This window comes from Pseudophryne corroboree, chromosome 6, assembly GCF_028390025.1.
Source record: "Pseudophryne corroboree isolate aPseCor3 chromosome 6, aPseCor3.hap2, whole genome shotgun sequence".
Classification (NCBI taxonomy): Eukaryota; Metazoa; Chordata; class Amphibia; order Anura; family Myobatrachidae; genus Pseudophryne; species Pseudophryne corroboree.
The window spans coordinates 765322089-765466267 of record NC_086449.1 but is presented as its reverse complement, the minus strand read 5'-3'; the positions used below and the strand labels follow the sequence as shown (position 1 = coordinate 765466267).

At 46.6% G+C, this 144179-nt stretch overlaps 2 protein-coding genes across 2 annotated transcripts in view; one reads left to right on the top strand and one right to left on the bottom strand.

Annotated features, from left to right (window-relative positions):
* The window catches only part of FCHSD1 (FCH and double SH3 domains 1), a 190170-nt gene extending 184844 nt beyond the window's left edge, over positions 1-5326 (top strand). The window contains exon 20 of the mRNA XM_063928610.1: positions 2637-5326. Within this exon, the coding sequence (XP_063784680.1) occupies positions 2637-2696 (60 nt within the window). The 3' untranslated portion in view covers positions 2697-5326. The remainder of the gene's footprint in view (positions 1-2636) is intronic.
* Positions 5327-34340: 29014 nt separating this feature from the next.
* Positions 34341-137032, bottom strand: RELL2 (RELT like 2). Its single transcript, XM_063928609.1, is given in 9 exon segments — positions 34341-37214; positions 38890-38925; positions 54391-54814; positions 56183-56313; positions 56315-56372; positions 71728-71791; positions 71879-71944; positions 93488-93695; positions 136594-137032. Coding segments are annotated over 7 exon segments (969 nt in total). The 5' UTR covers positions 93690-93695; positions 136594-137032; the 3' UTR covers positions 34341-37214; positions 38890-38901.
* Between the last annotated feature and the right edge of the window lie 7147 nt (positions 137033-144179).

Genomic DNA, 144179 nt, shown 5'->3' with positions numbered 1-144179 from the left:
GGCACAGCCTTACATGCCGACATTCACAGTGTCGACAGAAGAAGGGCAGCATTGATGTTTACATGGTTAAAATGTTAACATTAATGTCGACATCTTCAAAATGTCAGTATTTACAGAATATCGCCATTTCTCTGAGGGTTAGGGTTGGGGTTGTAGTTAGGGTTAGCGCTAGGGACATAGGGGGAGATGTATAAAGGAGTGAAAAGAGTGGAGAAGTGGGCAAGTGGAGAAGTGGGCCATGGCAACCAATCAGCTGCTACCTATAATTTTATAGAATGCACGTGATTAATGTTAACTCAAAGCTGATTGGTTGTCAGAGGCAACTTGTCCACTGGCTCACTTCTCCACTCTTATCACTGCTTCATACAGTACATCTCCCTCAGAATGAGAAGAAAAACCAGCAAGTCGACATTCTAACAATGGGGTGATATAGAGGTGATAAAAAAAACGCACATCTACAATCACAATCTCTGACATGCGGCCAGCACAGGGCTAGTCCTCCCCCCCCCCATGCCAGGCCCTACCCCCAACACACGTGCAAAAGCATCGCATAGTGGCGATGCCTACGCACCTGGCAAGTAGCTCCCTGCCTACGCCGAAGGCAGGTGGCTACCCGCCATGTTTTTGGCCGCAGCAGCTACTGTACGTGTGACGTCACGCAGCCGCCGCGGCCCTCCCCACAAATGGTCCAGGCACGCCTGCGTTGTCTGGACCGCACCCCCCAATGCCGCCGACACGCCTATGACCGCCTCTGCCTGTCAATCAGGCGGAGGCGATCGCACCAGTGAGTTGCCATTGCATCTCACGTGTGTGCACGCGCAGTGCGGCTACTGCGCGTGCGTACACACCACAGGGATTCAGACTGCGAATGCTGCCACTGCAGCGTTCCAGTCTGAATCAGGCCCAACGTCTGCATAAAATCAGTGTCAACATGGTCAATACTGACATCTTGAACATGTTGAAATGTTTTTGTTTCCTTTTTTTGGAAGTTGCTTTTAGGTAACAGCCGCTGTGACTGTAACATTATATATTGGGTCATGTCCTGTTTTAGTTGTAACCATGATCTGATCTTCATTATCGCAGTTTGTAAAGAATTTATCCACCAAAACCTCATTTTAGTTTTGATTTGTTGACTTATGATGAAATGCAAAGTGCTGCTTATCTGTGATGTGGTTATCCTCTTATTGGTTGGGTCCACTAGGAGGTCCCATGGTCCAGTTCTGCTCTCCCTTCTGGTCCTTTCCCATTGATCGTCCCAGTCCTTGTTGCAGCGGGCAAATATTAATAGCAGAGAGGAGGGCAGCACTGTGCTGGCAGAACTTTGTGGGTACCAATCACAATATTACAAGCAGGTCACTAGTGGGGCAGTACGGGTGGTCTTCAGTATGCCGGCTGTCGGGATCCCGGCGCACAGTATACCGGTGCCGGGATCCCGACAGCCAGCATACCGACACTTATTCTCCCTCGTGGGGGCCCACGACCCCCCTGGAGGGAGAATAAAATAGTGTGGCGCGCGTAGTGTGCCACCGTGCCCGTAGCGTGGCGAGCCCGAAAGGGGCTCATTTGCGCTCGCCACACTGTCGGTAAGCCGGCGGTCGGGCTCCCGGCGCCGGTATGCTGGGCGCCGGGAGCCCGACCGCCGGCATATCGTAGTGAACCCGGGCAGTACGGATGGTGTAATGGTTTGCATTACTGCCTCACAGCACTAAGGTCATGGGTTCGATTCCCACCATGGCCCTAACTGTGTGGAGTTTGTATATTCTCCCCGTACTTATGTGGGTTTCCTCCGGGTACTCCGGTTTCCTCCCACAATCCAAAAATATACAGGTAGGTTAATTGGCTCCCAACAAAAACAACCCTACCATTAATGTGTGTGTGTGTGTGTGTGTACCTGTGGTAGGGAATATTGGCCCTCATTCCGAGTCGTTCGCTCGGTAATTTTCTTCGCATCGCAGTGAAATTCCGCTTAGTACGCATGCGCAATATTCGCACTGCGACTGCGCCAAGTAATTTTACAATGAAGATAGTATTTTTACTCACGGCTTTTTCTTCGCTCTGGCGAACGTAGTGTGATTGACAGGAAATGGGTGTTACTGGGCGGAAACACGGCGTTTTCGGGGCGTGTGGATAAAAACGCTACTGTTTCCGGAAAAAACGCAGGAGTGGCCGGAGAAACGGGGGAGTGTCTGGGCGAACGCTGGGTGTGTTTATGACGTCAAACCAGGAACGACAAGCACTGAACTGAACGCAGATGCCGAGTAAGTCTGAAGCTACTCTGAAACTGCTAAGTAGTTTGTAATCGCAATATTGCGAATACATCGGTCGCAATTTTAAGAAGCTAAGATACACTCCCAGTAGGCGTAGGCTTAGCGTGAGCAACTCTGCTAAATTCGCCTTGCGAGCGATCAACTCGGAATGAGGGCCATAGATTGTAAGCACCACTGGAGCAGGGACTGATGTGAATGGGCAATCTATATGTTCACATGATATATAGACAATTATTCTCTGTAAAGCTCTGTGGAAAATATGTGTGTGCTATATAAATAACGGGTAATAAATAGATCACACGTTTTGTAGTCTCCAGAATGTAAAGCTATTTAAACTTGTGGAATGTAATCAAATCTTTATTTTTACAGATGCGAGCAGCACCTCCGCCCCCAACAAAGGGAACAGAGGGTGGGCCAGCAGATCCATAAGATGAAAGTTTAGGGTTTGAACCCTGCATGTCTTTACAACACAAAAACTCTGAACAATATCACCGTCTCTCTTCATAAAGCGTAGAAGGTTTGGTGATGTAGAACTTGCTGGGACAGAGCACACTGCACACCTGCCTCTACCGGTGACCTGTGTCACTTGCCGCTCCTGTTGACTTGTGAAATGAGCCACTTCCATAGGTCCTTCAGTGACTAGCTTGCAAAAACAAGACCACGTTCTACAGAGAGACTGTATACTAAGCCTGGAGTATTTATCCCTGGAATGGTGACTCAGGGGCACAGCAGATTCATAAGATAGAGGACAATTATAGGTGAGTGGTGGTATATAACCCTTACAGCATGAGTGACTTGCACTGACAGCTGACAGGTGAGATCAGCTGACGTATAATTGTTATATGCCACATAACACTGTGCAGATAACATCGAGGTACCCTTGTGGTGACTGTAACAATCTGAAATAAATATAATGGAAACTAAAACCTTAGTAACTTATACATATTGCTGTAGTAACTTATCCATATTAACTAATGCTTGGTGCTTTGATTGATAGGTGTCATTCACCTTATTCTGCACCATTCGGTTAACATGTGCCGAGACTCTATCGGGACACGGTTAGCATCCCCGCAGTCAGGATGCCGGCGGTCATGTGACCGACGCCGGACTCCTGGTGCAGGAGCACCAACATCCCGAAGGTAAGTGTCGGGGTGACTGTTAGGGTTAGGGCCCGAGTGGTGGTTAAGGTTAGGTACTGGTGGGAGGGGGGGATGGGTTAGCCCTAGCCGCTACCCCCACTATCTTAGCCCTGGTGCCACCCCAGGGGGGTTAGGGTAGGGGACAGGGGAAGGGTAAAATAGTTACCCCTTCCCCTGTCGGCATTCTGAAGTTAAGTCTGTTTGTCTCATTCATTAGCTGTTAATGTACATCACTGATGTTGTAAGGGTTGTACCCACCACTTACCTGTAGCGGTGTTGTGCCTGATGAAGGGTCTATGCCCACAGAACCCTGTGCCTCTTACCATCCTGTCACACACACAATCCAGTAGGAGCGTTCTCATGTCCCTGTGTGCAGCTGCTCATATTCTTTTTTGCAAATATTCTGAACTTGTAGCAGTTTTGGATTACATATATTTACATATTTACAAGGCTGGAGATCTCAAAAGAACTGGAAGACCCTTACCTAAAGTTTTCTTCAGAAGACCACGCAAGATGTAATCCTAGACCAATACTTCATGGACTTTCTTCATATATATTTATTTTTACTATGCTACCATTGCATGCCTTATACTTCAAGGAAGTGTTTTTCATGTTTTAATGTTATATAATATAAAAAAATAACCAAATAAAGCTGCTTTGCTGGGACAATGATACCTGATCCTCCTGTTTCAAGGGGGAAGGGCTGCTGGGTGGGTTTCCCCTGTGTGTTATTTTGGCCTGCCCAGTTTATCCTCCTAATTCATTTATATATGAGAAATCCTGTACTCATGAGTTGTCAGACCATTACCTACTGTGCCATATGAGTGATCCCGATAAGATACCCTTATGAATCCTAAATGAATACACCTCTAGGGGTATATTTAATATAGTGTGAGTTTTTTAGAAGTGGAGATGTTGCCTATAGAAACCAATCAGACTCCACTTAAGATTTATCTAGCTTCTTCTAGAAGAAAACAGTTAGAGTCCGATTGGTTGCTATGGGCAACATCTCCACTTCTAAAAAAAACCTCACACTTTAGTAAATATACCCACTAGTCGTCTCTACTTTACACGTACAATAAAGAACATAGGTTTTATTAAGCACAAAGGTTTGCTGTCTATAGTAGTTACTGGCAGGACCCTGGGTTTCCGGCCTCTGAAAACCGTTTACATTGACAACACCTCGAGCACCTGACTTGGTGCGTGTGGAACTGGCTGGCAAAAATGATGAGACTCCCCAATATTGTACATTTTGAATAGTATGTTGTTTGCTCCTTTAGATGTACCATATCCTGACCTCTTCCATAAGTTTTGTTGCCTAGCTTTTCACTGTGCTGCCCTTAGTTTTCAATTGTTAGGCAATTACCTCTACCATTTTCCCAGGATTTACCCTATAGCTATTAACATTTCTAGTACAGCGTGTGAAATTATAGAAGTGGTTAGAACCTAATTTGTTGGTACTTTATCTCTCTCCGAGGCTTGATGCATCTCCCCCATATACTGGTTTAACCCACAAAATGGCTGCTTCCAGTGTGTACAAAGGACTGGAGTTATAAGGCCAACACTGCCTCTAGAAACCAAGTTATCCATTTCTACCACATGAACCCTACATGTCACATCTCATCTAACCTCTCCTGTCTTCATAGTTACATGCCATAGTGTCAGCATATCATAATCCTATCCTGTCACCGGATAAATGCTGGATTTCTTTCTATCCATAGTGTTTTTGACAAAACGTCTCCTCAACATGACAACGATATGCTTAACGTGTTTTTTTGTTTGTTTGTTTTTTGTTTTTTTGTTTAGTTTTTTTTTAAAAAACATTCCTACTGTTGGCTAAAGGTTGCTTTTTAATGCATTGTTGCACAAAGTTATTCCGCATAAAAGTTTATTTCTAAATAAAGATCTACTTTCAAATAATGAATGTTTTTGTGGCTTTTTTGTTGTTGTCGTTGATTCTGCTGTGTTCCAAACTACTTTACAGCCCCAACATTAAAGAGTTACTGCTCCAAGGATCTAGCTATGTTATAGGTCCAGATAAAACACCACTTTGTTGAGACAGGCTGGATTCCTGCAAACTAATACCATCGGCAGGATGTAATGCAGTCTAAGATCGCCGGAGGTTCGGGTTGCCGGACGATTTTGGATGTTTTTTTAAAGGGACAATCACTTACAAGGCATGGTTTTGCCTTGTAAGTGATTGTCCCTTTAAAAAAACGTCCGAGATCGGCTGGCAACCTGCTCCTCTGGCGATCTTGGACTGTATTACATCCCGCCGCTAACGTGTGATACCCCACAATCACAAGGTATCACTTTCTTTTCTCTAGGAGCTGCACTGCTACAGGAGACTAGAGCCCCCATAATCCTTTGGGGTGCAATAACCTGACAGTTGCAGAGAGGACAGATGAGGTCAGTAATGTTAAAAGAGAGGGGAGATTGGGGAGGAGGGGTGTTATACCCCTGTTTTAAATTGGGAAACAAAATGGGTGGATTGACTTCAAATCCTAACATTTAACATGTATAAATAAAGAAAAACGTAGTGGACACTTATCCGGCGCTCTTCAAAGTTGTCAGAGAGGGCGATACATAGCTGATTGTAGATGTGCTAAATATAGCACATCTGCGACCAGATTCTCTGACATGCGGGGAAAACTCCCAGCACAGGGCTAGCCCGCCACGCATGTCAGACCCTGCCCCCCCCCGCAAGTGTACAAAAGCATCGCACGGTGGCGATGCTTTTGCAACCGCTGATTAGCTCCCTGCCAGAACAGCTCTTGCTTCCTGGGTTGCTGTGGCTGCATGTGATGTCACGCAGCCGCCGCAGTCTGCCCCCACAATGGTCCGGACGCGCCTGAGGTGTCCGGACCGCGACTCTTCAACGGCGTTCCAATGCCGTTGGCATGCCCCCTCTTGCCCCACAACCGCCTCTGCCTGTCAATCAGGCAGAGGTGATCGCTGCCCTTAGATGCTGTTGGCATCTCACTGGGCTCCCAGGGTGCGCACGGGAGGTTGGTCAGCAGGACCCCGGGTGACGAGCTGCCCAGATTGCGTCAGCAAACTACCCGTCGCTCGCGAGCGTCGGGTTGGCGACGGCTACATAAATGCTAACTGATTAATAAGGCATTATCAGGTGTAATGTGTGCACAAGAATCATAAATATACTGTGGCAGCTTTTCACCCAATACAGGATCTCTGCTGTATATCATTTTAGGCTTGTGATTCAATGTATGGTTTGTGATGGAATCACTGCATATGTGAGGCTGTCTGTAACCACCCAGAGAGTTGCCTATTCTTTGACATTGTATAATTGACTTTCACCAGGGGAATCATATTCCTTGTTATCGGTATTTATACTTACATTTAGGTTTTAATTGGCTGACAACAATGGACTCCTAAATACTTCTAATTATTTCTTTGTATATCAATGATCATTATACATGAGCCATAAAAATGAATTCATTGTCAGAATTAGACAAAAAAAAAAAATCATTATGTATGTTCTATGTTGTCTGTCTTGTGAGGTGTTATATATGTTTTTTTCCAAAAGGATTAGTAAAGGTTAAGTGTGAATTTGTATTATACCTCTTAACTAGTGGATTAGTGCCCCAATACTCTCTAGTCTTTTCAATCGAGTGTCAGTAATGGTCAGCAGGCTGAGGAGAAGCTCTCTGATCCTGAGGAAGCAGTTGCCTGACACGGTAGTTAGAATTTGACGGCAGATAAGAACCACTTGGCCCATCTACATGCGCGCGCACACACACACTACGGTTCATTTTTTTATTTATTTTTTGTGAGCCAATTAACTTGCCAGTATATTTTTGGATTGTGGAAGCAAATCAGAGTACCCAGAGAAAATCCACACAAGTACGGGGAGAATATACAAACTCCAGACAGTTAGGGCCATGATGGGAATCAAACCCATGAGCTCAGTGCAGTGAGGCAGTAATGCTAACCATTACACCACCCCAGTGAAGCATTGATGCTGTTATGAAAGGCAGTGTGGAGGTGTGGACGGAGAAGTAGCTCCAGAGTGAGGGCGACAAATTGAGGGCAGCAGCAGAAAATAAACAGTTTAAGGATGAGAGATCCTGATAGAGAGAGACAGCTGTCGCAATCTCTGAGAGATCCCAAATGAAAGTAAGAAGCGGATTGACAAGTTGCAGGGAAGTGATAATATGCAAAAGTTTGGAGATGCACCAAGTTTCCTGCTGAGGCTTACCATCGATAATACCATTGCTGGTACGAACCATTGACTGTGGAACCATTTATGCTTTCACCCACCAATGGTCATCACTGCTCTATTACTCACTGGTCTGTGGGGGAGGGGGCATCAGGGGGCAGGGTATGCCACTGTCGTGTCACCATGTAGAAAAAAAATAACCCATCGGTAGGCTCTGTACCATCGATGGTGGAGAACTTTTGGATCTTCACCATTGTTGATAAAACGGTCTACTATTGGACGTTAATCATTCATTTGGTAATAACCGTCGATGACTTACCCTAACACAAAGAGAAGACAGCCATTTTGTGAACTGAACAATAGTCATGAAAATGCAACCTATGTTCTACAAAATGTACTCGCTTCCCATTCCGTCATGCACATCCATATGCAAAGGGTGCACCTAGTGAAGCACTTGAGAGGACGGTTACTATTCCAGTTCATAAATGACCCTTACCCATTTTTTAATTTTAGCAGATCACAACGTCATACTATCTCTCTCCAATGGGACTGGCTGCCTGTTGTGTTCACTCTGTTTTCTTCAACATGTATTTTCTTTCTGAACCAATTTGGGACTGTGTAGAATGTCACCAGCTAAACAAAGCGATTGATTTGTTCAGCTTCAAGGCCTCTTTATTCCTCTCATGAATACTGCATTGTGTATTTTAGCAGATATCCAAAAACACATTTACTGAGGAAAGTGCTGAGTTTCAGAGCAGCAAGCCACCGGTATGCCTGACCGTTTAGGGGCCGGACATTGCAGTAGATAGTGGGAGTCCGATCCACCAGAAATATGTGCCCCATTGCTGAACTCGACCTCCAAATGCTTAGCCCTCAGTACGTTTGACATCTGTTACTTATTAAATTAGATGCTCATAAATAACCCCCTACCAAACTACAAACTGAGCAATGCTAAAACAAATAATAACAAAATACCACAATTCATGAAGTATCCTTTTTATGAATACGTGCTGAGATATCAGTACATTCGTCTTAGAGAAGAATTAACAAACGTTTAATGTACTGCTGTTTTTATTCCCTAAGGCAGCTACAGTATGGCAGCTAAAGTGGCCCTTCCAGGTTATCATTTCCCAAGTTTCTCCAGATTACGCAATTCAGTTCACTGCAAAACATCAGACTAAGATAAAGAAACACAGGCCAAACCAAATACAGAGAGGAATTTGGTATTCCCTGTAAACCGGTTAAAAAAAAAAAAAAATAGAATATTTAAGATACAAATTACAATTAAAGTGCCACTGCTATTTAGTGGAAATGTACAAATATTTCTGAAATAGCACCTTATGGATGATCAATGCGCTAATAGCGAAAGCATTACACACTGGTATTAATTTGCTCATGTTCCTTAAGGTCTTTCTTCAAGTAGGCTGCGGATCATGAATCCCTATGAGAAAAATTCTAGAAGAACATTTATCATATCCTTGCCAGTCCTGCATAATTGGAATATGTCAGTGTAGGACCAGTGCTTCTCCTACGGGAAATTAAGTACAGGCATCACTTTCTGGCCCATTCCTCCATCCATTGTTGTACTGGGGTATGAAGGGCCCACCGGGGCGATGCAGTGGTAGGGGCCCATGCTAAGTTACCATGGGGTGAGACTAGCCCCCTCAAGGGCTTGGACAGACATAAGAGGCTATGTAACTGACCCTCTAATAGAATTGCAATGTACAATTTGAGTGAACTGTCTGGAACCTGACAGAAAAGGGTGGGGCCCAGTGGCGTACATATAATGGATGCAGTGTGTGCCATGTACACGGGCCCCTGAGTGTAATGGGGCCCACATGCACACCCTGCATCCATTTTTTACAATACTCCTCTGGAGTCCCCTACCAGCGGTAGCTTCTCTCCATAAATCTCGGGTTTTACACATGCTCGGTAAGGAAATCTCAGGGAAAATGACCGCCACCGCACCATTAGAGTTTGTGCCCTTCTAGTCCTCAGAGTCTATTACACTGCTGGATACCGGCTACGGAGGAGGGGACCTGGACTGAGGAGGTTGCACATGGGCCTCCGCCTTTGTTAATATGCCCCTGGTTGGGCCATCTGCACATTTGCTGGGATTTGTAAGGGGTAGCAGTTGATTTACCGACGAACACAATACCGACGGTCATAATCCTGACAGCCACTGACCGACAGTCAAAATACAGTCACGGTCAAAATACAGACATTATGCCGACATGTTCAAAATGCCAACATAGGCAGAATACCAATGTTTGAAATGCCGACATGTCAAAATACCGACATGCGTTTTTAAGGAATTTTTAACCAAAAACAGACTTGTTCATACTTTACCATCCCAGTGGACCTAGAGGGGGAATATAATAGTGTGCTGAGTGCAGCAAGGCATCATGCCTGAAGCGCTCGCCATGCGAGGGGACGCGGTACACTTAGGGGTATATTCAATTGCTGTCGGATCCATTCCGACATGCATTTGTCGGTATGGATCCGATAAGGTCTATTCAATGAGTGGCCAAATCCAGCTGTTCCCGGTGTCCTGTCCATGGCGCCGGGGCTCGCGCTAGCTGCTGGTGTGCGCGGAGGGGAGTGCAGTGGGAATTCAGGTGGTGGTACAGCATGCACGGCCTGCCTGTGACTCCCTGGGGGGGATCTCTGTCACCGTATTACAGCAGGCCAGGTAACCGGGGGCAACCAGGCCATGGCAGGATCCGTGCTGGCCTCCTATATCAGCATCATAGCTACGCGCCGTTATCACCGCCATTCACTCTGCTGCCGTGTGCCCTGCTGCCTCATATAGCCGCCGCCCCACTCCCCCGTCTCATCGCCTTAATCCGACTTTTTTTTTAAGTCGGATTGAGATAGTCTGGCCCCATTTCCGACAGAAGCACAGGGATCGGCGCCTATTCCGGCGATCCACGTGCTTTCCGACAAGTCGGAATTCCGGACTTGTCGGAAAAATTAGGGGTCTATTGAATAGGTCGGAACCCCTTCCAACCTAAAAAAGTCGAAAACTGCCGTCTTTCTGACAGACGGCAGCTTTCGACTGCAATTGAAAATACCCCTTAGACGGTGTCTATGTCGACATTGACACAAAACCCCCCAGAAAAACTCATGCCTGTATTTTGACATGCCGGCATTTCAAATGTCAGTATTCTGACTATGTCGGCATAATGAATGTCGGTATTTTGAACGTGTCGTATTTTGACTGTCGGTCAATGGCTGTCGGGATTATAACCGTCGGTAAATCATACTGAACCTGTTTGTAAGTACTGGGAGAGATACAGTTCGACATTATCTTGGCATTGCACACAAGTTTCTTAGAGCTTACAACAGTGACCTATGACATGAGCAGAATAATTTAACAGTTGTTTAAATAAAATTACGTTTTAACAACAGTGAACATTTTGGGTTTCAGCAATAAGTACAGAAAGCAGAAAGGAGAGTATGTTAGGCACACAACTGTATATTAGGTACAGAGCAGCTTTGGACTTGTAGTGGGAGGAAACACAAGGTCAGCCCGACCCCTGCATTGTTTTAGAGGAGGTTTAAAAAAAAAAAAAAAAACACATCTTAAACCAACATGTGGGAACAAATATAAAACTGCTAGTTTTGACAGAAAAATGTACAAGCTTAGTACAAATGACAAATTCAAAAGTAATACTAACTACATTCTTAGGAGCTAATTTGAAATGAAAGACATTTACTTTTCACTTACAGATGTCATTAGCAATTTTACTTTGGATACTGAACTTCCTTTCTAGAAAACGACAATTAGGGACTGGTTGCTCAGGGTTACAGCACTCTCAGTGGCACCGGGATCCATAAACATCCCTCTCCATATCTCCTCCAGGAGGGTACGGCCATACAGGCAATTTGGGGTGTGTAGTGCAGTCAAATTAGCGGAGTGGGGACATTAAGTTTTCTGATGGGTGATGGCATATTAAGTGGCATGCTGAAGAGGAGCGATGGCATATAAAGGGGCATAATGCGGCTATGATGGAATATAAAGGGTCCTGTGGAACAAATTACATATAAAGGGACTTCAGGGGCTTTGTTGGGTGTGAGAGTGCTACCATGTCAAATAAATGGGCATGTGGAGCAGCTGGAATATAAATGGGCACATGGAGGGGTCTGATGACATATGATGACATATAAAGGGGCATGAGGGGCTATGATGGCATAAAATCCCACTCCCCCTGTCTGTGAATGTTTAAAATATAATGACAGTAACAGTATGTGGAACTATTGTTTTCACTGCCTATCTTATATTAAAACCTTTATAAATAATAATAATAATAATAATAATTAAACAAAAAAACATAATTTCAGAAGCTCCCATGTACCAGAGATAACTTGTGGTGACAGAACAGTAGTTAGTCTTGTGGTGAGCCAGTTAGGATAGTTGTTAATACTGCAAAGCAAGGCATGCTGGGTAAGTAGTATTTATTTGTACTGACTCTTGCTTTGTAATTCAAGATTTTTTAGTTCTTAATATTCAGCCCAGACTGCTGTGAGAATCTCAGTGGAAAATAACAATGTTTTACACTGTCAGAAAGATTTCCCAGGCATCTCCAGCAAGCGGCAGTGTTGTTATAATTTCAGTGACACATTACAAGCAGCAGCACTGGGAAGCAGCCACTACGCAATAACCATCCCAAAGACTGTCACACATTTATTCTTTGCTGTAGTCCAGTTTAGTTCCCACCTTCCAAAACATTGTATCACTTTGTACCTGTTAAGGGGGATAGACACTAAGCGATTTTAGCCTAAAAAATGAACGATAACGAAATAAATGTCGTTATCGTTTATTTTTAGGGTTATATCGTCCGGTGTGTATGGGGGCAATATTGGTGACCGATGAATGATGCACGCTCCCGCACGTCGCTCAGTGATCACCAATATTGAGCTGACATGCGGCTCCACCCGTCTTTGTCAGGCTGCGCTGCATGTTCGTGAATAACGTTAACGTTCCATGTGTATGCGCTATAGTGTTGAACGCTAAATCGTTCAACGATATAGTCGTTTACCGCCGGCATTCCTGCATCGGCTAGTGTGTAACCCGCCTTTAGTGCTGGAACACAATTTGGCAAGTAGGGGAAGTTACAAAAAAAAAAAAAAAAAGAAAGAGGCCGACTGTGGGGCAGATTTATTAAGCCTGGTGAAGTGATAAAGTGGAAGGTGATAACGCATCAGTCAATCAGCTCCTAACTGCCATGTTACAGGCTGGGTTTGAAAAATGACAGTTAGGAGCTGACTGGCTGGTGCGTTATCACCTTCCACTTTATCACTTCACCAGGCTTAATAAATCTGTCCCTCTATTCTGTCCACATTTATCTCTATGAACTGGTGAAACACAAACTTGAGCCAAAGCCACGAGTCATGCAGTGCCTGGAATTACCATACTGCGGGTATGATGCAGTTTTTGGCCTGTGAATCTTCTGATCCTGCAGTCGCAGCTGTTGTGGGTGTGGGTGGATTTTCACAGGCACTAGAGACTCTGGCACAATGCCAGAGTCTACAGCGCATGCGCAAGTTTTCAAAAAAATGGCGTGGCGGACATTTTTTCGGAGACCTGCGCATGCACTGTACACTCTGGCACTGTGCCAGAGTCTCTAGTGCTCAGACAGAGCACTAACAGTGCTGCTGCGGCTACGGGACTCGGGAGAGGAGGTGACCCACACCTAGCTACTAGAAAGGTAAGTATATAGAAGAAATGGGTGCAGTGTGTGTACAGCGTGGGCCCCCTCTGGACCCAGGGACACACACACTGCACCCATTATAGATATAGAATACAGTATATTCCCTATCACATGGACACACATACACATTAATTACCCTAATAGAATATTTTTGGACCGTGTTAGGAAACCGGAGATACTGAAGAAAACCCAGACAAGCACTGGGAGAATATACAAACTCCACACAGTTAGGGCCATGGTGGGAACTGAACCCATGACCTCAGTGCTGTGAGGCAGTAATGCTAACCATTACACCCCCTGTGCTTTGTCTTATGTTTTGTAAGTGATTCTGGATATGGCTCAAGGTTTTGACTTTTGACCTTGAACAAGTGGATACCTGTAAACACCTGTGCTCAACTGTCAATGGTCAACAGATAGCCGCCACAAGCAACATAACGCATAGGTTGTGCTGCAGCTGCCTTTGGATCTCTGAAAAAAAGACCTCTGGAACCAACAGGACATTACCATTGGCACAAAAATGAAGGTATTCAACACATCGGTTAAAACAATACTACTTTATGGATCAGAATCACCGACAAACCTTAAAAGCGACCTAACAGGACTAGAATGTTTCCATATGTGATGCTTACGAAGCATCCTACAAGCAAAATGAACTGACTGCTGGAGAAATGAAAACATCCAAAAATGCTGTCAAGGACCGAGCCACAATTGAATGCTTTGTTAAAAGACCTTCAACCATTGCAACTTCACCATTATGTCAAGCAGGCCGCCCTAAACTGATCCCAGAGGTGTATGACTATAGATTCCCTGCCTTTGGCTGTCTCAGTGCTGACAATTTAAGACCCCATACATCAGCAATCAATTGGGACAATCTGACATTTTGCAGATGAGTGTGTCAATGAATCTGCAATGTATGGGGTTCAAAGATCGTAGATTTCGCCCACAAAGCGTTTGGGATTGTTAAATCAGGTTTTTCACAGATAAATTGGGCTGTAGATTGCTAGTGTATGGGCAATAATCAGCAGATCTGCAGACCGTTTCTAGTAAACTGATGAGTCTTTCAAGATTGGCAGATCGGTTTTACTGAAAATGATCTGCAAATCATTGAAAAATATCTGTAATGTACGGGCGCAGATTGGTGGATTGGGGAAACAATGGCCCTCATTCCGAGTCGTTCGCTCGGTATTTTTCATCGCATCGCAGTGAAATTCCGCTTAGTGCGCATGCGCAATATTCGCACTGCGACTGCGCCAAGTATCTTTGCTATGAAGATAGTATTTTTACTCACGGCTTTTTCATCGCTCCGGCGATCGTAATGTGATTGACAGGAAATGGGTGTTACTGGGCGGAAACAGGCCGTTTTATGGGAGTGTGGCTGAAAACGCTACCGTTTCCGGAAAAAATGCAGGAGTGGCCGGAGAAACGGGGGAGTGGTTGGGCGAACGCTGGGTGTGTTTGTGACGTCAAACCAGGAACGACAAGCACTGAACTGATCGCACAGGCAGAGTAAGTCTGGAGCTACTCTAAAACTGCTAAGTAGTTTGTGAGCGCAATATTGCGAATACATCGGTCGCAATTTTAAGATGCTAAGATACACTCCCAGTAGGCGGCGGCTTAGCGTGTGTAACTCTGCTAAATTCGCCTTGCGACCGATCAACTCGGAATGAGGGCCTATATATCTGCAAATAAAACATCACAGGATCTGTGAAACAATAAATTGTGATTGATGATGTATGGGCCCGAATACTCAAATCAGTGACATCAGTTTTAACAAGAATGACGCGGAAGCTTCTTCTTCTAGTATAGCACGGCATCCTTGATGTCACTGATTTGAGTACCCTCGATGGTGCATCTAGGAATGGCTGCATAGAGTGGCTGCATAGAGTGCACATGCACCGGGATGCGGTCAACATCCCGCCGGACGGAATCCCGGCGGTCAAAATACCGACACCGGAATCCCGACCGGCACAATCCCGACATATTCTCCCTCCATGGGTGTCCACGACACCCATAGAGGGAGAATAAATTAGCAGCGTGGCGAGAGCAGCGTGGCGAGAGCAGCGAGCCCGCAAGGGGCTGCGTTCCGCTCGCCACCCCTGTCGGTATTGTGCTGGTCGGGATTCCGGTGTCGGTATTTCAACCGCCGGGATCCCGTCCAGCGGGATTTCGTACTGATACCCATGCACCACATGTCATTTCATGTAACCTGGTAATACAGGTTGAGTATCCCATATCCAAATATTCAGAAATACGGCATATTCCGAAATACGGACTTTTTTTAGTGAGACTGAAATAGTGAAAATTTGGTTTTCTGTGGCTCAATGTACACAAACTTTGTTCAATACACAAAAGAATAAAAAATATTGGTGGTCATTCCGAGTTGTTCGCTCGGTAATTTTCTTCGCATCGCATCGATTTTCCGCTAATTGCGCATGCGCAATGTTCGCACTGCGCCAAGTAAATTTGCTATGAAGTTTGGTATTTTACTCACGGCATTACGAGGTTTTTTCTTTGTTCTGGTGATCGTAATGTGATTGACAGGAAGTGGGTGTTTCTGGGTGGAAACTGGCCGTTTTATGGGAGTGTGTGAAAAAACGCTACCGTTTCTGGGAAAAACGCGGGAGTGGCTGGAGAAACGGAGGAGTATCTGGGCGAACGCTGGGTGTGTTTGTGACGTCAAACCAGGAACGACAAGCACTGAACTGATCGCACTGGAAGAGTAAGTCTCGAGCTACTCAGAAACTGCACAGAGAAGTCTTTTCGCAATATTGCGAATCTTTCGTTCGCAATTTTGATAAGCTAAGATTCACTCCCAGTAGGCGGCGGCTTAGCGTGTGCAAAGCTGCTAAAAGCAGCTTGCGAGCGAACAACTCGAAATGACCACCATTGTATTAAATGACCTTCAGGCTGGGTGTATAAGGTATATAAAACATAAATGAATTGTGTGAATGTACACACACTTTAATTAATGCACAAAGTTATTAAAAATATTGGCTAAAATGACCTTCAGGCTGTGTGTATAAGGTGTATATGAAACATAAATGCATTCTGTGCTTAGACTTGGGTCCCATCGTCATGATATCTCATTATGGTATGCAATTATTCCAAAATACGGAATAATCCGATATCCAAAATACCTCTGGTCCCAAGCATTTTGGATATGGGATACTCAACCTGTATATTCTATCACCCACTATCAGGGAACAAAATACAAGATTACATTCCAGCTAATATGTAATTCAAAGTATGTCGTTTATCAGATAATTTGCCCATGTGACATGTCATATATCGGCAAGAATGAAAGAAGCTTTAAGAAAAGAATGCCCACACATCGGTCGGCTATTAGGAAAGCATTGCAGTCCGGCAATTGCGATCAGCCGGTAACCCTCCACTTTATAACAGCCCATCATTCACTAGTCGCACTCCTTTACAGAATGACGATCACATTCCCCCCAGTATAAGGGGTGGCAACAGACCTTTAAAACTCTAAAACTACAATGTGAGTCACGGTGGATACACCAATTAGGCTCTTTCATCCTCCGCATGCGGCTCGATCCGCTCCCGGCCACCGCTGCCTGACACAGCGCACTCACAGCAGGTCTCCAGCGGCGGTGTCTATCTGAAATTTGGCGCCGACCCGTGAGCCAATCAGAGCTCGTGGACCGGCAGCTAAGGCTCCTGATTGGCTGCCGGACGCGAGCTCTGATTGGCTCACGGGCCAGCGCTGGATTGAAGATAGACACCGCCGCCGGAGACTGAGGGGTCGGAGAGGCGCACGCTGCACTCTCCTTCCCCTCACAGCAGCAACGCGGTAAGCAGCACTTTTTTTTTGGGGGGGGGGGGAGTGAGGCACTGTGGGGGCATGTGTATCAGCACTGGGGGCATATCTGGCACTGTGGGAGGCACTTGGGGGCATGTGTATCAGCACTGGGGGCATATCTGGCACAGTGTGGTCATGTGTATCAGCACTGGGGCATATCTGGCACTGTGGGGGCATGTGTATCTGCACTGGGGGCATATCTAGCACTGTGGGGGCATATCTGGCACTGTGTGGGCATGTGTATCTGCACTGGGGGCATATGTGGGAGGCACTGTGGGGACATGTCTATCTGCACCAGGGGCATATCTGACACTTTGGGGGCATGTGCATCTGCACTGGGGCATATCTGGCACTGTGGGGACATGTGTATTTGGCACTGTGGGGGCATACGTGTATTTGGCACTGTGGGGGCATACGTGTATTTGGCACTGTGGGGGCATACATGTATTTGGCACTGTGGGGGCATACATGTATTTGGCACTGTGGGGGCATATATGTATTTGGCATTGTGGGGCATATATGTATCTTGCACTGTGGGGATATGTGTGTCTGGCACTGGGGGCATATATGTATCTGGCACTGTGGGGGCATATATGTATCTGGCACTGGGGGCATATATGTATCTGGCACTGGGGGCATATATGTATCTGGCACTCTGGGGGCATGTGTATCTGGCACTGGGGGCATAAATTTATCTGGCACTGTGGTGGCACCCATTTTTTGGCATTTTTATATATATGTGGCACTGTACAACATGACTAAACGGGGTTATGACACAAGGTCACACTCTTACAAATGTCATACCGAAAGGTGTGTGCACAAAAATGGGGCGTGGCTTTGTGACAACTAAGCCACACCCCAATTTTTGCGCACGCGCATGATAGTGGCTCTTGCCCTTGCCTATGGATCTTTTCTGGCTCTTTGCCTCTGACTGGTTGGCCATCCCTGCCCTAGAGGTCCGAATGACCACCTAGAACTTAACAACTTTTTGTAATCCCCTTAGTAGTTTTATAACTATCATATTGATATTGATAATATATATACCAATATATATTCTTCAACCTATATGAGAGTCTAGTATGACTCCAGGAAGGCACAGCAGCCATTAGTATTAATACTGCAACCTACTTTTTGAGTGCTGGGCTAACTTGGATAGATAGATAGATAGATAGATAGATAGATAGATAGATAGATAGATAGATAGATAGATAGATAGATAGATAGATAGATAGATAGAAAACATAATGATCAAAATGGAGGCGCACAATAGTGGAGCATGTTTAAAGCAGTTTTTACTTCAAAGGAAAAAAATCACACATAAATACACATGATATTTCTCAATATCACACAGAGCACTTTAGATTGTTAATAATAAGGAGCAAAGGAATAATAAAGAAGGGGATGTAACTTAGCAGTGACAGCAGGGGGCACTAGTGGGAGAGGAGTTTAGATGGAAGTGGTGAAATAAGTTAAAATTGTACAAAGTGAATCAAATCAGAAATAACATTAAAATAAACTTAAAGAAATATAATGTATACTGTATAATATATGTGGTTTTCAAGTAAGTACCACCAGCAGGACATGTTTTTAAATTCTCTTTAATCACACAGAGGTGAGTTATTTATTATTTATTTATTACCAGTTATTTACATACCGCACACATATTCCGCAGCGCTTCACAGAGAATATTTGTCCATTCACATCAGTCCCTGTCCCAGTGGAGCTTACAATCTATATTCCCTACCACATTTACACGCACACATATTCACAGGGTTCATTTTGTTGGGAGCCAATTAACCTACCAGTATTTTTTTGGCTTTTGGGAGGAAACCTGAGCACCCGTAGGTCACCCACGCAAGGATGGGGAGAATATACAAACTCCACACAGTTAGGGCAGTGATGGGAGTCAAGCCCATGACCTGAGGCAGTAATGCTAACCATTACACCATCCATGCTGCGCAAGTTAGGGGTCTATGCACTAAGCCTTGGAGAGAGATAAAGTGCACGGTGATAAAGTACCAGCCAATCAGCTCCTAACTGCTATGTTACAGGCAGGGTTTGAAAAAGAATAGTTTGGACTTGGTTGGTACTATATCTCCGTCCACTTTATCTCTGTCCAATGTTTAGTACATATACTCCTTAATCTGTTTTACTCGATGAGTATTCACCTCTTACTACTTATGGAAATCCTGAAAACATGTTGAAGGTACTTGGGGAACTGGATTTGAAAACCACTGGAATATGCATACCAGCTTAATTATTCTGCATGCCTGCAGCCTGGTTATTAGGCAGAGATTGTTAATGAGACAGCAGCTTCTCAGTAAGCACAACAGTCTGCTATGTGAGCTCTTTATGTCACAATATTACTGTGATAGACGAGATGCAGCCTCTAAAAATTCTGCATAAAGCTCTGCTCATCTTACTAATTAGTACAATTATAATTTACATTATCGGTGCTGTCATCGTGTTTCTATGCTAAGGAGCGCATTCAACAACATGACCAGGAAGAGATACATTTCACCACTATGATACTTGCATGATATAAAACAGTGGTGTACATATATATCTATATCTATATATATATATATATATACACATACATGTACAGTGTATATATATATATATATATATATATATATAAAAGTGTGATATAAAAATAATACTTGTGGCTGGAATCAAGCAAATGTTGGCAATTAAGGCTGGAAATAATAGGATTTTAATACCTACCGGTAAATCCTTTTCTCTTAGTCCGTAGAGGATGCTGGGGACTCCGTAAGGACCATGGGGTATAGACGGGATCCGCAGGAGACATGGGCACACTATAAGACTTTGAATGGGTGTGAACTGGCTCCTCCCTCTATGCCCCTCCTCCAGACCTCAGTTAGAAAACTGTGCCCAGGGAATTTATTGTTTAAACACGGTGAGTGTCATACCAGCTCACACCACGAACATACCGCAGAACGTGGCATTCAAAAGAATACCAGCCCACGGCATGAACAACACACAGCCACATGCTGAGAGAATACGTAACACAACCAGTGTGTCAACACAACCAATAATAAGACACCTCACGCCGTGGCATGCACAACGTCAGCAACCGCCTGACAGAAAGGAAACACCACAAGAGTGCACCCCTAACCAATAACTGCAGACACAGTACGCACTGGGACGGGCGCCCAGCATCCTCTATGGACTAAGAGAAAAGGATTTACCGGTAGGTATTAAAATCCTATTTTCTCCTACGTCCTAGAGGATGCTGGGGACTCCGTAAGGACCATGGGGTTTATACCAAAGCTCCAGACCGGGCGGGAGAGTGCGGACGACTCTGCAGCACCGATTGAGCAAACATGAGGTCCCCATCAGCCAGGGTATCAAATTTGTATAGCTCAGCCAAAGTGTTTGAACCCGACCAAGTATCCGCTTGGCAAAGTTGAACCGGAGATACTCCTTGGGCATCCGCCCAAGAAGAGCCCATCTACCTAGTAGAATGGGTCACCACCGACTTCGGTAACGACCATCCAGCCGTAGAACGAGCACGCCGAATCGCAGCACAGATCCAGCGTGTAACAGACTGCAGAGCCGCAGGCGCCCCAATCACTCTGGGGCATACCGGACAAATCTGAGCCAAATTGGCGACATAAATATTCAAAGCCCCGACTACATCGAGAGACCTTGAATCAGCCAATGCTTAAGCAACCACAGGCATCAAATAGGCAGGTTTCTGTGAAACACCAAAACCACTTTTTGGCAGAACTACTATCCGAGTTCTCAATTCCGCTCTATCCACCTGGAAGATCAAACAGGGGCTGATGTGAGACCCAGCCGCTACATCCGACATCCGCCCTGCGGATGCCAAAGCCAAAAGCATGACCACTCTCCATGAGAGAAACTTTAACCAACCTTTCATAAAGGTTCCAAACATTTTGACCCAAGAAAACGCAACACCACGTCAAGGTCCCACGGTGCCAATGGGGCACAAATGGAGGTTGGATGTGCAGTACTCCTTCAACGAAGGTCCGAACTTCCGGAAAAGATGCCAATTCATTCTCGAAAGAAAATTTACAAGGCCAAAACCGCACTGAAATGGACCCTAACGTTAGGCCTGGACCCACACCAGCTCGCAAAGAATGGAGAAGAACAACCCAGCTGAAACTTCCGTAGTAGCTTTCTTGGATTCACACCAAGACACGTATTTTCTCCAAACACGGTGGTAAGGCTTTTCCGTTACTTCTTTTCTAGCCCGAAGAAATCAGGATTTTGGTGCTTACCGATAAATCCCTTTCTCCGATTCCACAGGGGCCACTGGAGCGTAGTTACAATGGGAATAGTAGGCAGTAATTGGGAGCTGGCACTTTAAAAAAAATTTCTAACCCTGTGGCTAGCTCCTCCCCTACTATCTCCCCTCCAAGCCAGTCTACGTAAAACCGTGCCCAAGGAGAGCTGTAATAGAGAAAATCATAAGGTAGAGGAGGTTATTGACGTCTACTCAACCAGGATAACCCAAACTAACCCTGGAATTGAACCTAATAATAAACAGGATAACCTGAACTCAACACGCGGTCATTAATTGAACCGCAAACCGTTAAGCAAAAAACAACAAGGAGGAACAGCGCTGGGCGGGCGTCCAGTGGCCCCTGTGGAATCGGAGAAAGGGATTTATCGGTAAGCACCAAAATCCTGATTTCTCCTTCATCCACTAGGGGCCACTGGAGCGTAGTTACAATGGGGACGTCCCAGAGCTCCCAGAACGGGTGGGAGAGCGCTGAGAGTCCTGTAAAACCGCTCTGCCAAAGTGGGATGCAGAGGCCGCAAAAGTGTCAAACTTGTAGAATTTGACAAACGTATGACGGCCGGACCAAGTAGCTGCCCGACATAAAGTAGTCATAGAGACCCCCCGGGCAGCCGCCCAAGAAGGTCCCACAGAGCGTGTGGAGTGTGCTGAAATGGAAGATGGAGGTTCCCGAGAAGCCGCCAAATAAGCTTGTCTGATGGTCAGTCGGATCCATCGAGACAAGGTCTGCTTAGAGGCCGGCCAACCCCGGCGGGCAGCGTCGTACAGCACAAATAAGGAATCAGACTTCCGAATAGCCGAAGTCCTATCCACATAGATCTTGAGCGCTCTTACAACGTCCAATGATCTCACATCCGGAGAGTCCCCTGAGAGGGCCGGTACTACAAGCGGCTGATTGATGTGAAAATCAGACACCACTTTTGGTAGAAAGGACATACGAGTACGAAGCTCGGCCCTATCCGCATGAAACACCAGGTAAGGAGACCTGCAAGAGAGAGCCCCTAGTTCTGACACTCGTCTAGCTGAAGCCAGCGCCAGGAGCAGAACCACCTTCCAGGTGAGATATTTTATTTCTACTGATTCCAGGGGCTCAAACAATGAAGACTGTAGAAAGGACAGGACCAGACTGAGGTCCCATGGCGCTGTCGGAGGACGGAAGGGAGGCTGTATTCGAAGAACCCCCTGAAAGAAGGTCTGAACCTCAGGCAGCAAGGCTAACCGTTTCTGGAAGTAAACCGAAAGAGCAGAGACCTGCACTTTTAGTGAGCCCAGTCTTAGGCCTGCTGAAAAACCCGCCTGCAAAAAACGGAGAAGACGGGCTAAGCTATACACGGAAGGGGAATATTCTCGACGTTCACACCATGCTACGTAAGCCTTCCAAATGCGGTAGTAGTGAGAAGATGTAACCGACTTCCTAGCCCGAAGCATAGTAGGTATAACTGTACGAGGAATCCCCTTCCTTGTCAAGATGGCTTTCTCAACAGCCACGCCGTCAAACGTAGCCTGCGTAAGTCTGGATAACAAAAAGGACCATGTTGTAGAAGGTCGTCTCGTAGTGGTAGGGGCCAAGGCTCGGCCACCGACAACAGATGTAGAGCGGAGTACCAAACCCTGCGCGGCCAATCTGGAGCCACTAGGAGAACCAGAGCGCCTTCTCTCTTGATGCGTTGCAGAACCTTCGGCAACAGCGGAAACGGAGGAAAGAGGTAAACAAACTGGAAATTCCAAGGAGCCGTGAGAGCATCCACGCCCGCCGCCGCCGGGTCCCTCGTCCGAGAGTAGTAAAGAGGCAACTGATGGTTCAGGCGGGACGCCATGAGATCGATCTGTGGTTTTCCCCACCGGCGGACCAGTTGCCAAAACACCTGGGGATGTAGTGACCATTCTCCCGGGTGCATGTCCTGCCGGCTTAGATAGTCGGCTTCCCAATTGTCCACTCCCGGAATGAATATTGCCGAGAAGGACAGGGCATACTTCTCCGCCCAGAGAAGGATGTTGGTGACTTCCCTCATCGCTGCGCGGCTGCGAGTGCCGCCCTGACGGTTGATGTATGCTACCGTCGTGGCGTTGTCGGACTGAACTCTGACCGCTTGACCTCGCAAGAGGTGATGTGCCTGCAGCAGGGCGTTGTACACCGCCCTTAGTTCGAGGATGTTTATGTGGAGAGCGGATTCGTGGATTGACCAGCGCCCCTGAAACCGATGTCCCAGGGTCACTGCTCCCCAGCCTCGCAGACTGGCGTCCGTGGTGAGGAGAGTCCAATCCCATATGCCGAACCGTCTTCCTTCCAACAGATGGGTCGACTGGAGCCACCAGAGCAGCGATGACCGTGCCTTTGGAGATAGCGTCACCCGCTGATGAAGGAACAGATGAGATCCTGACCACTGATTTAGAAGACATAGCTGAAACGGTCGAGAGTGGAAGCGACCATACGGAAGAGCCTCGAACGCTGCTACCATCTTTCCCAGCAGGCGAATGCACAGATATACTGACACCCGACGGTGTTGAAGGACCAGTCTTACCAGTGTCTGCAGAGAAAGTATCTTGTCCCGCGGAAGGAAAATCCTCTGATGGACTGTGTCGAGAATCATTCCCAGAAACAACAGCCGTTGTGCGGGACATAAGTGAGACTTCGGAAAATTCAGGACCCACCCGTGTCGGATTAGAAGGTCCTGTGTCATCCGGATATTCTGAAGTAACCGTTCTGCTGAGCTTGCTTTTATTAGCAGATCGTCCAGATAGGGAACAATTGTCACACCCTGCTTCCGAAGCAGGGCCATCATGACCGCCATGATCTTTGTGAACACTCTGGGAGCAGAAGAGAGACCGAAAGGAAGGGCCTGGAACTGTAAATGAGCGTCCTGTATTGCGAACCGGAGAAAAGCCTGGTGAGGAGGCCAAATGGGAACATGCAAGTATGCGTCCTTGATGTCCAAGGATGCCAGAAACTCATCTTTTTCCAACCCCGCAATAACAGACTGGAGGGACTCCATCTTGAACCTGAACACCTTCAAATACGGATTGAGATCTTTCAAGTTCAGGATTGGTCTGACTGAGCCGTCCGGCTTCGGTACTAGAAACAGGCTTGAGTAATAGCCCTGTTTTCGATGATGCGAGGGAACAGGGATCACAACCCTTGCAGACAGAAGCTTCTGGACCGCGGTTTGTAAGGCAACTCCCCGGTTGTCGGAAACTGGCAAACCCGTGGTAAAGAACCGCTGGGGTGGTTGTTCCTGAAATACGAGCTTGTAACCGCAAGTGATGAGATCCCGGACCCAGGCATCTGGGCAGGACTGTATCCAGACCTCCTTGAAATCCCACAAACGAGCTCCCACCCTGTGATCTCCCAGGTGGGAGGAAGGCCCGTCATGCGGTGGCAGTGCCAGAAGACTTAACGTCTGACTGGGCTGAGGCTGCGGAACCTCTACCCCTGCCGCCGCCTCTACCTCTATGGCCACGGAAGGTAGAAGCTCCACCCCTGGCCTGTCCTCGAAACCTGGAAGGGGCACGAAAGGATCGAAAAGAGGGACCCCTATATGGTCTGCGAGCGGCTGGAGCAGCAGAAGGAAGATAAGACGACCTACCCCCCGTGGCCGTAGAGATCCAGGCATCCAGATCCTTACCAAACAGAACCTCACCCGTAAAGGGTAATGCCTCTGCCGCCCTTTTGGATTCCGTATCCGCATGCCAATGCCTGAGCGCTCTGCGGGACGCGATTGTTAAAGCGGAAATTCTAGCTCCAAGAACACCTATGTCCTTGGACGCTTCGCAAAGATAAAGGGCTGATTCACGGATGTGTTCTGCCAAGTCTATCAATTGATCCGCCGGTAATTCGTCACGAATTCCAGAGGACAATTGTTCCGCCCAAGCTTCGATTGCCTTGTTGACCCAACAACCTACCTGGGCCGGGCGCTGCAAAACCCCTGCCGCAGAGTAAATATTCTTTAAGGTAGACTCCAACTTCCTATCTGACGCCTCCTTAAGAGAAGTTGCCCCCGGAACAGGCAGGACCGTCTTTTTGGACAGATGAGACACCGAAGGATCCACGATCGGAGAGTTCTCATAGCACGTTCTGCTACCTGCGGGAAAAGGATAGGAAGACAACATTTTCCTTGATACCTGAAATTTCGTGTCTGGATGCTTCCAGGCTGTTGTTATAAGCGCATCCAGCTCCTCCGAAACTGGAAAAGTCACCGGCAGGTATTGGTCGGTGCCAAACCTTGAAGGGCGTAAGATGTCTTCCGTCTCCTCCACCTGTAAGACTGATCGAATAGCAGTAATAAGAGCCTCTATACCCTGAGCTACTGGTTCAGAGTCCCCATATACCTGATCGTCCCCAGTATCCTGGATATCCACATCCTGTATATCCTGTACATCTACGTCCGCCTCATCTAATTGAGGCATATCATCGTCAAAGTCCTGTAACACCGAGGCTAGCAATCTCTTTTTTGCAGCCTGTTGGGGGGGACTAAAGGACGGGGCTTGGGAAGGGATTACAGCCCTGGAAAGCCCTTCCACTGACTTTGCCAATGAGACTGCCCATGCAGGTTCTGGCGCTGGTATCGGGACAAGCTGTCGGAACTGGGCCGCCTCTCTATCTTTCCGAGAGGCTTTAAGTTCCCCAGTCAGCAGGGACATCACCGCTGTGAGCTGTGTCGTCCATGTCGGGGCGCTCTGGGGTTCTGAGGAGGGCTGGGCTGATTGCTGTGACTCCTCACCTAAACCTTGACCCTGCTTTTGAGCTGCCTTGGAGCCTTTAGTGGCCATGGCAGCACCTAAACTTGATAACCTTCCCCCACAGGAAAACAGCTATAGGCAGAATGGGAGGGAGGGGAGGGAAGCAGGGAAAAGAATGTAGCCACAGCAGCCTATCTGTCCTGCACGATACTGTGTGCAGTGACAGGCTGGCATAAACAAATCTCGTACCTGTAGTGCCCCCGAGTGCCCCCCTTCCCCACTGTAACTACTTTTGTGTGGTCGCGTGGCCTCCGTCCCGCGCTGCTGCTGACAGGAAAAGAACGGGTCCCCAGCGCGCTGTACTTCCGGGCGCGCAGAGCGGGATTAAGCCCCGCCCCCCTCCTTGACGCGCCAAATTTAAAACTGCAGTGTGCTTATTTCGGATCCCTGTAGCGGCTCTGTGAGCCGCGCTGGCGGGGATCCGAGCAGTGAGGAGAGCGGGCGGCTGGCGGGCGGGTGAGCGGGAGCGCGGCACATTACTACTTTTTTTTTTTAAATAAATAAATAAAAAATGAATAATCCGAGGTGGGGGGAAGGGGGAGGGTGTTGTTAGTGTAAGGGAAACTGAGCAGGTCGGATTCAAACCTGGGTCTCACTGTATGGAGTGCAGGTGATGATTCCCCTGCGCCATGATAGTGCTCAGTCACTGTGTCACCAATGATAAAATCAAGTCTTCAAAACCCCCCTGTCACCCCTTCATCCCAACAGTCTGGGTGGGGGGAATATACACACCTTTCAGTGGTGGAGGGTGGCCCCGACACACGCCGCACGCAGCGGTGTCCGGCCGTCAGATACTCACCGCTGCCGTGCTGCCGGAATCTTCTGCTGGATGGAGTGGCCACGACACGCGCCGCACGCAGCGGTGTCCGCCAACTCAGGAGAGCTCAGTGTCTCCCTCAGCCGGGGCCCATCCCGAGCCGCACGCAGCTGCGATGGGACCCCGCCGGCAGCTCCCACGGTGCAGACTGGCAGTGGCAGAGCTGCCAGTCTGTGAGTGTAAGTTAGAAAAAATAAAATAATAAAGAAAAAATAAAAATTTCTTCAGCTAAACCCAAGTGAACCAGCTCCCTTGGGCACTAAACTAAGACTGGCTTGGAGGGGAGATAGTAGGGGAGGAGCTAGCCACAGGGTTAGAATTTTTTTTTAAAGTGCCAGCTCCCAATTACTGCCTACTATTCCCATTGTAACTACGCTCCAGTGGCCCCTAGTGGATGAAGGAGAAATGTGGAAACAACTTCACTGGAATATCCTTTCTGGTAGGATATGGCGTTCAACCGCCACGCCATCAAACGCAGCCACAGTAAGGTTTTATACACGCCCGGATCTTGTTGTAACAGTTCCTCACGAAGAGGAAGAGGCCAGGGATCTTCTATGAGTAAATACTGAAGAACTGGGTACCAAGCCCTCCTTGTTTAGACCGGAACAATGAGGATCACCTGAACCCTTGTTCTTCTTACGTTTATCACCGTCAGAAGAGTGAAAACAGGGGGGACACATAGACCAACTGAAAACACCCAAGGTGTCCCGAGGACGTCCACTGCTATAGCTTGAGTGTCCTCTGACCTGGAAAAAAAAACTCTGAGATATCTCGTTGAGGCGAGACGCCAACATGTCCAAATGAGGCACTCCTCAATGACTTGTCGCTTCAGTGAATACTTCTTGATGACGACCGTATTTCCCCCGGATGGAGATCGCGTCTGCAGAGGAATCTATTTCTCCGACTTTCACATCCGGAACGAAGACTGCTAATATAGCATTTACCAGTCTTTCCACCCTGCGGAAAACTTTCATAGAAACATAGAAATTGACGGCAGATAAGAACCACTTGGCCCATCTAGTCTTTCCCGGCATCTGCCATTGCCGCTTTGCTCCTTGTTCTACCCTAGCGGCTTACTTACACCACTGCTGTCAAGTCGTCCGACAGAATTAACACGGGCAGATCACGAAGCATATGTTCATTGATAATAGACCTTAATTGAAGAAAGCTTATTGCAGACAAGCTTCCCAATTCGACCTTTTCCTCTGGAAATACTTCCCTTGCAAGGACTGCTCCCTCGTCTTGGAGATCTGCATGCCTGGACACCAGGATCTCATCCTGGATTCCGAACCCATGTCCCTCTAGGAGGAGAGAACTGAGCCGACACGACAGGAGCGAAAACCAAGCCATTAGGATTATATTCCTGCGCATGCGCAGGTGAGACCCGGACCACATTTCCGAATGGCCCCGTGAAAACCACTCTGGCATTTGACCTGCTCACCGAAAAGGCCTCTTAGGCCGCACTGATCCTCTTCATCAATGGAACATATTGATGGATTGTCACTGCAAATCTGATCCGACTCTGGATCCCCAGACCTCTTTCCACAGGAACACACAGAACTACAACCGTTCCGTATCTACTCTGATACCCCCCTCCGACGCCTGCGTCGTTGGGAATAACAGCCTTCCCCTGTGTTGAAGAACAGTCAGAGAGAAACAACGATTTGCACTTGTGTCTTGACCTCGCCTTAATCAGGAGTGTCCCAGTACAGAACAACAATGGCTCTTACTATTGAAAGAATACCATCCCACTGCCATCACTCCACTGAAATGGCAAAGACAATCCTGGGTATCCACCCAGGTAATCTGAATGCGGAGAACAACGCATTCAAACCTCTAGTTTTTTTTTTTTTTTTTAAACAGGGACAGCAGGACAATGCCCTGAACCTGACGTACCTCTGGTATGGCGTTGCGTACTACCTCCCCTTCCATAGGGGAAACGGCAAGATCTATTAGAAAAATCAGTGAGGGGAAACGGCTGTAACGCCAGAATGTCCCCCTTTGGATTCTATAATTAACTCACAGGACCTAGTCTAATCCCGGACTGACTGAAAAGTAGTAGACGAGTACCCACCGGAGTGGGCTCCAGCCAGAAAGACTCAGCGACATGTGGTGGATGTGGTAGAAACAGAAAACGACATCCGCCTCTGCGAACCTAACAAGGCTGCAGAACTCTCACCTTTTCACCTTCCACTGTCTGCACAGAAAAGGAAAAAAGAACGGTATTGAACCGGTTAAAACGACTGCATCCCACAAAAGAATGCGTCACCAACCGTTGTGAAGGAGACTAACTCACGAAGTTAGATTTACCAGCAGTATCCGCCGAGATTGACTGAACTGAGGCCTCCCCAAACAGCGGTACACCGTCCCAGGGAAAAACTCCAGTATCTCTCGGAGTCAGCCTCAGCATTCCCCTGGCCACACCTCCTGTATACGTACGGCAGCCTGCCGCAATGTTATAGAGAAGAACCAACATAAGGAACATCCACTCTCTCTTTAGGCTAATTCTAACGGATGCCTTTCCGAATATAAACACTCCCTCATGTGCATGTAAAGCAAATAAGCCCAAAGCATAGAAATAAAATATCACTTAGCTTCCTGTATATGATCCTTTGTGACAGGGCTCCGTGTCGACCAGGAGTTGACTTTTGCAGTATTCTATCCACGGTGGGAAAAGAATAAACATTCCGACTCCTTGAGGGGACCTGAGACCAACTCGTCACGGCCAACCTAGAGCTTTACCAATAGAGCGACCAGCACATGAGAAGGAATACTATTATTTCAGCATTCATTATAAATCATAATATGAATATACATAATGTAATACACAATTACACACATATACTAATTATATATATATATGTCTATATATATACATATAAGCGGATTATCCAGAACCAACGGGTCCCTAGTGATATTAATGTGTTCCGAATGTGTATGACCATGTACTGAATGCCCCAGTTGTGGATCTACCAGGAAACATGGTCGACAGAAAACCTAGTATTAGTCGACAGCAGGGAGTAGTAACCAGGCAAAATAACAGTCTTGCAACTCCGAGGGGACCGAGGAAAGTATACATAAACAAGTTCAATAACACTCCCCCACATATACTACCATGCCTGTGCTCGAGCTACAGGCCCATGGAACCGTACCATACATATACATATAACATATATACAGGTATAAGGTAGTTACCGCATGTTAATTTACACCTAGTAATAACAGTTGGTGCAGACAGAGTCACCCACCTACTACTGTGTCTCCTCTAGAGTGTTTACTTTTGACAAGTATACAACTACTGACCTGCTGACACTGCATCTACAGAATCAAGTACCAACAGGCGTCGGCAATGCCAACTGTGATCCCCATAAGTGACAAAGCACTCACTCCTGTCGACACATGTCGACTAAAGCTATAGTGGGTATCCGACAGGGAACACACAGATATATATATATATTCATAACACACAGATTACATGCCCATTTGTCTAAAAATAGTGCTATATTGTCCTCTATATAGCACTAAACATCGTGCCCCCCCCACATCTGCACTACTTACATTGCATTTGGCGGGGACATGTAGAAAATGGCGCTGTATCCTGAAGTGAGGGCTAAGCCACGCCCCTTCTCTGCGTGCTTCAGCCCGCTAATAACATAGCTTTATTTATGCTATCGGGGGTCCCTATACAGTGTCTACATACTGTATAGATGTGTTGTCACCCTCAAAGAGGTATATATATTGCTGCCAAAGGCGCTCCCCCCTAGCGCCCTGCACCCTTGTAAAAAACAGTTGGAGTGTGGGAGCAATGGCGCGCAGCGTGACCGCTGCGTTATCTGGCGGGGGTATCGTAAACGGGGCCCAGGCACCGAATATGTACTTATGCCAGCGGTAAAACTTACAGTAACTTGCTGCCCAGGGCGCTCCCCCCCAGCGCCCTGCACCCTGTGAGTGCCGTTGGTGTGTGGGAGCATGGAGCGCAGTGCGACTGCTGCGCTGTACCTCCGTTACTGAAGTCTTCTGCCGTCACTGAAGTCTTCTTTTCTTCCAATACTCACCCGGCTTCTTTCTTCTGGCTTCTGTGAGGGGGATGACGGCGCGGCTCCGGGAACAAGCAGCTAGGCCAGTGGTTTCCAAACTTTTTTGAGTTACGGCGCCCTAGAATATCAGATTTTTTTTCACGGCACCCCGAGGCCAAAAAATTCTTATTGAGAAATTTAGAAAGAAATATTACATTAAGTAGATCACGTTTATATGTCATCCTTAGGGTCAGTTGTGTGGTGAGGGACAAGATTTGCTTCTGTTTGGCCACATATTTTATGACTGGCAGCCACCAGCACTGGTTTTGCCTATTACATTGACCATGAATAATTTGAATTGGTCCTGGACCACCAACCCAGGGCACCTCTGCAAGTGTCCCGAGGCACCCCAGGGAGCCACGGCACACAGTTTGGGAACCACTGAGCTAGGCGCACCAAGTGATCGAACCCTCTGGAGCTAATGGTGTCCAGTAGCCTAAGAAGCAGAGCCTTTAACTAAGAAGAAGTAGGTCTGCTTCTCTCCCATCACTCCCACGATGCAGGGAGCCTGTAGCCAGCAGGTGTCCCTGAAAATAAAAAACCTAACATAAAGTCTTTTAGAGAAACTCAGTAGAGCTCCCCTAGTGTGTGTCCAGTCACTCCTGGGCACAAAGTCTAACTGAGGTCTGGAGGAGGGGCATAGAGGGAGGAGCCAGTTCACACCCATTCAAAGTCTTATAGTGTGCCCATGTCTCCTGCGGATCCCGTCTATACCCCATGGTCCTTACGGAGTCCCCAGCATCCTCTAGGACGTAGGAGAAATTGGACTATTTTGGCTTATAATTTCTTAAATACAACACATAACCATGGTAATCTGCGGAGATAAACACATCAAGTACAGCCGTCATTATTAAACCCATTAACAATCTTTTGCTTAGACCGCAGTGGTTCTCAACCTCGGCCCTCAGGTACCCCCAACAGTGCATGTTTTCCAGGTCACCTAGCAGTTGAACAGGTATATTCATTACTCACTGACACATTATAAAAGACCCACATGTGGAGCAAATTATTTCACTTGCAATCCTGTGAGGAGACCTGGAAAACATGAACTGTTGGGGGTACTTGAGGACCGAGGTTGAGAACCACTTACTTAGAGGATAAATAAACTCCTGTGAAGAAACTTGAATTTCTAGATACATATTCTCATTTCATAGGTCCAATGTTTGTAGGTATGTTTTCAACATACTAAAAGGGGGAAATTGTCCTTTTAAAACCCACTATTGCCAACCAGTGAATTATTTAGAGTATGATTGAGTAAATATTGATTTTAGAATGAGGCACTGAATTCCCTGGCGCTCCCCCAAAACTCTTTGAAATTAAATGAAACAACTTTGTGCTCTTAAAAAAGGCATGTGGGAACGCACAGTACCAAATTCAGGACCCTTTCCCTAAATGAACTCTAGACATTCCGTAAATCGTATTCCTCCTAATTTTAACAGCCCTGTTTTTCATTTAATTGCCATGTTGGAATTTAAAATGGATTTGTTGATATTTATGTGATATCCAATGGACGTTCCAGAGCAGCTCTGCAACAGTTTTCTTGGCCCTAGACTATGCACCCTGGAAGGCAGGATGGCTTGCACACCCCTGGTTACAGCCCCAGGGTTACAAAATTATTTCCAGACCAGGACCCTAGTTGTATTGCGTTTGTATGTTTTCCTAGTGCTTGCTTGGGCTTTCTCTGTGTGTGTGCCTGTAAAATGCAGTGTGGTCTAATATGTGCAAAACAATTTTATGTGGACGCATCCCCAAGTATGCCTTTTAGGGCTGGAGGGTGAGATGTTATGATATGCATTCATGATGATGACTATCTAGCCACTGATTGGTCGATTACATATAGGCTCTTCAGATGATAATACTTAGACGATGACCACTGCAGTGATCTGTTTTCATTATTTGATATTTCCAGTTGGATGACGGCAAAAAATGAATCTCACCATTTGATTTATAAAGGGTGTAAATGTTGGTATGTAATTTATTTTGTACTTCTGTTTGCATTTAACTACATTTTATATGGAAAAATTTGACATTTTTAGGGTTGTTAAAATCGCGGTTAAGATAGTATTCTGTTTTGTATATATGATGCTTTATAATGCGACTTCCGCATTTACTAACAGTGGAGGTAATTCAGAGTTATCGCAGCAGCAAATTTGTTAGCAGTTGGGCAAAACCATGTGCACTGCAGGGGGGGGGGGCAGATATAACATGTGCAGAGAGAGTTAGATTTGGGTGGGGTGTCTTCAAACTGAAATCTAAAGTGCAGTGTAACAATAAAGCAGCCAGTATTTACCCCGCACAGAAACAAAATAACCCAAATCTAACTCTCTCTGCACATGTTATATCTGTCCCCCCTGCAGTGCACATGGTTTTGCCCAACTGCTAACAACTTTGCTGCTGCAATCAACTCTGAATTACCCCCAATGTTAAGAAGAATCTCCATGCTTTGGTGAGGCATGTTTGTTTGTCCAGTGCGCAAATGCGCTCACCTCTAAATGGGCCCCATGATGCCTATATAAGCTGTTGGGTGGATTGGGGGCCCTTTTGTAGATCCTGCACTGGAGCCCTCTCATCTTTTGCTCTGGCTTTGGAACACAATGTTCCTCAAAAAAAGAGGCGCTGATTAGGTTAAATTACAGTTGGTAGACTGGTACAAAAGTTTTTGTCTATGATGTCAAAAAATATTCAAATCATATAATGTGGATCAATACATTTGAATTAAATTATTTACAACAATAAGAATTTAAGAATTAAATCAGCCAAAACTGAGGCTCTGTGATGAATAAAAAGACTTCCCCAATAAAACAGGAATAGACTAATACTTTCAGAGGTGACATTTCATGCATGCACGTTAAAATTTTATAACTGGATAAAGTGTAAATCATATCTCCCAAACGCCCGAATGGGGTCATTGAATCATTGAAATAATGTCATGATAAATACATTTATAGTTGGGAATGTTAGTTGCTATGAGTACATAATCTTAAAAAAATTATGTACTCCTGGCAGACACTCAAGTTATTTAATTATGTAATTAAATCTTAAGGTTCATATTTATTAATTATTGGGTTTTATACAAAATTATTCTAATTACTGTAATTATAATTTCTTGCGTCAATTAGAAATTAGGTTTTACACAAATGTATGAGGAATGTTGTGATGAGCCATTAATACAGTTGGCTGAGTATTGGACCAGGTAACAAGTGTGTTGTCATTTTTTGTGTACACAATATATATAGGTACAATTTAAAAAGGACCCATGGTATAGCAAAGGGGTGTGAAATATAAATAATAGAGATTCATGAAGGTACAAAACAGATACATTTATTCAGTTTCCTCTGTGAAGATACTTTAATTTGGTTTTCTATATTAATTACAGTACTTGCAATAGACAATTTATTTTATCCTTTATCCTAAGATAAATGTGTGGACAGTACAGGTGCCTAGCAGATCCCACTTACAATTAATGATGGGGTAGGTTTATACGATGACCTTGTACCTTCAGAATAATGTCTTACATATGTCTCTTGGGTCCCACAAAGGTTTTTTTCACCATAAGTGGAATTTATTTTGCATTCTAACCGTGCAACATCACCATCTCTTCAATCAGAATCCATATCCGGAGAGACAAAAAATGGCATTGTGAGACCAAAGTGACACGGTCACATTAAGTTAGGTTTCTCCATGTGCGTCTAGAAATGAATCTTCCTGCATTCCGAGTCACAAATCAATTTCACAGCCAGTTTAAAAGATGCCAAGAAACTTGTAGGAAGATTTTCAACAAACTGCGTCTTCCTATAAAAATGTTGGCTTCATGTTCACAGTACACTCTTCATGATATTTTTATTCCACTGGCTTCCATCGTGCGCAATTTCATATAGAAATCCACAACCAATTTGTATAAAAAACACACAAACTAAACCTGGCAATCATGTTACACAGCTATCCATTCACAGCGATCTCCGCCATAGTTTAGCTCACAGTCTAAGGGGCTCATTTATCAACGAGTGAAAAAACTTGTTGTGAATGATAAATGGTGCTCCAGACAATCAGCTCATAACTGTCATGTGTTTGAAAAATGACAGTTGGGAGCTGATTGGCTGGCACAGTATTTATCATACCTCTACCTCTCCCCATCTGACTCTCCACCTCCCTTCAAAACTTCAATCGGGCTCTCAAGACGTACTTCTTCATCAAACCCAGCCAACTCTCCTCCTAACCCTCTTGTCTATGCTCACTGTCTACCCCTTCTGTGTCACCCCAGTTTGTTAGCCCTTCACCTTTTAGATTGTAAGCTCGCAAGAGCAGGGACTTCTCCCCTCATGTGCCTTTCCTTCTCTTACTTACACTATCTTATAGTCCCTACTCCCTTTGATGGCACCTAACCCCTGGTTTTCCATACTGGTCTTCTATTGTCTTATACTGCAAGTGCTGTTTTGTTTATTTGTTTATGTACTCTGTAATGGGCGCTGCAGATATCTTGTGGCGCCATATAAATAAAGGATAATAATAATAATAATACGCAACAAGTTATATCATTCACAACGAGTTTTAGCACTCGTTGATAAATGGGCCCCTAAATTTTCTACCTATTTCACACTATGGGTCAATTTTATCACAAGCTAATTAACTTACCAGTGTGTTTTAGATTGTGGGAGGAAATCCACAAAAACACAGAGACAGTATACAAACTCTGCACAGAGTGGGCCCTAGTATGAAGTGAACCCATGACCCAAGGCTTTGGGACAGCAATGCTAGTAATGGTGCCACCACACTGTCGGCTTTCTACAAATCGGTTACTGATACTAAAGGTATCGTCAGATGTAAGAATAAGTCCTTGCTTTCGGAATAAACAATAGGTTATCCTGGTGCCAAACTGTGCTTGCTTTTGAAATGCACTCGTTTTTGTGGGACAACATTCTTTCATCAGTCATCAAGACTATGGGACGACTCAATGAGCCACAAATTACTCATAGCCGCGAGTAAGTGCGGCTATATGCTGTATTTACAATGCCCCATGACTCGTGGATTTTTTGCTTGCAGTCCCATAGGGCTGCAAGCAAAAATGTGCAAGTCCAGGACAGAAGGGGTGCGAGTTGCAATGCCGGGAAACACCACAACTCACGCTCTTTACAGGTAACTGAATGACCCCTATGATTGTTTCCCCATATTTTTTTGGGGCACCATGTAGACGTGAAAATTATTTGTTATATTACAATTGGAACAATTAATCCAAATCAGGTTGGGGAATTAAGTAAGCCTAGAGTCGAGCTGTATCACACCTTCTAAAGCAAACATTGTCCATAGCAACCAATCAGGTTCTAACTATCATTTTATAGAATATACTATACACTATTAGAATGTTTGTTTGCTATGGGCAACGCATTCACTTGTGATCTTTAGATGGTTTGATACATTTTCCCCCAAGTTTGAGACTTCCACTGGTTGATATGGTGGGAAAGCACAGAGCCTGATAAGCCCTTTAAACCTTCGTACTAGAACTCCCTACAAAGATGTTCATGGGTATACTACAAATTTGCATTGCCTGCTACAATTCCTAAGTCTGTCTTCACAGCCTATAAAAGATAAAATGAACGTGAGGACATTTGGGAAGCTCTGATGTTCTAAATGCAATATCTCAAAAAAGCTGGATGACTGCCTGGCATTACTGAGGGAATACACTGCATTCACTCACAGTGATAAATAGCTGAATACTGTTGATGCACTGAAGGACACTACAGATTAGGACTGAATGATGAGTGCAATAGTGGACAGTACATTTATAGCCTCACGGTCTTCTTCGCACAGTCATCTCCTGGCCAACTACCAAGATTCGAAAGCACTGGTGATGCACAGACACTTAGCTCTTATATAAGTGAGTAACAGTGGACTATAGGGAAATATATACACTGAGAGGTATGCAACCACAAAAAAACAGTGATCACTTCCTTTTAAAAATCCTAAAAGGTCTCTGGCCTTATATGTCCTTTCCAAGAGGAAAAACAAAGAGAACCTCCACTTGTTGTACTTGCTACAATGGCATCGTCTTTGATCTGGCACTCACGTAGAGCGTCATCTTGCTCTTCTACATTTCACTCTCCACTGGACAGACGAAGCTTTGTCTTCCCTTTAACGTCTAACGTGTCAGTTGCCTGAGGCGTGCGCTTGAGAAATTACTAAACATAAAGGAGAAAAGGCCAGGCTGTGAAAAATAAATGACTGCGAGTAAACAACATTATAAAAACAAAGGTGAGCATAAATATGCGATTCTATTTTCTGTCCGAGGCTGCTTATCATTATGGGTATGAATGGTAGAAAACAACAAATTTAACCTTGAAATTCTGAGCAGACTGCCAAATATCTCTCACTAAGGAGGGCAAATCATAACGCTTTATTCTTGTACATTTTAGGCACAAAATTATATTATAAAATGATCAATTGTACTGTACTTTAATTATGTTTTTTATGACCCACCTACCGTAATATATATTGGGTGAGAACTGACCTTCGGACATATAACTATTTTTTTTTCTCCAAGGCTCTTTAGTTTTTCTAGAATGATTTTGGAATAAGAATAGATTACTCATTATGCAAAAGCCTGCGAGATGCACAATTCCAGAAAGTCTGCCCGTATTTTTAAAGCGGCGATCATTTAAATGGCCACACTGTGAGATTTTCCTTATACTGTCAATGGAAATCTTTTTACCCCCAGCACTCCAAATGGAAATGGTGGAATCTGAACAGATGGCCAGGACTCTATATAATTGCAATGCAAATGAATGAAGCGCTATAAGCTAGAGGGACAATGCACAAAGAATCAACCAGAAACAGACTGATAGGACTACTAGTCCCATCATCACCACATATTATCATTATAGTGCAGCCAGCAGAGCATAGCCTCATTTCCCATCATGGTTTAATGACTGGGCACAGGAGGTTGAATATTTAAGCTTTGTGGACACAATATAACACTGTAGAACAATTTAACAATACAGGTTGAATATCCCTTATCCAAATATTCCGAAATACGGAATATTCCGAAATACAGACTTTTTTGAGTGAGAGTGAGATAGTGAAACCTTTGTTTTTTGATGGCTCAATGTACACAAACTTTGTTTAATACACAAAGTTATTAAAAATATTGTATTAAATGAGCTTCAGGCTGTGTGTATAAGGTGTATATGAAACATAAATGAATTGTGTGAATGTACACACACTTTGTTTAATGCACAAAGTTATAAAAAATATTGGCTATAATTACCTTCAGGCTGTGTGTATAAGGTGTATATGTAACATAAATGCATTCTGTGCTTAGATTTAGGCCCCATCACCATGATATCTCCTTATGGTATGCAATTATTCCAAAATACGGAAAAATCCGATATCCAAAATACCTCTGGTCCCAAGCATTTCGGATAAGGGATACTCAACCTGTATAGCCAAATCCCTAGCAAAGTATTAACAATTTACCCCTTTTTTTTACAGCGTAAACTGACAGCAACTCTAAACTGAGTGATTCCCAGCCTTCTCACCATGACTTGTGGCTTCTAGAAGCTCCTCGATCAAGGTGGCATTCGCTTGCATAGGAATGTGACTTCAAAGTTCAAACCTAACTCTATCTCATGGCGTGTGAAAGCCCAGCCAATCAGGATACAGATTAACGACAGGTGGTTGTCATAGGTTACATTTACCACTATAATGAGACTTTCACCTCTAAAGAAGCTAAAGCTGAACAGGACGGCCGCTAATAAAACCTACGGATAGATCTATATGTAACAAAATGTTGAGACATTAATAGCTTCTAAAATGTATGTATGTAACAGTGTAGAAAGGACCTCTCCAGTGACTTACATGGAATTGGTCTCAAGAGGAGTCTTCTTTGTTGGCCTGTGGCATAAACACAAAGATTATGATTATTTTCCAATATTATAGAAATTATATTACTGAAAGTCCAGGTCATGTTAATGTTAATGGAATTTGTATAACACTAAGCTTATATAGTCATCTGAAATGTATTTACTAATTAATGATTATCTTGGCTACAGTACTTTTATTTAAAAAAAACACACAAAAACATAGCATTTAATATTGACATAAAATACATTATAAATGCAAGACATTAAAGGCAATACACCAAAAAAAAAAAAAAACATACAAAAACAAGGGACCCTGAAAGTAACTGAAAAGCATAACTATAAGAAACCAAAATGGCAACACAAACATAGGCAACAAATACTCTATTCAGTCATAAACATCATCGGCCTTCATCCTCTCACTGGTCATCTCCAGACTCCAGTATCTGGCCTCCCTGGCAAATGCCTCTCTCCACTCTAATATATCCTTAATGCTGCTGCCTGGATCATCTTCCTCTCCAAACGTACTGCTTGCCACCGGTCCTGCCTACTGATTGCTTCTTCCCACTCCTGCCTTTCAAGATTTTGTCTGTGGAGCTTCCTACTTCTGGAATTCCCTACCTCTCCCCCTCAGACTCTCCACCCCTCTACAAAACTTTAAACGGGCTCTCAAGACCCACTTCTTCATCAAACCCAACTTTCATCCTAACCCTCTGTTCCATGCTCAGTGTCTACCACATCTGTGTCACCCCCTGTCTGTCTGCCCCTCTCCTTTAGATTGTAATCACTCACAAGCAGGGCCCTCTCCCCTCATGTACTTTTCCCTCTCTTGCTTAGACTATCTTCTACTCCATACTCCCTGCAACGACACCTTACCTCGGTTTCTGCCACCCTGATGCTTATCACAGTGTCATGTTCCCTGATGCAGCAATGTTTATATACAATGTATTTATCCTACATTGTCTTGTACTGTAAGTCATTGTTTTCTTGCTAATTGTTTTTGTACTTTGGGCCTAATTCAGACCAGATCGCTGTGCTGCAAATTTGCATAGGTCTGCGATCAGATAGTCGCCGCCCAGGGAGAGTGAAAATCCGATCCGTGCAAGTGTGCGAATGCATGCGTACGCCATGCGAAAACTTCACCAGGCAGCTGACATCTGCAAATCTAATCACAACTCACTCACCATCAAATGATTTTTCCAGTGTGTGCAGTCTGTGCGCAGCCCAGGACTTAAGGGCCCTAAACCATTGAAGATCTTACTGAACGATATGAACGTTCTAGTTCATCAATGAATGAGAACTCATTCATATCGTTCAGTGTGTAGGCACCAACGATGAACGATGCGCGGCCCCGCGTTGGTGCTGGGTCGCTTATGCATGCAGGCCAATATGGACAATTAGCATGCACTGCTATGGAGCTGGGTGACGTGGGGGAGTGAAGGAACTTCACTCCCCCCGTCACCTCCCTCCCGCCGCCGGGTCACCTGTCAGCCGTATCCGCCGTCGGGCAGCTCGGCGGTGGATCGCAGAGTATGTAGGGGGCAGTGCGATACAAACAGGCTGACTGGGGCCGGAGCTGACGTCACACACCCTCCCGGAAAACTCTTGGAAACGCCTGCGTTTTTCCTGACACTCCCAGAAAACAGCCAGTGACCACCCCCAAACGTTCTATTATTGTCAATCACTTTGCATACGCCTTGCGATCTTAATTTTGTCGGTTTGGGCTCACGCCTACGCACTGCGGTGCATATGCATGCGCAGTCATTCGATAATCGCCCACTGTGCAAATTCGCACAACAGCGATCAGGTCTGAATCGGGCCCCTGGTTAGGTGCTGCGGATCTCTTGTGGCACCATATAAATAAACTCTAACAAAAATAATCATCATCATCATCATCATCAACAACTGAGTAGAGAATACGTTACTTAAAAGGAATAGTACATCTAAAGTACTAGTTACCAGTAGACCTACTAAGATATATACAGGCATACCTTTATACATTTGAAATGGCTCATATTACAGATCTTGTTTCAGACTGGTTTATTAAAGCTTGATAGCAGAGAACCAATATCGTACTGACCACTGGACTTTCTAGATGTCATTCCTAAAGACCGCACACCAATGAAAACTTGGGATGGGGGGGGTCAGCCTTGGTTATGGCATGACAGAGGCTTGTTCAGTCTACTTTTCCATAAAATACAATGGTTATGGAATTTTTATAGAAGTACCTCCCAACCTAGGGCCTTATTCAGCTTCAGTTGCAGTTTTGCTAAATTAGCACAATTGCAAGTGCTTGCGATCGCATGATGGGGACCGCCCAGCACAGGGCAAGGCCGTCCAGCATGCAAATGGCCGCCAGCGAAGCGATTACACAAACCCGCCCCCGTTTTCGGCATCACACACCCGCAATGACACGTTGCCTCCCCCGACCACCATGCGAACACCTCTGCTTGTTAATCAGGCAGAGGCGTTTGCATTACTGAGGTGCGACTGCATCTCCCTGCCAGCACATGCGCAGTGCGGCCCCTGCGCCTGTGCACTGGGCCGCGATTCGGGAGTATGAGACCGCATCTCAGGTGCGTTGCATACTCAATAAGGCCCCTAATGCAAATCAGAATATACTGCACATGATCGTAGGACAGTCCTATGAATCTGGAACTGTTTTGCCAAAAGTGAGAGAGTTGGGAGTTATGCACAAGCCCATTTATATTCATACAGCCTTGTTTAAGCACAGAGGATATGACATTTTCGTACAGTATGATGTAAAATATTTTTGCTAACTTTAATATACACTTAGGGGGTAATTCAGACCTGTGCAAACTGGAGGGCGGGAGTAGCAAGTCTGCGCTGTATAGGACTGAGACAGCTGGCCATGTGGAGAGTGCCAGAGCTGCCTAAGGGCTCAGTACAAAAGTGCAAAATGAAAAAGGGGGTGTGCTCTCTCTACAATGGCGCTGGTCTCTCTTACGGTCACCTATGTATGTGGATAATACCAAGGTGTGAAAGTGTATGTTGAAACACACTGGTATGGTATATAAAATGGAATATAATACAATACTAGCCTACAATGTCTAAAAACAAGCAATACATAAAAAAACAAGTGGACTAGGAACAGGCCATGGGGGGAATGTGATCCTACCGATGCAGGTGGAGGAACCGCAGGTGTCAAATAAAGGCAGGCAATCAGGAAAACAGTCCGCCAAGGAGATACCTTGTGGCGCTGCCCACCCCCTGGACATTTGGCGGACTGGTTTCCTGATTGCCTGGAAGGGAATTCGATCAGAGGAGCCACCAGCAGGGTATTTCCCGGGGTACCCTGCCTTTATTTGACATCTGCGGCTCCTCCACCTGCATCGGTAGGATCACATTCCCCCCATGGCCTGTTCCTAGTCCACTTGTTTTTTTATGTATTGCTTGTTTTTAGACATTGTATGCTAGTATTGTATTAAATTCCATTTTATTTACCATACCAGTGTGTTTCAACATACACTTTCACACCTTGGTAATTCAGACCTGATCGCTAGGCTGCGTTTTCATACAGCGGGCAATCAGGCTGAAGTGTTCACAGCGGCTGAGTAAGTCCTGGGCTGCGCAGAGACTGCACAAGACCTGTTTGTACAGTTCTGCTACACATGCCGTCGCACACATGCACAGCTAAAATACACTCCCCCCGTAGGTGGCGACTCTCTGATCGCAGCAGTGCAAAAATTGCCTGCTAGTGATCAGGTCTGAATTAGGCCCTTAGTATGTGTGTAGTATGGTATGCCGGCGACCGGGCTCCCGGCGACCAGCATGCCGGCGACCGGGCTCCCGGCGACCAGAATACCGGCGCCGGGAGCCCAACCGCCGGCATACCGACAGCGTGGCGAGCGCAAATGAGCCCCTTGCAGGCTTGCTGCGCTCGCCATGCTGCGGGCACGGTGGCAATTTATTCTCCCTCCAGGGGAGTCGTGGACCCCCACAAGGGAAAAAATCTGTCGGTATGCCGGCTGTCGGGATTCCGCCGCCGGTATTCTGTGCGCCGGGATCCCGACAGTTGGCAACCTGAAGACCACCCCTTAGTATTAGGTACATTTATATTAGGTTTCTAAAGTGAATTACTCCTACAATTTGCTCTCTAGCAATCTGAATTTGACAAGGCTTATTGTACTTAAAGGGCATTAAAGGGTAAAATGTGGCATACAGAAGCTATCCATATGAATGTAAAGGCATTCTGTAGTTTTACACATTAGACATAAGTGGAATTTTCTAAATTCTTCCACCAAATATAAACATTTCACATATGAATGCAGATTTTTGCACATTATTTTTTCCAGTAGAATTTGTCGTCACAGTAACTATGTTCATCTCTATTAAGAACTCGTATTGTGAACACCTTGTTTAATTTCACCCCACATATCAGGGTGTATCTTAATGTGTCATAAATTTTACAATATGAATTCTGCAGTTCTCTGAACGTTCCTTCACACATCGGCCGGGATGTAATGGGAGCCGATAACGGCAAAATGCTGGTTGTTTGCAGCTATTGCCTCAAACTTCGGGCATTTTGCATAGTCGGCTAATGTAATAGCGAACGCAAAGCGGCTTTTTCTGAGGTTTTCAGCTCTAAAGTGGAGAGCCCGATAAAAAGTTGGATCCAGATGTTTTGGCCACGTTAAGGGGTCTATTCCATTGATCCGACAAGCCGGAAAAAAAAAATTCCGACTTTTTTAGGTCGAATCTGGATTCAACCTATTCAAGTCATTTGCCGTTTTTCCAACTTGTTGGAAATTCCAACTTGTCAGAATACACGTGGAGCAGCGGATTAGCCGAGGATCCACATATATATTGTCGGATTTGCGGGCGTTACCGACAGGTTTTTGGTCCGTTTCCGACAATGCCGATCAGACTTTAAAAAAAGTCGGATCAGCATTGTTGAAAATGGGCTAAACCTGTCAGAAATGCCCAGAAATTGAATAGTGCAGTGTCAGATCCTCTCCGTCGGAGAGGATCCGACACCAATTGAATAGACCCCTAAGTATACAACATGGCCAATGTAATGAAGTCCGATATTGCAAGTCAGAATTTAGAGGTGTTTTTTTGTTCCGACTTTGTTATGCAAATGTTAGAAATCAATTATAAGTACACTTTTCAAGCACCGTTGCAATAATTAAACACTTTCCAATACATTTTGACACTTAAAAACCCACAAAACCTTTGATCTGTAAAAATGCTCAATGTACTGTACATGTAATTTTTACATTATTTTCCCCTGGAAATGTGTATTAGAGGCATATAAATGTACTAAGTTGCACAAGCAGTTCCAGCTGAATCCAATGATATGTGACATGCCTATATTTTGTGTGTAATTTCCAAATACTCTACGTACAATACTGTACTTTATTTTATCTTTTTAAATGCGTCATAGACGCAAATGAATGTACTAGGTCACACAAGCAGCTTATGCTGATTTAAATGATATGCGGCATGGCTATATTCAGTGTGTAATTGCGACTGTATCTAATTATGTTATAGTGTATGGGTGGAATACATTGTAGCATAACATTCTGTATGCAAATACAGTTGCTATTACACAAAGAATATAGGCATGCTGCATATAATTTTAAACAGCAGGAGCTGCTTATGCGTCCTATTCGCAGCCCTTCGTTTTAGAAGTGAATAGGATGCACAACCAGCTACTGGGGGTTTATTTACTAAGATTCGTGTTTTTGCCGAATTGGTGGTAGTTTGAACTCGAATTTTATCGGTCGTATCTTTCTGCAACATTTTGAAATCATTTTCGGTAATTTACTAAACTGCCGAGTTTTCATTTTTCATATTTTCCGATGTCGATGTTATTCGTATTGTCGGGCAGTGTTTTACGGGAGTGATTAGTAAAACACTGCCGGACACAACACAATGAAGCCCGGCCGGATCAGTGAGATCTGTGCAGGGCTTCATTATGTAGAGTGTGAGAAGTATTTAAACAGTTAAAAAAAAAAAAAAGATTGTCTGGGGTCCCCTTCCTAAGCATAACCAGCCTCAGGCTCTTTGAGCCGGTCCTGGTTGTTTAAATACCGGGGGGAAATTGCCTGGGGTCCCCCTGTATTTAGACAACCAGCACCGGGCTCTTGGGCCGGCCCCGGTTCCAAAAATACGGGGGACAAAAGACGTAGGGGTCCCCCGTATTTTTAAAACCAGCACAGGGCTCCACTAGCCAGAAATATAATGCCACAGCCAGGGGACACTTTTATACTGGTCCCTGCGACCGTGGCATTACCCCTCCAACTAGTCACCCCTGGCCAGGGTTCCCTGGAGGAGTGGGGACCCCTTAAATCAAGGGGTCCCCCCTCCAGGCACCCAAGGACTGGGGGTGAAGCCGAGGCTGCCCCCCCATCCCTGGGCGGTGGATGGGGGGCTGATATAAGAATACTGTCTTATGTTGAAGTACTACAAGTCCCAGCAATCCCCCCCCCCCTTGCTGGTACTTGGAGAACCACAAGTACCAGCATGCAGGGAAATAACGGGACCACTGGTACCTGTCGTTCTACAGCAAAAGAAATACCCAAATAAAAAAAATACACACACACACCGTGACAATATAACTTTAATTAACATACATGCACACTTACACACTCGCACATACTTACCAAGTGTCCCACGGAGCCCCTTGGTCATTGGGTATATTGAATATTGTGAAACTCAACGTAGTACTATCAGTCTAGGTGGTGGTTTGAAAAGATTGTTAAGCATAAGCGAGCTTTGTTGAAAGTTCACAAAAGAATTCTGCAACGTCTTTTAAAGGTCACCTGCGGTATTAATAACAGCCTGAGTGCCACAGTTCTCCTACACAAGTTTGAAGAGGCATTAAAAGCCATTAGTAACTGCTAATGTTTGGGCTTGTGTCCAACAACCTGCAACTCATCCATTACTGAGAAGGGAAGTTTATGCTCTACACTCAGAGGACCCTGACATCATCTAAATGGTATCTGGTCTCTCGGTCGACCACACTTAGGTCGACAGTCATTAGGTCGACAACTATTGGTCGACGTGAATTACGTTAACATGGTCTATAGGTTGATATGGTCACTAGGTTGACATGTACTAGGTCGACATGGAAAAAGGTCGACATGAGATTTTTTAAAAAAATTGTCTTTTTTTAACTTTTTCATACTTTACAATCCACGTGGACTACAATTGGGAACGGTAACCTGGCAAGGCGACACGGTGCACTAATTGGGATTCCCGGTCACTTTTACAAAGAAAACGACACCATTTAAAAAACAAACCCCATGTCGACCCCTTTTCCACGTCGACCTCGTTCATGTCGACCTAATGACTGTGTCGACCTATTTCATGTGTCGACCTAGTCACTATCGACCAATAGTGGTCGACCTAATGACTGTCGACCCTATGATCCACATCCATCTAAATGCCTGGAGTCCACAGGAAAGTCCTGGCACTCTGGCCACCAATACAAATGTTACCATATTGTGTGTCGATTACGTCTGTTCAATGGCCCTCATTCCGAGTTGTTCGCTCGGTATTTTTCATCGCATCGCAGTGAAAATCCGCTTAGTACGCATGCGCAATGTTCGCACTGCGACTGCGCCAAGTAACTTTACTATGAAGAAAGTATTTTTACTCACGGCTTTTTCTTCGCTCCGGCGATCGTAATGTGATTGACAGGAAATGGGTGTTACTGGGCGGATACACGGCGTTTCAGGGGCGTGTGGCTGAAAACGCTACCGTTTCCGGAAAAAACGCAGGAGTGGCCGGGGAAACGGTGGGAGTGCCTGGGCGAACGCTGGGTGTGTTTGTGACGTCAACCAGGAACGACAAGCACTGAAATGATCGCACAGGCAGAGTAAGTCTGGAGCTACTCTGAAACTGCTAACTCGTTTGTAATCGCAATATTGCGCGTACGTCGGTCGCAATTTTAAGAAGCTAAGATTCACTCCCAGTAGGCGGCGGCTTAGCGTGTGTAACTCTGCTACATTCGCCTTGCGAGCGAACAACTCGGAATGAGGGCCAATAATTTTAAAAGAACAAAAGACAATTTTAGGCATATAATGTCCGTAAGTGTTACCAATGGTTTCCTGTAGTGAGAGGCTTTTCCTCAGTCTACGTAGGAAACATATCTGTTTGCATGAGAACAGATGCTGGAATTTGCTGCAGCGACAGTAGGGGGAATTCTTATCCTGCTCACTGTAATGTCCATAGAATTAAATGCATTGTAATCCTGTTTGACTAGAGCTTAATAAATTCTGCTGTTTTAATCACACGCCTGGGGAAATGCTAACATAACTGGATGACATAGTGAGTTTTACACACAGAATAAAAGGAATTTAATGTGTAGTTGCTAATTGTTGCTAATTAGAGACAGGGGCGTATTTACCCATTGGCCAGGATGGCACTCGCTAGGAGTGCCAGGCAAGGAGGGGGCGCCGCCTGGCAGTGCCATCCACGGCCAGGGGGTAGAATCCAGTAGTACTGTCAGACTTGGTGACTATCTGTTAGTGCCGGCGGCACTCAACATAAACTACAGCTCCCAGCATCCCTTGTAGCCGGGAGCTCCGGGAGCTGTAGTTTATTTTGAGTCTGATTGATCACTAGTGCAGTGCTGTGCCGCTGGACACCGGCGACGGCAGTAACAGACAGTCACAAGGTACAATCCGGATTAAGGGAGGGGAGGGGTGGCACAAGACTGCACTGCACGGCATTGACCTTCGGGAAGTAGACAGAGTGGAAGCAGGGGGGCAGGGCTACACGGCACTCAGTCAGTGCCAGGCAACCCAGCAGCATGGAGGAGAGAGGGAGAGGACAAGGAGCTAATAAAGTAGATGCATTGAGTGTACCCTGTCTGTGAAGTGAGGGGGTAAACACTATATAGTCTGTCTGTGCGTGTGTCTGTGACTGCATTTATGTATGTGACTATATGTGTATGTATGTTTGTGTGTGTATAAGTATCTACTGTATTTATGTGTGTATTAGTGTGTAACTATGTATGTGAATAAGTGTGTAACTATGTATATATGTGACTGTATATATGTGTGCATCTGTATAACTATTTGTATATACTGTGTGTGACAGTATGTATGTAAGTGTATATGTGTGTGTCTATGGGCAGGATCAGAGGTAATAATGGCAGTGGGGTTATTCGGTGAGGATTGCAGATTCTGCTCAAAAGCAGAATCTGCAATCCTTTCTATTGCATGCTGGGGGATGCTCATCCATCGCAGGGCAAGGCCGTCCAGCATGCTGAATAGCCTGCTCAGCGACTGCAATTTAATTTGGTTGCAGAAACTGTGGAAGACCCCCTGCAGCTGCAGCTAGGCCGCGTATGCAGGTAGTCCACCGCCATTTTTCACATAGGGGTGGCTACATAGGGGTGGCTACGTGTGATGTCACTCAGCCACCCCGAAAATGCAGACAGCCCGACCCCGTTTTCTCCACGCCGTCCCTGCAATGGTCCTTCATCACCCCCCCGCCCTCCTCGTGAACGCCTCTGCCTGTCAATCAGGCAGAGGTGTTTACAGCCAATGTGATTCAATCGATGGAGCACTGAGAACAGGGATGTTGCAGTCGCATACCTGAATGCGGTTTGACCTCATCCCACTTATAAAAATAGAAATATATTTATTAGCACTGGTCCATATTTCTATTTTCTATTTGCATTCCCCATATGCCTTCTATAGACAGTGTTTCCTATAGGGGTACTACTGTGTGGCATAACGTGAATAAGAGACACTACTGTGCGGTGCAATATTATACTGTGTGGCATAATTTGAATTGGAAGTACTATTGTGTGGCCACGCCCCTTTCCCACAAGGCCATGCCCTTTTTTTTTATACACCCTCCTTATTTCAAAAATGTGGGGGGGAGGGGGCACCAGCCCTTACTTTGCCTGGGGCGCTCAGACCCCTAGATACACCCCTGATTAGAGAGACAATGGTACGCGACAATACTATGTACAGCTTTCTGTTGTACACGGAAGCTTTATGCCCTATTCCAAGATGGCCACCGAGATTTCTACTGAGCATGTTCGGAGGCCATCTTGAGACTGCGAACAGTAACAGAAGTGTCCTGCTTAGCTCCTATGAGAGACCTTGGTACCAAACACTACCCGTTTGCAGTGTACACTCACCGACTAGTATGAAACCCCACTCCACTCTAACTCTGCTCCATCACCAGTGTACTTGTAACAGTGAGTACAGCTGTACCTGCTACAAATAAACCAACACCACTGCTCAAGTAACTGGGCTGTTCATAGTTTGAGTCATCTGTTGGTGTTTCCAACTATATATACCCTACTTCCAGTGTAAATTATGATAAGGTTTTTAAATGTAGTTTTAGTTGCTTTTTTTGCTTTGTTTTAGTTAGGACTTAGGGGAGCTATACTAAGCAGCAGGGCCGGACTGGCCATCTGGCACTTCTGGCAGATGCCAGAAGGGCCGATGGCCACGTGGGCCGGTCCAGCGGTCACTGAGACGCGCTGCCGCTCAGTCCGGCGGCAGCGCGTCTCAGCTGTCAGGCTTGGAGAGCTGTGAGGGACGGGGGTCAGAACGCCGGGCGCCCGCCAGCACGGCTGTGTCTGGCGCGGCGCGTATAGCGGACTTCAAAGCAGCCGCCGGTTCGTGAGCCAATCAGAGCTCGCGGACCGGCAGCCAATCAGAAGCCGCCGGTCCGCGAGCTCTGATTGGCTCACGAACCGGCGGCTGGTTTGAACGCTATACGCTGCCGCGCCAGACACAGCCGTGCTGGCGGGCGCCCGGCGTTCTCACCCCCGTCCCTCACAGCCCGGAGGAGGAGGAGCAGCAGCAGCAGCAACAGCAGCAGTGCAGCAGCGGTAAGCAGCTGCAGCACTGGCTGCTGTGGGGGCAATTGTATACCTGGCACTGTGGGGGCAATTGGCTGGCACTGTGGGGCATTTGTATACCTGGCACTGTGGGGGGCATTTGTGGATCTGGCACTGTGGGGGCATTTGTGTACCTGGCACTGTGGGGGCAATTGTTTACCTGGCACTGTGGGGGCAATTGGTTACCTGGCACTGTGGGGGCATTTGTATACCTGGCACTGTGGGGTCATCTGTATACCTGGCACTGCGGGGGCATTTGTATACCTGGCACTGTGGGGGCATTTGTGGATCTGGCACTGTGGGGGCATTTGTATACATGGCACTGTGGGGGCATTTGTATACCTGGCACTGTGGGGGCATTTGTATACCTGGCACTGTGGGGGGCATTTGTGGATCTGGCACTGTGGGGGCATTTGTGTACCTGGCACTGTGGGGGCAATTGTTTACCTGGCACTGTGGGGGCAATTGTTTACCTGGCACTGTGGGGGCAATTGTTTACCTGGCACTGTGGGGGCAATTGTTTACCTGGCACTGTGGGGGCATCTGTATACCTGGCACTGTGGGGGCATTTGTATACCTGGCACTGTGGGGGCATTTGTATACCTGGCACTGCACTATCGGGGGCATATAATGTAAATTTCGACTCATACCGGGTGCTGTAATGTGAATTTTGTCTCATACTGTGTGGTATAATGTGAAAGGGGCAGCAGTACTAGATAGTATAAGGGGTCCTACTATTGTGGTGCATAATGCGTATAATGGGTGTATGGTGTGGTAAATTACACTGAAGACCACATCCCCTTTTGAGTGACCACGCCCCTTTGAGTGACCACGCCCCCTTTTCCGGAGCGCGCGCGCTTAATTACAAGCCTCACATTTCCATACCCCCACTTAAAAATTTCCACTTCAACCACTGGTTGTGTATATTTTAATAGAGAATGATGTACACCTGTATGTTGTTAGAATATTACCGTATATACTCGAGTATAAGTCGACCCGAATATAAGCCGAGGCACCTAATTTTCCCCCAAAAAACTGGGAAAACTTATTGACTCGAGTATAAGCCTAGGGTGGGAAGTGCAGCTCTAGCCGTACACAGCCCTCATACTGCCAGATATGCCCCCCAGTGCCAGATATGCCCCCACAGTGCTAAATATGCCCCCATGGTGCCAGATATTTGCCCTCATAGTGCCAGATATGCCCCCACATTGCCAGATACACATATTCCCCCACGGTGCCAGATATGCTCCCACAGTGCCAGATATGCCCTCATATACAGATATGCCCTCATAGTGCCAGTCTATGCCCCCACAGTGCCACATATGCCCTCATACTGCCAGATAATCCCCCACAGTGCCACATATGCCCTCATAGTGCCAGATATGCCCCCACAGTGCCAGATATGCCCCCACAGTGCCACATATGCCCTCATACTGCCAGATAATCCCCCACAGTGCCACATATGCCCTCATAGTGCCAGATATGCCCCCACAGTGCCACATATGCCCTCATACTGCCAGATAATCCCCCACAGTGCCACATATGCCCTCATAGTGCCAGATATGCCCCCACAGTGCCAGATATGCCCCCACAGTGCCAGATATGCCCTCATACTGCCAGATAATCCCCCACAGTGCCACATATGCCCTCATAGTGCCAGATATGCCCCCACAGTGCCAGATATGCCCCCACAGTGCCACATATGCCCTCATACTGCCAGATAATCCCCCCACAGTGCCACATATGCCCTCATAGTGCCAGATATGCCCCCACAGTGCTACATATGCCCCCACAGTGCCAGATACCGTATGCCCTCATAGTGCCAGATATGCCCAGCCCCCAACTACCCCCCCCCCCCCGACACACCCGCGCTCCCCCCTCCCGTAGCCTATCTCTACTCACCATCAATGATGGGGCACGGGAGTGCAGGCAGCGGCAGGCGGTGCGGGCAGCGGTGGCCGGCCTTGGGACAGAACGCAGCGGCTGAGGAGGCGGGCGGCGCGGCGGTGCTTCAGCGAGCATGGAGAGGGAGAAGGATGGCTGCAGCAGCGTCACTGGTTGATGCACCAATTACAGTGCGCTGCTGCGGCTCCCGAGTCCCCCTCCCTCCTCCTCCCCCTTCCCTCATGGCTGCTCCCTGCGCTCTGCTCCTGCACAGGACTCCGGGAGCATCACTCGAGTATAAGCCGAGGGGGAGCTTTTTCAGCACAAAAAATGTGCTGAAAAACTCGGCTTATACTCGAGTATATACGGTAATTATATTTGTAAGAACATAGACTAATAAGTGGGAGGAGTCAGGAATAGTAAGGGGAGGAGTCACAGAGGTGGGCCTGTGTGCTTCAAAAATGCCAGGGCCTATTTTTAGTCCCAGTCCGGCCCTGCTAAGCAGTGATAAGAGTGGAGAAATGAGCCAGTGGAGAAGTTGCCCATGGCAACCAATCAGCTGCTCTGTAAGTATGCAAATTCTAAATGTTATTTCAATGCTGATTGGTTGCCACGGGCAACTTCTCCACTTGCTCACTTCTCCACTCCTTTCACTGCTTAGTACATCTACCTTTATTCAGTCTGATATTAGTCCTGAAATAAACTGTAGTCGACAAATACTTTTAGTCCAAATTTTTGTCGATAACACTGCTTTGAAGTAACATTTATCAAGTGCATTCTATACAGTTATATGCAGCAGCTGATTGGCTGCCATGGCACTCTTCTCCACTCTTATAACCAGAGCTGGCCTTAGCTATAGGCAGGCTAGGCATTTGCCCCCTAGGGCATCCAAGCATGTCTAGGGGCATCCAAGCATGTCCCTGCAGTATCTCATGCTGGGAGGGACAGTCTGCAAACTAACTGTTACTTTTCAAATGTATTCAATCAGTACTTGTATACACTGCTGTTAACATTTATCAAATAGAATGCACACTCCCTTGAACTCCCTCCGACATGCTTGAATGCCCCTGACTTGTGAGAACTCAGACAGCAGAAGCCAAGTAACTGCAATTCCTGGACCTGTGACATTTTCACTGACTATATAAGGTTATTATGATACCACATGTGTATTGTGGAAGACTGCTCCACATAAATCTGACATCACCTATACTGCTTGTGCACATGATGGGGGGTGGGGGGGGACCTTCTATCCTGTGGCCCTTATCCCTGTGCAAACCCCAGGTGTCTGCAGGGATCTACTGTAACATGGGCAGTGTTCTCCCCACACTGTATTTCTCCGTTAGTCAATGCCGTAAAATTCCCTTGCCACCCAGCACTGTAACGTGGTCAGTAAGTTGCAATGCGCTATTTACTAATGTGGGGCATATGTGTAAGGTGAATTGCTGTGTGGAATTATGTGTATTATGGTCATTACTAATGTGGGGCATATGTGTAAGGTGAATTGCTGTGTGGAATTATGTGTATTATGGCCATAACTAATGTGGGGCATATGTATAAGGTGAATTGCTGTGTGGAATTATGTGTATTATGGGCATTACTAATGTGGGGCATATGTGTAAGGTGCATTACTGTGTGGAATTATGTGTATTATGGGCATTACTAATGTGGCGCATATGTGTAAGGTGCATTACTGTGTGGAATTATGTGTATTATGGGCATTACTAATGTGGGGCATATGTGTAAGGTGAATTGCTGTGTGGAATTATGTATATTATGGTCATTACTAATGTGGGGCATATGTGTCAGGTGAATTGCTGTGTGGAATTATGTGTATTATGGGCATTACTAATGTGGGGCATATGTGTAAGGTGCATTACTGTGTGTAATTATGTATATTATGGGCATTACTAATGTGGGGCATATGTGTCAGGGGCATTATTGTGTGGAATTATGTATATTATGGGCATTACTAATGTGGGCATATGTGTAAGGTGCATTACTGTGTGGAATTATGGACATTACTGTGGGGCACTATGCAGGGTTGAACTGGCCCACAGGGGCACAGGGAAAAACCCCAGTGGGCCCCACTGCCTGAGTGTTGCTTGGTCAGATGCAGAACTAGCGGCCGTGCTAGGGGGCACCAGCCAACATTTTGCCTAGGGCATCAAATTGGTTAGGGCTGGCTCTGCTTATAACTGCTTCAAACATCTACCACAGCCTATAAAATGACAGTTAGGAGCTGATTGGTTGGTATTTTGGTCCACTTTATCTCTTTCTTTGATACATCTCTCTTTTTCTAGATCTGTATTGGGACCAATATAAGAGGAAAACACCAACTATTCAGAGCCTGACGTGACCAGTGCAGATAGGCTGTTTTGTTGTTTTGTCCTTATATAGGCCCATTGATCGAATCATTCATTAAAGGCTTTAGTTGTAGGCACGTAAGGAGAAAACATTATTCCCTAGTGACAATATACAAATAAGCAGTTCTTATTTGGAAGTAGCCATCCTTTGTAAATTACATTTACATATTTTGAATATGAGTTCCTAATTTGCATATGAAAAGGAATTACTTGCTGACACTGCCATGCCCGGGACAAAAAAATGATCCTTTAATCTTTGCTGCCCATTGTCTTTATTTTCACACAGGTCTATGGCCCTTCCATTTCCCCCAAAAATAAAAAAAATATTAATTCTGCACCAGTAATTCAACTTTTTTTTTTTTAAAAACCACAATAGTGTAATAGGATGATAAACACGAACTCTGCAGTGTCTGACCTGTTTTCCTGCTGCGTCTGTATTTTTCCCTTTCTGCTGTTCCCGTCCTCTGAGCTGAAGCACATCTACCCTCTCCCGCTGGGCCGCTGTTTGCTCCGGAGCACTACTCCGTCTATCTTTGGTTCCTTTGCCCTTTGTCAATTTTATTCCGGCTTTGCCCTCCAAGTGCTTCAGTCCATTGCTGTCGGCCAGCTTGATCTCAGCATCTTTTCTGACCGGTGACTTATCTACTGGCACTGCTTCTGGTCCATTCTGGGACAGCTCCAGTGTCCCTTGGCCAAACTGAACGGAAATACCATTTTTAGGCTTTGTTCCCTGCTGCTCTTCAGGATCTTTGTCAGAAGAGAAGGTCTCACTGCAGACGTTTGGATCATCCTGTGACCCTTGAATGCTGGATTTCTTTCCGATGTGGGTAACTCTAAACCTAGAACACAAAAATAAAGCATTGTCAAACATCTTTTGGTTAAGCATATAGGAAACCATGTACAAAGTGGAAATGTCCAATTCTCACTCAATAAAGGGACTCCAATTTTCTACCAGTCTACAGGTTTTATCCTATAACACTTTTAGTGCCTTCATCTTGCAAACAAAAGAATAGAAGGAGCTATGTCATAAAAAGCTTCAGAAACAAAAAGTGCAAAGTTGCCTAATGTAGTGGAACGTCTGGAAAACGTAGAAAACAATGGTAAATCTCCCGCTGCCATGAGAGCCGAGATGAAGATACTGGAATTGCGATTCTCTGCGAAATTGCCCGGATGAGCATGCGCAAGTCTAATGACACAGTGTGAGGACATGGAGCTTCACTGAATGGACCCTTTCCTCTCTGGCTGAGCCACAGGCAGCCTACTAGTGATGCCTAACCAGAACTGAACCACCGTACTCTAAGTGCAAGTCACCAGCCATACTTACTTGTTTGACTGACTGAGATATATCGGAGTGTTTCATGTAAGGATAAACTTCTCCATACAACTGTTTCAAAGGCTGTATTAAAAGACACTCAGAGCGATGCAATAAAAATCTACATGTACAAGCGACACATGTAATAATAGGGATCCTATCAGCATACTGTCGGGGGAAGGGGGGGGGGGAGGGAGTTGGGTTAGCCTTGAGGAGTGGGGGGGGGGGGGGGGTTGGGATTAGGCTGTGGGGAGGGATGTTTAGGCATTACAGTGGGAGGGTTAGGCTGTGTGTGTGTGTGTGTGTGTGTGTGTGTGTGTGTGTGTGTGTGTGTGTGTGTGTGTGTGTGTGTGTGTGTGTGTGGGGTTAAGGTTAGGCACAACCTGGTAGGGTTATGCTGCGGGAGAGGGATTTAGAGTTAGGGTCAGGCTGCTGGAGGGTTAGAACACTTACCTAACAGGTGTCGGGATCCTGCGTGTTGGGATGCCGCTGTCTGTATTCTGACGACCGGCATCCCAAGCGCCGGGATTCCGATACCATCCCAGAATAAGAACAGTGTCAGTCTCTCATACTTGAATGTAAGTCATAAATAAGGCTAAATAAAGTATTTTCAGAGATGAAATGAATGTTGATTTTAAAGCAAAGTAGGGACCTAAGACTGTGCTATGAGAGCTCCAAATATATAGGTGCCTATGTGCCCTATTAGTAGGTGGAGACTGCAGAGGGGAGGGTACAGTAGCCGCTTGTACACTGGGCGGCCCATCAATAAACAAAGCTATTCCCCACATCAGTGAATACAGATACCAATGTTACTTACAGTATATATGCACAGCAACTAGATATACTGTAGCTTCACTCCAATTATTAAAATGGTTTTTTTGTTATTAGGAGATACCTTCCAACAGAGAATACTGTGACTTCCCCCGGATGCGACTTTCCTTTGCTGTCCTTTGACCGTCCCATACGGTGTAGCAGACTCCGTTTCTTGCGGGAACAGTGCATGCAGGGAGCTTGGGCTGACCGAAGTGTGTACTGTGTGGTGGTGAGGAGGTCCGGCATCCTGGCTTTCGCGGTGTGGGCATAAACTGAGTAAGAGGCAGAAGGAGGAGAGGGAACCTGTTGTTATAATCATTAGCAACCATATTTTGCATTCATTATGCATTTATCTTTCGTTTTTGCTATTGCGCAATTCCTTATATAAACGCAACAAAAACAGCACTCAAAACGTAACCAAAATAAAAAGTTTGCCGGTGTATGACAAACTAGTCTTGTGGATTCACATTACTTATTCCAGTACAATCGTGTTTATTTCCCCTTGTCTTTCCAGTGCCATAGCAGGGAAGTATGCTGCATTATCTTTAACCCCCCAGCATCTGCTCCCTTTCAGGCCTTACATTTTCTAGGCTGACCATATTATCCCTTTAACCTGGGACACAAATTAATTATACAGGTTCTGTGGTTACTTAAAATAAGGTGAAATGCAGGCTTGTAGTCAACCAGCCACAGACCCTGTGCAGTGGCAAACGCAGGATTTGCATGGGGGGGTTTCCAGAACTGGGCGGAGCCAATCACGGGGGTGGGGACTGAGGTGACCCAGTATATGCTGGGTCCGTAAAACTAGTGTGTGTGTGTGTGTGTGTGTGTGTATATATATATATATATACACATATATCTACACATATATATATATATATATATATATATACACACACAAACATACATATACACATATACATAGCATATTAAACATGCATACATATATATATATATGTACACACACATACAGTACACATATATATATACACATGTATATATATATCGTGTGTGTGTGTTTGTATGTATGTATGTATGTATATACATGTGTATATATGTATGCACATGGATATATATGTACTATAATTAACATAAAGTAAACTTTTATTGCACTTGCAAGTGCCACCAGGAAGACAGCAGGCTGCAGAGGATGCTAGACAGTCATTAATAATACTCATGCAGCTAAAGCTTTTTAGTGGAGGGGGGTTTCTGGGTACTCGGAACCCCCCCCTGGGTGCGCCACTGCTGTGTAATTTATGAGTGTCCCAGGTTAAAGGGATAATATGGTCAGCCTACATTTTTACATGAATTTATTAAAAACATTCATTTGTTGCCTTTGGATTTTCACGACCCATGGGCCTAATTCAAGGTTGATTGCAAAACAACATTTTCCGCTAACGGTCAAAACCATGGCCCTCATTCCGAGTTGTTCGCTCGCTAGCTGCTTTTAGCAGCATTGCAAACGCTAGGCCGCCGCCCTCTGGGAGTGTATCTTAGTTTAGCAGAATAGCGAACGAAAGAGTAGCAGAACTGCTACTAAATATTTTCTTGCAGTTTCTGAGTAGCTCCAGACCTACTCCTAGATTGCGATCAGTTCGGTCCGTTTAGTTCCTGGTTTGACGTCACAAACACGCCCTGCGTTCGGCCAGCCACTCTCCCGTTTCTCCAGACACTCCCGCGTTTTTCCCTGGCACGCCTGTGTTTTTTAGCACACTCATGGAAAACGCTCAGTTACCACCCAGAAACACCCACTTCCTGTCAATCATTCACCGAGCAGCAGTGTCGGCACGAACACCAGCAAATCTACTAAGTTTTGTGTAAAATAACTTAGCGCATGCGCTCTGCGTACCATGCGCATGCGCATTTAGCAACAAATCGCAGCATAGCGAAAATCGGCAACAAGCAAACAACTCGGAATGACCACCCATGTGCAGTGCAGGTGGGGCAGATGTAAGATGTGCAGAGAGAGTTAGTTTTGGGTGGGATGTGTTCAATCTGAAATCTAAATTGCAGTGTAAAAATAAAGCAGCCAGTATTTACCCTGCACAGAAAATAAGATTTTAAACCTACCGGTAAATCTTTTTCTCCTAGTCCGTAGAGGATGCTGGGGACTCCGTAAGGACCATGGGGTATAGACGGGCTCCGCAGGAGATATGGGCACTCTAAAGAACTTTTAGTATGGGTGTGCACTGGCTCCTCCCTCTATGCCCCTCCTCCAGACCTCAGTTAGAGATGGACAATATGAGGAAAGGATTTTGTAAATCTAAGGGCAAGATTCATACCAGCCCACACCAATCATACCATATAACTTAGAATATACGCCACTAGTTAACAGTATGAACGAAAAAAACAGTATCAGTCAAAGACCGATTCCAACTGTAACATAACCCTTATGTAAGCAAAAACTATATACAAGTCTTGCAGATTTAGTCCGCACTGGGACGGGCTCCCAGCATCCTCTACGGACTAGGAGAAAAAGATTTACCGGTAAGTTTAAAATCTTATTTTCTCTTACGTCCTAGAGGATGCTGGGGACTCCGTAAGGACCATGGGGTTTATACCAAAGCTCCAAACCGGGCGGGAGAGTGCGGATGACTCTGCAGCACCGATTGAGCAAACGCGAGGTCCTCATCAGCCAGGGTATCAAACTTGTAGAATTTTGCAAAAGTGTTTGAACCCGACCAAGTAGCAGCTCGGCACAACTGCAATGCCGAGACGCCTCGGGCAGCCGCCCAAGAAGAGCCCACCTTCCTAGTGGAATGGGCCTTTACCAAATTTGGTACCGGCAATCCAGCCGTAGAATGAGCCTGCTGAATCGTGTTACAGATCCAGCGAGCAATAGTCTGTTTAGAAGCAGGCGCGCCAATCTTGTTGGCTGCATACAGGACAAACAGAGCCTCTGTTTTCCTAACCCTAGCCGTCCTGGCTACGTAGATTTGTAAGGCCCTGACCACATCCAGGGACTTGGAATCCTCTAAGTCACCCGTAGCCACAGGCACCACAATAGGTTGGTTCAAATGAAAAGAAGAGACCACCTTAGGCAGAAATTGAGGACGAGTCCTCAATTCTGCTCTATCCACATGAAAAATCAAGTAGGGGCTCTTGTGAGATAAGGCCGCCAACTCCGACACCCGCCGTGCAGATGCCAAGGCTAATAACATAACCACCTTCCAGGTCAGAAATTTTAATTCCACCGTTTGAAGAGGTTCAAACCATTGTGATTTAAGGAACTGTAACACCACGTTAAGGTCCCATGGTGCCACTGGTGGCACAAAAGGAGGCTGGATGTGCAGCACTTCCTTCACAAAAGTTTGGACTTCAGGGAGAGAAGCCAATTCCTTTTGAAAAAATATAGATAGGGCCGAAATCTGTACCTTAATGGAGCCTAATTTTAGGCCCATATCCACTCCCGTCTGTAGGAAGTGGCGAAAGCGGCCCAGATGGAAACCTTCCGCAGGAGCATTCTTGGTTTCACACCAAGACACATACTTCCTCCAGATACGGTGATAATGCTTCGCCGTTACCTCCTTCCTAGCCTTTATCAGAGTAGGGATAACTTCCTCCGGAATACTTCTCTCTGCTAGGATTCGGTGTTCAACCGCCATGCCGTCAAACGCAACCGCGGTAAGTCTTGGAACATGCAAGGCCCCTGCTGTAACAGGTCCTCCCTGACAGAAAGAGACCACGGACCTTCTGTGAGCATTTCCTGAAGATCCGAAAACCAGGCCCTTCGAGGCCAATCTGGAACCTGGACTCTGTTTCGTCTTATGATTCTCAACACTTTTGAGATGAGAGGTAGAGGAGGGAACACATAGACCGACTGAAACACCCATGGTGTCACTAGGGCGTCTACCGCTACTGCCTGAGGGTCCCTTGACCTGGCACAATACCTCCGAAGCTTTTTGTTGAGGCGTGACACCATCATGTCTATTTGAGGAAGTCCCCAAAGACTTGCTATCTCTGCAAACACCTCTTGATGAAGTCCCCACTTTCCTGGATGGAGATCGTGTCTGCTGAGGAAGTCTGCTTCCCAGTTGTCCACTCCCGGTATGAAGACTGCTGACAGAACGCTTACGTGATTTTCTGCCCAGCGCAGAATTCTGGTGGCTTCCGCCATCGCCACTCTGCTCCTTGTCCCGCCTTGGCGGTTTACATGAGCCACTGCTGTGATGTTGTCTGATTGGATCAGAACCGGTAGGTCGTGAAGAAGATACTCCGCCTGTCGTAGGCTGTTGTATATGGCCCTTAATTCCAGTACGTTGATGTGTAGACAAGCCTCCTGGCTTGACCATACCCCCTGAAAATTTCTTCCTTTTGTGACTGCTCCCCATCCTCGGAGGCTCGCGTCCGTGGTCACCAGAACCCAGTCTTGAATGCCGAACCTGCGACCCTCTAGAAGGTGAGTACCCTGCAGCTACCACAGGAGAGACACCCTGGCCCTGGGGGACAGGCTTATCTTTCGATGAAGGTGTAGATGGGACCCCGACCATTTGTGGAGAAGGTCCCACTGAAACATCCTCGCATGGAACCTGCCGAAGGGAATGGCCTCGTAGGCTGCCACCATTTTTCCCAGAACTCGGGTGCATTGATGAACAGACACTCTTTTTGGTTTTAGCAGGTCCCTGACCATGCTCTGGATGTCCTAAGCTTTTTCTATTAGTAGAAAAACCCTCTTTTGTTCCGTGTCCAGAATCATGCCTAGGAACGATAGTCGAGTCGTTGGAAGCAACTGTGACTTTGGCAGATTGAGAATCCAACCGTGTTGATGTAACACTCTCAGGGAGAGTGACACGCTTTTCAGCAATTGATCCCTTGATCTCGCTTTTATCCGGAGATCGTCCAAGTACGGGATAATTGTGACACCCTGCTTGCGCAGGAGCACCATAATTTCCGCCATTACCTTGGTGAAAATCCTCGGGGCCGTGGAAAGCCCAAACGGCAACGTCTGAAACTGGTAATGACAGTCCTGTACCACGAAACGCAGGTATTCTTGATGAAGAGGAAATATGGGACATGAAGGTAGGTATCCTTCACGTCCAGCGACACCATAAAATCCCCTGCTTCCAGACTGGATATCACAGTCCGGAGTGATTCCATCTTGAATTTGAACTTTTTCAAGTATAGGTTTAGTGATTTTAGATTCAAAATTGGTCTGACCGAACCATCCGGCTTCGGGACCACAAACATTGTTGAATAGTACCCTTTGACCTGTTGGCCTAGGGGAACCTTGACAATCACTTGCTGTTGACACAGCTTTTGAATTGCATCTAATACCACTTCCCTCTCCGGGGGAGAGGTTGGCAAGGCCGACTTGAGAAATCGGCGAGGGGGCACCTGTTCGAACTCCAGTTTGTAACCTTGGGATACAATTTCCAACGCCCAAGGATCCACGCCTGATAGGACCCAGACCTGGCTGAAGAGTCGAAGACGTGCCCCCACCGGTGCGGACTCCCTCCGTGGAGCCCTAGCGTCATGCGGTGGATTTAGCAGAAGCCGGGGAGGACTTCTGCTCCTGGGAACTAGCCGAAGCAGGTGTTCTCTTACCTCTACCCTTACCTCTGGCGAGGAAAGAGGAGCCCCAACCTCTTCTGGACTTATGCGACCGAAAGGACTGCATCTGATATTGTGGGGTTTTCTTTTGCTGTGGGGGAACAAAAGGCAAAAAAGTAGATTTACCCGCGGTAGCTGTGGAAACCAGGTCCGCAAGACCGTCCCCAAACAAAACTTCACCCTTGTAAGGTAAAACCTCCATATGCTTTTTTGAGTCGGCATCACCCGACCATTGGCGGGTCCACAGAGCTCGCCTTGCCGAAACTGCCATGGCGTTGGCTCTGGAGCCAAGCAGTCCCACGTCTCTTTGAGTGTCTCTCATATACAAGACTGCGTCCTTAATGTGGCCCAAAGTCAGGACAACGGTATCCTTGTCCAGGGTATCCATGTCAGCCAACAAGATAACTGTCCATGCTGCAACAGCGCTACAGACCCATGCCGATGCTATTGCCGGTCTGAGTAAAGCCCCTGTATGTGCATAAATAGACTTTAAAGTAGTCTCCTGTCTACGATCCGCAGGATCCTTAAGGGCCGCGGTGTCAGGAGATGGTAGCGCCGCCTTCTTGGACAGACGCGTTAATGCCTTGTCCACCCTGGGCGAGGATTCCCAACGTACCCTGTCCTTTGCAGGGAAAGGATACGCCATAAGGATCCTCTTGGGAATCTGCAGTTTTTTGTCTGGAGTTTCCCAAGCTTTTTCAAATAATTCGTTCAGTTCATGAGATGGAGGAAACGTTACCTCAGGTTTCTTTTCCTTATACATGCGCACCCTCGTGTCAGGAACAGAGGGGTCATCTGTAATATGCAAGACATCTTTTATTGCCATAATCATATAATGAATACTTTTGGCCACCTTAGGGTGCAACCTTGCCTCATCGTAGTCGACACTGGAGTCAGAATCCGTGTCGGTATCAGTGTCTACTATTTGTGATAAGGGACGCTTCTGAGACCCTGACGGGCCCTGTGACCCAGCCACATCCGCGGATTGACTCCCTGCCGTTTCCTTGGACTCAGCTTTGTCCATTCTCTTATGTAATAAGGTCACATTAGCATTTAAAATATTCCACATATCATACCAATCATGAGTCGGCGTTGCCGACGGAGTCACCACAATCATCTGCTCCACCTCCTCCTTGAATGAGCCTTCCGCTTCAGACATGTCGACACATGCGTACCGACACCCTCACACACACACAGGGATATATCCATAAGGGGACAGTTTCCCAACAAGGCCCTTTGGAAAGACAGAGAGAGAGTATGCCAGCACACACCCAGTGCCAACTGACACTGGAAACGATTCCCAGATTTAGCGCTTTTATATTAAGTCAATCATGCAATACACTCACTGCGCCAAAATGTGCCCCCCCCCCCCTCTTTTTCAGCCCTGTATCACCATTCTGCAGGGGAGAGTCCTGGGAGACAGCTTCTCTTCAGCACACTGTGGAGAAAATGACGCTGGTTAGTGCTGTGTGACCAAGATCCACCCCCTCTAGTGGCGGGCTTCGGTCCCGCTCAAATTCACAAACAATGGCGGGGGATGAACAAAAAATGGTGGGGGATGAACATATTCACTGACACCGCAGCCCATATGTATCTAACATGCCAAAAATAGAAGTATATATTGCGCCCTGCACCCATCAGTGCCTGCCGTGTGTGTAACTTGTGGGAGCAATGGCGCGCAGCGGCTTACCTCAGTGAAGATCTGAAGTCTTCTGCCGCCTTAGAAGTCTTCTTTCTTCGTTATACTCACCCGGCTTCTATCTTCCGGTTCTGCGAGGAGGACGGCGACGCGGCTCTGAGACGAACGGCAGGGGAAGACCTGTGTTCCGATCCCTCTGGAGCTAATGGTGTCCAGTAGCCTAAGAAGCAGAGCCTATCCTTTAGGTCTGCTTCTCTCCCCTCAGTCCCACGATGCAGGGAGCCTGTTGCCAGCAGTGCTCCCTGAAAATAAAAAACCTAACAAAATTCTTTTATCAGAGAAACTCAGTAGAGCTCCCTGTAGAGCATCCATTCTCCTTTGGGCACAAGATCTAACTGAGGTCTGGAGGAGGGGCATAGAGGGAGGAGCCAGTGCACACCCATACTAAAAGTTCTTTAGAGTGCCCATATCTCCTGCGGAGCCCGTCTATACCCCATGGTCCTTACGGAGTCCCCAGCATCCTCTAGGACGTAAGAGAAACAATATAACCCACCCAAATCTAATCCTCTCTGCACATGTTAAATCTGCCACACCTGCAGGGCAACATGGTTTTGCCATTAGGGAAAAATGTTATTTTGCAATCAAACTTGATTTAGGCCCCATGTGCGCAATTTTGCAATTTTGTTTAATCACTATCAGGACACACAAGAAGCTAATGCTGAAACTAACATTATCCAGTAAGTGAAAGTGATTAGGGAGGTTAGTTGCGGATAGGGATGGCCATTGACCATCGATGGGTGATTCAAAACCATTGATGGTTTATGGCCGATGTTGAATACTTAGACCCAGATAGTTTCTACCATCGATGGTAGCTGTATGCCCAATGTTTTATTTTCCTGTTGTTTTCAGGGGTACAGAGCTGCTAGGCTGTCAGCACCCTACCCCCCATCCTTGGATCATACACTGTGTATAAGAGCTGTGAATTGGAGGTCCGCATTGAAACTAATCGCATATGTACTAACATATCGGATCCCTCTAGCCCATGGGCTTCTATAGCGCTACCCTCTGTACCGGAAACCCTGGCGGCCAGGTGTTAGTACATATCGGAAATGTGGCCAAAGCCCGAAAACGGGCTTTTGCCCATATTTTCATATTAGTACATCCCACTAAAAGGGTAAGCTGTCATTCACAGCTCAGCCTCGCCCCCGGCTAACAGTCAACTGAGCCAGCCGCCGCGCATGTACAAAAATGAAGGCAAAACTATCAATGGCACCACCCTGCATAGTTTCTCACCATCAAATGATTTGTGCCACCATCACCATCGATGGTAACAATAGATGGATACCATACCGATGGCCGTCCCTAGTTGTGGAGAACACTGTTACAAACAAGAAAGCGCTGGCAATACACTAACAGATAGATGTACTAAGCTTTAAAAAGTGAGAGTGATAAAGCCAATCAGCTACTGTCATGTTGCAGGCTGTGTTTGAAAAATGACGGGAGCTGGTTGGTTGATAGTTTATCACTCTCCATTTTATCAATTTTCAAGGCTTAGTTAATCTGCTCCAATCTCAGAGAGATCCTATTGCAATAATCAGAGACCTCACATAGAGGGTTAATGTAAGAGTGGTCCTTCTAAAAAAAAACTGCCACTGGCTATAAAGTGGTAAAATACTAATGTCGGGGGCAGGGGCACATCTGTAACATTGGGGGAGATGTATCAAACCTTTTAATGAGGACAAGTGAAGGAGTTGCCCATAGCAACCAATCTCTTGTAGCTATCAATTATCTAGTATAGTCTATGAGATGATAGGTAGAATCTGATTGTTTGCTATGACCAACTTCACCTGTCCTCTGTAGAAGGTTTGATACATCTCCCCCATTGGCACTGACAATAGTGAGAGAGGTAAGTTACTATGGGGGAATGCGGGAGGTGCATGAAACCTTTTAGAGAGATAACGCAGAGAATTTTCCCACACTAACCAATCAGCTTCTAGCTATCATACATCTAGTACAGTTTATAAAATGACAGAAGCTGATTTTTATGCTACACTTTGGGGGAGATGCATCAAAACTTGGCGAGTCATAAATTGCCCGGTGACAAAGTACCAGCCAATCAGCTCCTCACTGCCATGTAAAAGGCTGTGTTTGAAAAATGACAGTTAGGAGTTGATTGGTTGTTACTTTATCTCTCTCCAAGCTTTGATACATGCCCCCTTTATATCTCTCAGATGTTTGATACATTTCCCCCACTGATACAATGACTATAATAAGAGAGATAAGTCACAGGTGAGCCACTGACCAGGCACCTGTAGCGCTCAATCTACCCAGGGACACAGGATCAAGAATTCTGAGCAACTCAATGCATGTGTGTATATACATGTGCATGATACATGTATGTGGGAGAGTAAACATGCTTTTACACTGACAGAACTGACCAATACCTTGTGTATGAGCAGAGGCGTATCTAGGGTAGGGCGAGTGGGGCACGTGCCCTGGACGCCTTGGCAGGCCCAGGAGAGGGGGGCGCCGCCGGCGGCCAGGGCATCATGCCCCACTCGCCCCCGTCAACCCTAAATGTGAGGGGAGGAGAGCGCAGCGTCTCTCCCTCCCCTCACCGCCGCTGCCAGCAGCGCTGCTGTGTCCAGTCTCCGGCGCTAGCCAATCAGAGCTTGCGGACCGGCTCCTGATTGGCTGCCGGTCCGCGAGCTCTGATTGGCTAGCGAACCGGCACCAGACACAGCCGCCGGGAGACCTGGACGGAGCGGTGAGGGGAAGGAGAGGCGCTGCGCTCTCCTCCCCTCACATAAGCGGCCGGTGAGTGAACGGGGGGGGGGGGGGGGGGGGCACGGGCACAGTGGGGCTTGTATCTGGCACCAAATGGTGCATGTAACTGGCACTGAGTGGGGCCTGGCACTGTGGGGCATGTATCTGGCACTGTGGGGCATGTATCTGGCACTGTGGGGCATGTAACTGGCACTGTGGGGCAATTTATCTGGCACAGTGGGGCAATGTAACTGGCACTGTGGGGCATGTATCTGGCACTGTGGGGCAATGTAACTGGCACTGTGGGGCATGTATCTGGCACACTGGGGCAATGTAACTGGCACTGTGGGGCATGTATCTGACACAGGGGGGCAATGTAACTGGCACTGTGGGGCATGTATCCGGCACTGTGGGGCATTGTATCCGGCACTGTGGGGCATTGTATCCGGCACTGTGGGGCAATGTAACTGGCACTGTGGGGCAATGTAACTGGCACTGTGGGGCATGTATCCGGCACTGTGGGGCAATGTATCTGGCACTGTGGGGCAATGTATCTGGCACTGTGGGGCAATGTAACTGGCACTGTGGGGCAATGTAACTGGCACTGTGGGGCATGTATCCGGCACTGTGGGGCATTGTATCCGGCACTGTGGGGCAATGTAACTGGCACTGTGGGGCAATGTAACTGGCACTGTGGGGCATGTATCCGGCACTGTGGGGCAATGTATCTGGCACTGTGGGGCAATGTATCTGGCACTGTGGGGCAATGTAACTGGCACTGTGGGGCAATGTAACTGGCACTGTGGGGCATGTATCTGGCACTGTGGGGCATGTAACTGGCACTGTGGGGCAATTTATCTGGCACAGTGGGGCAATGTAACTGGCACTGTGGGGCATGTATCTGGCACTGTGAGGCAATGTAACTGGCACTGTGGGGCATGTATCTGGCACACTGGGGCAATGTAACTGGCACTGTGGTGCATGTATCTGACACAGTGGGGCAATGTAACTGGCACTGTGGGGCATGTATCTGACACAGTGGGGCAATGTAACTGGCACTGTGGGGCATGTATCCGGCACTGTGGGGCAATGTAACTGGCACTGTGGGGCAATGTAACTGGCACTGTGGGGCAAGTATCCGGCACTGTGGGGCAATGTATCTGGCACTGTGGGGCAATGTAACTGGCACTGTGGGGCAATGTAACTGGCACTGTGGGGCAATGTAACTGGCACTGTGGGGCATGTATCCGGCACTGTGGGGTAATGTATCTGGTACTGTGGGGCAATGTAACTGGCACTGTGGGGCAATGTAACTGGCACTGTGGGGCATGTATCCGGCACTGTGGGGTAATGTATCTGGTACTGTGGGGCAATGTAACTGGCACTGTGGGGCATGTATCCGGGACTGTGGGGCATTGTATCTGGCACTGTGGGGCAATGTAACTGGCACTGTACGGCATGTATCCGGCACTGTGGGGCATTGTATCTGGCACTGTGGGGCAATGTAACTGGCACTGTGGGGCATGTATCCGGCACTGTGGGGCATTGTATCTGGCACTGTGGGGCAATGTAACTGGCACTGTGGGCCATTTTCAGTGGCCACACCCCTTCTGGAGCGTGGCCACGCCCATTTTTTTTTCGACGCGCGCTGCACATGCTTCTTTTAGTGTGCTTTCTTCTTTTTTTTGGGGGGGGGGGGGGCATTTTACATCTTGCCCTGGGCTCCAAAAACCCTAGTTACGCCTCTGTGTATGAGCAGAATCTACTACAGGTGCACTGAGCTCTACCTTATACTAGCCTCTACCTCATATGCCAGTAGCCTATTACAGATGCTTACTTAGCTGCGACTGATTATTGAATATGCTGACAGAAGAATATTGAATAGTAATTTGCACAGGCAGCTGCCATCCATCCTCCTAAATGAAAACAGCTCCAGTCACAGATGACCAATCTCTCTGCCCGCGGCTCTCCCCGTCTCTGCTCCCGCATCTCACTTCAACATTTTTTTAAAGTTGAATTGAGATGGTCGAAAAGGGGGCCAAAACCGACAGCACGTGGATCGGCAGCTATTCCGCCGATCCCCGTGCTTTTCGACAAGTCGAATTCCTCAACTTGTCAAATAATTTGGGGTTAGATTGAATAGGTCGGAACCTCTTTTCGACCTAAAAAAAGTCTAAAACTGCTGTTTTTTCGACAGATGGCAGCTTTCGACTTCAATTGAATATACCCCTTAGATTTCAGTTTGATCACACCCCACTCAAATCTAAATCTCTCTGCACATGTTACATCTGCCCCACCTGCACTGCACATGGTTTTGCCTATTAGCTAACAGATTTGCTGCTGTGATCAGGTCTGAATTAGGCCCTAGGGCCCTCATTCCGAGTTGTTCGCTCGCAAGCTGCTTTTAGCAGCTTTGCACACGCTAAGCCGCCGCCTACTGGGAGTGAATCTTAGCTTAGTAAAATTGCGAACGAAAGATTAGCAGAATTGTGAATAGACACTTCTTAGCAGTTTCTGAGTAGCTCCACACTTACTCGGCATCTGCGATCAGTTCAGTCAGTTTCGTTCCTGGTTTGACGTCACACACACTCCCAGCGTTCGCCCAGACACTCCCCCGTTTCTTCAGACACTCCTGCGTTTTTCCCAGAAACGGCAGCGTTTTTTCGCACACACCCATAAAACGGCCAGTTTCCGCCCAGAAACACCCACTTCCTGTCAATCACATTACGATCACCAGAACGAAGAAAAAACCTCGTAATGCCGTGAGTAAAATACCTAACTGCATAGCAAATTTACTTGGCTCAGTCGCAGTGCGAACATTGCGCATGCGCAATTAGCGGAAAATCGCTGCGATGCGAAGAAAATTACAGAGCGAACAACTCGGAATGACCACCTATGTCCCAGATGCAGCCACACATGACTGCGTATCCCAAGCGGATCAGTCTTTGATTCTTTTGCTATGAAAATGCTCCAATTGTCTGGCTGCAAATTTACATGAAATGACCTCACTGGTCCTCAGTGCATCAATACACATGACAGTGGTCTCGCTGTCTAATTAGCAATCGCTAATGGCACATCTGTATTGTACCAATTACATCATATTCTCTTGCTGGCTTTCACGCATCTAAACAATCCCTGCATAATCTATTCTTTGTCAGATCAGCATCAACCCAAGTTTGAGTCCTGTGCCCTATACTCCACTGTCATTAACAATATGCTGCGGAACGCAGGAGCTGCTGCTTTATTATGACTATCCTAATGCTCTCATCAGAAATAAATTCAAATCCCAACTGACCAAACTTTTATCAAACCTTGGAGAGTGATAAATTTGCACGGTGAAAAAAGTACCAACCAATCAGCTCCTGTCATTTTTCACAGCCTGTAACATGACAGGTGAGCTGATTGGCTGGTACTTTATCACGGTCCAATTTATCACTCTCCAAAGCTTGATAAACCTGGGCTAAGGTCTTTACTGATGTTGTAAAGGTAATTAGACCCAAACAATATAAGTGTTTCTTTTTATTTGGAATGCGCACCACCCACTATAGATTCATTTACTAAATATATTTTGTGTTGGGTCTAAATAAATGGGCAGCATGCCACAAGGGATCTATATAAAGGCCACTTCCTTTCCTCCATAACGTTTTATTCACTTTTTTTCTTGAAAAGACAATGACAAAAATCAAAATATTCAGTTCTTTCTTATCCAAACGGAAGACTGCTTCCTTTAAGCCGGCCGCAGACAAACAGATTTGTGTCACAGGAGCCCACATATTATGAGACTGTGTGGCTAAACAGTCTACAAGGAGCATGCATCACATGTCTCTTGTCGTGGGGAAGGTGGGAGGTCATTTCCGGATTGCAGCGGCTCTGCATAGGAGAGCAGTAATAAACAGATGCCAGGGACGAATGCTGATGTTTGGAAGAGAGGTGAGGAGGCTATGGGGCAGACTAGTATGTCACAAGTACAGTACTAGTCACATGACCCTACTGTGGCGTGGCCACGCCCCTGTCCTGTTACCTGGATCTGTAATGATGCACAGATCTCCCAAAAAGCGGAAAGTCTGCCAATTGTTGCTGTACTAAGTGGCAGTTCCACAGCCTGTAGCATGACAGTTAGGAGTTGATTGGCTGGTACTTTAGCTCACAATACTTTATCTATCTCCAAGGCTTAGTACATCTCCCCTTAAGAGACGGGCAAATTCCCTCCTAGCATTCCACATGTACTAATGTCTGAGGGAGGGAAGCTACAGTGCTCTATGCCATCTCCGTGGGGGTAACTAGCCTGGCCAGGAATGCCACATACAGGACACATGTTGAGGGGGGGAGGAGGGGGGGGAGGAGTGTCAAAATTACCTACAAATTCAAAAATATGAAACCTCTCCATCACCGTTTTTTAGTTTTGTAGCTTTTTCCTACAGAATTTTCCAGCATTAACTGCAGTTAGACTAATTAGCCATGTATAATACAAAAGCCAGGGTTTTATCTCCCTAATTGGTGAAGATAACTAATGTATTAGACCAGAGAGGATGCTATCCTCAGATGACATCTACTGTAGCAATTCTGCATTGATTGGAAACTATTTTTTTCTGGTTATTTGTTCTGTTATTTCCCAATAAAATGTACTTTATACAGGATTCTTATATTATTTTTAAAGGGTTTTCTCCTGCATGTGGTACCTTGAAGTATGCCTTCTCCATTTTTACCCAAGAATCAGCACAGGGACGGAGCATGGGGAGTATTGACCATTTCTACTTGCATTGTTCATGGAAATACATACTACTACTTCTACTGCTAATAATAATAATAATAATAATAATTATTATTATTATAATGATGATGATAATAATTTATAAGAGAGACATGTACTAAGCAGTGATAAACGTGGAGAAGTGAGTCAGTGGAGAAGTTGCCTATGGCAACCAATCGGCTGCTCTGTATACTTTTATAGTATGCAAATTCTAAATGTTACGTCAATGCTTCTCCACTGGCTCACTTTTCCACTTTTATCACTGCTTAGTACATGTCCCCCTTAAGGTTCTATTTACTAAGCCTTGGATGGAGATAAAGTGCATGGAGATAAAGTACTAGCCAATCAGCTCCTGACATGTCACAAGCTGGGTTTGAAAAAATGACAGCTAGGAGCCGATTGGCTGGTACTTTATCTCCGTCCACCTTATCTCCATCCAAGGCTTAGTAAATAGACCCCTTAGGCACAGATTTATCAAACCTTGGAAAGTGATAAATTGCACCATGATAAATTGCCAATCAATCAGCTCATAACTGTCATTTTTTAAACACAGCCTGTAAGATGGCAGCTAGGAGCTGATTGGTTGTTACTTTATCACCGTGCAATTTATCACTCTCCAAGACTTGATAAATCTGGGCCTTACTTTTCCCCGTGCCAATGTGCTATGAATACATTATGTCAGGGGCTTTCAATTATGTTTTCCTGTAAAAATCATAACTATAAGGTGAGAAGAACATGTGAAATATAGTTATGCAGGTCACAACAGGTAACGAAAATGAGACTCATGGAAGTAAAACTTTGAAAACTTTTTTACTCTGTAATTGTCAGATATAGACAATACAGCGATATAGCACAAATATCGGAGCAGCTCATTTAAATATTAACCCTTTAAATAAAATAGGTCTATGATTGCCATTCTTACCTGGGGCCAATCGGTACGTCTCCTTCTGTTTCCCCCAACATCTGCTTAAGCGCTTCTGCATTTGCTACAGTGTAAGAAAATGATAATGTAACACATAACACCGCACTTCTGTCAATGCTTAAACAAACTCCGCAATGGGATAAGCACCAACCTTCGTTCTGAATGATGCACTTAACTATACGTTCTACAGTGTCTTCATTAGAGATTTCATCTGCATCTGCAAACAGGAAGAGCAGATTAACAGCCGGCATCAAATATTTAAAACATTTTATTGCTTATCATGTGTCCGTGGTAACCACAGCACCGTTGACGTCACTCTGGATCTCACTTACATAAATTTTCATTTTTAAGTTAAAAACTTGGCACCAAGCATATTTATGAGCAATTTACTCATGGATATTTATGAATTAGTGGTATATTCACCATTAAGTATTACTATATTCCCCCAAAATAGACATTTTTTGGGGTACCAAGTACTACCAACATATATTTCTGCAGCGGGGTACACTGTGTTCCACAGGCAATACATCGGGTGTAGAGTTAGATCTTGATCCTGATAAAGCTGAATATTTATCGTATATAAAAACCCTTTGTGAGGTCTAAGAACACTGTACGCTATTTACGTATGAAGTACCGTAAGGGTACGCTCGTTGCGTAACAATCGCTTAGCCGTAGTCGAGACGCTCAAGCGTCACGTTCGCTCACGGCCAAGAGATCACAAGCAGGCACGCTATTGGCTGCTGACTAACGTAATGGTTCACTATAGCGTAACGGACGCTGTATCGGGAGCGGGCTGCTCGAGCGATACAGACGCTCACGAGAATACGCTGTTGGTATCGGGCACACTTATAGGTGAGCGACTACCGTAATGCTACGCTATCAGCGTAGCGGACGCTCAAGACCACGAGGAGATCACGAGCGGCGCTGACGCTCACCATTTTAAACCTTTATATCTAAACCAGAAACAATGTAATATGCTGTAAAACCTTAGTGTAGAGATAGGGTGTAGATGCAACCTAGTGTAACCTTATTAACTTAAAAGCTGTTTGAGCGTCACCGACACTCTGAGAATACTAGACACTATAAGAAATACACAGATACCTGGGCTTAGGGTCCAACGCCTAAGATATATATATTTTGAATGATATACTTGCAAAAGAATTAATACAAATACAAATCATACACTACAATATAACATAGACTACCTAACCAGATAACTACACAGGAAATACAATACAATTACTACCTAAGGGAAAATAAGAGAGAAAGAGAAGAGAGAGAGAAATGGCTCATAATAACAAGAAGATCAATATGGTTGCGGAGAAACACTTACGCACAAAGGAAACGATCGCATGCGCCTCTGGACATCCAGCTCCCGATTTTCAGCAATGATAACCGTTGAAGAGTGAGCTGGATGTGATCGGCCTTTCTATTTATGCCCCACACACAATGCAATTCAATGGTCCCTACAATCTCATTGTCATTGGACACAGGAATTCCTCCTCGCATTATAACAAAAGGTCATAGGTTGATTCATACAGGTGGGCTGTGACTATTTCCAACAGCTCAGGTGGGAGGGAAACTGGGTTTCCCGCCGCATGGGTAATAAAGTGCAAATAAAGTAAATGTTCATAAACTTATGTCCATAACTATTCGCACGAGCGATTGATCTGCTTCAAACCAACACCGGAATATTTCTAATTAAATATTCTTCCGATGGATACTAAACACCACTGTATTACTCCTGTCTGACCCTTCGTATCAAACAAAGAGGGATTTCTCTGTTCATGAACATTCTATATTAACCAAACTTTCAGAATCTATCAAAGGGACCATGATCTACAAAATACATTATATAGTGAAAATATGTAACGATTGAGTCGCACGCTACGATCACATAAACTCTACCGTAAATACGCATACCGTGCGCCTGCGGGTGCCCGCGACTGTGAGTATGCGCACGTACGGGAGAGCGTACGCATGCGCAGCACGGACCTGTGTGAGGTGCAAATATGGTAGTGTGCATAGAGATATTTTTCTGACTTTGACAGTCCACCCTTTGGCAGTCAACAATAACTGCCACTTCCTGAAAACATTTCAAAAAGAGAAAAATATATGTTAGGGGTTAATACATTTACATGGTTGGGTAGGGGAGGAGAGGAGAAGGTGTGAAGAGGGTATGACCTAGTGAGATAGCAGAAGCATGTGTGTATGAATCCGTGCTTGGGGGTCATGTATCATCGTGCCGTACGTGTTTTAAATCAAGCTTCGAGGTATTGCGAAGTATACATTTGAATTCCTTCTTATCCCGCGGTACGGGTCTGTGGATGGGCTGTCAAACTTTACCGAGCTCTTTTCGGCTTTGGTTGTAACAAAATGGGGGAGCACATTTTAGTTGATGATACATGAATTGGGGGAGATATGTGATTGCTGATATCTGTGCCTGTATTCCCTATCGACTATGTGTGACATTACCTGAGGGTTGTAGAAATGAAGAAAAAAACATAATTACGGTAAATGCGGTGGTATTCTATGTCAGGTAAATGTACATTCGTCGATTGAGGTCTTGTTTGGTGTCTGTTGAATGCAGTCTTCTTTGTGCTTTTGCCCATAAGGTGCGAGCAAAAGCTGTCAATGTCCATAGATTTACAAAAGTGTTGGGCTAGCGTAATTTTAAAATTTCTAGGGAAACTGGGGATCCATGGCATAGTTCATCAAAAATCTGTGTATCAGGTTGTCAAACTTCTTCTTTAATCCCTCTGTTGTCTGTATATCGGCTCATCAAATTCCTCGTCCAAGTGGGTCTTGTTACCTTGGAGAAAACGGAAAAACAGGTGAAAGAAACGGACCGTAGAAATCGCATTTTCATCACATCATTGTTTCTACATTTGGGTCATAAATCAAGTCCATTGGAATTACAGTTTCCTCACTCCTCAAACTCATTACCCTTGTACGATGTTTGCACTTCATTAAAGCCTGACCGCATCTAAATATCAATCCAATCGATATGACAACACCTAAGATACATAGGAGAAACTTCCCAACATCCATTATGACTCCTTGAGCCCAGTCTCCTAAACCGGAGAACCAATTTCGCGGGTTCAACCATGACACCCAACCAGTCAGCTCATTACCTACAGCAGCAAGAGTGAGATTGTGTCTCCTGCGAAATTCCCACTTCAATTGGAGAATATCGTCCATCTTTTGGTCTATGACCTCGACCGGATCCTCGGTGCTATTCGTAATATATGTGCAACATTTCACGCCGTATTGTGTTGCCAGTGTGACACAATATCCGCCTGTCACTGCTGTGAGGTAGTTGAGAACCATTCTATGCTGTACCAGTTCTGTTTTGTAAGCTTGAAGTTCCCTTCCAGTATACCTAAATGTGTCATCATACATTTCAGTGATATTGTCTAACAAATTTGCGAGCGCCGATATGTATTTATAGTTCAGCACTCCTCTAGCGGTGCGGGTGAAATCTAACGCGATTAAGAATTGAATCCCGGTGGATTCACTTATCAGATCAGAGGCCGGATGCTCTGTCTTCTCTATCAGGTGCCTTTTAACAACGTGCTCGTAATGGGTGTGAGTATAAGGAGCTTGGGCACCACGGTGTATGTCTTTCATTTTGTCATGTGATACAGTCATTACTTCAGGCAGTACTTTTCCAATATAACACAATCCTTCAGAGTTTGGGGCAAGCCACTTATACGCCTTTCTCCCGCATATGAAATATGCATCATCGGGGAGAACATATGGGACGGAGTAGGACATAACCATATTACACACCTTCCATGTGAAATCTCCTAACCCTAATTCTTCCATCTGCTTAGTACACGTATCAGGTTGTACAATATGTGCACAGTATCCTGGTGATACCTCTCCAACTCTAGTAATCCTATTTCCTAAGGTATACCTATACCGGAAAGATTTTCCTCTACTGGCTATGTGGCGTATAAGCTCTGTATCTGTTGGCATTCTATCGGCTCTATGCGAAAAGGTCATGGTTTGGCTACTCCATGACACCTCCCAATTTCCCGGCTTTCGGGGATTGGAGATGTTAAAACATAATAGGGACCTATCCACATGGTATTGGTGGAGCTTCAAACTAGGAGGACTGGAGATATTAAACCTCCTGTCCACCGGTCTCCCACCCTTTAGCTCAAGTACCTCCCCTACCGTTAAAGGAAATGGTACTAGCCCTGATTTGCTATGACCTTGAGGTACTTGAGAGCATACCCAACAATCTGTTTGATTTAACACACTACCCACTAAAGAGTGATAGTCACTCAAGGGATGCCGGTCCATATGGATATTAAAACTGGATTGGCATTTCTTTATGCACCCATCCTCAATGACATTGTTACAGAGCCGACAGATACAGTTTTCTTCAGCTAACAATCCTTAAAAGAAAAATGTTTACAAATAACATGGCTGTTAGGTCGTTTCCGGTACTCGCCTTTGCTTGGTGATTGGGTTGTTATTGGAAATTTACACCTCTGTCTCAGTCATCGGGATCTTTCTGGATCCTTTCTCGACCTCTCTGGTACTCTCGCCGGAACAGACTGCTCTGGTCAACATCATGGTCAACAGGAAAATCCAGATCACAGTCTCTTGGGGCAAGTCCATCTTACAGGAGGAGAAAAGAAGAAATTTGTAATGGGGGTACAGAAAATCAGTTTGAGGGGGAGAGAAACTTGTTACGATAATTAGTTCTCTCGTCTTGTTGTTCTTCTTGTTCTGCTGTCTTCTCAAAGGTGCTGTCTCTCAGTCTTCCAAACGAACATTCCGGTGATGCAATATTTCTTCCCAAATCAGCGATCTCTCTGTAAGGAGCAAAAATCTTGCATTACCATTTGTCTAACTGATGTGTGACATACCATCTTTAAATCATGAAAACATGTGAAAGAAGAGAGAAAACATAAAAAAACAAAAACAAACGAGAGAGAGAACAATTTATGTGCATGTGTATATTACTTGAATCAACAATAACCATCAATAGGAAAAGAGAAAAAAAACATTTTTCAACCATTTTAAAACATTGTCAGATCATCAGGCTGTCATATCTACATGTCCAATGGTTTTCCTGCGCAGTCCCTCCCCCCAGCACTTCCATATTCCATTGTCTGTATCTGGCCAGAATACATTGATGCGGATAAGTCATGCTGGGGTTTGGTAGACTTCTGCAAAGACCAAGTATATATGCAATGTTTGAATCCTACCAATAATCGTCAGAGATGGGGAGAGAGAAAACGAAACATTTCACAGATACATTTACAACGTTTCACCCGGTCATTCCTGTGTCTTCAGGGAATGACCTCCCAATTTATTAACTATAACCTCAGGCTTACCTTCAGTCCTAATGATCACCTTTCCTGACTGCACATTATGGGTGTGGGCCAAAATTTTTCCTATATGATCCCTGATTATAATTTTGTGTGTTATAACTTTGCTCATTTCTTGGTCTAGGGGGTCTGACTTTATGTGGGTTATTACAGTTGCTGGCATAATGCCCTTCTCTTCTACAATTATAACAAATCCTTGGTTTCCTCCAAGTGTCAATGACCTGAGGTCTTGGTTGATTTGATGCCTCCTCAAACGCTCGGATGCTCATCGCCATCAACCGTTCTCCCTGCGCTTCCCTGGTTCTTTGGATATTGCGGTCATGCTCGATAGCGGACTCTCTTAATGCAGCCACCGAGATGCCTCTCCAGTGAGGTATGGAGGTTTGTACCCTAATTTTTAGTGTGTCTTTTAAGTTGTTCATTAATACAGACACAGCTACCTCTCTGTGGTGTACGTTAGTGTCAATGTCATCTATACCCGTGTACCTAGCCATATCCTGCAGAGCCCGGTGAAAATACTCTGATGCGGATTCACCTTCTTTTTGTTTTATTGTAAAGATTTTATTCCACTTTACTACTGTAGGGAAATATTCTTCCAACTGCAGATTAATTCTTTTTACATTATCTTGGTTATACTCATCTGTTAGTGGCACTTCCTCATCTAGTTTACAATCAGCGATAAATTTCAATGAATCAACATCGGGGGGTAAACATGTCCTCAAAACTGTCCTCCAATCTTTGTTATTTGGCTCTGCAGTGTTTCCTAGCACTCTAATGTATTTCTGACAAGCAACTAAGTCTTTCCTGGGATCAGGAAATTCAGACAGAATTGTTCTTAATTCTGTCCGGGAAAAGGGGCAGTACATGGCGATGTTCCTGACGGGAGTGACTCCTGAAGAGTCAGTTTTCCCATTTGGTACTGCAATTACCCTGACAGGATTAAGTCCAGTAACGTCATTCTGAATTGATTCTACGATATAAGGTACATTTGTTTGTGCGTGATGTATAATACCATACGTACCTGTGGACACGACCTCACCTGACCCTCCGTTAGGGGGTTTGATTACAGTCTTTACCGATTTGGTCGCGTCCACCTGGATGTCTTGTGTGATGGCTTCTGGAAAAGGCTCCGACATTGTGCTGGGCTCACTTTCTTGTTGTTGTTCCTGAGGAAAGTTTAACATGGGGTGCGACTTGCATGGGTTAATAGTTGTACATTCAACAGCATTACAATTATCATTGTTACATTTATTACACTTATTCTTATCATCTATACTACAGTTGCTAAGAGCGTTTTCATTGTTCACCCTTGTGCTTTTCTCTGCAACCACAATCCTCTCCATTGCCATGTCTCTCCTCTCAAGATGAAAGTTAGGTGTGTAAGTTACATTTCTTTGCATTTCACTTTCCTGTTGCCATAACTGCAAACAATCATAATGTTTAACTCGTTGTTTCCAGAATTTTATGAGACAGATCCTCCGCCTTAAATTATGCAACACCTCTGTGTCAAAACTACCTATCCCGGGAAATGGTGCCTTATCCCCCGCAGTCATTCGTGTCCATTCATCACAAAAGGTCTCAGTGTGGGGACCATATTTCCCCCACATTACTAACCGAGCAGACCCTCGGGGTCTGCAAGCCTCTGGAGTCTGAATCCTGACTGCTGAACGTCTCTGTGTTGTGCACTTGGCTGCCATTGTGGACCTTACACAGGAAAACTTCCTAAAATGCACCAAACACAGAAATTTACGTTGGAAATCCTTAAAGCTCTTCCACTGAACTTCTTCTGCTCCGAGTATCTCCGGTCCGCCTTCTAGCAGACACGTGTAGCCGTTGCAGGCCCTATCTCTAGAGATTTTCCTGAGAAAATTCCCTTCCTTTTTCTTTACACAAATCACGCTTGCATGTGCTCCCTACAACACGTATGAGGGCAAGATTTACGCATGGATATACGACCTCATATCACGTTGCGTTATTGGTCACACATACAACCGTGCGGTCCAATCGTACCACTTATAGACACTTGTTGCCCATAAATGGTAGGATCATTGGAGTCTCCCTACTGTGCTCCAAAACAGCCAGAGCGTAATACAACGAAAACTTTATCACACTCTGTTGCACGTTTTCACTCAGACCGTGCTCATCATGTTCCACCAAAGATCACACAGATCACAAAGTCCACAAAGCGGAATTCAATACCGTTTTATCACATAGATCACAAAGTCCACAAAGCGGGATTCAATACACTCATACCGTTTTCAACCCACTATCATTCTTATAGTTTTCTGATCAGAAAAATCATTTCCCGTAGTCTGATAGCTCTCCCCAGAGGCGTTACAGTAAAGTAAGGTATTTAAACTAAGTTTTGGAAAAACTGAAATCAATTTGTGCTATTTATCGCCTTGCGTTATTTACCGCGTTGCGCTATTTATCGCCTTCTAAAAATAACACTTGTGGTTTGAGTTACGTGGGCGTACCCGTACGCTCCGTTGCGTAATATACGCTGCGTGCGTCGGCCCTTGGATTGCGTACACAAGTCTCAGTCTTTTGTTAGAGACACGTGTACGCAAAGCAAAGATCCACCGTAACACAACTTATACGTTTATCAATGTAGATGATCCTCGATCATCTACCGCGCACCACACTGACCTCCTTGTCTCTCAGGCACAGCTGTGTTTGTCTATACTTTAACTATATTACCTTTACTCAAACTATTGAAATAGCGGCAAATCTCTCTCAGCACGTTTATCAATTATAAAAAGGCAAACAGAAGAGTGATATACGAAAATACACAAATGAAAAAGAAATGCAGATATATATGTGCGTGCGTGTGTACGCAAGACAGAAAAATAAACAGTTTTTAAAAGAGACTATCGTTTTGTTCTTACCTCCGGTCCCGGATTCCTTCAGCACCCTTTACTAAGAGAAGCAGACGCTTATCCCGACAGCACTACGAGGAATATAACCTCCCGCCCTTTGCTGATGGATAATGTCTGCTGTATCTACCTAGTGCAGATATGTGAAGGACGGGCGAGCCGCCAATTGATAAAGCTGAATATTTATCGTATATAAAAACCCTTTGTGAGGTCTAAGAACACTGTACGCTATTTACGTATGAAGTACCGTAAGGGTACGCTCGTTGCGTAACAATCGCTTAGCCGTAGTCGAGACGCTCAAGCGTCACGTTCGCTCACGGCCAAGAGATCACAGGCAGGCACGCTATTGGCTGCTGACTAACGTAATGGTTCACTATAGCGTAACGGACGCTGTATCGGGAGCGGGCTGCTCGAGCGATACAGATGCTCACGAGAATACGCTGTTGGTATCGGGCACACTTATAGGTGAGCGACTACCGTAATGCTACGCTATCAGCGTAGCGGACGCTCAAGACCACGAGGAGATCACGAGCGGCGCTGACGCTCACCATTTTAAACCTTTATATCTAAACCAGAAACAATGTAATATGCTGTAAAACCTTAGTGTAGAGATAGGGTGTAGATGCAACCTAGTGTAACCTTATTAACTTAAAAGCTGTTTGAGCGTCACCGACGCTCTGAGAATACTAGACACTATAAGAAATACACAGATACCTAGGCTTAGGGTCCAACGCCTAAGATATATATATTTTGAATGATATACTTGCAAAAAAATTAATACAAATACAATTCATACACTACAATATAACATAGACTACCTAACCAGATAACTACACAGGAAATACAATACAATTACTACCTAAGGGAAAATAAGATAGAAAGAGAAGAGAGAGAGAAATGGCTCATAATAACAAGAAGATCAATATGGTTGCGGAGAAACACTTACGCACAAAGGAAACGATCGCATGCGCCTCTGGACATCCAGCTCCCGATTTTCAGCAATGATAACCGTTGAAGAGTGAGCTGGATGTGATCGGCCTTTCTATTTATGCCCCACACACAATGCAATTCAATGGTCCCTACAATCTCATTGTTCATTGGACACAGGAATTCCTCCTCGCATTATAACAAAAGGTCATAGGTTGATTCATACAGGTGGGCTGTGACTATTTCCAACAGCTCAGGTGGGAGGGAAACTGGGTTTCCCGCCGCATGGGTAATAAAGTGCAAATAAAGTAAATGTTCATAAACTTCTTATGTCCATAACTATTCGCACGAGCGATTGATCTGCTTCAAACCAACACCGGAATATTTCTAATTAAATATTCTTCCGATGGATACTAAACACCACTGTATTACTCCTGTCTGACCCTTCGTATCAAACAAAGAGGGATTTCTCTGTTCATGAACATTCTATATTAACCAAACTTTCAGAATCTATCAAAGGGACCATGATCTACAAAATACATTATATAGTGAAAATATGTAACGATTGAGTCGCACGCTACGATCACATAAACTCTACCGTAAATACGCATACCGTGCGCCTGCGGGTGCCCGCGACTGTGAGTATGCGCACGTACGGGAGAGCGTACGCATGCGCAGCACGGACCTGTGTGAGGTGCAAATATGGTAGTGTGCATAGAGATATTTTTCTGACTTTGACAATCCAGAGGCACCAACAGGCTAAAGCTTTGACTGTTCCCAGGGTGCTTTACATGGCCTCCTCTATAACCCCGCCTCCGGACACTGGAGCTCAGTTTGTAAGTTTGGGGGGGGGGGGGGGGGGCTGCGCTAGACAGCCCTGAAAAGAGCTTTTGTTAGAAGATTCTTCAAGGGCTGCAGCACTTTTATGTCCTAGTGACATACTGTGCTGCTGCTCCAAAATCTCCCCAGCAGTGCTCATAGTGGACAAGTGGGGCCCACCAGATGTAGACCTGATGGCATCTCGACACAATCGCAAGGTTCCGGTCTTCGGATCAAGGACAAGGGATCCTCAAGCAGCATTCGTGGACCTACTGACAATTCCATGGAACTTTTCGGCTGCCATACGTATTCCCTCCAGTGTCACTCCTGGCCAGGGTACTATGGGAGTTCAAGCAAAAAGGAGGAATACCACTTCTAGTTGCTCCAGCATGGCCCAGACGGCATTGGTTCTCAGACCTTTCAGGGTCGATCGAGCGTCCTCTTCTACTTCCTCAACGCCCAGACCTCCTCGTTCAGCGCCCTTGTGTCTACCTGGACCTGGCCAGACTGGCTTTGACGGTGTGGCTCTTGAAGCTTCAATCCTGAGGGCCAAAGGATTCTCTGAGGCGGTTACCCAAACTATGCTGAAGGCCCGCAAACCAGCTTCTGCACGGATTTATTACAGGGTCTGGAATTCTTACTTCACCTGGAGTGCAGCTAAGAATTATGATGCATACAAATTCAGAACTACCAGACTTTTGGCTTTTCTTCAACAAGGCCTAGACTTAGGCATTTGTCTGGCCTCTCTCAAGGTTCATATTTCTACCTTGTCAGTGTGGTTTCAGAGGAAGATTGCATCTATTCCTGATGTTCATACTTTCACTCAGGGCGTTTTACGTATTCAGCCTCCCTATGTCCCTCTTGTTGCTCCATGGGATCTGTCTGTTGTCTTGAATGCCCTACAAGAGTCTCCATTTGAACCTCTTGAGTCTGTGGACCTTAAATGTCTTATGCTTAAGGTTGTGTTTCTGCTGGCTATTGCCTCTGTTAGGAGGGTGTCGGACTTAGGCGCTTTGTCCTGTCGTCCACCCTTTCTGATTTTTCACCGTGACCGGGCAGTTCTTAGAACTCGTCCCGGTTATCTACCTAAGGTGGTGTCATCTTTCCATCTTAACCAAGAGATTGTGGTTCCAGCTTTTATATCTTCTCTATTGTCCTCCAAAGAGCAGTCTTTGGGTGTGGTACGGGCTCTCCGTATTTACATGAAGAGGACTGCCTCTCTCAGGAGGTCCGATGCCCTATTGTACTTTTTGTTTTTCACAAACGTGGCTGGCCTGCGAATAAGTAAACCTTGGCCAGATGGATTAGAATGGTGATTGCACAAGCATATGCACAGGCTGGTCTTCCAGCTCCTGCTGCTATCAAAGCCCATTCTACTCGGTCTTTTAGACCTTCTTGTGCGGCCTGCTGAGGCGTGCCCACTGAACAATTGTGCAAGGCGGCTACGTGGTCCTCAGCGAACACGTTCATTAGGTTTTATGCCTTTGATACTTCCACCTCCCAGGATGCTTCCTTTGGACGCCGGGTTCTTGTGCCCACTGCGGTGCATCCCCTTCCATGAGGAACTGCTTTAGGACATCCCCAGGGTATTCCCTGTGGAACACAGTGTACCCTGCTGCAGAAAAGGAGATTTATGGTAGACTTACCATAGTTAAATCTCTTTCTGTGAGGTACACTGGGTTCCACAGGGCGCCCACCCTGACACACTTAGCTTCTTTGGGTTTGTATGGCATTAGCCACTGGTCCCTTCTCCTGTCGTGAGAATGTGGTTCTATGTGACTAACATCTGCCTTCTCTTTTACCTGCTACTGCATTGGACTGGTTAACAAAACTGAGCTCCAGTGTCCGGAGGCGGAATTATAGAGGAGGCCATGCAATGCATCCTGGGAACAGTCAAAGCTTTAGCCTGTTGGTGCCTCTTGATCAAGATCCAACTCTACACCCGATGTATTACCTGTGGAACCCAGTGTACCTCGCAGAAAGAGATTTAACTATGGTAAGTCTACCATAAATCTCCTTTTAGTATCCCCCAGATATGCTATGGAGGGATTGCAGCAGACAGCTCTTCACTTCAATTACGACAGCAGCTGCAGCCCCTATAGGTTTATATGGAAACTGTGTAGCTATCAGATTTACCAAGCACCGTAAGGCATAGTATTCCAGAACTTGCCTCTGTGTGGATAACACCATCCTATAGTAGCCCATTGGCCATACCTCCCAACTGTCCCGATTTTCGCGGGACAGTCCCGTTTTGCGCGAGACTGTCCCGTTTTTTGGGGACTGTCCCGCTGTCCCACCCGCAGTTGGGAGGCTCCTGTCATCGCTGCTCTGCTTAGCAGAGTAGTGGTGAATAGACGCTGTGCGCATGTACACAGCATCTATTCAGTGAAGATAGAGGGAGAGGGGGCATGCCAGAGCTCACAGAGCGCTGGTCATGTCCCATTTAATGACAAAAATGGGGACGTGACTAGCGATAGCGGCACTGCCGCGCGGCCACGCTCCCTTTTATTTAGGCCACACCTCCTTTTTGGACGGGCGTGCGCTTCGTGCATGCAGGAGTCCCTCTTCTTCAGTTGCCAATGTTGGGAGGTATGCATTGGCTACTAATTTGCAAATGTGAAAAAAAGAAGCAGCCTCTGACTCCTCTCCTTCGCCCCCTGGTGGCGAATGCTCTGGCCAATGCAGTGTGCGTCCGAGACCTGAACCAGGAAGCAGAAGGCAGCTTAATGTTATCACGCTGCTTCCAGCTCTTCGAAGCCCATCTCTTGGCATGAGAAATGTACTAAATTTCCACTGATTCTGAGTTGGGTGGACCTCTTAGCATCATCGCAAATGTAGAGTTTTTGCTTTACATGTATTTGCAGAAGTGAGTCTATGCATACTGGCCCTCATTCCGAGTCGTTCGCTCGGTATTTTTCATTGCATCGCAGTGAAATTCCGCATAGTGCGCATGCGCAATATTCGCACTGCGACTGCGCCAAGTATCTTTGCTATGAAGATAGTATTTTTACTCACGGCTTTTTCCTCGCTCCGGCGATCGTAATGTGATTGACAGGAAATGGGTGTTACTGGGCGGAAACACGGCGTTTTATGGGCGTGTGGCTGAAAACGCTACCGTTTCCGGAAAAAACGCAGGAGTGGCCGGAGAAACGGGGGAGTGGTTGGGCGAACGCTGGGTGTGTTTGTGACGTCAAACCAGGAACGACAAGCACTGAACTGATCGCACTGGCAGAGTAAGTGTGGAGCTACTCTAAAACTGCTAAGTAGTTTGTGATCGCAATATTGCGAATACATCGGTCGCAATTTTAAGATGCTAAGATACACTCCCAGTAGGCGTAGGCTTAGCGTGTGTAACTCTGCTAAATTCGCCTTGCGACCGATCAACTCGGAATGAGGGCCACTACTGTACGTATTTTTGCAGATGTTCCATCCTATTCTGAGTTGGATGGAACTTGGCCAGATCTGTCTTTGCATGAAATAAGGCATTTTGGGGCGGAAACTGGGCGGCGACAATGCAATTGCACATAACTTGTGGGAGTGTCATGGGAGTCACATGGGTCTGTATCAAAAGCTCAGTGTGATTCTGAGTCCTGCATACTGGGAAGGGAAGCCTTAGTTTAATGGATACTTGCCTTAGCATTGCCGCCGCTGTTCACAACTACAGCCACTTTGCGTGCGAGCCCCTAGGTGTACAAGTATTTGACTTGATTGTCATTTATAGGTAGCCGTCATTGATATATATATATATATATATATTTTTTTTTTATGATTATATAGTCAAGTTTTTCATTATTCCTTAGTAGATCTGTAACTGATTCATTTTTTAATTCTTATTAAGCTCTGTCAATGTAATTTTACTTGAAAATGACCACAATCATTTGGTGCTACTACCGATCTACTGTAGCCTACCGTCGCCAGTCCTGACAGATATAGAACAGTTACTTGCAGAACAATGATGAGCTGTCCAGTGAACAAGACCCATCGGTGAAACACGTGTCTCAGGGGATCTCTGTAGCACTCAGTGGAAAAGGTCTGTGTCTGCAAAACAGACTTAATTCTAGTATGGTCTTTGAAGGACTGTAGCCTCAGACATGGCTAATTGGTGCTAACACCTGCATGGGTGTAATAAAAGCATGTTAGGCTGTACAGGAAGTTACTCGTTGCATTGGGAGCAAGCTCCTGGCTTGCAGAGATAGACACCATTACTGCCTGAAGTGAGTGCTGTGTTGAACTGCTCTTTTGGTGAGCTGGACAGTAGAGATGAGCGCCTGAAATTTTTCGGGTTTTGTGTTTTGGTTTTGGGTTCGGTTCCGCGGCCGTGTTTTGGGTTCGAACGCGTTTTGGCAAAACCTCACCAAATTTTTTTTGTCGGATTCGGGTGTGTTTTGGATTCGGGTGTTTTTTTCAAAAAACACTAAAAAACAGCTTAAATCATAGAATTTGGGGGTCATTTTGATCCCAAAGTATTATTAACCTCAAAAACCATAATTTACACTCATTTTCAGTCTATTCTGAATACCTCACACCTCACAATATTATTTTTAGTCCTAAAATTTGCACCGAGGTCGCTGTGTGAGTAAGATAAGCGACCCTAGTGGCCGACACAAACACCGGGCCCATCTAGGAGTGGCACTGCAGTGTCACGCAGGATGTCCCTTCCAAAAAACCCTCCCCAAACAGCACATGACGCAAAGAAAAAAAGAGGCGCAATGAGGTAGCTGTGTGAGTAAGATTAGCGACCCTAGTGGCCGACACAAACACCGGGCCCATCTAGGAGTGGCACTGCAGTGTCACGCAGGATGGCCCTTCCAAAAAACCCTCCCCAAACAGCACATGACGCAAAGAAAAAAAGAGGCGCAATGAGGTAGCTGTGTGAGTAAGATTAGCGACCCTAGTGGCCGACACAAACACCGGGCCCATCTAGGAGTGGCACTGCAGTGTCACGCAGGATGTCCCTTCCAAAAAACCCTCCCCAAACAGCACATGACGCAAAGAAAAAAAGAGGCGCAATGAGGTAGCTGTGTGAGTAAGATTAGCGACCCTAGTGGCCGACACAAACACCGGGCCCATCTAGGAGTGGCACTGCAGTGTCACGCAGGATGTCCCTTCCAAAAAACCCTCCCCAAACAGCACATGACGCAAAGAAAAAAAGAGGCGCAATGAGGTAGCTGACTGTGTGAGTAAGATTAGCGACCCTAGTGGCCGACACAAACACCGGGCCCATTTAGGAGTGGCACTGCAGTGTCACGCAGGATGTCCCTTCCAAAAAACCCTCCCCAATCAGCACATGATGCAAAGAAAAAGAAAAGAAAAAAGAGGTGCAAGATGGAATTGTCCTTGGGCCCTCCCACCCACCCTTATGTTGTATAAACAAAACAGGACATGCACACTTTAACCAACCCATCATTTCAGTGACAGGGTCTGCCACACGACTGTGACTGATATGACGGGTTGGTTTGGACCCCCCCCCAAAAAAGAAGCAATTAATCTCTCCTTGCACAAACTGGCTCTACAGAGGCAAGATGTCCACCTCATCATCACCCTCCGATATATCACCGTGTACATCCCCCTCCTCACAGATTATCAATTCGTCCCCACTGGAATCCACCATCTCAGCTCCCTGTGTACTTTGTGGAGGCAATTGCTGCTGGTCAATGTCTCCGCGGAGGAATTGATTATAATTCATTTTAATGAACATCATCTTCTCCACATTTTCTGGATGTAACCTCGTACGCCGATTGCTGACAAGGTGAGCGGCGGCACTAAACACTCTTTCGGAGTACACACTTGTGGGAGGGCAACTTAGGTAGAATAAAGCCAGTTTGTGCAAGGGCCTCCAAATTGCCTCTTTTTCCTGCCAGTATAAGTACGGACTGTGTGACGTGCCTACTTGGATGCGGTCACTCATATAATCCTCCACCATTCTATCAATGTTGAGAGAATCATATGCAGTGACAGTAGACGACATGTCCGTAATCGTTGTCAGGTCCTTCAGTCCGGACCAGATGTCAGCATCAGCAGTCGCTCCAGACTGCCCTGCATCACCGCCAGCGGGTGGGCTCGGAATTCTGAGCCTTTTCCTCGCACCCCCAGTTGCGGGAGAATGTGAAGGAGGAGATGTTGACAGGTCGCGTTCCGCTTGACTTGACAATTTTGTCACCAGCAGGTCTTTCAACCCCAGCAGACTTGTGTCTGCCGGAAAGAGAGATCCAAGGTAGGCTTTAAATCTAGGATCGAGCACGGTGGCCAAAATGTAGTGCTCTGATTTCAACAGATTGACCACCCGTGAATCCTTGTTAAGCGAATTAAGGGCTCCATCCACAAGTCCCACATGCCTAGCGGAATCGCTCCGTGTTAGCTCCTCCTTCAATGTCTCCAGCTTCTTCTGCAAAAGCCTGATGAGGGGAATGACCTGACTCAGGCTGGCAGTGTCTGAACTGACTTCACGTGTGGCAAGTTCAAAGGGCATCAGAACCTTGCACAACGTTGAAATCATTCTCCACTGCGCTTGAGACAGGTGCATTCCACCTACTATATCGTGCTCAATTGTATAGGCTTGAATGGCCTTTTGCTGCTCCTCCAACCTCTGAAGCATATAGAGGGTTGAATTCCACCTCGTTACCACTTCTTGCTTCAGATGATGGCAGGGCAGGTTCAGTAGTTTTTGGTGGTGCTCCAGTCTTCTGTATGTGGTGCCTGTACTCCGAAAGTGTCCCGCAATTCTTCTGGCCACCGACAGCATCTCTTGCACGCCCCTGTCGTTTTTTAAAAAATTCTGCACCACCAAATTCAAGGTATGTGCAAAACATGGGACGTGCTGGAATTTGCCCATATTTAATGCACACACAATATTGCTGGCGTTGTCCGATGCCACAAATCCACAGGAGAGTCCAATTGGGGTAAGCCATTCCGCGATGATCTTCCTCAGTTGCCGTAAGAGGTTTTCAGCTGTGTGCGTATTCTGGAAACCGGTGATACAAAGCGTAGCCTGCCTAGGAAAGAGTTGGCGTTTGCGAGATGCTGCTACTGGTGCCGCCGCTGCTGTTCTTGCGGCGGGAGTCCATACATCTACCCAGTGGGCTGTCACAGTCATATAGTCCTGACCCTGCCCTGCTCCACTTGTCCACATGTCCGTGGTTAAGTGGACATTGGGTACAGCTGCATTTTTTAGGACACTGGTGACTCTTTTTCTGAGGTCTGTGTACATTTTCGGTATCGCCTGCCTAGAGAAATGGAACCTAGATGGTATTTGGTACCGGGGACACAGTACCTCCAACAAGTCTCTAGTTGGCTCTGCAGTAATGATGGATACCGGAACCACGTTTCTCACCACCCAGGATGCCAAGGCCTCAGTTATCCGCTTTGCAGTAGGATGACTGCTGTGATATTTCATCTTCCTCGCAAAGGACTGTTGAACAGTCAATTGCTTACTGGAAGTAGTACAAGTGGGCTTACGACTTCCCCTCTGGGATGACCATCGACTCCCAGCGGCAACAACAGCAGCGCCAGCAGCAGTAGGCGTTACACGCAAGGATGCATCGGAGGAATCCCAGGCAGGAGAGGACTCGTCAGAATTGCCAGTGACATGGCCTGCAGGACTATTGGCATTCCTGGGGAAGGAGGAAATTGACACTGAGGGAGTTGGTGGGGTGGTTTGCGTGAGCTTGGTTACAAGAGGAAGGGATTTACTGGTCAGTGGACTGCTTCCGCTGTCACCCAAAGTTTTTGAACTTGTCACTGACTTATTATGAATGCGCTGCAGGTGACGTATAAGGGAGGATGTTCCGAGGTGGTTAACGTCCTTACCCCTACTTATTACAGCTTGACAAAGGGAACACACGGCTTGACACCTGTTGTCCGCATTTCTGGTGAAATACCTCCACACCGAAGAGCTGATTTTTTTGGTATTTTCACCTGGCATGTCAACGGCCATATTCCTCCCACGGACAACAGGTGTCTCCCCGGGTGCCTGACTTAAACAAACCACCTCACCATCAGAATCCTCCTGGTCAATTTCCTCCCCAGCGCCAGCAACACCCATATCCTCCTCATCCTGGTGTACTTCAACACTGACAACTTCAATCTGACTATCAGGAACTGGACTGCGGGTGCTCCTTCCAGCACTTGCAGGGGGCGTGCAAATGGTGGAAGGCGCATGCTCTTCACGTCCAGTATTGGGAAGGTCAGGCATCGCAACCGACACAATTGGACTCTCCTTGTGGATTTGGGATTTCGAAGAATGCACAGTTCTTTGCTGTGCTGCTTTTGCCAGCTTGAGTCTTTTCATTTTTCTAGCGAGAGGCTGAGTGCTTCCATCCTCATGTGAAGCTGAACCACTAGCCATGAACATAGGCCAGGGCCTCAGCCGTTCCTTGCCACTCCGTGTCGTAAATGGCATATTGGCAAGTTTACGCTTCTCCTCCGACAATTTTATTTTAGGTTTTGGAGTCCTTTTTTTTCTGATATTTGGTGTTTTGGATTTGACATGCTCTGTACTATGACATTGGGCATCGGCCTTGGCAGACGACGTTGCTGGCATTTCATCGTCTCGGCCATGACTAGTGGCAGCAGCTTCAGCACGAGGTGGAAGTGGATCTTGATCTTTCCCTAATTTTGGAACCTCAACATTTTTGTTCTCCATATTTTAATAGGCACAACTAAAAGGCACCTCAGGTAAACAATGGAGATGGATACTAGTATACAATTATGGACTGCCTGCCGAGTGCAGACACAGAGGTAGCCACAGCCGTGAACTACCGTACTGTACTGTGTCTGCTGCTAATATAGACTGGTTGATAAAGAGATAGTATACTCGTAACTAGTATGTATGTATAAAGAAAGAAAAAAAAACCACGGTTAGGTGGTATATACAATTATGGACGGGCTGCCGAGTGCCGACACAGAGGTAGCCACAGCCGTGAACTACCGCACTGTACTGTGTCTGCTGCTAATATAGACTGGTTGATAAAGAGATAGTATACTCGTAACTAGTATGTATGTATAAAGAAAGAAAAAAAAACCACGGTTAGGTGGTATATACAATTATGGACGGGCTGCCGAGTGCCGACACAGAGGTAGCCACAGCCGTGAACTACCGCACTGTACTGTGTCTGCTGCTAATATAGACTGGTTGATAAAGAGATAGTATACTCGTAACTAGTATGACTATAAAGAAAGAAAAAAAAACCACGGTTAGGTGGTATATACAATTATGGACGGGCTGCCGAGTGCCGACACAGAGGTAGCCACAGCCGTGAACTACCGCACTGTACTGTGTCTGCTGCTAATATATAGACTGGTTGATAAAGAGATAGTATACTCGTAACTAGTATGTATGTATAAAGAAAGAAAAAAAAACCACGGTTAGGTGGTATATACAATTATGGACGGGCTGCCGAGTGCCGACACAGAGGTAGCCACAGCCGTGAACTACCGCACTGTACTGTGTCTGCTGCTAATATATAGACTGGTTGATAAAGAGATAGTATACTCGTAACTAGTATGTATGTATAAAGAAAGAAAAAAAAACCACGGTTAGGTGGTATATACAATTATGGACGGGCTGCCGAGTGCCGACACAGAGGTAGCCACAGCCGTGAACTACCGCACTGTACTGTGTCTGCTGCTAATATAGACTGGTTGATAAAGAGATAGTATACTCGTAACTAGTATGTATGTATAAAGAAAGAAAAAAAAACCACGGTTAGGTGGTATATACAATTATGGACGGGCTGCCGAGTGCCGACACAGAGGTAGCCACAGCCGTGAACTACCGCACTGTACTGTGTCTGCTGCTAATATATAGACTGGTTGATAAAGAGATAGTATACTCGTAACTAGTATGTATGTATAAAGAAAGAAAAAAAAACCACGGTTAGGTGGTATATACAATTATGGACGGGCTGCCGAGTGCCGACACAGAGGTAGCCACAGCCGTGAACTACCGCACTGTACTGTGTCTGCTGCTAATATATAGACTGGTTGATAAAGAGATAGTATACTCGTAACTAGTATGTATGTATAAAGAAAGAAAAAAAAACCACGGTTAGGTGGTATATACAATTATGGACGGGCTGCCGAGTGCCGACACAGAGGTAGCCACAGCCGTGAACTACCGCACTGTACTGTGTCTGCTGCTAATATATAGACTGGTTGATAAAGAGATAGTATACTCGTAACTAGTATGTATGTATAAAGAAAGAAAAAAAAACCACGGTTAGGTGGTATATACAATTATGGACGGGCTGCCGAGTGCCGACACAGAGGTAGCCACAGCCGTGAACTACCGCACTGTACTGTGTCTGCTGCTAATATATAGACTGGTTGATAAAGAGATAGTATACTCGTAACTAGTATGTATGTATAAAGAAAGAAAAAAAAACCACGGTTAGGTGGTATATACAATTATGGACGGGCTGCCGAGTGCCGACACAGAGGTAGCCACAGCCGTGAACTACCGCACTGTACTGTGTCTGCTGCTAATATATAGACTGGTTGATAAAGAGATAGTATACTCGTAACTAGTATGTATGTATAAAGAAAGAAAAAAAAAACCACGGTTAGGTGGTATATACAATTATGGACGGGCTGCCGAGTGCCGACACAGAGGTAGCCACAGCCGTGAACTACCGCACTGTACTGTGTCTGCTGCTAATATAGACTGGTTGATAAAGAGATAGTATACTACTAATATTATATATACTGGTGGTCAGGTCACTGGTCACTAGTCACACTGGCAGTGGCACTCCTGCAGCAAAAGTGTGCACTGTTTAATTTTAATATAATATTATGTACTCCTGGCTCCTGCTATAACCTATAACTGGCACTGCAGTGCTCCCCAGTCTCCCCCACAATTATAAGCTGTGTGAGCTGAGCACAGTCAGATATATATATACATTGATGCAGCACACTGGGCTGAGCAGTGCACACAGATATGGTATGTGACTGAGTCACTGTGTGTATCGTTTTTTTCAGGCAGAGAACGGATATATTAAATAAAACAAACAACTGCACTGTCTGGTGGTCACTGTGGTCGTCAGTCACTAAACTCTGCACTCTCTTCTACAGTATCACAGCCTCAGGTCAATCTCTCTCTCTCTCTCTCAACCCTAATCTAAATGGAGAGGACGCCAGCCACGTCCTCTCCCTATCAATCTCAATGCACGTGTGAAAATGGCGGCGACGCGCGGCTCCTTATATAGAATCCGAGTCTCGCGATAGAATCCGAGCCTCGCGAGAATCCGACAGCGTCATGATGACGTTCGGGCGCGCTCGGGTTAACCGAGCAAGGCGGGAAGATCCGAGTCGCTCGGACCCGTGAAAAAAAACATGAAGTTCGGGCGGGTTCGGATTCAGAGAAACCGAACCCGCTCATCTCTACTGGACAGTAGGTTCTTCTCACAGAGAATTGAAAACCTGGTGTATAGTTACTGCCCAGACCGGCTAGGCTTTATGTTTTACTTTGCTCCGAATAAAAATAGCTGAGGCTATTTGCACCAAACACCCTGGACTGGCGTGTCACTATTTGGGCTGCTGTAAGAAAGTGCATCCATCTACCCCAGGAGAAAGTGCATCCTTTCCCAGATCTGCTCACAAAATTTGAGTATGGAAAGAACAAAGCTTATGTACTCAACCTATTCCCACTCATGGGTGTCCACGACACCCATAGAGTGGGAACAGAACCTGTGGCGAGCGCATCGAGCCCGCAAGGGGACTCATTGCGCTCGCCCCCCGCCGTCTTTCCGCGGCCGGGATCCCGCCACAATGCCACTGCCCAAGCTTCACACTTACTGTCTTGGTCACTATTCAGTTCCTCCTTCAGCTCAGCATCCAGTTCCTCCGGTGACGTGCGGCATCTGTAACCTTTCTTCTTCAGGATATGGCAGATCAAGAAGCCGAGAAGCCCTGTTATGAAGAAGACTAATACCAGCAAAAAGAGCATATAAGGGCTCTGCTTTTCCTTCTCCTCTGCTGTTTGGTCCCCATCCTCCATGATGATCTGTCATTTGGATGAAAAAAATGTTCATAATGAAATACTGTTTATCACTGGACTTAGGGCCTAATTAGGACCTGATTGCAGCAGCAAATTTGTTAGCTAATGGGCAAAACCATGTGCACTGCAGGTGGGGCAGATGTAACGTGCAGAGAGTTAGATTTGGGTGTTCAAACTGAAATCTAAATTGCAGCACAAAAATAAAGCAGCCAGTATTTACCCTGCGCAGAAACAAAATAACCCACCCAAATCTGATTCTCTCTGCACATGTTATATCTGCCCCACCTGCAGTGCACATGGTTTTGCCCATAAGCTAACAAATTTGCTGCTGCGACCAGGACTGAATTAGGCCCTTAGTTGTACCGAGTTCACAACCCTCAGCTGCTCACCCAAACATAATGTTTTTAGTCTAGGTTCTTGTGATTCTTGATTTGCAAAACTATTTGCAAAAATATTATATCCTATCTGATTATTATTTCATAATATTATTGTACACGTAACTAACTTTTATTTGTAATAAAATAATATATTTCAAGAGGAACTCCAACAGAGAGTAACTGCTTAATCACACTCCCCCTGAAACAGGACTGTACTCAGCATGTGAAGTTCCAAAACCAACAGTATAGACCCATGCTCATATTAATTACATAGAGTCAGAAATGCCCGCCATATACATCTTCAAACCCAACCTGAATACTCTTCCGATGCTACCGCACAAGTAGAAGGAAGAGTCGGCTGGTGCCGATGTGGACTACCCAAGACCGCAGACAGGGAGATTTGGAGGTTACAGTTATTCCTAAAGTATAGACTGGCGGCAAAGGAGAGTTTCTCTGGTTTTAACTTCACTATTTAGGAAAGAAAAAGTTAAAAACCCCTTTTTTTCATATGAGTTAGTGGTTCAGTCAAAGTAAAAAAAATAAGAATTTACTTACCGATAATTCTATTTCTCGTAGTCCGTAGTGGATGCTGGGGACTCCGTCAGGACCATGGGGAATAGCGGCTCCGCAGGAGACAGGGCACAAAAATAAAGCTTTAGGATTAGGTGGTGTGTACTGGCTCCTCCCCCTATGACCCTCCTCCAAGCCTCAGTTAGGATACTGTGCCCGGACGAGCGTACACAATAAGGAAGGATATTGAACCCCGGGTAAGACTCATACCAGCCACACCAATCACACCGTATAACTTGTGATCTGAACCCAGTTAACAGTATGACAAACGTAGGAGCCTCTGAACAGACGGCTCACAACAAATAACAACCCGATTTTTTTGTAACAATAACTATGTACAAGTATTGCAGACAATCCGCACTTGGGATGGGCGCCCAGCATCCACTACGGACTACGAGAAATAGAATTATCGGTAAGTAAATTCTTATTTTCTCTAACGTCCTAAGTGGATGCTGGGGACTCCGTCAGGACCATGGGGATTATACCAAAGCTCCCAAACGGGCGGGAGAGTGCGGATGACTCTGCAGCACCGAATGAGAGAACTCAAGGTCCTCCTCAGCCAGGGTATCAAATTTGTAGAATTTTGCAAACGTGTTTGCCCCTGACCAAGTAGCAGCTCGGCAGAGTTGTAATGCCGAGACTCCCCGGGCAGCCGCCCAGGATGAGCCCACTTTCCTTGTGGAATGGGCCTTGACAGATTTAGGTTGTGGCAAGCCTGCCACAGAATGTGCAAGTTGAATTGTGCTACAAATCCAACGAGCAATCGTCTGCTTAGAAGCAGGAGCACCCATCTTGTTGGGTGCATACAATATAAGCAGTGAGTCAGACTTTCTGACTCCCGCCGTTCTTGAAATATATATTTTCAATGCCCGGACCACGTCCAACAACTTGGAATCCTCCAACTCGTTAGTAGCCGCAGGCACCACAATAGGCTGGTTCAGGTGAAACGCTGACACCACCTTAGGCAGAAAATGAGGACGCGTCCGCAGTTCTGCCCTGTCCGTATGGAAAATCAGATATGGGCTCTTATATGATAAAGCCGCCAATTCTGATACTCTCCTGGCTGAAGCCAGGGCCAGTAGCATGGTTACTTTCCATGTAAGATACTTCAGCTCCACCGATTTGAGCGGCTCAAACCAATGGGATTTGAGAAAATCCAAGACTACATTAAGATCCCACGGTGCCACTGGGGGCACAACCGGGGGCTGTATATGTAGTACTCCTTTTACAAAAGTCTGGACTTCAGGAACTGAAGCCAATTCTTTCTGGAAGAAAATCGACAGGGCCGAAATTTGAACCTTAATGGACCCCAATTTGAGGCCCATAGACAATCCTGTTTGCAGGAAATGTAGGAATCGACCCAGTTGAAATTCCTCCGTGGGGGCCTTCCTGGCCTCACACCACGCAACATATTTTCTCCAAATGCGGTGATAATGTTGTGCAGTCACCTCCTTCCTGGCTTTTACCAGTGTAGGAATGACCTCTTCCGGAATGCCTTTTTCCTTTAGAATTCGGCGTTCAACCGCCATGCCGTCAAACGCAGCCGCGGTAAGTCTTGGAATAGACACGGTCCCTGCTGAAGCAGGTCCCGTCTTAGAGGTAGAGGCCACGGATCCTCCGTGAGCATCTCTTGAAGTTCCGGGTACCAAGTTCTTCTTGGCCAATCCGGAGCCACTAGTATCGTTCTTACTCCCTTTTGCCGTATAATTCTCAGTACTTTTGGTATGAGAGGCAGAGGAGGGAACACATACACTGACTGGAACACCCACGGTGTTACCAGAGCGTCCACAGCTATTGCCTGAGGGTCTCTTGACCTGGCGCAATACCTGTCCAGTTTTTTGTTGAGGCGGGACGCCATCATATCCACCATTGGTTTTTCCCAACGGTTCACAATCATGTGGAAGACTTCTGGATGAAGTCCCCACTCTCCCGGGTGTAGATCGTGGCTGCTGAGGAAGTCTGCTTCCCAGTTGTCCACTCCCGGAATGAATACTGCTGACAGTGCTATCACATGATCTTCCGCCCAGCGAAGAATCCTTGCAGCTTCTGCCATTGCTGTCCTGCTTCTTGTGCCGCCCTGTCTGTTTACGTGGGCGACTGCCGTGATGTTGTCCGACTGGATCAACACCGGCTGACCCTGAAGCAGGGGTTTTGCCAGACTTAGAGCATTGTAAATCGCTCTTAGCTCCAGTATATTTATGTGAAGAGACATCTCCAGGCTTGACCATACTCCCTGGAAGTTTCTTCCTTGTGTGACCGCTCCCCAGCCTCTCAGACTGGCATCCGTGGTCACCAGGACCCAGTCCTGTATGCCGAATCTGCGGCCCTCTAACAGATGAGGACTCTGCAACCACCACAGAAGAGACACCCTTGTCCGTGGCGATAAGGTTATCCGCTGATGCATCTGCAGATGCGATCCGGACCATTTGTCCAGCAGATCCCACTGAAAAGTTCGTGCGTGGAATCTGCCGAATGGAATCGCTTCGTAAGAAGCCACCATCTTTCCCAGGACTCTTGTGCATTGATGCACAGACACTGTCCCTGGTTTTAGGAGGTTCCTGACAAGTTCGGATAACTCCCTGGCTTTCTCCTCCGGAAGAAACACCTTTTTCTGAACCGTGTCCAGAATCATTCCCAGGAACAGCAGACGTGTTGTCGGGGTCAACTGAGATTTTGGAAAATTCAGAATCCACCCGTGTTGTTGCAGCACTACTTGGGTTAGTGCTACTCCGTCCTCCAGCTGTTCTCTGGACCTTGCCCTTATCAGGAGATCGTCCAAGTAAGGGATAATTAATACGCCTCTTCTTCGCAGAAGAATCATCATTTCGGCCATTACCTTGGTAAAGACCCGAGGTGCCGTGGACAATCCAAACGGCAGCGTCTGAAACTGATAATGACAGTTTTGCACCACGAACCTGAGGTACCCTTGATGTGAAGGGCAAATTGGGACATGCAGGTAAGCATCCTTTATGTCCAGGGACACCATAAAGTCCCCTTCTTCCAGATTCGCTATCACTGCTCTGAGTGACTCCATCTTGAACTTGAATTTTTGTATGTACAGGTTCAAAGATTTCAGATTTAGAATAGGTCTTACCGAGCCGTCCGGCTTCGGTACCACAAATAGCGTGGAGTAATACCCCTTTCCCTGTTGTAGGAGGGGTACCTTGACTATCACCTGCTGAGCAAACAGCTTGTGAATGGCTTCCAATACCGTCGCCCTGTCTGAGGGAGACGTTGGCAAAGCAGACTTTAGGAACCGGCGAGGGGGAGACTTCTCGAATTCCAACCTGTAACCCTGAGATACTACCTGCAGAATCCAGGGGTCCACCTGTGAGCAAGCCCACTGTGCGCTGAAATTCTTGAGTCGACCCCCCACCGTTCCTGAGTCCGCTTGTAAGGCCCCAGCGTCATGCTGAGGGCTTTGCAGAACCCTGGGAGGGCTTCTGTTCCTGGGCAGGGGCTGCTTGCTGCCCTCTCTTACCCCTTCCTCTGCCCCGAGGCAGATATGACTGTCCTTTTGTCCGCTTGTTCTTATAGGAACGAAAGGACTGCGGCTGAAAAGACGGTGTCTTTTTCTGTTGGAAGGGGGTCTGAGGTAAAAAAGTGGATTTTCCGGCAGTTGCCGTGGCCACCAGATCCGATAGACCGACGCCAAATAATTCCTCCCCTTTATACGGCAATACTTCCATATGTCGTTTGGAATCCGCATCACCTGACCACTGTCGCGTCCATAAACTCCTTCTGGCAGATATGGACATCGCATTTACTCTCGATGCCAGAGTGCAAATATCTCTCTGCGCATCTCGCATATAAAGGAAAGCATCCTTTAATTGCTCTATAGTCAATAAAATACTGTCCCTATCCAGGGTATCAATATTTTCAGTCAGGGAATCCAACCAGACGACCCCAGCACTGCACATCCAGGCTGAGGCGATGGCCGGTCGCAGTATAACACCAGTATGTGTGTATATACTTTTTAGGGTAGTTTCCAGTCTCCTATCCGCTGGATCCTTGAGGGCGGCCGTATCAGGAGACGGTAACGCCACTTGTTTTGATAAGCGTGTGAGTGCCTTATCCACCCTAGGGGGTGTTTCCCAGCGCGCCCTAACCTCTGGCGGGAAAGGGTATAATGCTAATAACTTTTTTGAAATTAGCATTTTTCTATCTGGGTTAACCCACGCTTCATCACATACATCATTTAATTCCTCTGATTCAGGAAAAACTACAGGTAGTTTTTTCACCCCCCACATAATACCCCTTTTTGTGGTACTTGCAGTATCAGAGATATGCAAAGCCTCCTTCATTGCCGTGATCATATAACGTGTGGCCCTACTTGAAAATACGTTTGTTTCATCACCGTCGACACTAGATTCAGTGTCTGTGTCTGGGTCTGTGTCGACCGACTGAGGTAAAGGGCGCTTTACAGCCCCTGACGGTGTCTGAGACGCCTGGGCAGGTACTAACTGGTTTGCCGGCCGTCTCATGTCGTCAACTGATTTTTGTAATGTGCTGACATTATCACGTAATTCCATAAACAAAGCCATCCATTCCGGTGTCGACTCCCTGGGGGGTGACATCACCATTATCGGCAATTGCTCTGCCTCCACGCCAACATCGTCCTCATACATGTCGACACACACGTACCGACACACAGCAGACACACAGGGAATGCTCTTATCGAAGACAGGACCCCACTAGCCCTTTGGGGAGACAGAGGGAGAGTTTGCCAGCACACACCCAAGCGCTATAATATATATGGGAACAACCTTATATAAGTGTTGTTCCTTATAGCAGCTTAAATATATCCAATATATCGCCAAAAAATGCCCCCCTCTCTGTTTTACCCTGTTTCTGTAGTGCAGTGCAGGGGAGAGTCCTGGGAGCCTTCCTCACAGCGGAGCTGAGCAGGAAAATGGCGCTGTGTGCTGAGGAGAATAAGCCCCGCCCCCTATTTCGGCGGGCTTTCCTCCCGTAGATTTAGATAACTGGCATGGGTTAAATACATACATATAGCCTTAATGGCTATATGTGATGTATTCTTTTGCCTTAAGGTATTAAAATATTGCTGCCCAGGGCGCCCCCAGCAGCGCCCTGCACCCTCCGTGACCGCTTGGTGTGAAGTGTGTGACAACAATGGCGCACAGCTGCAGTGCTGTGCGCTACCTTCATGAAGACTGAAGAGCCTTCTGCCGCCTGTTTCCGGACCTTCAATCTTCAGCATCTGTAAGGGGGGTCGGCGGCGCGGCTCCGGGACGAACCCCAGGGTGAGACCTGTGTTCCGACTCCCTCTGGAGCTAATGGTGTCCAGTAGCCTAAGAATCCAATCCATCCTGCACGCAGGTGAGTTGAAATTCTCTCCCCTAAGTCCCTCGATGCAGTGAGCCTGTTGCCAGCAGGACTCACTGAAAATAAAAAACCTAAAAAACTTTTTCTAAGCAGCTCTTTAAGAGAGCCACCTAGATTGCACCCTGCTCGGACGGGCACAAAAACCTAACTGAGGCTTGGAGGAGGGTCATAGGGGGAGGAGCCAGTACACACCACCTAATCCTAAAGCTTTATTTTTGTGCCCTGTCTCCTGCGGAGCCGCTATTCCCCATGGTCCTGACGGAGTCCCCAGCATCCACTTAGGACGTTAGAGAAAGAATGATTAAAATATAAAAAAATAAAGCATATAATAAAAAGTAGTTTGTTTTACATCAAAAGTGGCTGCAACGTATTTCACAAATCCCATTCCCTTCCTCAGGCAGTTCATATTGTACTGGTTATTCTTTCACTTTGACCATTTTTTTGCCTGTATTTTGTCATGCTATTTATATAATATTTGTTTGGTTTGGTATCAAAACTGATGATCCACCATCGAGCGAAAGATACTCCAGGCTAGTTATTGTGATTTTACCACGTTCAATTAAAATCATGTTATTGGGTGGATATTCTGTTCATATGTACTGTAACTCAATTCTAAGTTAGTAAAGAAACTGGTCCACCGAAAAAAAAATTGACTTACGGGCTGCAGGACTGCACCCCCACCCCCCCACACACACACACTTCTAGTAAAATCTGCCACTTGCAGGGACTGTCTAGCAGTGGCAGTGACTTCCCATTGGAAGTACTTTGTGCTAATCACAGACAGACAGGCAGACCCCCTGGGAGTAGTTTTCTACCCCTGGGACTGCCAGTCCTGACTGCCAAAGCAGAGAGAGAAGCCACTATCCTGCTATAACGTCAGCCGTTTCTGGCTTCTACTGGCTGCAGTTGATGAAGTCCATAGAAGCCAGGCTGTTCTCTACCAGCGCTGGACATGAGCCCCACCCAGACTTAAACCCCACCTCCCATTACTGCCAGACTTTAGCCCCGCCTCCCACCAGGCTTAAGCCATGAAGACATTAGCTGTCAATCTTCAGGAGGGCAGGGCCAGGGAGCTGGAAGGAGCTTTTTTTTTAAATCCAGGAACCAGGGTGTGCTATGACCTTCACTTACCGGGTCACCGCCTGTCACACATGAGACTATGAGTTGTCCAGTCTGACGACCATAAGACAAATGAGGGACCCCTGTAGACCTATTTCAGTAAACTTGCTAATAGATAATCGGATATTCCATCTGCATACATACAACCAGACAAATACAAACAAGCAAACACAAGTTAGGATATTAACAGATAGCTATAGATAAGTATATAGTGTAAACCCTCCCAAAATTCTGAAATTGTAAGGGGGCAATTCAAATCAACATGATGGATGTGAATTACGGGTCCAGAGTGGCTAATCATGGCCATTCACACCACAAGTTGTGCTCAGGAGAAGTTTCGCTACATAAGCCACCATAATTGGCCGACACACACTCACTGGGATATTGCGGCAGCATACCACGCTGAATTGTTTCCCATTCCCCCCTGCAAAGTGTCCTTTACAGTGTGTTACGCACACACACACACACACACACTATAAAATAAGAATTTACTTACCGATAATTCTATTTCTCGGAGTCCGTAGTGGATGCTGGGGTTCCTGAAAGGACCATGGGGAATAGCGGCTCCGCAGGAGACAGGGCACAAAAAGTAAAGCTTTCCGATCAGGTGGTGTGCACTGGCTCCTCCCCCTATGACCCTCCTCCAGACTCCAGTTAGGTACTGTGCCCGGACGAGCGTACACAATAAGGGAGGAATTTTGAATCCCGGGTAAGACTCATACCAGCCACACCAATCACACTGTACAACCTGTGATCTGAACCCAGTTAACAGTATGATAACAGCGGAGCCTCTGAAAAGATGGCTCACAACAACAATAACCCGATTTAGTTAGCAATAACTATGTACAAGTATTGCAGATAATCCGCACTTGGGATGGGCGCCCAGCATCCACTACGGACTCCGAGAAATAGAATTATCGGTAAGTAAATTCTTATTTTCTCTATCGTCCTTGTGGATGCTGGGGTTCCTGAAAGGACCATGGGGATTATACCAAAGCTCCCAAACGGGCGGGAGAGTGCGGATGACTCTGCAGCACCGAATGAGAGAACTCCAGGTCCTCTTTTGCCAGGGTATCAAATTTGTAGAATTTTACAAACGTGTTCTCCCCCGACCACGTAGCTGCTCGGCAAAGTTGTAATGCCGAGACCCCTCGGGCAGCCGCCCAAGATGAGCCCACCTTCCTTGTGGAATGGGCCTTAACAGATTTAGACTGTGGCAGGCCTGCCACAGAATGTGCAAGTTGAATTGTGCTACCAATCCCACGAGCAATCGACTGCTTAGAAGCAGAAGCACCCAGCATTGTTGGGTGCATACAGGATAAACAGCAAGTCAGATTTCCTGACTCCAGCCAACCTGAAACTATATTTTCAGGGCCCTGATAACATCCAGCAACTTGGAGTCCTCCAAGTCCCTAGTAGCCGCAGGTACCACAATAAGCTGGTTCAGGTGAAACGCTGACACCACCTTAAGGAGAAACTGGGGACGAGTCCGCAGCTTTGCTCTGTCCGAATGGACAATCAGATATGGCTTTGTGAGATAAAGCCGCCAATTCTGACACTCGCCTGGCCGAGGCCAGGACCAACAGCATGGTCATTTTCCATGTGAGATATATCAAATCCACAGATTTGAGTTGTTTAAACCAATGTGATTTTTCAGGAATCCCAAAACTACGTTGAGATCGCCCAGTGCCACTGGAGACATCAAAGGGGCTGTATATGCAGTACTCCCTTAACAACTTCTGGACTTCAGGAACTGAAGCCAATTTCTTTCTGGAAGAAAATCAACAGGCCGAAATTTGAACCTTAATGGACCCAATTTGAGACCCATAGACACTCCTGTTTGCAGGAAATGTAGAAATTAACCTAGTTGAAATTCTTCCGTGGAGCCTTCCTGGACTCACACCCTGGCACATATTTTCACCTAAGTGGTGATAATGTTGTGCGGTCACCTCCTTCCTGGCTCTGACCAGGGTAGGGATGACCTCTTCCGGAATGCCTCTTTCCCTTAGGATCCGGCGTTCACCCGCCTTGGCGTCAACGCAGCTGCGGTAAGTCCCGGAACAGACACGGTTCTTGCCGAATCAAGACCCTTCTGAGTATCTCTTGAAGTTCCGGGAACCAAGTCCTTCTTGGCCAAACCGGAGCCACGAGTATAGTTCTTACTCCTCTCCTTCCTATCATTTTCAATACATTGGGTATGAAAAGCAGAGGATGGAACACATACACCGACTGGTACACCGACGGTGTTACCAGAGCGTCCCAGCTATTGCCTGAGTGTCTCTTGACCTGGCGCTTCAGGTGGGACGCCATCATAACCACCTTTGGTCTTTCCCAACGGTTTACAATCATGTGGAAACTTCCAGATTAAGTTTCCACTTTTCCGGGTGGAATTCATTTATGCTGAGGAAATCTTCCCAGTTGCCCACTCCCGGAATGAACACTGCTGACAGTGTTATCACATGATTTTCCGCCCAGCGAAGAATCCTTGCTGTCATTGCCCTCCTGCTTCTTGTGTCGCCCCGTCTGATAACGTGGGCGACCGCCATGATGATGTCCTACTGGATCAGCACCGGTTGACTTTGAAGCAGGAGTCTTCCTAGGCTCAGAGCATTGTAAATTGCCCTTAGCTCCAGTATATTCATGTGGAGAGAAGTCTCCAGACTTGACCACACTTCCTTGGAAATTTTTTCCCTGTGTGACTACTCCCCAGCCTCTCAGGCTGGTATCCGTGGTCCCCAGAACACAGTCCTGAATGCTGAGTGTGCTGCCCTCTAAAAGATGAGCACTCTGCAGCCCCCACAGAAGAGACACCCTTGTCCTTGGAGACAGGATTATCCGCTGATGCATCTGAAAATGCGATCCGGACCATTCGTCCAGCAAATCCCCTGAGATCTGCCGAATGGAATCGCTTCGTAAGAAGCCACCATTTTTCCCAGGACTCCTGTGCATTGATGCACTGATACTTGGCCTGGTTTTGGGAGGTTTCTGACTAGGTCGAATAACTCCTTGGCTTTTTCCTCCCGGAGGAACACCTTTTTCTGGACTATGCCCAGAATCATTCCTAGGAACAGCAGACGTATCGTCGGAAAACAGCTGCGATTCTTGGAATATTTAGAATCCAGTCGTGCTGTCGTAGAACTACTTTAGATAGTGCTCTTCCGACCTCCAACTGTTCTCTGGAACTTGCCCTTTTCAGGATATCGTCCAAGTAAGGGATAATTTAGATGCCTTTTTTCTTTGAAGAAACATCTTTTCGGCCATTACCTTGGTAAAAGGCCCGGGGTGCCGTGGATAATTCAAACGGCATCGTCTGAAACTGATATTGACAGTTCTGTACCACGAACCAGAGGTACCCTTGTTGAGAAGGGCAAATTTGGACATGGAGGTAATCCTTGATGTCCAGGGACACCATATAGTCCCCTTTTTTCCGGTTCGCTATCACTGCTCTGAGTGACTCCATCTCGATTTGAACCTTTTATGTAAGTGTTCAAAGATTTCAGTTTAGACTATGTCTCACCAAGCCGTCTGGCTTCAGTACCACAATATAGTGTGGAAAAATAATACCCTTTTCCTTGTTGTAGGAGGGGTACTTTGATTATCACCTGCTGGATATACAGCTTGTGAATTGTTTCCAATGCTGCCTCCCTGTCGGAGGGAGCCGTTGGTAAAGCAGACTTCAGAAACCTGCGAGGAGAAGATGTCTCGACTCTCCAATCTGTACCCCTGGGATAATACTTGTACTATCTAGGGGTCCACCTGCGAGTGATCCCACTGCGCGCTGAGACTCTTGAGACTACCCCCCCACCTTGAGTCCGCTTGCACGGCCCCAGCGTCATGCTGAGGACTTGGCAGACGCGGTGGAGGGCTTCTTTTCCTGGGAAGGGGCTGCCTGCTGCAGTCTACTTCCCTTACCTCTATGTCTGGGCAGATATGACTGGCCTTTTGCCTGCATGCCCTCATGGGAAAGGAAGGATTGAGGCTGAAAAGACGGTGTCTTTTTCAGCTGAGATGTAACTTGGGGTAAAAAGGTTGGATTTCCCAGGTGTTGCCGTGGTCCCCAGGTCCGATGGACCGACCCCAACTAACTCCTTCCCTTTATACGGCAATACTTCCATGTGCCGTATGGGATCTGTATCACCTGACCACTGTCGTGTCCATGACATCTTCTGGGTGATATGGACAACGTACTTATCTTGATGCCAGAGAGCAAATATCCCTCTGTGCATCTCACGTACATATATATAGAATGCATCCTATTAAATGCTCTATATGAATAAAATATTTTCAGTCAGGGAATCCGACCAAGCCAACCCAGCACTGCATCTCCAGGCTGATGGCGATCGCTGGTCGCAGTATAACCACCGTATGTGTGTATATACTTTTTAGGATATCTTTCCAGCTTCCTATCAGCTGGCTCCTTGAGGGCGGCCGTATCTGGAGACGGTAACGCCACTTGATAAGCGTGTGAGCGCCTTATCACCCTAAGGGGTGTTTCCCAACGCGCCCTAATTTCTGGCGGGAAAGGGTATAACGCCAATATTTGCTATCGGGGTAACCCCACGCATCATCACACACTTCATTTTATTTTATCTGATTCAGGAAAAACTACAGGTAGTTTTTTCACTCCCACATAATACCCTTTTTTGTGGTACTTGTAGTATCAGAAATATGCAACACCTCCTTCATTGCCCTTAACGTGTGGCCCTAATGAGAAATACGTTTGTTTATTCACCGTCGACACTGGATTCAGTGTCCGTGTCTGTGTCTGTGTCGACCGACTGAGGTAAATGGGCGTTTTTAACGCCCCTGACGGTGTTTCTGAGACGCCTGGACCGGTACTAATAGTTTGTCGGCCGTCTCACGTCGTCAACCGACCTTGCAGCGTGTTGACATTCTCACGTAATTCCCTAAATAAGCCATCCATTCCGGTGTCGCCTCCCTAGAGAGTGACATCACCATTACAGGCAATTTCTCCGCCTCCTCACCAACATCGTCCTCATACATGTCGACACACAGCACACACACCGGGAATGCTCTGACAGAGGACAGGACCCACACTAGCCCTTTGGGGAGACAGAGGGAGAGTTTGCCAGCACACACCAAAACGCTATAATTATATAGGGACAACCTTATATAAGTGTTTTCCCTTATAGCATCTTTATATATATCTCAATATCGCCAAAATCAGTGCCCCCCCTCTCTGTTTTAACCCTGTTTCTGTAGTGCAGTGCAGGGGAGAGCCTGGGAGCCTTCTCTCCAGGCTTTCTGTGAGAGAAAATGGCGCTGTGTGCTGAGGAGATAGGCCCCGCCCCTTTTTCGGCGGGCTCGTCTCCCGCTATTTAGTGAATCTTGGCAGGGGTTAAATATCTCCATATAGCCTCTGGGGGCTATATGTGAGGTATTTTTCGCCAAAAAAGGTTTTCATTTGCCTCCCAGGGCGCCCCCCTCCCAGCGCCCTGCACCCTCAGTGACTGCCGTGTGAAGTGTGCTGAGAGGAAAATGGCGCACAGCTGCAGTGCTGTGCGCTACCTTTAGAAGACTGCAGGAGTCTTCAGCCGCCGATTCTGGACCTCTTCTTACTTCAGCATCTGCAAGGGGGCCGGCGGTGCGGCTCCGGTGACCATCCAGGCTGTACCTGTGATCGTCCCTCTGGAGCTGATGTCCAGTAGCCAAGAAGCCAATCCATCCTGCACGCAGGTGAGTTCACTCCTTCTCCCCTAAGTCCCTCGTTGCAGTGATCCTGTTGCCAGCAGGACTCACTGTAAAATAAAAAACCTAAGCTAAACTTTCTCTAAGCAGCTCTTTAGGAGAGCCACCTAGATTGCACCCTTCTCGGCCGGGCACAAAAATCTAACTGGAGTCTGGAGGAGGGTCATAGGGGGAGGAGCCAGTGCACACCACCTGATCGGAAAGCTTTACTTTTTGTGCCCTGTCTCCTGCGGAGCCGCTATTCCCCATGGTCCTTTCAGGAACCCCAGCATCCACAAGGACGATAGAGAAAGTAATTTACACTACACACACTACTTAAGCACTATAGATGCTGCATTTATACATTTATACATATATCGACTGTATATACATATATGTTGTATGTATGTGGAATTTTCCTGCATGCATTGGCGACATAATTTGGAAAAGAAATGATATCTTTTGCTCACATAAAACAAAAAGACTTCAAAGGTTTCCTCTGCTTGTTCAATTTAATCACCAAGAAAAACAGGATTTTAATACCTACCGGTAAATCCTTTTCTCCTAGTCCGTTGAGGATGCTGGGGTCCACTTTAGTACCATGGGGTATAGACGGTTCCGCAGGAGCCATGGGCACTTTAAGACTTTTCAAGGGTGTGAACTGGCTCCTCCCTCTATGCCACTCCTCCAGACCTCAGTTAAAGGAACTGTGCCCAGGGAGACGGACATTTCAAGGAAAGGATTTACTTATAATGTAATGGTGAGATTCATACCAGCTTACACCTCAACCATGCCGCACAACATGGCATTCAACATAACACATGCCATGAACAATTGCAGCAACATGCTGAAAACAACCGTAACACAACATCTGTGTAACTAAAAACGTAACAACTGCGGGTAAAGTACGCACTGGGTCGGGCGCCCAGCATCCTCTACGGACTAGGAGAAAAGGATTTACTGGTAGGTATTAAAATCCTGTTTTCTCATAAGTCCTAGAGCAGGCTTTTTCAACCAGTGTGCCGTGGCCGCGACCAGTTGCAAGGTGTGCCGCGGAGCCAGAGCAGCTTCCTGCACCTTCAGAGTGAACTGTTGGCCCGGGCTCTCCTTAGAGGATCAGTCATGCTCCGGCTGTGGCCTGTGCCTCGGTGACGCGGCAGTGTGATAACATAGGTCATGGCCGCCGCGTCTCACCACCCAGCCAGCCCACCCACCTGCATACACATCTTCCAGTTCCCGCCTGCATCCACAGCTTTCCTTGCCCACCCACATCTGCACCTGCCTGACCACCCGCTGCTCAGTATTCGCAGCACTCCACTATGAACAAACCCCGTTACTGGGGGACAGGGAGGATGACAGCTGACCGGTAGGGTCTAATATTTGTTATGTTATTTCTCCTGTGGGGAGCAATAGGATTTATGGGGGAACAATGTGAATAATTCATGTGGGAAGCAATATGATTTATGTAGGGAGCAACATGATTTATGTGGGGAGCAATGTGATCATTTTTTCTGTGTAGGCCAATGTATGTGTGGGTTTGTTATTTACTGTGAGGGCCAATATGTATTTTTTTTCTGTGGGTGAACTAATGGTGTGCCTTGGCAATTTTAAAATATTGTTTGGTGTGCCGCGAGTAAAAAAAAGGTTGAAAATCACTGTCCTAGAGGATGCTGGGATCCACTTTAGTACCATGGGGTTATACCAAAGCTCCAGTACGGGCGGGAGAGTGCGGATGACCCTGCAGCACTGACTGACCAAACTTTAGGTCCACATCGGCCAAGGTGTCAAACTTGTAAAACTTAGCAAATGTGTTTGCCCCTGACCAAGTAGCTGCTCGGCAAAGCAGTAATGCCGAGACCCCCCGGGCAGCCGCCCAGGATGCGCCCACCTTTCTAGTAGAATGGGCATTTACCGACTTCGGTATCGGCAATCCTGCCGTGGAATGAGCGTGCTGAATCGTCCCTCTGATCCAGCGCGCAATGGTCTGCTTAGAAGCAGGACACCCAATCTTGTTGGAAGCAGAGCCTCTGTTTTCCGTACCCGAGCTGCTCTTGCGACATAAATTTTCAAAGCTCTAACTACATCAAGAGACTTTGACGCAGCGAAGGTGTCAGTAGCCACTGGCACCACAATAGGTTAGTTCATATGGAAAGACGAAACCACCTTTGGAAGAAGTTTTGCTGGCGAGTTCTCAACTCTGCTCTATCTTCATGGAAGATCAGGTAAGAGCTCTTGTGGGACAAGGCCCCCAACTCAGACACTTGCCTTGCGGATGCCAAGGCCAATAACATGACCACTTCCCAAGTGAGAAACTTCAATTCTATCTCCTTCAGAGGCTCAAACCAATCTGATTGCAGGAACTGCAACACCACATTAAGGTCCATGGTGCCACCGGAGGCACAAATGGAGGTTGGATGTGCAGCACTCCTTTCACGAATGTCTGAACTTCTAGAAGGGAGGCCAATTGTTTTTGAAAGAAAATTGATAAGACCGAAATCTGGACCTTGATTGAACCCAATCGTAGGCCTGCATGCACACCTGCCTGTAGAAAATGGAGAAAACGTCCCAACTGAAACTCTTCCGTTGGAGCCTTCTTGGATTCACACCAAGACACATATTTTCTCCAAATATGGTGGTAATGCTTAGACGTTACTCCTTTCCTGGCCTGAATAAGTGTGGGAATGACTTCTTTTGGAATACCCTTTCGGGCTAGGATCCGGCGCTCAACAGCCATGCCGTCAAACGTAGCCGCGGTAAGTCTTGATATACGCACGGCCCCTGCTGCAGCAGGTCCTCGTGAGGAGGAAGAGGCAGAGGATCTTCTAGGAGTAACTCCTGAAGATCTGGATACCAAGCCCTCCTTGGCCAGTCTGGGGCAATGAGGATCGCTCGAACCCTTGTTCTCCGTATGATTTTGAGAACTTTTGGTATCAGTGGAAGTGGAGGGAAGACATATACTGACCGAAACACCCACTGGGTCACCAGTGCATCCACTGCTATTGCTTGAGGGTCTCTCGACCTGGAACAATATCTCTGAAGCTTCTTGTTGAGACGAGATGCCATCATGTCTACTTGAGGAACTCCCCAAAGACTTGTCACCTCTGCGAAGACTTCTTGGTGGAGGCCCCACTCTCCTGGATGTAGATCGTGTCTGCTGAGGAAGTCTGCTTCCCAGCTGTCCACTCCCGGAATGAAAATTGCCGACAGAGCTCTTGCATTTCTTTCTGCCCAGAGGAGGATCTTTGTCACCTTTGCCATTGCTGCTCTGCTTTTCGTTCCGCCTTGACGGTTTATGTACGCGACTGCTGTTACATTGTCCGACTGGATCTGCACGGGTTGATCTTGAGGAAGATGCACCGCTTGTAGAAGGCCGTTGTAAATGGCTCTCAATTCCAGCATGTTTATGTGAAGACAGGTTTCCTGACTTGACCATCTTCCTTGGAAGCTTTTTCCCTGTGTGACTGCTCCACAGCCTCGGAGACTTGCACCCGTGGTTACTAGGACCCAGTCCTGAATCCCGAACCTGCGTACCTCTAATAGGTGAGAACTGTGTAGCCACCACAGGAGCGAAATCCTGGCTTTGGAGGATAGGATTATCTTCTGGTGCATGTGCAGGTGTGATCCGGACCACTTGTCCAACAGGTCCCACTGGAACACTCTGGCATGGAATTGGCCAAACTGTATGGCCTCGTAGGCCGCTACCATCTTTCCCAACAACCGAATGCATTGTGGATCGACACTCTTGTTGGTTTCAAAATTTGCTTGGCCAGTCTCTGGATTTCCAGAGCCTTTTCCACTGGAAGAAATACCCTCTGTACTTCTGTGTCCAGTATCATCCCCAGACAGTATAATCTTGTCGTCGGTTCCAATTGTGACTTTGGAAAATTCATGATCCAACTGTGTCGTTGGACTACTGACAGGGAGAGTGCTATATTCTGCACCAACCGTTCCTTGGATCTCACTTTTATCAGGAGATCGTCCAGGTAAGGAATTATATTGACTCCTTGTTTTCGAAGGAGGACCATCATCTCTGCCATCACCTTGGTGAATACCCTTGGTGCCGTGGAGAGTCCGAACGGCAACGTCTTGAACTAGTAATGGCAATCCTGTACCGCGATTCTCAGATAAGCTTGATGAGGAGGATAAATGGGAACATGTAAGTAAGCATCTTTTATGTCTACTGACACCATGAAGTCCCCTTCCTCCAGACTGGAAATCACTGCTCTCAGAGATTCCATCTTGAACTTGAACCTTTTCAGGTAAAGAATCAGCGATTTCAAGTTCAAAATTGGTCTGACCGAGCCGTCCGGCTTCGGAACTACGAAGAGGCTTGAATAAAACCCTTCTCCCTGTTGTGACACGGGAACCAGGACAATGACTTGATCCTGACATAATTTTTGAATTGCAGCTGTTACAACTTCTCTGTCCGGAAGAGAAGCTGGCAAGGTCGATTTGAAAAATCGGCATGGGGGGTCGTCTTGAAACTCCAATTTGTATCCATGGGACACTATTTGCAAGACCCATGAGTCCAGGACAGATTGACCCCAGACCTGACTGAAAAATTTCAGATTTGGCAGAAGCAGGGGTGGACTTCTGCTCCTGCGATCCGGTAGATGCTGCAGGCTTTTTTTCCCTCGTCCTCTCCCTCTACCTGCAAAGAAGGGGGAACCTTTGGTCTTTTTGTATTTGTTGGGCTGAAAGGACTGCATCTGGGAGTGATATGTCTTTTTCGCCGGTGCAGGAGCATAAGGCAAAAATGTCGACTTACCTGCGGTAGCCGTAGAGACCAATGCATCTAGCCCATCTCCAAACAAGGCCTCACCTTTATACGGGAGAGCCTCAATATTTCTTTTGGAATCTGCGTCAGCATTCCACTGGCGAATCCACAACGCCCTCCGAGCCGAGACTGCCATGGTAGCGGCTTTTGAATCTAAAAGCCCAATATCCTTCATGGCTTCTAGCATGTATGCCGCAGCGTCTTTAATATGACCTAACTTTAGGAGAATCTCGTCTCTATCTATCGTGTCAATTTCAGATGACAAGTTATCTGACCATTTTTCGATAGCACTACTCACCCACGAGCAAGCAATGGTGGGCCTGAGCAGTGTACCATTGGTCACATAAATAGATTTTAAAGTAGTCTCCAACTTGCGGTCTGCCGGCTCCTTTAGTGAAGCCATCCCAGGTGCAAGGAGAATCACCTTTTTTGTTAAGCGTGACAGGGCACTGTCTAAAACTGGGGGTGACTCCCACCTTTTCCTGTCCTCTGCCGGGAAAGGATAAGCAACCTGAATCCTTTTGGGAACCTGAAATTTCTTTTCAGGGTTTGCCAAAATTCCCTCAAAGAGAGTATGTCGCTCGTGAGATGGATTAAATTAATTTTCTTTTCTTTATAAAAATAAGCCTTCTCCTGAGGTACAGGAGGGGCTTCCGTAACTTCCAAAACCTCCCTTATAGCAACAATCATGTACTGAATGCTTTTTGCCAACTTAGGATCTATTCCACTGGAATCACTAGTGTCGACACAGGAATCAGAGTCCGTGTCAGTATCAGTTTGTACTATTTGTGCAAATGGTCTTTTATGTGACCCATAGGGGTCGCCTGCGGATGAAAAAGCAGAACCACTAAAAATCACATCTTCCACTGATTTTCTCCAGTTTTCTGCATGAGACTCAGACTTATCTAATCTCTTACTGATATGATGCATACTATCACGTAATTCTTTCACCCATTCAGGCTCACGGTGTGTCGGCAGAGCCACCACATTACAACTCTGTGTCCCTAAAATGGCTCCCTCAGGGGAAGAGCTCCCTGCCTCAGACATGTCACACACGTGCACAACCACACCACAGACACTCCGGGACTTATAGGGGACAGACCCACAGTAAAATCTGTCAGAAGGACACAGGATTTGCCAGCTCACAACCTAGCGCAATAAAATGTCTGTGAAACACAAAATGCCCACAGACCTGCAGCGCTTTTATGATAATTACACCATGTATAGCACCAAATTTCACTGTGCCCCCCGTTTTGCACCCTGATACTTAGTTCAGCAGTGGAGGAGGAGCAGCGTTCTTCTCTGCAGCCTGGAAGGAGAAAAAATGGCGCTGAGCAGTGTGCTGGTTGCTTGAGGAGGAAACCCCGCCCCCGTAATGGCGTATTTCCCCACAGACTTTATGCTACTAATATTTATACTGGCGAGGGTAGGGCTAGCATCTTATGCCCCTTATATGCCAGTGTTACAAGGTTTCATGCTGCCCAGGGCACCCACCCACCCCGTGCCCTGCAGTGCCTGTGTGTGTGGGTAGCATGGCGCGCAGCCTTCCCGCCCGCTGCGCGGTACCTTTCAGCAGTCACGATGTCTGAAGATCCTTTTCTTTTTACCCGTCTTCTGACTTCTGGCTCTGTAAGGGGGGTGACGGTGGGCTGTGGGAGAGAGCACATAGCCGCAGCTAGCGTTCAGCATCCCTTCAGGAGTTAATGGTGTCCTGACAGCCAGAAGCAGGGCCATGAATCTATTTAAGAAGTTGGTTCCTACTTCTGCCCCCTCAGTCCCACGAAGTAGGGAGACTGTTGCCAGCAGTCCTCCCTGAAAATAAAAAACCTAATATAAGTCTTTCAGAGAAAGTAGAGCTCCCCTGGAGTGCATCCAGTCTGCCTGGGCATATTTCTAAAACTGAGGTCTGGAGGAGGGGCATAGAGGGAGGAGCCAGTTCACACCCTTGAAAAGTCTTAAAGTGCCCATGGCTCCTGCGGAACCATCTATACCCCATGGTACTAAAGTGGACCCCAGCATCCTCTAGGACGTATGAGAAATGATGTCTTTCCTTTTTAAGCAGAATAAAATGTTCCATGTACCATATTGTGGAGACTTATTAAAGAGAGAAACTGTATTAAAGAAACAATTATTTATACCCCTTTCACATTGCACAAATAACCCGGTATCGACATAGCATATTGCCGTGTCGAAACGGGTCAGTGTGCAATGTGAAAGCACTTTGGCCGAATTAGCGGGTCGCCTGACCTGGTAATTCAACCCGGCAAAAAATAAGATTTTACTTACCGGTAAATCTATTTCTCGTAGTCCATAGAGGATGCTGGGACTCCGTAAGGACCATGGGGAATAGACGGGCTCCGCAGGAGATAGGGCACTTTAAGAAAGCTTTGGACTCTGGGTGTGCACTGGCTCCTCCCTCTATGCCCCTCCTCCAGACCTCAGTTAGGGAAACTGTGCCCAGAGGAGATGGACAGTACGAGGAAGGATTTTTGTAAATCTAAGGGCGAGATCCATACCAGCCACACCAATCACACCGTATAACTTGTGATAAACTACCCAGTTAACAGTATGAACAACAACATAGCCACGGTTCAACCGATAAACTATAACATAACCTTTATGTAAGCAATAACTATATACAAGTCTTGCAGAAGAAGTCCGCACTTGGGACGGGCGCCCAGCATCCTCTACGGACTACGAGAAATAGATTTACCGGTAAGGAAAATCTTATTTTGTCTAACGTCCTTGATGATGCTGGGACTCCGTAAGAACCATGGGGATTATTATACCAAAGCTCCCAAACGGGCGGGAGAGTGCGGATGACTCTGCAGCACCGATTGAGCAAACAGGAGGTCCTCCTCAGCCAGGGTATCAAACTTATAGAACTTTGCAAAGGTGTTAGACCCCGACCAAGTAGCTGCTCGGCACAACTGTAATGCCAAGACCCCTCAGGCAGCCGCCCAAGAAGAGCCCACTTTCCTAGTGGAATGGGCCTTAACCGATTTCGGTAACGGCAATCTTGCCGTAGAATGCGCCTGCTGAATCATGTTACAGATCCAGCGAGCAATAGTCTGCTTTGAAGCAGGAGCGCCAACCTTGTTGGCCGCATACAGAACAAACAGAGCTTCAGTCTTCCTGATTCTAGCTGTTCTGGTCACATAAATCTTCAAAGCCCTGACCACATCCAGGGACTCGGAATCCTCCAAGTCCCGTGTAGCCACAGGCATGACAATAGGTTGGTTCATATGAAAAGATGAGACCACCTTTGGCAGAAATTGAGGACGAGTCCTCAACTCTGCCCTATCCACGTGAAAAACCAAGTATGGGCTTTTATGTGATAAAGCCGCCAATTCTGAAACACGTCTAGCCGAAGCTAATGTCAACAACATGACCACTTTCCACGTGAGGCATTTCAACTCCACAGTTTTGAGTGGTTCAAACCAAGGTGACTTGAGGAAACATAACACCACGTTAAGATCCCAAGGCGCCACCGGAGGCACAAAGGGAGGCTGAATATGCAGCACCCCCTTCACAAAAGTCTGTACTTCAGGAAGAGAGGCTAATTCTCTTTGAAAGAAAATGGATAAGGCCGAAATTTGGACCTTTATGGACCCTAATTTTAGGCCCAAAGTCACTCCTGTTTGAAGGAAGTGAAGCAGACGGCCCAAATGGAACTCCTCCGTAGGAGCAGCTCTGGCCTCACACCAAGAAACATATTTCCGCCATATACGGTGATAATCTTTTAACGTCACGTCTTTCCTAGCCTTGATCAGAGTAGGAATGACTTCCTCCGGAATTCCTTTTTCCGCTAGGATCCGGCGTTCAACCGCCATGCCGTCAAACGCAGCCTCGGTAAGTCTTGGAACAGACAGGGCCCCTGCCGCAGCAGGTCCTGCCTTAGAGGAAGAGGCCACGGATCTTCTGTGAGCAACTCTTGCAGCTCCGGATACCAAGTCCTCCGTGGCCAATCTGAAACAATGAGGATTGTTCTGACCCTGCTCATTCTTATTATTCTCAACACTTTGGGTATGAGAGGAAGAGGAGGAAACACATAGACCGATCTGAACACCCAAGGTGTCACCAGAGCGTCTACCGCTACCGCCTGAGGGTCCCTTGACCTGCCGCAATACCGCTTTAGCTTTATGTTGAGACGGGATGCCATCATGTCGATTTGAGGCAGTCCCCATCGATCCGTGATCTGTGTGAAGACTTCTTGATGAAGTCCCCACTCTCCCGGATGCAGGTCGTGCCTGCTGAGGAAGTCCGCCTCCCAGTTGTCCACCCCCGGGATGAACACTGCTGATAGTGCGCTTACATGGCCTTCCGCCCAGCGTAGAATCCTGGTCGCTTCTGCCATGGCCACTCTGCTCCTTGTTCCGCCTTGCCAGTTTATATGAGCCACTGCCGTGACGTTGTCCGACTGAATCAGAACCGGTTTTCTCCGAAGCAATTCCTCCGCTTGACACAGGGCGTTGTATATGGTCCTCAACTCCAGGACGTTGATGTGGAGACAAGTCTCTAGGTTTGACCAGAGACCTTGGAAATTTCTTCCCAGTGTTACTGCTCCCCAGCCTCGGTGGCTTGCGTCCGTGGTCACCAGGACCCAGTCCTGAATGCCGAACCTGCGACCCTTTAGCAGGTGAGCACTGTTCAGCCACCACAGGAGAGATACCCTGGTCCTGGGAGACAGGGTGATCCTTTGATGCATTCGGAAATGGGACCCGGACCACTTGTCCAAGAGGTCCCATTGAAAGGTCCTCGCATGGAACCTGCCGAAAGGGATGGCCTCGTATGAAGCCACCATCTTCCCCAAGACCGGCGTGCAATGATGCACTGAAACCTTTTTTGGTTTTAAGAGGTTCCTGACCATGGCTATGAGCTCCTGAACCTTTTCGATCGGAAGAAAAACCTTTTTCTGGTCTGTGTCTAGAACCAGGCCCAAAAAGGTCAGACGCGTTGTAGGGACTAGCTGGGACTTCGGTATATTAAGAATCCAGCCGTGTATCTGCAACGTCTTCATGGACAGAGACACACTGATCAGCAACTTCTCCCGAGATCTCGCCTTTATGAGGAGATCGTCCAAGTATGGGATAATTGTGACTCCCTGCCTGCGCAGGAGCACCATCATTTCCACCATTACCTTGGTGAAAATCCGCGGGGCCGTGGAAAGCCCAAACGGCAACGTCTGAAATTGGTAGTGACAGTCCTACACTGCAAATCTCAGGAACGCCTGATGAGGGGGGAATATCGGAACATGAAGGTATGCATCCTTTATGTCCAGGGACACCATCCAATCCCCCCCCCCTCCAGGCTGGCGATGACCGCCCTGAGTGATTCCATCTTGAACTTGAACCTCTTCAAGTACAAGTTCAGAGATTTTAGGTTTAAAATGGGTCTGACCGAACCGTCCGGTTTCGGAACCACCAACAGGGTCGAGTAATATCCCTCTCCTTGCTGGAGATGAGGAACTGTGACAATCACCTGTTGAATATACAATTTTTGGATTGCCGCCAACACTAGCTCCCTCTCTGACGGGGAAGCCGGCAGAGCTGATTTGAAAAACCGGCGAGGAGGCAAGTCTTCGAATTCCAGCCTGTATCCCTGAGAAACAATCTCTAATGTCCAGGGATCCACCTGCGAGTGAACCCAGACATGGCTGAAAAATCGAAGACGAGCCCCCACTAGATCAGCCTGCCCCCGGGAAGCCCCAGCGTCATGTGGTGGACTTTGCAGAGGCAGGGGAGGACTTTTGCTCTTGAGAACTAGCTGTGTGCAGCTTCTTTCCCCTACCTTTCCCTCTGGCAACAAAGGACGATCCCCGTACCTTTTTGTTTTTATTGGAACGAAAGGACTGCATTTGATAATGAGGTGCCTTTTTTGTATGCTGCGGGGGGACATAAGGTAAGAAATTCGACTTACCAGCCGTAGCCGTAGAGACAAGGTCCGAGAGGCCGTCTCCAAACAACTCCTCCCCTTTGTAAGGCAAGGACTCCATATGCCGCTTTGAATCGGCATCTCCCGTCCACTGTCGGGTCCACAAGAGCCGCCTAGCAGAAATAGACATAGCATTTATTCTGGAGCTTAATAAACAAATGTCTCTCTGAGCATCTCTCATATACAAGGCAGCATCTCTGATATGCTCTATGGTCATTTGAATAGCATCCCTATCTAAGGTGTCAATCTCCGTAGATAAGGAATCTGCCCATGCCACAACCGCACTACAAACCCAGGCCGACGCCATAGCCGGTCTAGCAATAGTACCTGAATGAGTGTAAATGTGGTTCAAGGTAATTTCCTGCCTGCGGTCAGCAGGTTCCTTGAGGGAAGCCGTATCCTGAGAAGGCAGTGCTACCTTTTTGGACAAGCGTGTCAGCGCCTTGTCTACTTTAGGCGAAGATTCCCAGCGTATCCTATCAGTTTGTGGAAAAGGATACACCAGAAGAATCCTTTTGGGAACTTGTGGTCTCCTATCCGGAGATTCCCAAGCCTTTTCGCACAATTGACTTAGTTCAAATGAGGATGGAAAGGTGACTTCAGGCTTTCTCCCTTTATACATGTGTACCCTCGTGTCAGGGACAGGGGGTTCTTCAGTAATATGCAAAACCTCTTTAATGGCAATAATCATGTACCGAATACCTTTTGCCACCTTCGCCTGTAATTTTGCATCTTCATAGTCGACACTAGAGTCAGTATCTGTGTCGGTATCTGTGTCATCGATCTGGGATATGGTGCGCTTCTGAGACCCCGAAGGGCCTGGCGCCACAGGGACAGGCATGGACTGGCTACCTGACTGATCCCTAGCTTCTGCCTTGTCTAACCTTTTATGCAATAGATTAACATTTGCAATCAAGACATTCAGCATATCCACCCATTCCGGTGTTGGCGTTGCCGACGGCGACATGACATTCAAGCACTCCCCCTCCACATTAAGCAAGCCTTCCTCGTCAAACATGTCGACACACGCGTACCGACACACTTCACACACACACAGGGATCCCCTTTCCTGAAGACAGTATCCCTGTCAAGGCCATTTGGAGAGACAGAGAGAGAGTATGCCAGCACACACCCCAGCGCAATGATCCTGGAGACCAACACAAAATGTTTTTCCCCAGCAACGCTGTATAATATGTCATCCGCCAATTATGTGCCTCCCCCTCTCTTTTAAACACCCCTTTACCGTGTGTAAGCAGGGGAGAGTCCGGGGAGCTTCCTCTCAGCGATGCTGTGGAGAGAAAATGGCGCTGGCGAGTGCTGAGGGAGAAGCCCCGCCCCCTCGGCGGCGGGCTTCTGTCCCACTCAAACTTACAAAAATATGGCGGGGGCTCTTTTATATACATGTACAGTGCCCACCTGTACATGTATATTGTCTTTTGCCATAAGAGGTGTTTATATTGCTGCCCAGGGCCCCCCCCTGCGCCCTTACAGTGACCGGAGTATTTGAGGTGTATGGGAGCAATGACGCACAGCTGCAGTGCTGTGCGTTACCTCCGTGAAGCTGAAGGCTTCTGCCGCCTGACGACTTCTGTCTTCTGTTCTTCTAGCTCTGTGAGGAGAACGGCGGCGCGGCTCCGGGGGTGGACGCCCAGTGAGAACCTGCGTTCACCCCCTCTGGAGCTAATGGTGTCCAGTAGCCGAGGAAGCAGAGCCTATCTTAGACAAGAAGGTCTGCTCCTCTCTCCTCAGTCCCTCGATGCAGGGAGCCTGTTGCCAGCAGTGCTCCCTGTGAAAAAGTAGAAAAAGTAGAGAAAAAATCCAAACAAAAATGCTCTTAGGCAGAGAACTCAGGAGAGCTCTCTGCAGTGCACCCATCCTGCTCTGGGCACAGTGTAAAACTGAGGTCTGGAGGAGGGGCATAGAGGGAGGAGCCAGTGAACACCCAGAGTCCAAAGCTTTCTTAAAGTGCCCTATCTCCTGCGGAGCCCATCTATTCTCCATGGTCCTTACGGAGTCCCAGCATCATCAAGGACGTTAGAGAAAAGAAGGGTTTTACAGGGTTGAATACCGGGTCAGGCGCAGTGTGAATGGGAGCCGTTTCGATGCGACACGGCTCCCATTCACAGCATAGGGAGAGGCGGCGCAGGAGATGAGCTTATCTCCCAGCGCCGCCTCCACCCCCGCCCCTGCAGCTGCTGCTGCGCCCCCCCGCTGCTATGGCAACCGACACGGTATATTGCCGGGTTTGGAAAGCCACCAAAGCAGGGCAAATGCCGGATCCCACCCGGTAAGGACACGTTTCTCTTACCGGGTGGGATCCGGCCTTTGCGATCTGAAATCGGTATTAGTGACAGCATTACTATGAATGGCCATCTTAAAGGAGAACATAAAACAGTGATATTTAGAGTTGATTGTTTTCTATGGCATTGGAATTGTGAAAATATTATGCTCATACCCAGGGCAGGTGCAAGGCCTCTCTGAACCCGAGGCAAAACATCAGCCTACAGCCCCCTAGCCTGCACACCCAAAATCTAGACAAATCTGAAATGTTGCATTACAATACCACCCCAGTTAATAATAAGCACCCCCAGTTGTACCCCAGTTAATAATATGCCACCACAGTAGTGCATCAGTTAATAATATGCCACCACGGTAGTGCATCAGTTAATAATATGCCACCACGGTAGTGCATCAGTTAATAATATGCCACCACTGTAGTGCATCAGTTAATAATAAGCCCCCATACTAGTGCACCATTTAATAATATGCCCCCGTTTAATAATATGCCCCCACAGTTGTGCCCCTGTTAATAATATGCTAAACAGTAGTGCCCCAGTTAATAATATGCCACCACAGTAGTGCACCATTTAATAATATGCCCCCACAATCGTGCCCCAGTTAATAATATGCCCCCCCAGCAGTGCACCAGTTAATAATATGCCCAACAGTAGTGCCTCAGTTAAAAATATGCCCAAACAGTAGTGCATCAGTTAATAATATGCCCCCACAGTAGTGCACCCGTTAATAATATGACCCCATAGTAGTGCCCAGTTAATAATATGACCCCATAGTAGTTTTCCAGTTAATAATATGCACCCACAGTAATGCTACTATAACATGGAATACCCGGGCAGGATTACCTCTCTCACACTCCATAGAGGTTCTCCCTTCATTACCCGTAATTACATCTGCCCCATGCATGTAAGATTTATGGGCTCCCTTCTCTGCCCTTCTCTGATTACAGAATGTTATAGCAATAGCAGTATGTCATACGTACAACACATTTTAGCTAAGACCTAATAGCTGTGTTATATGATTTGTGGTAATGGTCAATGCTCAACTAACTATAGTTTAAAGGCAGATATGGCTTCTGTGTTCTAGTAGTATAAACTATTCCGGGAGTGTATAGAGAAGATTTTTTTTAAAGTAGACACACTTTAGTGTTTGTGGATCGTAGACCAAACTAAGTGTTCAGAGCCCAGCCTGTGATCTTCTCTGTCTTACATCTAGAAGCACAGACTAATTGTAATGGAATGCTTAGTTTCCTAGAAATCATATTTACAATAACAGTAGAGTGACTGGACTACCGAGTGCCATAAATTTTTATGTACCACTGGTTCGTGTTTCATTTTAGTTTGACGCAATGTGTTTTATTGACTGCCATTATACCATACTTACAACACGGCTGAAACCAGCAGAAGAAACCAGCAGTCATTCAGTGATAACAAAAGCTTAAGCAACCTAAGAGTATAAATGGTGAAAGAAAGAGATCGGTATGTGATCCTGGCGGTCAGAATACCAACACTGGCATCCCGATGATCACAATCCCGACAGGGGTGAGGTAAGTAGTCTACCACCCCCACACACACACCTTGCTAACCCGCCCTCCCCGCAGCTTAACTCTAACCCTACCCTTTAGTGCCTAAACCTAATCCCCCCAGTGGTGCCTAACCCCCCTACCCACAGCCTAACCCTATCCCCCCCACCAGGTGGATCCTAAACCTAACTCGACCCCCCCCCCACACCTCGCTGCCAAATCCTAACCCTTCCGTCTATATGGCTGTCGGTTTCCCAGGGTCAGTTGGGATTGCATCGGTATTTCGGCTGCCGGGATCCAGATAGCTGGAATCCTGAACGTATTCCGAAAGAAAGGGTCGCCAACTTCCTCTTCTATTCTGCCTGTGTCCCAAGTGTTCTTTCCACACAATTGGTGACACTAATACAGTATTACTTAGGTACAAGGTGAAACAAATGACTGTTCGAACTTCTGCTTTGACCGTGTAGCTTACATATGAGTAATTCGAGGGAGGGGGGCGGATGTATCAAACCTTCTAAAGAGGACAAGTGGAGATGTTGCCCATATCAACCAATCAGCTTATAGCTCTCATTTTACAGAATGTACTACTAGATAAATGATAAGTAGAATCTGAGATAAAGTGGATGGAGATAAAGTACCAGCCAATCAGCTCCTATCTGCCATGTCACAGGCTGTGTTTGAAAAATGACAGTTAGGAGCTGGTTGGTTAGTACTTTATCTCCATCCACTTTATCTCCATCCAAGGCTTAGTAAATAGACCCCCAAGTCCCGAATGAAAGCCAGCAGGATCAGACCAGTTAACAGATTCTTAATAGAACACTATTAAGTAGAGATGTGCGCCGACCCCCTGTGTTTGGTTTCCCAAAACCAAATCCAAATCCAAAACATGAAGGAGATACACTCCTTCATCATGTTTTGGATTTGGATTTGCCAAAACCACCCTTGCGTGTTTTGTTTTTGGATATGTTTTTTTTTTCAATCATAAAAACAGCTAAAATCACAGAATTTGGGGGTGTTTTTGTTCCTACCATATTACCAACCTCAATAACATTAATTTCCCGTAATTTCCAGTCAACTTTGACCACCTCACACCTCACAATATTGTTTTCGTCAAGTTTAGGCCAAAAGATTGCACCTAGGTAGCTGGCTGACTAAGCTAAGCGACAGCAGTGGGCGGCACAAACATGTGGCACTTAAACTTCCAACATGGCACATCTAGGAAACAGAATGGCACTGCAGTGACAGACAGGGTGACAGTTTAATAAACTATAAAAATGTTTGTCATTTACGCAGAAAGACAGTCAGCACAACCCCTGGACGGACACAGCACTGCCCCTGGACGGACACAGCACAGCCCCTGAACGGACACAGCACAGCCCCTGGACGGACACAGCACAGCCCCTGGACGGACACAGGACGGACACAGCACTACACCCGGACGGACACAGCACAACATCTGGACGGACACAGCACTGCCCCTGGATGGACACAGCACTGCCCCTGGATGGACACAGCACAGCCCCTGGACGGACACAGCACAACACCTGGACGGACACAGCACAACACCTGGATGGACACAGCACAGCCCCTGGACGGACACAGCACAACCCCTGGACAAACACACCGCAGAATACAGCGCCGGGTGACACTGGAGTAAAGCAAATGGCGCCGTTAACCCCATGGAGGGACTTATATGCACTTCAAAACCCGCAAGATGCCGACGCCAGGATTGGTGACGTTTTGCCTTGTTTTAGGATCCGAGTCAGACGGGGAGACCCGAACCCTTACAATGAGATGACTGACTCCTTTGCTGCATGGAGAGAGTGTATGCCTGGGAGCAGCATACACATTATTACTACGTCTGCTCTGTACTGTGGTCTTTCTGTGCTCCCTGTGTACATAACAGAGTGCAGTTGTGTTCTGAGCTCCCAAGTGACAGTTCCTTCTGTATATCTAACAATGAAATGAGCACAAACACATGAATAATTGAAGCTTCTATAAAATGCTGCAACTGGGAGTTTTGTTTTACTGCTCATATTCATAATGTCTGTAGACAATCGCACAGCTGTGACATAATGTACTCCAACAAGCAAACACATGGAGATCCTGCTTCAGCGCCGTACGCGGAGTGCTGACTACATCCCTACCCAGCAATGACTGCGTATCATAACCCATTGGCGGGCCCCTAGGCTTTTCAGTATTCCGGGGCCACCTCCAGAACTTCAGCCTTTCACCCCACTGACATTTGGGAAGCAGAGCTTATGCCATCATTTCCACTTTCAGCATTCACACAGACACCGATACCCAGATGAAATAAAGTCTTCTCACAGCGCAATCGTTCTTCCTTTTCTTTTTTGAAACAGCGCTAGTGTGCTACAGGTCCGCTGTCTGTTGCCCCACCCCCCATTGTCTCATATGGATATTACAGCTCTACCTGGACTGCCACACAGGTCCGTTTCTGAGTAATTTATACCCACATCACAGGGAGACGCAAAGCGTCAGCCTTTATTGTGCCCAATGTCCAGTCCAGACCGCAAAGCCCTAATGCCAAACCATACTCTGCTATGAATATCTAATTGTCAAAAGTGGAAATCTAAACAGATAAAGGTTGCATTAAGCACCATTGGGGCAGATGTATTATGCCTTGAGAAGTGATAAAGCAGTGATATAGTGTTCACCCTAGAATCCGGACAGGGCGCCGGACCTAGAGGGGCGGCGAAAAGGGGCGTGGTCACGCAAAATAGGGGGGGGGGGTCATTATGTGTAATAAAAGTGGGCGGTTCAGCCCGCAGATGTAAAAAAAAGGGGGCGTGGGCGGCCGGCGGCGTCACTGTTGGGGGCGTGCCCAGCACCTATGGAGGTGCTGTGCTTCCCCCAAGCTCTCTCTCAGCGTGAATGGATGCCGCGCGCATGCGCACGGCATCTTTACACGCTGGGAGGGCAGGAAGCGGGCGGCTGTTTTAGCAGGGCGCCACAAAAAGGGCAGGGCGGGTTTTGCCCTTAAAAAATCGGGCAGGGCGCGGCGCCCTGCTAAAACAGCCTAGTGTGAAGACTATTGATAAGTGATAACTCACCAGCCAATCGTTACGGGTTTGAAAAATGACAGGAGCTGATTGGTTGGTGCATTTTCACCTTCCATTTAGCTCTTCTTTATCACTTCTCCAGGCCTAATACATCTACCCCATTGTAACATAACATGCACTTATACCCGCAGAGCTGCCTATTTACTGATCTGGGTCAGTGATGTGGGGAAGGTTTACATTATACATGGTAATATCCACTGACCAGAGTCTGGATCAATCACTGAATAAATAGAGCTGTTTTGATATTCAATAGAAAACAGAGAGCAGATGTCGTCCTTCCTATGACATATCAGCTTTTGTTTTACCAGGTTCAGTTCCACCATAAACATGATATAGAAATTTCATCCCCCCTCAATATAGGAAAACAAGAAAAGAAACATAACAAAAAAAAGCCCCCCAGCAACTCTAAACACTGATCTCTACATCCTGCATCATTTGTTGCTCTTGATTTGCTTCCCATGCTTCCAACCTTTAACACTGGAGCCTCAAGGGGGGGTCAGCCACCTCACATCCTCAGTCTTGCTGTAAGCGCACTCATGTTTCATTATCCCCTATAAGGGAAACACTTTACCAATGCAAATTAACCTCAGAATTAAGTTCTATCCCTGGTTTGTTATTAGGATGTTTGAAACGCCAAACACGAAACAATTATTTGTGAGCTACAAATACATGCCAATGATATGTCCTTATGCATACTGATATATACTGTATATATATATATATTGTATAGAAATGTCCTTATGCATACTGATATATACTGTATGTATATATATATATATATATATATATATATATATATACAGGTTGAGTCTCCCTTATCCAAAATGCTTGGGACCAGAGGTATTTTGGATATGGGATTTTTCCGTATTTTGGAATAATTGCATACCATAATGAGATATCATGGTGATGGGACCTAAATCTAAGCACAGAATGCATTTATGTTACATATACATCTTATACACACAGCCTGAAGGTAATTTTAGCCAATATTTTTTATAACTTTGTGCATTAAACAAAGTGTGTGTACATTCACACAATTCATTTATGTTTCATATACACCTTATACACACAGCCTGAAGGTCATTTAATACAATATTTTTAATAACTTTGTGTATTAAACAAAGTTTGTGTACGTTGAGCCACAGAAAACAAAGGTTTCACTACCTCACTCTCACTCAAAAAAGTCCGTATTTCGGAATATTCCGTATTTCGGAATATTTGGATATGGGATACTCAACCTGTATATATATATATATATATATGTATATATATGTATATTTATATACTGTATAGTTATGTCCTTATGCATACTGATATATGTATATATATATATATATATATATATAAAATATATGCTGTATATATACAGTATATTTATATAAAATTCGAGCACATAGCAGGTAACTGCTTCAAATTCAGGCCAACTGTTGCCTACGTTGCCAGAGAAGGCTCCCTGTTTCAGGCTCCGCCCCAAACATGTGACATCAGGACAACACATCAAGGGGGCAGGGCTGCCCGAAGCATTAAGGGTCACTCCTATTAGTGCAAGTTGCAGAATGCAAGTTACGAGTTGCCGTTTCCTCTGCAAATTCACATTATGCAATCCAAATAGAAACTCGCATTGATCCAGGCAGAATAAACTTGCATTTTCCATTCGCACCTCACTGGGGGTGAGAGATGGTAGGGAAAATCCTTATTTTAAGATTAAAATGTTGGGACACCATGCAGAACCCCTTGGACACCCCCTTAGGACTAATTAGGCAATTAGAAGTTTCCAATTTAATGTAATTTAATTAGTCCAATAATTAATGTCATTTATGGGGTTTAAAAAAAATGTCCTCAAACTACCTCAAAATCAATTATTAGATTGCTTTTATATTTATCTATAATGGGGGTGAGGTGCACACGGGCCCCTAGGTCCAGGGGGGTCCACACTGCACACCCTGCACCCATTTTCTGACTGCGTACCCTGTGGTGTCCCAAGTCAGTGGTAGCAGCACTGCACAGATCACTGGGAAAATGGAGCGGCGACCATATTCCTGGAGTTTTGCGCAGTAGAAAAATCACCAGGAAAATTGCCGCCGCACCATTTTCCTGGAGACATGCACACTGGACTCTGGCACAACACTAGGGTCTCTAGTGACTCTAGTGCTCAGAGTTCCACTGTGTTATCGGCTAGGGAGGAAGGGGCCCAGACGGAGACTGCACACAGGCTCCCTACTGTCTTAAGATGCTCCTGGCCAAAAGCATCTTTTTTCCTACTTTTTGGGGGGCATTTATCGGGGTTTTTTTTTTAGATGAATGTAAACAAAAAAAATGTGCTTTTTATAATGTTTTTTTACTTTTTACTTAAAAAAATGCACAAAGCAGCCATTTGACATCTTTTAAAAGCATCTAGTGTTTTCCTTTTGCCCACTAACATCCTTCTGCTAATAAAACTGTCACTTTTCTGGGGTCCTGGAAGGTCACTAAACTTTTTCATTTACTTCACTCACATCGCATATGGATGACAATTCGCAACCCCCCACTGTGAGTACCGCGAATAGGCATTTTTAATTGGGTTGGAGAATTCTCTTGTCTGCGAGTTTCATGAAACAACTCGCACCTAATTGGATTGACCCCAGCAATGCTACAGGCTGTCGGTCCAGACAGTGACAGTGCCACCAACAGTACCCTGAGCGATGGCACCACTCCCACACCCCTTGTTATGGGCCCTGGATGCCTACTTACAGAAGAAAGCCATTTTGTGAACTGATAATGCAATGATCACATGCTTGCTTTAAATATCTGTCTCGGGGGGCAGAGGGTGTTGAGGATGACAACCTGATTAACACAATATTGATTGGATTTGCATGAATCCTATCTGTACCTCATGCCTTAGTGATGGCACTAGTTCCTAATGAATTTGTTGGTTGAACCAACAATACAATTGCCTTGGGAAGGCAACTGTTAAGCTGGCCATACACTTGTCCGATATGGCCTCTTTTCACCCGATTCCGACAGATCGGGCTGGGAAATCAGGTGAAAACTGGCCAATTCGCTGGTGTTTGACATCTGATACGATCCGATACGAGGTTCCATGCGCATTGGTGGTTGGACATGCTGCACATAGGATAAATCGGAATAGCAGCCATCAGGTGCACATCGCGGCTAGTTTTTTAAGCACCTGCGATATATATTGCATACGATTTCTCGGGATCAGTACGTAATCCCGCTGGACGGGATCCCGGCGGTCGAAATACCGACGCCAGAATCCCAACCACACAATCCCGACAGGGGTGGCGAGCGGAACGCAGCCCCTTGAGGGCTCGCTTCGCTCGCCACGCTGCGGGCACGGTGCCTCGCTACGCTCGGCACACTATTATATTCTCCCTCTATGGGTGTCGTGGACACCCACGGAGGGAGAATATGTCGGGATTGTGGTGGTCGGGATTGTGGCGGTCGGGATTCCGGCGTCGGCGGCGTTGACCGCATCCCCATTTCTTGGATATCTTCACTTGAGTGGCTTTTCTCTGGACGCTCCCACCCACCAAACGGCAGCAGCAGCATGCGATATATATCGTAAATGGCACATCAAGCACCAAATCGGATGAAAGCACCCCCGGGGAGCTGCCGGGGAAGTTCAAGGGAAATCGGATCAGACTTGCGCCTCAGACAAGTCGCAGCAACTGACACTTTATAGACCACAAATGGTTTCTTTCTCATGGTCTTAAAGAAAGTCTGGGGAAGATTTATTATACCTTAGGCTAGAGTGACACGGGGCAGGAGGCTGTAAAGACAGGAGGATGGAGTGACAGGGGGAAGGAGGCTAGATTGACAAGGGTAGGATGCTGGAGAGACACTGGGGGCATGAGGCTGGAGGGGAGACAATGGACAGGAGTCTGGTTGAACCTCTGTATGATGATGACATTGGTTATTATACTACACAAAAAGGCATCTTATGATCCATGGGCTTAATGCATTTTTGTACACAAAGGTCGATTATAACGCAATGGAGCGATTATCGTCAGACTGCGGGACGCAATGTGCATATGCCAAAGTGCTGCTGTGACCCCGCTCGCAAGGAGGATTTCATGGAAAAGTGACTGACAGGAAGTGACCGTTTCGAAGTGTTAATGGGAAGTTATCAGGGAGTAGCGCCAAAAACTCAGGCATGCCACGGCCGTTTTTGAGGCATGTATCTGCATTCAGCTGCCATCTTATCATCAGAAAAACATCACTACTGCTGCGGCCAGTTAAGCCTTGATGTTTCTTGTTTTTGCGTGTACAATGCAAATGTGATGACTCCGATGCGGCAGCTGCGCGTGCTAACATTAGCAGTTCCGTAGCATAGAGAATCCCAATTGCATACAAAGTGAATTATGCCCCATGTGATCGCCTATATGAATAGTGAATAGCAGCTGAAGACACTGTCCAGGATCAATTTCCTCAGAGGTTCCCGTTGCAGGGAAACCACCATATAGGTAAGGTGTACTGTTATTTATAGATTATTTTTTAAAGGGGGGCACCAAAGGGACTTTTTGCTCTGGACACTACTTGGCCCTGATCCCAGCATTATCCATATAAAAATGGGGAATTTTAAAGCAAGTGGTGGTGTCACAGAAGAAGAAATGTCACCGACTTATAAATCAGTCACTAAACAAAAGTAGAAAGCAAACTTCAACAACAGTCAGGAGATACAATGAGCTTCAATTAACAGATCTAAAGACACATTTTGACTTTTTACTATTTTGGAAAATGGAGAAAATGGAAGTGACATGCAATGATGTCATGTCAGAAGAAAACACATGCGGAAATCCAGCAAGAACCCTGAAGGTATACCAAGGAAGGACCTACACTAGCCCAACCTCGTCACCCACTGAGGAAGCTGTAGGTCATGTTTAAAGTACTCCCTATCAGAATAGAAAGAATGGGTGGGATGCGGTCAGCGACACCACTCGGAATCCCGGCTTCGGAACACCAACCACCGACTTCCCAAAGGTAAGTATCAAGGTGACAGGTTAGGGTTAGAGCCAAGGGGCGGGGGCGTTGTTTGGGTTAGGTATTAGAGGGGGGGGGGGTTAGCCGTAGCCTCCTTTCCAGAGTCTTAGCCCTAGTCGCTACCCCCTGTGACTTAGCCTTAGCCACCACCCCAACTATCTTAGCCCTAGCCGCCACCCCAGGCGGGTTAGGGCTAGGGAATGGAGCAGGGGAGGGGTAAATTAATTACCCTTACCCCCAATCGGCATTCTGGAAGTCGGGATGCCAGTGTTGGTCATGTGACCACCGGGTTCGGGTATCACACCCGAATGGACAATTGGCAACAAAGACTTCTACAGTATTGTATATACTAAAACTCTAGCTACAGAAAATAGTATCATTCTAGTCATTTCTAAATCTTTCCCAGAATGTCCGTTAGCTCATACCTGCACTTCATCAGTATTACATAGATAATTAGTCCTTACTGACATAGACTGTATTATAAATAATTGAACAAACAACTATGGTAATAATGATTCCAGGAAACATTTGCAGAACTACTCTGAAGGGTACAAACCTAATTGCGAACACATTATTATGTTTTGTTTTTGTACTGAATGAATAACTGCAGTTATCTAAAATAATAAGAAAAAATCCTGTATAAGAGAGTTGCCGGTAAAAGCTTATAAAAGGTTCAAATAAATCCATAAAGTTTACTAACACACACAACCTGCGTCCAGCCAGCAATCATGTGTCTATACAAAGCAAGTACCCCTGTGTTGTCTGACGTGTACTATAATGCATGTCTGATGTTCCTCTGGATGCAGTCCACCCCTCTCCCATCCTCACTCCAGTACCCCAGGAGATTCCTGCATCCATCAGGGCATCCCTGGGGCTGTGTCTCCTCTATAAACCAAAAGGGATAACCAGTGTCACCGATCCAGCAAAACCATTTATTGATTCTAAAACAGCATCTCCAGTGACTCCCGGATCAGGGGCTGCTGCAAAGGAAAAAAAAAAAATAGTTCTGCAATTTTAATATCTCCCTGCCTTATGGTAGATAGAGGCAGCCAGTCCGGCAGTGTCCTTCAAACTGAAGCTCTAACGCAAATGTGACCTTGACTGAATCTCTGCAATATTCTGTCACACCCTGCTGAATTCATTTAACCAGCTCAATAATTCATCACTCAGGTGCATTCTGCAGTTCCACAGGCTGAGGTGTGCTGGGGTTTCTGCAGCTCTAACCATCAGCCCTATACAGGACGTGTGTGATAGTAATGTACAGCCCCCAGCCATCACAGTCATTACACTATCTGCCACTGTCTGATCCCTTCTAGGTGTCTCCTGCTTACCTGAATACCTGAGCACAAAGAAGATGTTTGTCTTCATCGGTATCCTAGCAACACAACATCAGCCACAGTTTCCGAGGACCAATCTGGGGACATTCCATCTAAACTCTGTGACAATTCCCATTTCTCCCGAAAGGGTCACATGCCTGGAAGCAATATCTGGCAGCTGCAGGCCTGCAGTCAGAACCCCTCCTTCTTTTCTCCCTCCTTCTGCTTCATCGTCTCTCTCCCAGTCTCAGGAAGCTCATTTAGCACCCATGGGAAACCCAGATCATCTGCTTAGTGCCATGGCTGGCTAGGGCCAGCGTCTGCATGAGACAATTACCGAATAACAGCCAGCAGCACTTGTGCAAAGGGATTATACGGTGAGGCTGCGGACAGTTTTAAAATGTATGCGGCCAGGTGGTCTGGTTAATTATTAACACTATTTCAGCAACATTTACTTATATGGTGCCAGTATATTCCGTCACGCTCTACAATTGGGAAATGAGCGGGTTACATTATTTAGAAGAGTGTATTTTCCCGGTGTCATGTTTTCATACAGCTGTCAGCAAACAGAGATGTACAGTCAGTTTGTGGAGTCAGAGCAGAGACTGAAGAGTCATAATTGGAGGTTAGGTTGGCCACTGACCATCAATGATTTAAAATGGTTTATGACCTATAGGTGGTCATTCCGAGTTGATCGCTAGCTGCTTTCGGTCGCTGTGCAGCGATGAGGCAAAAAAACTGCACTTCTGCGCATGCGGCGCAATGCGCACGCGCAACGTATTATTACAATGACCGATGTAGTTTCACACAAGGTCTAGCGAAGCATTTCAGTCGCACTGCTGGCCGCAGAGTGATTGACATGAAGTGGGCGTTTCTGGGTGTCAACTGACCGTTTTCAGGGAGTGTTTGTAAAAACGCAGGTGTGACTGAAAAAACGCAGGCGTGGCTGGGCGAACACAGGGCGTGTTTGTGACGTCAAAACAGAAACTGAATGGTCTGAAGTGATCGCAAGCGCTGAGTAGGTTTTGAGCTACTCTAAAACTGCACAAAAAAACTTTGTAGCCGCTCTGCGATCCTTTCGTTCGCACTTCTGCTAAGCTAAAATACACTCCCAGTGGGAGGCGGCATAGCGTTTGCACGGCTGCTAGAAACTGCTAGCGAGCGATCAACTCGGAATGACCACCATAGTGAATTCCTTTGCCATCGATGGAGAGAACCAGATGGTTTCCTGCCATCTATGGTACATAACCATCCGATGGGTTTTTTTTTTTAGAAAGTGCTGAGACACGGAACATAGCTCTGCACATGACACCCACAAAGCCCCACCCACATGTTCTGATTGACCCACGGGCCAGTCAGCGAAAGGACAGGGATGACCGCCAGTCGGTGAAACCATCGTTGGACATTCATTGTATAGCTTGCAACCTTCGATGGTCACTTGTCATTTTACCATTGATGGTAACCATCAATAGTGAACACACTGATGGCCATCCCTAATTAGAGGCACTGTGTGTCACATGATGTTGTGGCTCTATGCAGCACCCCCCTCCATACTTTATACTGAAACAACAGGGGTGATTCAGAGGTGGACGCAGCACAGTATTATACCAATGGGCGGTCTATTGAGACACCGACTGACTGCAGCTCTAATCCGCTGTGGAATGCACAAAGGCACCATCAAGTGGCTTTTAGTTGCTCAGAATGTCTGACAGAGTTTGGCTTCCAGGGTCAGAGGAACTGTGTCTTCTGAGCATCAGGACGCATATGCTGAGGAGAAACATTGGGCACTTGCTCCACATGTCTCTCCTCTGCCCCCTCTGAATAAGCCCCAAGTAACAACAAAGTAAAACATGAGTATAAAAAATAAAATAAAACAAAAATCAAATTTCATATGCCCCCTACCCTGGACAGTGCTATCGCAGTCATGTGCTTAGCTGGCCTGTTTGGTAAAGCCCTGACTGGCTGTACAAACGTAACAATTCTGTACTGAGTTGGCAGGCACAGAGGTTGACAGGTCCGGGATTCAAGATAAATGGGGTATGGATTCCAAAAAATCGCCAAAACTCTGCTAAAATGTTTTTTATTTTTTTTTTATTTTTATTTTTAAAGCCAAAAATGATGAACCATTTACTGCATTTATTGCATTAATTTCAAAATGAGCCTTTCTCTTCTGAATATGGTACACCGGATCAAATGGCATGCCTGTCACCATGCACCTTGCTCTTACTAAATTACTGTACTTATCAATGGCGACAGTTCAGTGCAAGGTCATTGGGAAATAGTTCTCATTTGAAGGAGACGGAGCGCTGAGAGGAAGGGGGGTTGTACCCAGGCCTCTCTGTGGGCCCAGGGCCGCATACCCACACGGTGTGGCACAAATGTTATTCTAAAAGCTCTCAATGGGGCATAGCCGCACACCCTTGGCCACACCTCCTCCCCAATATCAGGGCCCACTGGAAATCTCAGAGCCCCCGGTGTTGGCCACTATTAAACTTAACTTTCTTAACTTCCTGCAAAATACTTATTCTTCAAAGGGAAGAAGCTGTCTGCCAGTATACAACACTGCTCATGGGTAGAGGAGTGTGTGCACTACCTCCAAGCGGGACTGGCCCACCAGAGACTGCGCTGCCATGACAAGTAAAGGGAGTGGTCCTGGCTCCAGTGTTACACGCTCAGCCCCTGACACCATTGTAGTAACACATCTTCCACTTCTCTCAGTTTTACTAAAATAGTTTTTGTATCTTTCTTACTCGGCCCCATGTAGTCACATGTACCTCTCTCATATCACATCTGTAATAAAACACTCCTCACATTGGGACCCAGTCACATGGTCACCAGTTACCATGGCGGCACTCATAATGTTGATAACATGATGTTAGCATTAGAGTGGTGTAATGGTTCAATGTGTTAAACATCCTCAGAGTGTCGACATCTGAAATTCTCAAAATGCAGATGGTTAGGTTAGGCACTGCGGAGAGGGGAGGTTAGTGTCAGGCTGCAGGGGAGGTTTGGGGTACCCTGGGGAGGGGGGTTGGGTTAGTGCTTGGAAGGGGGAGGATAGGGTTAGGCTGCACAGGTGGTGTAGGGTTAGGCTGGGGTAGGTTAGGGTTAGTCTGCGGGGGGAGGGGCGAAGGTTAGAGTTAGGCTGCGGGGGGTGGGGGGGGGGCAGAGGTTACGGTTAGGCTGTGGGAAGTTAGGCAGCATTATTTTGCACGGGGTGGAGGGTGGGGCCAGGGTTAGGCTGTGGGGGGGGGGCGTTAGGGTTAGGCTGCAGAAGGTGAGGTTAGCATTAGGCTGCGGGAGGTCAAGGTTAGGCTCACAGTGACCTTAAGAATGTCGATGTGCTAACTGGCAGCCAATCATACTACACCCCCTGCCATCTGTAATAACATCACTCACCCTAACCTTTGAAGTAACACATAGGGGGTAATTCCAAGTTGATCGCAGCAGGAATTTTGTTAGCATTTGGGCAAAACCATGTGCACTGCAGGGGGGGACAGATATAACATGTGCAGAGAGAGTTAGATTTGGGTGTGGTGTATTCAAACTGAAATCTAAATTGCAGTGTAAAAATAAAGCAGCCAGTATTTACCCTGCACAGAAACAAAATAACCCACCCAAATCTAACTCTCTCTGCAAATGTTATATCTGTCCCCCCTGCAGTGCACATAGTTTTGCCCAATTGCTAACAAACTTGCTGCTGCGATCAACTCAGAATTACCCCCATGGTCCCCTGCCAGTGATAGTAACACACATCCCCCATGTAACAATACATTCACCAAAGCCACACTTTTCTACACCACCCTGTAGCAGTATATACCACCACCCTATCCTCACAGCCCCTCCCATCCCACTGCATACCACCTACCTGTCCTACTACCAGCGACACCTCTCCCTAACAGCACTGAGCTGCAGACGTACAGGGAGAATCTGGCAGCGAGTCAGATGGAGGATCATGCATTCTGACCCGCTGCCTGCACAGTGTGAGCGGCATGTTGTGCAGCATTTGAATGTACAACTCTAGAACAATGGTATTGGGAGTGCTGCTGATACCAATCGGAGATTATACTCATAAAATATCGCTCTATATGCTGTCATTTGTCATAAAAAAGGAAAATTTTATATTACATTAAAAAAATAATAATAATTCTGTTTGCGGATGTACAACTTGTCTCTCAATATCACAATCACCCTGATACAATTACATTACATCAGTTACATTCCAAAAGCCATCATAGCCACATTCAAATTCACTATGTCTCCAGTATAATAATGACTAGCACCCTCTCTGAAAAACAAAACATGCCGATTGCAAATATACTGGCACAAATATCGATGTAACCGTCTCTCTTTCTGGGCCTGATTCAGGTGTGGAGGCAGGTGCATTTGCAAATGAGTTCTCGCACGTAGCGGAACTGCAAAAATATTCTAATGACGCTGCCGCAGGGTTTGGGTACAGGCGGCGCCCACTGACGGCGTCTCTGATCCGCTGCTTGCGTACAAAGATGCACCATCGGTTGCGCATCAATCACACCATCGGAGCAATTATATACAGTACATACACAAAGTGCAATAAGCAAAAATGTCTATCTAAATATCTAACTATATCTACTGTATCTATCAATCTAACTATCTATCTATCTATCTGAAGCCCCATACACACTTGGCGATATTGTGAACAATATCACTCAGAAAGGGCTTTCTGAGTGATATTGGGCCTAATTCAGACCTGGTCGCACGCTGGCTATTTTTTGCACTGCTGCGACCAGGTAATCGCCGCCTACAGGGGTAGGGGGTAAAGGCTTTGCAGGGATGCGATGAGCTGTGCAGTGAGCTGCACAAACAAAAGTTTGTGCAGTTTCTGCACAGGCCGGGACTTACTCGGATGCTGCGACGATCCGGGCCGGCTGTGATGTCAGGAACCCTCCTCCGGAACGGCTGGGAACGCCTGGGTTTCTCCGGACACTCCCAGAAAACGGTGAGTTGCCGCCCTGGAACGCCTTCTGCCTGTCAATCTTCTTGCGATCGCTTTCTTCGTTAGCTTCGTCGCTGCCCGGCGACCCCCGTCGCTGGCAAGCGACGCGCCTGCGCATTGCGACCCGTGCTCATGTGCAGTACAGACCCGATCGCACGGCTGCAAAAAAATGCAGCGTGAGATCGGGTCTGAATGAGCCCCATTGTTCACAATATCGTCTAGTGTGTACACTCATTATCGTGAACGATGTGCGCTTCCGGTCTTCGTTAACAACCCCCTCTCTCGTATGAACATGTACAGACGAGGGAGGTCCCCCCCGCCGTCGCTCCCTTCCCCACTGGCATCGACAATTGTGTATGCACTTGCCAATGCCGGCACAACGCCGAGACCCCACCGCCACCAATATCGGCGTCGGCGGGGGCTCGGCTAGTGTGTACTGGCCTTATCTATCTATCTATCTATCTATCTATCTATCTATCTATCTATCTATCTATCTATCTATCTATCTATCTATCGTCTGTCTTATCTATCTATCTATCTATCTATCTATCTGTCTGTCTGTCTGTCTGTCTGTCTGTCTGTCTATCTGTCTATCTATCTATCTATCTATCTATCTATCTATCTATCTATCTATCTATCTATCTATCTGCATGTAGAAGATTGATCTTTACTATTGCATACATGAATCTGAAACCCTGCATACAGACAGGAATGAATACTGATTTCACTGAGTAGCAATAATCCTCAATATCAGATACTGTACAAGGACATACAGGAAGAGCAGTACCTGCAGTGTGATGGAGGCAGCCCCTCACCTGTGCTGCTGGCAGGGACCCCTCCCTCACTCCCATCCTACATACATGAGATAACAGTCCTGTCCTGCATGAGATCTAGGTGGCTAGGTACATGAGTGCAGTCTCACCAGGTCAGATGCGCTGCCAGCAAGGCTGAGGAGGAAGCTTCCGCTCCTTCTTTGGGTGTTTCTTGCTGCAGAGTCTCCCAGAGATGAACATGGATCAGAGACCAACTCAAGAGAAATATTTTCTTTAAAAACACAAGGCAGTGTGTTGCAGCCATGTCAGGGGGTATTGCAGGCTCACATTACACTTCAGCACTCATCCAGTGTGACAGAGAGGAGCCCTCTGCTCTAGCACACACCCATCTGCGTCCATCTATGAGTTCTGCAGATCAGCCTCTCATTGCATAGTGAATAGTTTCTCAATCCTTCTAGCAGCTGTCCTCGGAGGTGGATGATGGGTCTGTCTCAGGACTTGCAGCTCAGAAGGTAAATCAATCTAACTCAGCACTACGGTACAGCAGTAACAGTGACTGATTACACTGCTAGACTGTAAATTCATTTATTCCCGTGTACAATCAATGTACAAAACAATAGGGTTGTGTGGCGACACCTAGTGGCCGATTCATAAAGTACACCGTAAGCGTTCCACTCTGCAGCTCTGAACAATAGGGGTAATTCAGAATCAGACCTGATCGCTTGCTAGCGTTTTTTTGCAGCGCTGCGATCAGGTCAAAACTGCGCATGCACCGCAATGCACAGGCGCATCGCACGGGTACAGAGCGGTTCGTTGCTCTGCGATTGGTTTGTGCGAAGAATCCATTCGCAGGGGCGATCGCAAGGTAATTGACAAGAAGAAGGCGTTTGTGAATGTCAACTGACCGTTTTCTGGGAGTGGTTGGAAAAACGCAGGCATGTCCAAGCGTTTTCCCGGGCGGGTGTCTGACGTCAATTCCGGCTGAGTAAGTCCTGGGCTGCGCAGAGACTGCACAATGGCCCTCATTCCGAGTTGTTCGCTCGTTGCCGAGTTTCGCTATATTGCGATTAGTCGCTTCCTGCGCATGCGCAAGGGTCGCAGAGTGCATGTGCTTAGTTATTTTACTCAAAAGTTTGGTATTTTACTCACGGCATAACGAGGATTTTTCTTCGGTCTGGTGATCGTAGTGTGATTGACAGGAAGTGGGTGTTTCTGGGCGGAAACTGGCCGTTTTATGGGTGTGTGTGAAAAAACGCTGCCGTTTCTGGGAAAAACGCGGGAGTGGCTGAAGAAACGGGGGAGTGCCTGGGCGAACGCTGGGTGAGTTTGTGACGTCATACCAGGAACGAAACTGACTGAACTGATCGCTCTGGCTGAGTAAGTCTGGAGCTACTCAGAAACTGCTAAGAAATTTCTATTCGCAAATCTGCTAATCTTTCGTTCGCAATTCTGCTAAGCTAAGATACACTCCCAGAGGGCGGCGGCCTAGCGTGTGCAATGCTGCTAAAAGCAGCTAGCGAGCGAACAACTCGGAATGAGGGCCAATATCTTTTCGTACAGCTCGGCTGCACCCGCGATCGCACACTTGCACAGCTAAAATACACTCTCCGGTGGGCGGCGACTATGTGAACACAGGACTGCAAAAAACAGCTAGCGAGCAATCAGGTTTGAATTACCCCCAATATACTACACTCCTGTTGTAGCACAGGCAACTTGAGTCTGTGGGGCATGTGTATATAAGGGCATATGTGTGTATGTATGTATGTATGTATATATATATATATATATATATATATTATTGTTAAAATAATGTGAAAATGGGTGTTTTCACACCATTTTCGTTTTATTTTAGTATAACTGAAATGTATGAATAGGCTATTGTTGAATTTACAAAATTCTCCTCTAAGCCCTTAAATTCACATTCTTTTAGTAAGGAGATCACAATTCCCATACTTGTAATGGGAAATGTGATCTGCTCAAATGTACTAATAGTAAAATGTAAATAAATACTAAAGGGAGCTTTGCTATAATAACATCATATTCAGATTGTGTTATGCAGGCTTCCCTCTGTTTTCCCTAACCTTGCCCTTTCTTAATGCTGACAGTCAGAACCAGTAATGCAGCAATAGCCCCCTGCAGATCCCGCGTGGCTTGGAGGCACTGGGCGGCTTGTAGGTGCTGTAGGTCTGCGGCTGCTATTCCCAAAATGGCGAGGAACATTTTCAATGGGGCAGGCGTGACAGGACCGCAAACCCGCGGTGACGGCCAAAGTGGGGGAGATCCCCTGATAACAAGTAGAACCCCTGGTAACGTACAGGTACCATGGGGGGGGGGGGAGTTCAAAACTTTTTGGCCCGGGGGCACCTATTATATAATTACACCACTGGGCAGAGCAGGGCTGGAGTCGGTTTCTGTGATCAGTCTTCATGTCTAATTGGCTGAACACAGAGCAAATACATAGTTAATAGAAAATAATTAGAATAAGACTTACCTCCATTCATGGATCGGTGATCAGTGGGCTCCTGGTCAAATGATCAATGTGGTCAGTTGAGATGCCGGGCGGAACTTTCACTGCACTCCAGCTGACCACAGAAATCAGCTGAGCGGGTCACAGAGAAGGAGGTCACCAATCCCCAATCACCAATCCCTGGGTGCAGTGCTCAGGTAAGTTTTATTTTAGTATTTTCTATGATAACTTGGGAGAGGGACAGGACAGGATGCAGCACAGGGGGAGAACCGGGGAACCAGGACAGACAGGAGACAGTGGACGGATAGCCGGCACATGCGCAGACACATTCTAAGGGAATTTTTTGCAATAAATACCCAAAAACTGCGGGGAGGAGAATCGCAGGGACAGAGGTTTCTTGCAATCTGATTCCTGTTTTCTGTTGATTAATAAACTAATAAGCTTGGTTAAGCCTGGAACATGCAACAGAGAATGAATGATAAATAGGCCCCTGTGTAAAGGGCCGTACTGACGGGGAGATGTGTGCTGAGTGTTCTATCACAGACCGCTCAGCACACATCTCTCCCCCCGCTCAGCACAGCGCGATGTGTGCTGAGCAAGGGGGGACGGGTGCTCATTTCTCCCAGCGGTGAGATGAGTGACCTGCTAGATTGTGCCTGCATGCAGGCCAATCTAGCACCGGCGATAGCGATGCGTGAGACCGCGCATCACTGTCACCGGCACCCCTACACACAGAGCGATGTTCTAAGCAATATAGTCAGATTGCTTAGAAATTAAGTGATCATCGCTCCATGTGTATCCCCCTTATGATGTTACACGTTGAGGGTTATTTACTTATATTGCCCAAAGGTACAAATAAGCAATACAACTGTAGAAACTAATGAAATGATTGTTTTCATTGTCCAACCTACACTAGACAGATATGCATTCAGATCTTTTAACATCCTGATTTTGGCGGGACAGTCCCACTATTCAGGCCCTGTCCTGCTGTGTCACCCACGGGGGTGTCTGTTTGATGTTTCCTTCTAACCTGCTGCTATGCATAGCAGAACAGATGTGAATGGATTCAACAATAGAGGGAAGGACTGGGACAGCTCATGAAGATCTGGCCACGCCCCAATACCACAAAGCCACACCTCCAGACACTTATTGGCTGCGTTCCTTTGGCATTTACTTAGCATATTCCATTGTTCTTTATAATTGGGAACAAAACATAGAACAGTAATAAAACAAGACTGGAGTGTAACATGCCTCAGGCCTGATTCATAGTCGTATGCGTACAATGGGGCTAATTCAGGTTGGACAACCGCAAAAAAATAAGAATTTACTCACCGGTAATTCTATTTCTCGTAGTCCGTAGTGGATGCTGGGACTCCGTAAGGACCATGGGGAATAGCGGCTCCGCAGGAGACTGGGCACAACTAAAAGAAAGCTTTAGACTACTGGTGTGCACTGGCTCCTCCCACTATGACCCTCCTCCAGACTTCAGTTAGGATACTGTGCCCGGTAGAGCTGACACAATAAGGAAGGATTTTGAATCCCGGGTAAGACTCATACCAGCCACACCAATCACACCGTATAACTCGTGATACAATACCCAGTTAACAGTATGATAACAACTGAGCCTCTCAACAGATGGCTCAACAATAACCCTTTAGTTAAACAATAACTATATACAAGTATTGCAGACAATCTGCACTTGGGATGGGCGCCCAGCATCCACTACGGACTACGAGAAATAGAATTACCGGTGAGTAAATTCTTATTTTCTCTGACGTCCTAAGTGGATGCTGGGACTCCGTAAGGACCATGGGGATTATACCAAAGCTCCCAAACGGGCGGGAGAGCGCGGATGACTCTGCAGCACCGAATGGGCAAACTCTAGGTCCTCCTCAGCCAGGGTGTCAAACTTGTAGAATTTAGCAAATGTGTTTGACCCCGACCAAGTAGCTGCTCGGCAAAGTTGTAGAGCCGAGACCCCTCGGGCAGCCGCCCAAGAAGAGCCCACCTTCCTCGTGGAATGGGCTTTCACTGATTTAGGATGCGGCAGTCCAGCCGCAGAATGTGCAAGCTGAATCGTACTACAGATCCAGCGAGCAATAGTCTGCTTTGAAGCAGGTGCACCCAACTTGTTGGGCGCATACAGGATAAATAGCGAGTCAGTCTTTCTGACTCCAGCTGTCCTGGAAACATAAATTTTCAGGGCCCTGACTACATCCAACGACTTGGAAGCCTCCAAGTCTTTAGTAGCCGCAGGCACCACGATAGGTTGGTTCAGATGAAAGGCTGACACCACCTTAGGGAGAAATTGGGGACGAGTCCTCAATTCTGCCCTATCCATATGGAAAATCAGATAAGGGCTTTTACATGACAAAGCCGCCAATTCTGATACACGCCTGGCCGAAGCCAAGGCCAACAACATGACCACTTTCCACGTGAGATATTTCAATTCCACGGTTTTAAGTGGCTCAAACCAATGTGACTTTAGGAAATCCAACACCACGTCGAGATCCCAAGGTGCCACTGGAGGCACAAAAGGGGGCTGAATATGCTGCACTCCCTTAACAAAAGTTTGAACTTCAGGTAGTGAAGCCAGCTCTCTCTGGAAGAAAATCGATAGAGCCGAAATCTGGACCTTAATGGAACCCAATTTAAGGCCCATAGTCACCCCTGACTGTAGAAAGTGCAGGAAACGGCCCAGCTGAAATTCTTCCGTTGGGGCCTTCCTGGCCTCACACCACGCAACATATTTTCGCCATATGCGGTGATAATGGTTTGCAGTTACTTCTTTCCTAGCTTTAATCAGCGTAGGAATGACTTCCTCCGGAATGCCCTTTTCCTTCAGGATCCGGTGTTCAACCGCCATGCCGTCAAACGCAGCAGCGGTAAGTCTTGGAACAGACAGGGCCCCTGCTGCAGCAGGTCCTGTCTGAGCGGCAGAGGCCATGGGTCCTCTGAGATCATTTCTTGAAGTTCCGGGTACCAAGCTCTTCTTGGCCAATCCGGAACAATGAGTATAGTTCTTACTCCTCTTCTCCTTATTATCCTCAGTACCTTTGGTATGAGAGGAAGAGGAGGGAACACATAAACCGACCGGTACACCCACGGTGTCACTAGAGCGTCCACAGCTATCGCCTGCGGGTCTCTTGACCTGGCGCAATACTTTTCTAGCTTTTTGTTTAGGCGGGACGCCATCATGTCCACCTGTGGCCTTTCCCAACGGTTTACAATCAGTTGGAAGACTTCTGGATGAAGTCCCCACTCTCCCGGGTGGAGGTCGTGCCTGCTGAGGAAGTCTGCTTCCCAGTTGTCCACTCCCGGAATGAACACTGCTGACAGTGCTAACACGTGATTTTCCACCCATCGGAGAATCCTTGTGGCTTCTGCCATCGCCGTCCTGCTTCTCGTGCCGCCCTGTCGGTTTACATGGGCGACCGCCGTGATGTTGTCTGACTGGATCAGTACTCCTGGTGAGGATGGTAAATGGGGACATGCAGGTAAGCATCCTTGATGTCCAGTGATACCATGTAATCCCCCTCGTCCAGGCTTGCAATAACCGCCCTGAGCGATTCCATCTTGAACTTGAATTTTTTTATATATGTGTTCAAGGATTTCATATTTAAAATGGGTCTCACCGAACCGTCCGGTTTCGGTACCACAAACATTGTGGAATAGTAACCCCGTCCTTGTTGAAGTAGGGGCACCTTTACTATCACCTGTTGTGAATACAGCTTGTGAATTGCCTGTAACACTGCCTCCCTGTCTGAGGGAGTTGTTGGTAAGGCAGATTTGAGGAAACGGCGGGGGGGGGAGACGTCTCGAATTCCAGCTTGTACCCCTGAGATACTACTTGAAAGATCCAGGGATCCACCCGTGAGCGAGCCCACTGACTGCTGAAATTTTTGAGACGGGCTCCCACCGTACCTGGCTCCGCCTGTGGAGCCCCAGCGTCATGCTGTGGACTTAGAGGAAGCGGGGGAGGACTTTTGCTCCTGGGAACTGGCTGTATGCTGCAGCTTTTTCCCTCTACCTCTGCCTCTGGGCAGAAAGGACGCGCCCCTAACCCGCTTGCCCTTATTGGGCCGAAAGGACTGTACCTGATAATACGGTGCTTTCTTTGGCTGTGAGGGAACATGGGGTAAAAATGTAGATTTCCCAGCCGTTGCTGTGGAAACGAGGTCCGAGAGACCATCCCCGAACAACGCCTCACCCTTATAAGGCAAAACTTCCATGTGCCTTTTAGAATCTGCATCTCCTGTCCACTGCCGAGTCCATAACCCTCTCCTGGCAGAAATGGACATTGCACTTATTTTAGATGCCAGCCGGCAAATATCCCTCTGTGCATCCCTCATGTAGAAGAGTGCGTCTTTAATATGCTCTACGGTTAGCAATATAGTGTCCCTGTCTAGGGTATCAATATTTTCCGACAGGGAATCTGACCACGCAGCTGCAGCACTGCACATCCATGCTGAAGCAATAGCAGGTCTCAGTATAACACCTGTGTGTGTATATATAGACTTCAGGATAGCCTCCTGCTTTCTATCAGCAGATTCCTTCAGGGCGGCCGTATCCGGAGACGGTAGTGCCACCTTCTTTGACAAGCGTGTGAGCGCTTTATCCACCCTAGGGGATGTTTCCCAACGTGACCTATCCTCTGGCGGGAAAGGGTACGCCATTAGTAACCTCTTAGAAATTACCAGTTTCTTATCAGGGGAAGCCCACGCTTCTTCACACACTTCATTTAATTCCTCAGATGGAGGAAAAACCACTGGTAGTTTTTTCTCTCCAAACATAATACCCTTTTTTGTGGTACCCGGGGTAACATCAGAAATGTGTAACACATTTTTCATTGCCTCAATCATGTAACGTGTGGCCCTATTGGAAGTTACATTAGTCTCATCGTCGTCGACACTGGAGTCAGTATCCGTGTCGACATCTGTGTCTGCCATCTGAGGTAGCGGGCGTTTTAGAGCCCCTGATGGCTTTTGAGACGCCTGGGCAGGCACAGGCTGAGAAGCCGGCTGTCCCACATTTGGTATGTCGTCAAACCTTTTATGCAAGGAGTCAACACTGTCGCGTAATTCCTTCCACAGCACCATCCACTCAGGTGTCGACCCCGCAGGGGGTGACATCAAATTTATCGGCATCTGTTCCGCCTCCACATAAGCCTCCTCATCAAACATGTCGACACAGCCGTACCGACACACCGCATACACACAGGGAATGCTCTGACAGGACAGGACCCCACAAAGCCCTTTGGGGAGACAG